This window comes from Giraffa tippelskirchi, chromosome 7 (genome assembly GCF_054371585.1).
Source record: "Giraffa tippelskirchi isolate mGirTip1 chromosome 7, T2T-mGirTip1v1.2.pri, whole genome shotgun sequence".
Taxonomy (NCBI): domain Eukaryota; kingdom Metazoa; phylum Chordata; class Mammalia; order Artiodactyla; family Giraffidae; genus Giraffa; species Giraffa tippelskirchi.
Genome location: NC_137281.1, coordinates 457,343 through 599,849, shown reverse-complemented (window position 1 = coordinate 599,849; position 142,507 = coordinate 457,343). Strand labels below are relative to the sequence as shown.

The following is a 142,507-nucleotide window of genomic DNA, read 5'->3' as shown; positions in this document are numbered from 1 at the left end:
CAACCTACCCAGTAGCACCCCACCATCGGCCACTCATGCATCCGGTGGTGGTTGGTTCAGTCGCTCAGTTGTGTCCAACGCTTTGCAACTTCATGGGCTGCAGCGTGCTAGGCTTCCCTGTCCTTCTGTGTCAGAGAAACCCGTGTCCATAACTTTGGTGCACCCTGGTAACAGCATGCACAAGTTGGGATTCTGCCTCTGAAGTGAAAAAGCAGGACTCAGCCTCTGAGTCAAAAATCTTATATTTGGCCTTTGGAGCCAACTAGGGACTCACTAGGTGATTGGATTATCTAGGATAAATCATATGGTATATTGGTGCTTCCCAGGTGGTGGCGCTAGTGGTAAAGAATCCACCTGCCAATGCAAGAGACAAGGGTTCAATCCCTGGATCAGGACGATCCCCTGGATAAGGGCATGGCTACCCAGTCCGGTATTCTTGCCTGGAGAATCCCATGGACAGAGGAGCCTGGCGGGTTACAGTCCACGGGGTCGCAAAAAGTCGGACACGACTGAAGCGAATGAGCGCACACATAAGAGCTGGCTGAGTTTCATGGGGTCTGAAATAATGTCTTTTCCCCAACAAGCAAAGCCTCTCCCTCCTTTGAGGTGTAAGAACCACCGTCCAGCGTTCCTCCTTAGTCCTCTTAGCTTACGAGCGTGCTCAGTCGCCCCCGACTCTTCGCGACTCCTTGGACAGTAGTCCGCGCCAGGCCCCTCTGCACATGGGATTTCCCAGGCAAGAACAACTAGAGTGGGTTGCCATTTCCGTCTCCAAGGGATCTTCCTGACCCAGGGACCGAGGCCTGCACTGGTTGACCGATTGTTTACCACTGTGCCACCTGGGAGTGGATGCCACGGCCCCTCAGGGGGCTGCAAAGCCAATGCTTCAGGTGAACAATAACTCCGTCCACTGCGCCCCTAGAGCGCAGACACCCAGAAGAGGGCAGGCCGAGACGCTTCAATTAAGAGGCAACGACCAACCAGGGCGAGGGATTCCTGCGCCGGCGTATCGCTTTGGGGAGGGACTTCCGGCGTCCTCGTTGTGGCAGTGATTTTTTTCGCGCCCGTTGGGTCCTTTCCGTCTGCAGACCGTTGTGTGGGGATCTAGGTGACCGCACCAAGAGGGTCCGAGAGGAGAGCCTGTACCCGCTGCAGAGAGGCAGATCTGAGACTCGGCGACGCCGCCCGAGGTGACCCGCACTAGGCCCAGGAGAGGCCCTGCAGTGCCCGAGTTCTCAGGCCGCTTCCGGACCCGCTCCGGCCAGAGTCCGATGGCGGCGGCGGCTGCGCTGAGGGACCCGCCTCAGGTAAACGCTCGGTCTCCGGGCCTGCACCGCCCTCACCCCAGCAGACACTAAAGCTCCGAGCGCGAGGCTCCTGCTCAAGTGCCCGCAGTCGCGGGATCTAGGACGGTGGGGCGGTCGTGGGTGGGGCCTTGTGTCTGACAGTGTGATGGCTCGTGGGAGAGCGTGACAGGCGGAGGGACCCCCAGGTGCAGAGGCGTGGAGGTCGGACTGAGGCAGGAGGATGGGGAGACCTGGGTCCGTCTTGTATGCGCGGTAAGCAAGAGTGTGAGGTGAAATCAGGCCTGGCCTGGCGGAGAGAGAGGTTGTTCCTTTATTCTGAGGGACTTGGGAACCATGGAGAGTTCTGAATGGACAAGGAACACTGTCAGGGCTTTAAAAGTTTTCAAAAACCCGCCCCGAGAAGGAACGTACTGGAGTGGGGTGACAGAGAAAGGCCCAGGAAGTTGAGTCTTCGTCTAAGGGCTCAGGATCTGCTAAGAGGCAGCACTGAGGACTGAAGCGCAGAGGTTAGTCCGGTTGATGGCACTAGTTCCAGTGCCAGGTGGGGATACAGGCGAGGTGATACACACTGAGCCCAGCCATGGTTGCCTTCCTTTCCCCCCGGGTTCTGAAGGTTGAAAAGGCACATTTGGAACCTACCTAAAGCAGGAGAGAATGTCCCAGCCCCTCACTGGTTCTGGGTGGGTAATACTGAAACAAAGTTCAAAGGAAAAGGAGGCAGTGCTTCAAAACAGCATTCAGGACTTCCCTGGGTATGGGATCCCTCAGAGATCTGGGATAATACTAGATCATGGTTGATTTTGTTAAGCACTCTCTGGATGTCATGTTCCAGGTACATAGGTGAGTCCACAGAGATGTCTGTGATGTGGGGCAGGGTGGTGGGAGAGCTGCGGGAGTGCAACTGTGGGGTCTAAAGCTGTGAAGGAGGTATGGTCAGCTGATGTGTACATCAAGAGGAAGTACGAGTTGAAGGCCCACGGGCCCTGGTGCTGGGGACTTAAGGGTAATGATGAGATCGTGTTTGGCTGTGTCTTGGAGGCACAGTGTGGGAGTCCTCAGAGAAATTACCTGGTGGGAGGGATGGGGCCCTGTAAGCCAGGTCCAGAGTTTCAGTTGAGTTCAGTTCAGTCGCTCAGTCGTGTCTGACTCTTTGCGACCCCATGAATTGCAGCACGCCAGGCCTCTCTGTCCATCACCAACTCCCGGAGTCTACCCAAACCCATGTCCATCGAGTCGGTGATGCCATCCAACCATCTCATCCTCTGTCGTCCCCTTCTCCTCCTGCCCCCAATCCTACCCAGCATTAGGGTCTTTTCCAAAGAGTCAACCCTTCGCATGAGGTGGCCAAAGTATTGGAGTTTCAGCTTCAACATCAGCCCTTCCAATGAACACACAGGATTGATCTCTTTTAGGATGGATTGATTGGATCTCCTTGCAGTCCAACGGACTCTCAAGAGTCTTCTCCAACACCACAGTTCAAAAGCATCAATTCTTCGGCGCTCAGCATTCTTCACCGTCCAACTCTCACATCCATACATGACTACTGGAAAAACCATAGCCTTGACTAGACAGACTTTTGTTGGCAAAGTAATGTCTCTGCTTTTAAATATGCTATCTAGGTTGGCCATAACCTTCCTTCCAAGGAGTAAGCGTCTTTTAATTTCATGGCTGCAGTCACCATCAACAGTGATTCTGGAGCCCAAAAAAATAAAGTCTGACACTGTTTCCACTGTTTCCCCATCTATTTCTCATGAAGTGATGGGACCAGATGCCATGATCTTAGTTTTCTGAACATTGAGCTTTAAGCCAACTTTTTCACTCTCCTCTTTCACCTTCATCAAGAGGCTCTTTAGTTCTTCTTCACTTTCTGCCATAAGGGTGGTGTCATCCGCATATCTGAGGTTATTGATATTTCTCCCGGTAATCTTGATTCCAGCTTGTGTTTCTTCCAATCCAGCGTTTCTCATGATGTGCTCTGCATAGAAGTTAAATAAGCAGGGTGACAATATACAGCCTTGACGTCCTCCTTTTCCTATTTGGAACCAGTCTGTTGTTCCATGTCCAGTTCTAACTGTTGGTTCCTGACCTGCATACAGGTTTCTCAAGAGACAGGTCAGATGGTCTGGTATTCCCATCTCTTTCAGAATTTTCCACAGTTTGTTGTGATCCACACAGTCAAAGGCTTTGGCATAGTCAATAAAGCAGAAATAGATGTTTTTCTGGAACTCTCTTGCTTTTTCGATGATCCAGCGGATATTGGCAATTTGATCTCTGGTTCCTCTGCCTTTTCTAAAACCAGCTTGAACATCTGGAAGTTCACGGTTCACATATTGCTGGAGCCTGGCTTGGAGAATTTTGAGCATTACTTTACTAGTATGTGAGATGAGTGCAATTGTGCGGTAGTTTGAGCATTCTTTGGCATTGCCTTTCTTTGGGATTGGAATGAAAACTGACCTTTTCCAGTCCTGTGGCCACTGCTGAGTTTTCCAAATTTACTGGCATATCGAGTGCAGCACTTTCACAGCATCACCTTTGAGGATTTGAAATAGCTCAACTGGAATTCCATCACCTCCACTAGCTTTGTTCGTAGTGATGCTTTCTAAGGCCCACTTGACTTCACATTCCAGGATGTCTGGCTCTAGGTGAGTGATCACACCATCGTGATTATCTGGGTCGTGAAGATCTTTTTTGTACAGTTCTTCTGTGTATTTTTGCCACCTCTTCTTAATATCTTCTGCTTCTGTTAGGTCCATACCATTTCTGAACTGCTTATTGCCAAATTCAGACTTAAATTGAAGAAAGTAGGGAAAACCACTAGTCCATTCAGGTATGACCTAGATCAAATCCCTTATGAGTATACAGTGGAAGTGACAAATAGATTTAAGGGACTAGACCTGATAGACAGAGTGCCTGATGAACTATGGACAGAGGTTCGTGACATTGTACAGGAGACAGGGATCAAGAAAATCCCCATGGAAAAGAAATGCAAAAAAGCAAAATGGCTGTCTGAGGAGGCCTTACAGATAGCTGGGAAAAGAAGAGAAGCGAAAAGCAAAGGAGAAAAGGAAAGATATTCCCATCTGAATGCAGAGTTCCAAAGAATAGCAAGGAGAGATAAGAAAGCCTTCCTCAGGGATCAGTGCAAAGAAATAGAGGAAAACAACAGATTGGGAAAGACTAGAGATCTCGTCAAGAAAATTAGAGATACCAAAGGTCCAGAGTTTAGCTGGAGTTTATCCCTCCTGGGCACCGCCTTTGATGGCTGAGGGCTCAACAGTGAAGAGAGATCAGGCATCATGGGCACCAGAGCCTGAGTTGACAAGCTCTGGGGGAGGATGACTGGAATAGATGTGTGAGATGAATTGTGGGTTTTCAGAGAGAGAATGTTTATGGTTTCATCTATCTCATTCATGACAGGGTGATGTGACCTTTGAGGACGTTGCCCTGTCCTTTAGTTGGAAGGAATGGAAGCTCCTTGATGCGGCTCAGAGACGCCTGTACCATGATGTGATGCTGGAGAATTATGCACTTATATCCTCACTGGGTAAGACTGTCACCCTCCCTAGATTGACCTGGGCTAGGCTCTATTTCCTGCCTCACCCTCTTTTCCTCAAGGGGTACTCTGTTCAAACACATGCATCTTGGGCACTGTTTGTTTCCTCGGCTTTCTGGTTAGTTGTTTTGATAGGTAGGGCTGGGTTGTTTGCAGTGCCCTTGTCTCGCCTTGTAGCCCCAATTATTATTATTATTTCCAAAAAGAAGGAAATAATATTACTGTTTTCCTTTACACAGTCATTGTAAGGATTCAATGAGATACTGATATAGTTTCAATACTAATAATTGAATAAGCATAGGGATTTCTGTACTCAGCCCTCATACGGATGTATTTGAAGTCAGCAATCTTGCAGTGAGGCTAATGGATTGCATCTTCCTTCCTTTTTCCCTAACCAGGTGGTGTATCCAGATCCATGGCACTTCTGTGTCCCTGGTTTTGTTCCCTTTTATTATCTCACATTTCCTCATGTCTCTGTATGCCAAGAGTTGAAGGCACTGTCATGGTCATAACCTGGATCATGGGCTGTTTTTCAAGGATATCCTTATGGTTCTGTCTGTAGTGTTTAGATCTCTTCTTTTCCTTTTCTCTTATTGAGTTATAATTAACAATACTGTATACATTTAAAGTGTACAGGGAGTTCCCTGATGGCCCTGTGATTAGGATTAGTTCTTTCATTTCATTAGTTCTTTTATTTCACTAGTTCTTAGTGGCCTGGGTTCAATTCTTGGTTGGGGAACTGAGATCCCAAAAACCTTGAGTTGGTGAACTCTGGGGGAGGATGACTGGAATAGATGTGAAGATGTGAGATGAATTGTGGGCTCTCAGAGAATGCTTATGATTTCATCTGTCTCATTCATGACAGGTGGTGTGACCTTTGAAGATGACCAAAAAATAAAAAAAAGAATGTATACAATGTTATGATTTTATATATGTACACACATATTATGAAATGAGGACTATAATAAAGTTAATTAACATATCCATTACCTGATATATTTACCTTTTTCATATGTGTGAGAACACTTAAGATCTACTCTCAGCACATTTGAAGTGTACAATACAGCATTATTAACGATAGTCTCCATGCTGTATTAGATCCCCAGAGCTTATTCATCTTATAACCAACCACCATTTTCTGTAGACCTGAGTCTTTGTTTCTGTGGTTTCAACTCTCTTTTTCAAGATTCCATATATAAGTGATACCATACAGCATTTGGGCTGTCCTGGTGGCTCAGATGGTAAAGAGTCCGTCTGCAATTCTGGAGACCTGGGTTTGATCCCTGGGTTGGAGAGATCCCCTGGAGAAGGAAATGGCTACCCACTCCAGTATTCTTGCCTGGAGAATTCCATGGACAGAGGAGTCTGGTGGGCTGTGGTCCATGGGGTCACAAAGAATCAGACATGACTGAGTGGCTTTCATTCATTCAGTCATACAGTATTTGTTTTTCTCTGGCTTATTTTACTTTGTGTTAAGCCCTCCAGGTTCATCAATGCATGCTTTCCTTTTTTATGACTGAGTGATACTCCACTGCATATAAATACCAGACTATCCATTTATTTGTATACAGATACAGGCAAGGCATACCTCACAGATATTGCAGGTTTGGTTCCAGACCACCACAATAAAAAGTGAGCATGACCCTAAAGCAAGTGACAAAGTTTTGTTTCCCAGTGAATGTAAGTGTTATGTTCACGCTGTGCAGTAGCCCAAGAGTGCAATAACATTATATATAAAATGACAACAAATATACTTTAGTTAAAAAGAAGTCTTCGTTGCTAGAAAAATGTTAACTGTCATCTGAGCTGTATCTTTTTGCTCATGGAGAGTCTTCCCTTAATTTTGACTGATCAAGGTGCTGATTAATCAGGTTGCTGAAGTTTGGGGTGGCTATGGCAATTTTTTCAAATAAGACGATGAAATTTCTCACATGGATGGACTCTTCCTTTCATGAAAGATTTCTCTGTAGTGTGGAATGCTGTTTGATAGCATTTTACACACAGTAGAAATTGTTTCAAGGTTGGAATCAATCTTTTCAAACCCTATTGCTGCTTTATCAACTAAGTTTATGTAATATTCTAAATCCTTTGTTATCATTCCAACATTCTTCACAGAATTTTCACCAGTATATTCCATCTCAAGAAGCCACTTTCTTTTCTCATCTGTTAAAGTTTTATTCTGAGATGGCAGCAATTCAGTTCTCTTCTAGCTCCATTCTAATTCTAGTTCTCTTGCATTTTCCACCACATCTACAGTTACTTCCTTCACTGAAGTCTTGAACCCCTCGGAGTCACCCATAAGAGTGGTCTTCAATCAACTTTTCTCCAGATCCTGTTAGTGTTGATATTTTGATCTTTTCCCATGATTCATAAATATTCTTAATGGCATCTAGAATGATGAATCCTTTCCAGAAGGTTTTCAATTTACTTGACCTGGATATATTAGAGGAATCAGGCCTTCCCAAGTGCTCAGTGGTAAAGAGTCCAAGTGCCAATGCAGGAGACATAGGTTTGATCCCTGGGTCGGGAAGATCCCCTGGAAAAGGAAATGGCAACCCACTCTAGTATTCTTGCCTGGAAAATCCCGTGGATAGAGGAGCCTGGTAGGCTACAGTCCACGGGGGTCACAAAAGAGTCAGACGTGACTTAGCGACTAAACAACAACAACAATTAGAGGAATTATTATCTGTGGTGTCTGTAGCCTTATGAAATGTATTTCTTAAGGTTGGCAGTCTAGTCTACTTGATCCATGGGCTACAGAATGGATGTTGTTGTACTAGGCATGAAACAACATTAATGTACATCTCCATCAGAGCTCTTGGGCGACTGGGTACATTTTCAGTGAACGGTAATATTTTGAAAACAATCTTTTTTTCAGAGCAGTAGGTCTCAACAGTAGTCTTAAATTATTCAGTAAACCATGTTATAAATATATGCACTGTCATCCAGGCTTTGTTGTCCTGTTCATAGAGTATATGCAGAGTAAATCTAGCATAATGCTTAAGGGCCCGAGATTTTCAGAATGATAAAGGAGCATTGGCTTCAACATCTAGTCACCAGCTGCATTAGCCCCTAATGAGAGAGTTTAGCTTGTCCTTTGAAGCCAGGCAGACTTCTCTCTCACTGTGAAAGTCCTAGATGACATCTTCTTCCAACATAAGACTATTTCATCTACATTAAAAATCTGTTGTTTAGTGTAGCAATGTTTATTAATTAGCTTAGCTAGATCTTTTGGATTACTTTGGTACAGCTTCTACATCAGCATTTGCTGCTTCACCTTGCGCTTCTGTGTAATGGAGACAGTTTCTTTCCTTGAACCTCATGAACTAACCTGTGCTAGCATCAAACTTTTTTTTTTTTGCAGCTTCTCACTTCTCTCAGTCATCACAGAATTGGAGAGGGTTAGGGCTTGACTCCCTTAGGCTTTGGCTTCGGGAATGCTATGCCTGACTTGATCTTGTATTGTTGTTATTCAGTCACTAAGTTGTGTCTGACTCTTTGCGACCCAGTGGACTGTAGCACACCAGGCTCCTCTGTGTTCCACTGTCTCCGAGAGTTTGCTCAAACTCATGTCCATTGAGTTGGTGATACCACCCAACTATCTCCTCCTCTGTTGCCTCCTTCTCCTCCTGCCTTCAGTCTTTCCCAACATCAGTCTTTTCCAATGAGTCAGCTCTTTGAATCAGGTGACCATAGTATTGGAGCTTCGACATTGGTCCTCCCAGTGAATATTCAGGGTTGATTTCCTTTAGGATTGACCAGTTTCCTCTCCTTGCAGTCCATCTGACTCTCAAGAGTCTTCTGCAGCATCACAGTTCCAAAGCATCAATTCTTTGGCACGCAGCCTTCTTTATGGTCCAACTCTCATATCCATACATGACTACTGGAAAAAATGTAGCTTTGACGATACAGACCTTTGTTGGCAAAGTGATATCTCTGCTTTTTAATTAATATGCTATCTAGGTTTGTTATAACTTTCCATTCAGGGAATAAATGTCTTTTAATTTCATGGCTGCAGTCAGAATCTGCAGTGATTTTGGAGCCCAAGAAAATAAAATCTGTCACCACTTCCACTTTTTCCCCTTTGATTTGCCACAAAGTGATGGGACCAAATGCGATGATCTTAGTTTTTTGAATGTTGAGTTTTAAGCTAACTTTTCACTTTCCTCTTTGGCCCTCATCAAGAGGCTCTTTAGTTCCTCTTCACTTTCTGCCATTAGAGTTAGGGCTCACTGTTCTGTTCCATTGACCTATGTGTCTTTTTTTATGCCAGTACCATAATGTGTCAATTACTGTAGCTTTGTGATACTTTGAAATCAGGAAGTATGATGCCTCTTGCTTTGTCCTTCTTTGTCAAGATTACTTTTGCTATTTGGAATTTTTTGTGGTTCTCTATGAATTTTAGGATTGTTTATTTCTGTGGAAAATGTCTTTGGAATTTTGATATGAATTGTTTTCTATTAATAAATTGCTCTTGGTAAAATTAACTATTTATTCTTGAAATCCTAGAACACTGGATATCTTTTCACTTATTTATGTCTCCTCCACTTTCTTTGATCATTGTCATATACTTTTCAGAATATAAATTTCTCAACTCCTAGGTTAAATTTATTCCTGAATATTTTGTTTTTAATTCTATTTAAAATAAGGTTGTTTTCTTAATTTTCTTTTCAGACAGTTTTTACATTAATGTATATAAATGCAACTGTAACCAATTTGTATATTGGGTTTTTTTTGTCCTGCAACTTTACTGAATTCATTTAGTAGGGTAGAATTTTGGGGTTTCTACATATAAGACTGCACTACCTACAAACAGTTTTGCTTCTTCTATTCTTGCTGTTAAAGTGCTGGACTCAATATGGCAGCAGATTTGGAAAGCTCAGCAATGGCCCCAGGACTGGCAAAGGTCAGTTTTCATTCCTATCCTAAAGAAGGACAATGCCAGAGAATGTTCAAACTACTGTACAACTGTGCTTATTTCACACGCTAGCAAGGTAATGGTCAAAATCCTTCAAGCTAGGCTTCAACAGTATGAGAACTTACAGATGTACAAGTTGGATTTACAAAAGGCAGAGGAACCAGAGGTCAACTTCCCAACATTCATTGGATCATAGAGAAAGCAAGGGAATTCCAGAAACACATCTACTGCTGATTCATTGAGTATGCTAAAGCCTTGGACTATGTGAATCACAGCAAAGTCTGGGAAATTCTTAAAGAGAGGGCAGTAGCAGACCACCTTACCTGTCTCCTGAGAAACCTGTATGCAGGGCAAAAAGCAATAGTTAGAACCATACATGCAACAATACACTGGTTCAAAATTGGGAAAGGAGTATGATGAGGCTGTATACTGTCACTCTATTTATTTAATATATATGCAGAGTACCTAATGCAAAATTCAAGGCTGGATGAATCACTAGCTGGAATCAGGATTGCCAGCAGAAATATCAGCAACATCAGATATGCAGATAATACCACCCTAAGAGCAGAAAGTGAAGAGGAACCTCTTGATGAAGGTGAAAGAGGACAATGAAAAAGCTGGCTTAAAACTCAACAATCAGAAAACTAAGATCACGGCATCTGGTCCTATCACTTCATGGCACATAGATGGGAAAACAATGAAACAGTAACAGACTTTACTTTCTTGGGCTCCAAAATCGCTGCAAATGGTGACTGCAGCCGTGAAATTCAAAGACGTTTGCTTCTTGGAAGAAGAGCTTTATGACAAACCTAGACAGCATATTAAAATGTAGAGACATCACTTTGCCGACAAAGGTCTGTATAGTCTAAGCTATGATTTTTCCAGTAGTCATGAATAGCTTTATTGGACCATAAAGAAGTCTGAGCACTGAAGAATTGATGCTTTCAAATTGTGGTGCTGGAGAGGACTCTTGAGAGTCAGTTTGGACTTCAAGGAAATCAAACTAGTCAGTCCTAAAGGAAATCAACCCTGAATGTTCATTGGAAGGACTGATGCTGAAGCTGAAGCTCCGGTACTTAGGCTACCTGGTGCAAAGAACCAACTCATTGGAAAAGACCCTGATGCTGGGGAAGATTGAGGGCAAGAGGAGAACGGGGCAACAGAGGGTGAGCTGGCTGGATGTCATCACCAACTTTTTGGACATGAGTTTGAGCAAATTTGGGGAGATAGTGAAGGATGGGGAAGCCTGGTGTGTTGAAGTCCCAGGGGTGGCACAGAGTCGGACGTGACTTAGCAACTGAACAATGACAGCAATTCTGGTTTGAATGCCTTTTCTTTCTTTTTCTTCCCTACTTACTCTGGCTAGGGCTTCCTGTACTATGTTGAATAAAAGCAGAAGTGATGGGCATCCTCGTCTTGTTCCTGATGTTAGAGGAAACCCTTTTTAGCTTTTGAGTGTTGAATATAATGTTGTTGTTGTTGTTTAGTCATTGACTTGTGTTCGACTCTTTTGTGACCCCATGGACTGTAGCCCCCCAGGCTCCTCTGTCCATGAGATTTCCCAGGCAAGAGTGCTGGAGCAGGTTGCCATTTCCTTCTCCAGGGAATCTTCCTGACTCAGGGATCAAAACTGTTTCCTGCTTGGCAGGCAGATTCTTTACTACTGGGCCACCTGGGAAGCCCTGAATGTGATGTTAGCTGTAGGTGTATCAGATGTGTTGAGGTACATTCCTTATATATCTAACTTGTTGTGAGTTTTTTACTTGAAAAGGTATTGAATTTTATCAAATGCTTTTTCAGCATGTATACATATGATTATGGTTTTTATCTTCCATTCTGATAATGTGTTTGTCACATTTTTTGATACTGCACATGATGTTTAACCATCTTAGCATCCCCGGGATAAATCCTTCTTGATTGTGATGTATGATCCTTTTAATGTGCTGTTGGATTTGATTTGCAAGTATTTTGTTGAAGAGTTTCGTATCTATGTTTATCAGGGGTTCAGAATGACTCTTTGCGACCCCATGGATCACAGCATGCCAGGCCTCCCTGTCCATCACCAACTCCCAAACTCATGTCCATTGAGTCGGTGATGCCATCCAGCCATCTCATCCTCTGTCGTCCCCTTCTCCTCCTGCCCCCAATCCTTCCCAGCATCAGGGTCTTTTCCAATGAGTCAACTCTTCTCATGGGGTGGCCAAAGTATTGGAGTTTCAGCTTCAACATCAATTCTTCCAATGAACACCCAGGACTGATCTCCTTTAGGATGGACTGGTTGGATCTCCTTGCAGTCCAAGGGACTCCCAAGAGTCTTCTCCAACACCACAGTTCAAAAGCATCAATTCTGCAGTGCTCAGCTTTCTTCACTGTCCAACTCCCACATCCATACATGACTACTGGAAAAACCATAGCCTTGACTAGACAGACCTTTGTTGGCAAAGTAATGTCTGTGCTTTTTAATATGTTATCTAGGTTGGTCATAACTTTCCTTCCAAGGAGTAAGCGTCTTTTAATTTCATGGCTGCAATCACCATCTGCAATGATTTTGGAGCCCAAAAAATAGTCTGACACTGTTTCCACTGTTTCCCCATCTATTTCCCATGAAGTGATGGGACCAGATGCCGTGATCTTAGTTTTCTGAACGTTGAGCTTTAAGCCAACTTTTTCACTCTCCTCTCACTTTCATCAAGAAGCTTTTTAGTTCTTATCAGGGGTATTGTCCTATAATTTTCTTCTCTTGTGTTAGGCTTAAATAGTTTTGATATCAGAGTAATGCTGTTATTAAATGAACTTGGAAGTGTTCCTGCTTCAAGTTTTTAGAATACTTTGAGAAGGATTAATGTTAAGTCTTTAAATATTAAGTAGATTTCCCAGTGATTCTGTCTAGTCCTGGACTTTTCTTTGTTGGGAGATTTTTTATTAGTGATTACGTCTCCTTACCAGTTATAGATCTGTTCAGATTTTCTATTTCTTCATGATTTAGTTTTGGTTGGTTTTATGTTTATAGGAATGTTATTCATTTCTTTAGGTTATCTAATTTGTTGGTGAAAAATTGTTCATTGTAATTTCTTCTGATTGATTGTATTCCTGCAGTATCAGTTGTGATGTCTCCTCTTTTATTTGTGACTTTGAGTCTTCACTCTTCTTTTCATAATCTAACTAAAGGCCTGTCAATCTAACTAAAGGCCTTATGTCTTCTAAGAAACTGACTCTTGGGAATTCCCTGGTGGTCCAGTGGTTAGGACTCTGTACTTTCACTCCAGGAGGCCCAGGTTTGATCGTTGGTCAGGGAACTAAGATACTTCAAGCCGCATGGTGTGGCCAAAAAAAAGCCCTCTTAGTTTCATTGATGTTATCTATCATTTTCCTAGTCTCTATTTCATTTTTGTGCTCTGATCTTTGTTACTTGCTTATTTCTGATTATTTTAATCTTAGTTCTTTTTCTCATATCTTGAGGTATAAGCATACATTGTTTATTTGAGATCATTCTTTTATTCTTAATGTAGGCATGTATTGTTCTAAACTATCCTCTACAGTTGCTTTTTCTGCATCCCACAAATTTTGGTGTGTTATGTTTTCATTTTCATTTGTCTAAATATGTTTTTTTTTTAAACTTCTTCTTTAACCCGTAGGTCATTCAGGAGTGTGTCATTTAAATTCCAATATTTTTGGATTTTCCAGTTTTCTTCCTGTTAATGATTTCCAGTTTCATACCATTGTAGTTTGAAAAGATACTTGATATGATTTTCATCTTTGTAAATTTTTTAGTACTTGTTTTTTATCCAACATGTGATGTCTCCTAGAGAATGATCCATGCACTTGAGAAGAATGTATATTCTGCTATAATTGGATAGCATCTTTTGTACATGTCTATTAGGTCCATTTGGTCTTAGGTGCAGTTCAAGTCCAATGTTTTCTTATCCAGAGTGGGATATTGAACCCCTAATATTATTGCAGCCATCTGTTTCTACCTTCAGATTTGTTAATATTTGCTTTAGATATTCAGGTGCTCCAATATTGGGTACATGTGTATTTGTAATTTTTATCCTCTTGATGAATTGATTGTTTTATCATTATGTAATGACCTCCTTTGTCTCTTGTGACAGTTATTTACTTAAAGAGTATCTCATCTGATGTAGTATAATTACCTTGCTTGTATATTTTTTTTTACCCCTGCTTTGGAAAAATATTCTTCTATTTATTTTTGGTGTGGTGGATCTTTGTTGCTGCGTGGGCTTTTTCTCTAGTTGTGGTGACTGGGGGCTGCTCTCATTGCAGTGCAAAGGCTTTTCATTGTAGAGCATGAGCTCTAGGTGCATGGGCTTCAGTGGTTGTGGCACGTGGGTTCACCAGTTGCAGCTCCTGGACTCTAGAGCACAGGCTTAGCAGCTGTGGCACACATGGCTTAGTTCCTCTGCAGCATGTGGGAGCTTCCCAGACCAAGGATCAAACCTGTGTCTCCTGTATTGGCAGGTGGTTCTTTACCAGTGAACCACCAGGGAAGCCCCACAATGGGTCTTAATTGTGGCTCATGGGATCTCCATTGCCACATGCAAGATCTGTTTTTTTTTTGTCTCATTTGCACGTTTATGCAGAGAGTTGCCCCTTCCAATTAAGTGAATGTGTACCTCATCAACATTTCTTTCCATTCAGGCTTCTGGAGTGGAGAGGAAAAAGTTGAGACTTCCTTTGAACAGAGTGTTTCTGTGGCAGTGTCACAGGCCAGGACTTCCAAGGAACCTTCATCTTCTCAGAAGACTCACCCCTGTGAAGTGTGTGGTCCAGTCTTGAGAGGCATTTTCCATTTGGCTGAGCAGCAAGGAACACAACACAGCAAGAAATTACTGAAGTGTAGGGCATGTGCAAAAGGATTTTCTTTCAGTACAGACCCTCAGCAGCACCAGGAGCAGCACAAGCAAGAAAAACCACCCATAATCAGTGTGGACAGGTCTTCATTTGTGAAGAGCTCCAATTTCCATGTGTCAGGGGAGCCTTTAACCAGCAAGGAAGTTGAGGATGACTTCCGAACCACCTCAGAACATCTGAAGCAACAGGCCAGTCACACTGGGGAGAAGCCAAATACAGTCACCCACTGCATGGAAACTTTACAAAGCAAAAAAAGTCATTGTACCAGGGGAGAATGCAAGAAAGCCTTCAGCTCCAAACACACACTTGTTCAGGACCAGAGTACCTACCCTGAAAGACAACGTTTTGTGTGCAGTAAATGTGGGAAAAAATTCAAGTATAAATCCTCATTTATTGTGCACCAGAAAGCCCACACTGGAGACAGGCTTTATGAGTGTGGTGACTGTGGAAAATCTTTTAGAGGAAGCTCAGCCCTCATTCAACATCGAAGAATTCATACTGGGGCAAGGCAGTACAAGTGCAGCAAATGTGGGAAATCTTTTAGCCAAGAATTTGTCCTCATTTATCCTCAGAGTAGTAATAATGGAGAAAATTGCCATGTGTGCTATCATTGTGCACAGTCTTCTGGCCATAGCTCCATCTTTATTCAACAACGGACAGTTCACACTGGAGAAATCAGTTATGAATGCACTGAGTGTAGGAAGTCCTTTAAACGAAAATCTGATGTAATTGAACACTGGAGGGTTCATACAGGAGAAAGGCCTTATGAGTGCAACGAATGTGGGAAATCTTTTACTTCTAGCTCTGCCCTCCATTATCATCAGAGAGTTCACACTGGAGAAAAGACTCATAAATGTGGGGAATGTGGGAAGTCTTTTACCTCTAGCTCTGGCCTGCGTTATCATCAGAGAATACACACAGGAGAAAGGCCATATGAGTGTACTGATTGTGGGAAGTCTTTTACCCAAATAAATCACCTCATTATACACCGAAGAATTCACACAGGAGAAAGGCCTTATGAGTGCAGTGAATGTGGGAAATCCTTTAGCCATAAATCTTATCTATCTCAACACCAGAGAGTTCACACTGGAGAAAGGCCTTTTGAATGTAATGAATGTGGGAAATCTTTTACCTCTGGTTCTGCCCTCTGTTATCATCAGAGAGTTCACACAGGAGAAAAACCTTATGAGTGCAGTGACTGTGGGAAATCCTTTACCAATGGACCAATACTCATTCGACACCGTAGAGTTCACACAGGAGAAAGGCCTTATGAGTGCAGTGAGTGTGGAAAATCCTTTACCCAAAGAAATCATCTCAACATACACCAGAGAGTTCACACAGGAGAAAGGCCTTATGAGTGCAGCGAATGTGGAAAGTCTTTTACCTCTGGCTCTGCCCTTCGTTACCATCAGAAAATTCATGTCGGAGAAAGGCCTTATGAGTGCAGCGAGTGTGAGAAGTCCTTTACCTCTAACTCTGCCCTCCGTTGCCATCAGAGAGTTCACACAGGAGAAAGGCCTTTTGACTGCAGTGAATGTGGGAAATCTTTTAGGGATAGTTCCCAGTTGAATCAACACCAGAGGGTTCACACTGGAGAAAAGCCTTATGAATGTACGGATTGTGGGAGATCCTTTAGCCAGAATTCATACCTCTCTAAACACCGGAGAGTTCACACTGGAGAAAGGCCTTATGAGTGCAGTGAATGTGAGAAGTCTTTTACTTCTGTCTCTGCCCTTGGCTATCATCAGAGAGTTCACACTGGAGAACGGCCTTATAAGTGCAGTGACTGTGGGAAATCTTTTACCAATAGCTCAATACTCGTTCGACATCGGAGAGTTCACACAGGAGAAAGGCCTCATGAATGTAGTGACTGTGGGAAATCCTTTACCCAAAGAATTCACCTCATTATTCACCGAAGAGTTCACACAGGAGAAAGGCCTTATGAATGCAGTGAATGTGGGAAGTCTTTCACCTCTCGTTCCACCCTTCATTATCATCAGAGAGTTCACACAGGAGAAAAGCCGTATGACTGCCTCAAATGTGGAAAGTCTTTTAGCCGAAAATCTAACCTTTCTCAGCATCAGAGAATTCACACTGGAAAAAGGCCTTAGATGTATAAGAAAAGTATAGTTTTCTTGTTCAGTGTAATGACACGACCAAACTGTGAGACACTAATTGCCTCATAAATCCAAACATCAAGAGTAAAGAGATTCTTCATCATAATTTCAGTTATGTGGGAAGCACATGTAACTGTGTTACACACTAATCTGCTCTTGATAGATGTGCATCACTTCCAGTTTCCATCGCCATATCCATTTCACCTCTAACCTGGCAGGTCTCCACAGTATGCATGCTCAGGGAAGTGTACTCTGTTCTCTCATTTGTTGGAGGAAATTAGGATTAGCCTAAACCCTTGGGATGTCTTCATTCCCTTTCTGAGCAGCTTGTGAATGGGCCTGATGCAGTATCGGCCCAGAGAACATCAAGAGTTCATCTGGCAGCTTGCAGAGAAGGACCACCATTTTCAGGGACATGTTGGTCTGAAGATACTAGTGATGGATTTTTCTAGCTTCCGAGTCACCAATTAAGAATTGCCAGCCATTGCTGGCAGATCTGCCTGACCATTGCTTTGGTTTGTACAATAACAAAGACTTCACTGTTTAAGTCCTCCTTAATCTTGGATGTTCCATTTACCATGTCAGGTGTTTTATAAACAGAATTGGGCTCTACAAGCATGAAGAGGTGTGCAACTTTCATGGGGGTATCAAACTTTCTGTGCTTCAGAGGAGACAATACAGAGGCAGAAATTAGCTTACTAGTTTTTGCCAAATTTGCATTTCTGCCCATGGCCTCCTGTAAAAGACTGCAGGGCTTTATTGTCCTCATTTCAGGCCTGGATGCTATGATGAGTTTCAGGAGACTTATATCACCCTGAGGAGAAGTCAGCTGTGACAACATAACTGCTTCTGGGAGCAGCATAAATATTTTCCCTTGTTCACAGGGGATGTCAGCAGTGCTGAGGGGAATTTCTTCCCCAGGTCCTACTAAGAGCGAGGCAGGTAAAAAAGAATAAAGATAGAAAACCGGAGAATCTCGTCCACAAATGTATCTGTGACCCAGGCCACATTCCTGTTGACTCAGGTGGAAGGTCGTTCATTGCTCATTTATTTGCTGTCTTTGAGGTAAAACTGATCCACAAAGGGCCTGAGAAAGTGGAATGAATATAGGATTGCCAAACCTACTTTGCAGAAAGTTGGACATAGAGGTTTGTTTTTTGTTGTTGTTATTGGTTTTTTTTTTTTTTTTATTGTGAACCATTTCAAAAGCTATTTGATGAGTTCTGACATATGTATGGAAGTAAAACCATCATCATAGTCATGGTAATGACTGTATGTAACTATATATTTATCTCATGACCTTTTATACTCTCTTTCCTTGCCCTTCACAGCCCTCCATGTAACCATTGTTTTATTTTCCATCGTAATAAATCACTTTGCATTTTCTAGAATTCATATGATGGGAATCAAAGTATTTACTCTTTTTTCTGCTTTTATTTAAGTTGCGTAAATACTTGAAGAGTCATCAATAATGTATGAGCAGCTCATACTTTTTTTTTCTAAGAAATATTCTTGTTTTTGAATATACCACTATTATCCATTCATTTGTTTGTGGACATTTGGAGTTTTTCTAATTTTTGACTATTGAAAAAGAAAGCTGTTAAAACATTTGTGTATAATTCTTTATCTGAATATATGTTTCATTTATCTTTACTTCAATAACTCAGAGTGCAAAGTGTGAATCATAAGATAGGTGGGTGTTAAATTATCAAATTATGATCTGAACTAATTATACCTTTTCTTCTTTTTTTGGTCACACTGTATGGTTTGTGGGATCTTAATTTCCCAATCAGGGATTGAACCTGGTCCCTGAGCAGTGAACACCTGAAGTCCTAACCACTGGACTGCCTGGGAATTTTTGTTTTTTTCATTCTTACCAGCAGTGTTTGAGAGATCCATTTCCTCTGGTATCCTAGTGAATACTTCGTTTGGTCAATCTTTTTTTTTTTTTAAGAAAGCTGTCACTTTAATATATTGTACATATATATATCTTTCTACATAAATGGGGTAGAGGATAACCTTCCAGGATATTAGTGTTTTTATTAGGAATATACTTATCTTTATTTTTTTAATTTTTATTTTTCTTCTGATCAGTTACTGTTAATTTTAACCCTTTTGGTAAGTTTGTCATATATCTCACTGTTGTTTTATTTGCATTTCCCTAAGGATTCATGATCATTTTTCAGATATGTATTTGCTATCTCTATATCTTTAGTGAAATGTTCATATTTGCCGCCTAGTCTATGAGTTTTGGCTATTTTCTTTTCACAAAAGAACAGTGAAACAGCCAAGTCTTACTGGAATTTCACTCATTTTGTGACTTTTTAATTTATGGAGTATTTTAATAACGGAGTAATGTGTTCTAATTTTTTCAGTTTTTTTATGTTATATGCACTGTAATGGACATGTATATCATTCACTTTTAATTTGTGCTACTAATGTACTCTCCATCACTTTCTAAAGTCCAAGCATTTAATAAAACCACAAACCCTTGCTTAATAGTGTTTGCCCGGTTTCCTGATTTATCATCATGGGGTTTCGGTTGGAGCAGAAGAGTGGAAGGGTGACAAGATGGCATCAGAATGAAGAATCTCAGAGCCCAACTGGGCTGGAAATAGGGCAGTAATCAGACTCCCCAAGCCCTGGCTCAGGTAGCCTGGGTGTGAATCCTGATCACAAAACATCATTATGACTCACAGGCAAATGATCCCCCACCTCTGGGCCTCAGTTTCCCCTTGTAAAACAGATATAAGATGTGGCTCTACCCATGAACTGTGGGAGGTTGAGCTGGAGCACCCATCTGCTGCCCCATGACTGTACCCACAACCTCACTGGGCCTCCCCACTAGCCTGGCCAGGCACCCCTCATTTCTTCTAAAGTCCCTGAGCCGCACTGGTGCCAAGTACATTTGAGAAAGAAACGGGGCTTCTGATAAGCCACTGACACACTCACCTGAAGGAGGCTGGCATCTCAGTAGGGGCTCCCCTCCTGGGACTCTGGGCAGCTCACTAGAGCTTCCTGAGCCTATTTGCTGACTCACCTGGAGGTGATGAAGCTGCTTACCTTGGTCCCTGTGAGAAAAAAGTAACAAGACATTGAGTACTGAAGTGAGTGTCACACTGAGTGCCAAGACTCCAGGGTTTGCTTTATAAACATATTCTCTTTAATTCTCACAACTGAGAAAGTAGGAACTATGGTTTTACTACAGGCAAAATCCAGGGTCAAAATGATGAAGTGGGTTCCCCAAGATCACACAGTGGAGAAGTGCCTGAGTCAAGATGGATTTATACCCCTCAGTCTAGCTCCAAAACTTGAGACATTTAATCTGTTTACCTCGGTACACGAAGCCCTCAGCCTGAGGCAGACAAACAGAGAATTCCAAGGAGTCCCAGCTGCCTTTAGCTTTGTTGGAATCATCAACACAGCCATTTACCCATGTCCCATCTGCCCTTGTAGTTCTCACTGGAATACCCTAGTCTCTTACTGCCAGTAGCTTCCCCCACTGGAGGCTTTTCTCTCAGCTGCAACTGATTATATCCCAAGGCCACATCTTCCATTTGAGCACAGCAGAGAGCTCAACCTTCCAGAATCAGTGATTCTGAGCTGGGTCTCTCCACCCTCAGAGGCTGAGTGACAGATAGCCTCTGACACCATCTAACAACCAGGTAGGAGGTTTAACTTTCTCAGGTGTTTGTAACCTTCAGCTTGGAAGAGCAGAGACAGCCCAGAGGACCTGGTACCAGAAAGTGATAATGGAGATCTTTGTGCTCCTGGTCTCACTGGGTAGCAGCTTGCCTCTGCTCCATTCACGTACCCACTGCCTGTTGGGGCAGGTTGAGAAGACTGACGGGTTGAGAAGACCATTGGCACACACCAGCCTTCTTCCCTGCACTCTGCACGTGTTCTGAACCCACATCCTCTCTTTCAACCTCTCTGTGTCAGCACCAAGGATCTTTTGGTAAAAAAAACACACCTCTTAACACAAATCCTCACTAGAGTGCCCAGCAAGCTCTGGCCACATCTGAGGTCCTTGTCCAGATTCCACAAAAGAGGAGCTGACAGGCCCAGCCTACTCGTGTTCCAACTTTGCAGGGCCGTGGATGATAGGTGTGTCAGAGAATAGGGTGATTCAGACAGTACTTCTTGGAAGCCATTTGCTATCAGTTCACCAAGGGCATCTTCCTAAACCATACAATCCCAGTTAAAATGGGCTCTGGAATGCTACACCATTGTTGCTTATTTCTTAAGGCCTGGACCACACTCTTGTGCTGCCTGAGGAGATAATTTTAAAGTGTGCACAGATACGACATCAAGTGGCATGGCTGGATGCTGAGAAAGCTGCTGATCCTTTTTCCCTGCTCTTTCCCTTGCTGCTGTCTGAAGAAAGTTTTGATGCAGTATAGTGCTAGCTCTCCATTTCCCCACTGTTACTAATATCCCCCACTTTTTTTCGGGGGGGGGGCATCCAAACACGGACTTGAAACTAATGTTCCTTTTTAACAGAGGGAGCAGCCTTGAGCATACCCCATGAGGTCCCTGGGACTTCATTATTTTGATTTCATTTTTCATGTTAAACTTTCACTTGTTGCAAGTCAAACTGATTTTCCCAATTAGCAAAGAGATACAAATATTCTTTTTAAGATAACAGTCTACATAAGAAAAATAAAAAGTAGATCATTTAAAAGAGAATTACAACAGTGGCCACAGCCAAGTTTCCCTAAACACACACAAGGTGTTGGGTTTGTTGCAGGAACTGTTAAACCTCTGTTCCTTGAATTCAAACATCCTGTCCTTAGCAAAGTAAGGCTGCATGAAAACACATTTCTTTAGTTGCTGATGTATATAACTCATTAGATGAGCCTCTGAGGCAGATGAGATGTTTAATAAGTGATTACCAATGGAATAAAACATGATGTGGCTTTCCTTCTACTCTTCTACCCCTTTCTGGTCTATTTTTCTTCAAGTTAGTTTTCCTCAGAGATGTCATAAATGGAAAGGATTCACACTTTGTGGAAATAAGAACTTCATGGTAGCCATGTGTCCAGCATAATCATGGACTCAATTCTCTCAAGTTTAGGACTCACCGTCCTTCATTTATCACCCATTGAAACTTAACCTTTTCTCAGGATTCACAAGTCCTTTTTCTCTTCTAGTGATTTCAACAGTGCCCAATGGATGACTCAATTAATCAACATTAATAACTCTGTAATTTGCTCACTCTACAGCTATTTTCCTGAGATACTCTCATGTACCCTTGCAGTCACAACCACTCCTTTTATAGGTAAAATGATCATCACTTCCCAGCAAGTAGATGAGATCATGGAATTAACAACTTTTATCTCTTGTTGGGTGTCCACTTTTTACCACTACACAGATGCTGACATTTCAGCTATCCTGACAAGTATAAGTTTGGTAAGTAGCCAATATCCACAGATCCATGTCATATTCTTAAAAGAAATAGAGCATGTTTCAGAAAATTCAAAGTGACAGAGAAGGGATGCATTCTGAGGAACCAAGAGGCATGGTGCCACCTTATCTATTACACTTGCCTTAGGGCTACCTAGTAGTTTCCTCAACAAACTGGATTATATTTGCTCTTATTGCTGACCAAACACATTGAACCTCACAATGTCCGTTCTAAAAGCTTTGTTCCCCACAAAGAGTAAGAAGACTATTTTATTCAGTTTTTGAGTGGATATTTATGTCAATTGTTGGATATGCATTGTTTATCTTTTGGGAGCATGATTTGAAAACAGAATCTGTAGGAGTGTTTTACTAAGATGTCTGATGAGTGCCAGTGTTAAAATTTCTTGTCAGATTTTTTTTAGTGAAAGCAAGTCATGCAACATGAATAAGATTGTAAGATACAGATAACAAGATAATCAGGGATATAAAGAATCTCAAAGCTAAAGGTTATCTAAGTATGATGTCATGTTTTATATATATATATATAATATCTTCATTATTGTTAATATTTTGCTCTCTTCTCTCTGAAAAGATCTCTGATGATTCAATGGTGAATCAGTAGGTTTCTAGTAGTCATGAGATGGCTAACTCTAACAAATCATACCCTATCACTCACTGATAGGTATCTTTCAATCCATTTGTGGAGAGTGAGATTTTTTTCCTTTTTATACTTCTTTTACTCTAATTTCTTGGCATATTTATTATACTGCCAATTTCCTAATTTTATAAAATGCTATATAAATCAAAATAATCACTGAGACAATTTTTACCCAACCCATACAGGTATGATTTTTCATGTATAGATTTGATTAAATTATTTTCCAATTCGAGAAAATTTTTTCCATCTCAGTTTTCAATCCATTTTAATATTTTATTGCATTATATATTTTATCTCTAAATTGATAATCAAGTTTAATACATGTATGCCTCAGTAAATTATTCAGTATGTACATGTCAGTAAGGTGTGTTCCCAGGCACTCTGCTATGTACTATTAACTCACTATGGTTTTCTCTTCCAGAATAAGTTATTGGATACATTTAATTTATTCTAATAAACATTTCTTTAAGTAAACTTTAACTAATAAGATCTGCAACAATAGTATTTTGTTTGAAATATGTAAAGTAAGTGACCTCTCAGTATTTTTATTCATAATAGCCTTCTTATATAGAAACTTGGTTTATATCTATTATCATTTAGAAGTGGTTTTCATAATTTCTGTTTAATTTCAAAGGTTTTTACTTTTTTTCAGTTTTTCCATCATGAGTTCATGTTTCTTAGGGTTCATGTTTTTCAAACTTTTGTTTGTATTTCAGTAACACTGCATTTAAATTTTAAAACAGAAGAAAGCTTCTTTAAAAATTAATATTGATTTTTAATTTTATTGCATATATGCATGCTCATAATTTCTTGTTAATTATAATATTTTAAATGATTTTAAAAGGATTCTTAGTTATATATGGGTCAACTTTGAGTATGAAGATGTACTTCTTCATTTTCTCAAAATATATATATTCCTAATATTATAGCATTGAAAATGCCAGACACATCACCACTCTTATAAATCTTTTGAATACGTCTATAAAGTACAAATTCTCTTTTATTATGACAACTGCATTAACATTTCACACTAACAAATACCAATAACTTAAAATTCAATGCTTCTACTTTTTATAAAATTTATTTTTCATAATCTTTATCTTTAAAAGATAAGCAACATACTCCCTTTTTATATTTACATTATGCATCTTAGTTCTCTTTTATTTCAAAGATTTGTCTTACATCCTTGTGTTGTATTTGTCATATATGTGTATGTGCTAAGTCACTTCAGTCATGTCTGACTCTTTGTGACCCTGTGGACGGACAGTAGCCCGCCAGGCTCTTCTGTCCACGGGATTTCCCAGGCAAGAATACTGGAGTGGGTTGCCATTTCCTTCTCCAGGGGATCTTCCTCACTCAGAGATCAAAGCCACGTCTCTGACATCTCCTGCACTGGCAGGCAGATTCTTTACCACTAGTGCCACCTGGGAAGCCCCATTTGTCATATATATGATGGTGTGACTAAGTCCTTTGGGATAATTTTCCGCGTTTTCTAATATAATTGCATTTCTTCGATAGCTTTAACATGTTCTCCATTGCTTCCAATAAATGTATAATTACAGCCCGGGCCATTGCTCTCTGTTCACAGTGCTCCATAGGCAGGGGTGAGTCTTTTTTTTTTTTTTTTTTTGGTTGCACCAAGCAGCGTGTGGGATCTTAAGTTTCCTGACTAGGGATTGCCTCTGCACCCCCTGAATTGGAAGTGTGGAGTCTTAACCACTGGACTGCCAGGGAAATCCCATGGGCTGAAACTTTTGACTGCAACATCAACAGATGCCCTAAAGTCTGAGTGTCTGTGTTTTTCAAAGTTAATGACTGATGCAGTAAAAATTTGTATTCTAAGGCAAGTCAAAGATAATTTAAATATGAAAAATTTTCTCTGTCCTTTGGCCTCCCCTTCCCCTCTAATGTATATCATATATCTGCATTATGCACCCCCCAAACCTCCCCATTGGCAGAAATACCTGCTTAACCCATAAAGAGCAACATTTTCCTAGCACCAACAAGACAACGCCTTAAAAGATAATGTGCCTGGGCTTCTCTGGTGGCTCACTGGTAAAGAATCCTCCTGCTAATGCTGGAGACAAGGGTTCCACCTGTGATCCAGGAAGATCCCACATGCCTCAGAGCAACTAAGCCCATAAGCACAGCTATTGAGCCTGTGCTTTAGAGCCCAGGAGTCACACTACTGAATAAACGTGCCACACAACTGCTGAAGTCCCTGTGCCCTAGAGCCCGCGCTCCACATCAGGAGAGGCTACCGCAGTGAGAAGCCTGCACACCACAACTAGAGCGTAGCCCTCGCTGGCCGCAACTAGAGAAAAGCCCAAAGAGCAAGGAAGACCCAGCATCGGCAAAAATTAAATATTGTTTTAAAAAAAGATAACACGCCTCCTTGATGGTGTAAGCGATCATGATAACCTACCACTTTGTACTTACAGGTCTGGATTTTGCCAATTATCTACGCCATTTCAAGTAGCCTTCTGTCGCAAAAACCTACATAATGATGCATTGATTTTTAACAAGCGTAACAGTTCTTGGAGCTTTCTGAGAGCATGTTCCTGGGTTATAATCCTATTTGGCCTAAGTAAAATCTTCCATTTCTTTCTTAGATTGATTGTTTCGTTTTATGAAACCTTAGTTCCCCCACCATGGGTCGAACCTGCGCTCCCTCCGTTGCAAGCGCAGATTCTTATCCCCTGGACTGCCAGGGAAGTGCAGACCCATTAATTTTTCTAGGACACAGTGGGTTCAATTGTTATTAGGGTTTTTTCTATCCAATATCTTTTCCCCCCACTGAACTTTTCTCTTTTGTGCCACTGTCCGCTGCAGCTAATTGGGTTGAAGTAATTGATTGGTGGGGCTTCCCTGGTGGGTCAGTGGTAAAGAATCTGCCTGCCAATGGAGGAGAAACGGGTTTGATCTCTGGGTCAGGAAGATTCCCTGGAGTAGGAAATGGCTACCTATTCCAGTATTCTCGCCTAGAAAATCCCATGGACAGAGCAGCCTGGAGGGCTACAGTCCATGGGGCAGCAAAGAGTCAAGTACGACTGAGCACTCTTTCTGCATGAAAGTCAAAGAGTTAGTCGCTCAGCCGTGCCCATCTCTTTGCAACCCCATGAACTGGGGGTTGCCCGCCAGGTTCCTCTGTCCAGGAGATTTCTCAGGCAAGAATGCTAGACTCCGTGCATGGAATTCTCCAGGCAAGAATACTGGAGTGGGTAGCTATTCCTTTCTCCAGGGGATCTTTCCGATCCAGGGTTCGAACCCAGGTCTCCTGCATTGCAGGCAGATTCTTTACCGTCTGAGCCACCAGAGAAGCCCTTCTGCATATTCGTCAAAGGGAAATAAATGCTTGATACCTTCTCTTTCTTTAGCCTTAGATAGTTTGCGCACAATTTCCCCAGCCTCCTCGCGGAGGAGCTCAGCATTTTCGCCTGGAAACGGGAACTACTTCACCCACAATTCCTTGCGTCGAAGGCAGTGTCCCTGAGCCAATAAAGGAAATGGAGTTTTCGTTTGGGCACAAAGGGTCGGGGAGGGAGTCTTCCTCACTCCGCCTCCAGGCGGCCATTTTAACTGCCCCAAGCTTGTGCCCGGTCAGAGCGCTGGGTTGGGACGGAGGTGACGCGGTTGAGGAGGTCTGAGAGGAGCTGCTGTCTCCGCTGCACGGAGGCGGGCCTGGGGTTCGCGCCTCCCAGGGTGCCCGCGCCAGGCCCCGGAGCGGGACCGCGCGCGGGCACCCCCCGCCCCTCCAGCGCTCCGGCCCCCGTGCGCCTGGAAGTCCGATGGCGACGGCGGCGTTGAGGGACCCGCCTCAGGTAAGCGCTCGTCCTCCGGGCCCGCACGCCCTCAGGCCAACGGACTCTAAAGCCCCGAGCGCTAGACGCCTGTTTCCGCTCCCACAGTCCAGGTCCCCGGGTCCAGGACGGTGAGGCAGTCGTGGGTGGGGCCTTGCGTCTGACAGTTCGGTGGCGCTTGGGAGAGGGTGACAGGCAGAGGGACCCGCAAGTGCAGAGGCCTGGACGTGGAACTTAGCTGGGTGGATTCGGGCATCCTGGGGTCTGATGTCTGCAGGGAATAAACAACATGAGGCAGCTGTTAAGCCTGGACTGGTAGAGTGCAAGTTGTTCATTACTGTGAGAGCTCTAGAAGCCATGGGGAGTTTTAAGAAAGAACCCCCTGGGCTCCTCTTAGGGTCCCTCTCAGCCTCCCCTGGGGCCCTGTAGGTTCTCTCCAGATGCCGCTGGTCCCTGTGTTGATGTGCTCAGATTGCCTAAACAAGGCCCCACAGTCTGGGAGTTTTAAGCACCAGAAGATTCCTTCCTCACATTTCTGAAGGGTGAAAGTCTGCGATCAAGGGGTTAACAGGGGTTTTTTGGAGTCATGCAAATGGCTGTCCTCCTCCTCTGTCTTCACACAGTCTTTCCTCCCACATGGTCCCCACCCCACAGCCCAGAGGGTCTTCCCCAGGTGTCACCCCAAACACATGACCGGCCCTGCTGCTGCACGGGAGTCATCCCAAGGCTATTGGTCTTCCTTCTCACGTCGCCCAAGGGCGTCTCCTCCAGTCAGAGCCCTGCGGCTCAGTGGTCACCCAGTGATCGCTGTCACTGTTGTGGACCCTGGAGGGGAGGCTCAGGACTAAGAACCTCCACTGTAACCTTCACCAGTGCCTGTCCCTGTGGCGCTTCTCTCACCCCCTCCAACTGGTGAATTTAGTTCTCACCACCCTCTAGGTAAAAAGCAAACCAGTGACTTACCATAAACATTCCTAAAGAACATTCTTGTTCCCTCCTAGGGAACTAAACTTGACCGCCGTCCCTGAATGGACTCGCTGAGGTCTGGCCCGTCTGGCACACCTTGTGCCTCTCACGTGTGATCAGATGACGGTGCCCCACACTGTCACACTGCGTCCCTAGGCACGTGGAGGCAGCTCGTGTCCAGGACGTGAAACGTTTGTGTCCAAGCTGTGTCATGGTGTGGTGCCAAAACACAATCACACTGTTGGTGTTTCCAGATGTGTCACACGCAAATTATTTTATTCCACAGATACCCGCTTAAAAAGACAAGAGATTGGACTTCGCTGGTGGCTCAGTGGTAAAGAATCTACCTGCCAATGCAGGAGACCCTGGTTTTACCCCTGCTCCAAGAAGATCCCACAAGCTGAGGAGCAGCTAAGCCCATGTGCCGCAACTGCTGAACCCACATGCCCTAGAGCCCGGGCTCCGCAACACGAGAAGTACCCTGCAATGGGGTGTAGCCCCGCTTTGGTGCAACTTGAGAAAAGTCCTCGCAGCAACGAAGACCCAGCCCAGCCAAAAATAAATATATAAAAAACAAGAGATTTACTTCTTGTTGAACATGGGGAATGAGGTTTTTCTTTTTTTTTTTTAGGACTCAGATGTCTTTCTCAAGTACCTGAGACCCGTCTCCTCACACTGCAGACAGGGAGACTGCTCACCAGTCAGTTCTGGTAGGAGGATAGGAATCTCATCTTAGTGGATGACGTGCTCCAACTTGTAAAAACTACCTTCAGTTCCAGAGATGAGAAGTTTGTGTTTCCTCTAGATAAAACCAATAAAATGCACAGTCATCCCAATTACCACGTAAAATTAGGACTCTGTGTGACAAATGGATCATTGTCGATCTTGAACATATGTATGCCGCGGGTTGGATATTTAGGGGAGTTAGATTTGTTTCCTGTCTCTTCAATTGCCTAGTGGATTGCCTGTGATGCGCTGTAATCTTTTAATACTTATTTTAACAATAAAATTGATTTTGTCTCTTTATTACCTTGTGGAAAAGATTTCTCGATTGGGAGAAATTTTTGTTTTCATTTTCCTAACAGTCATCATCACGCACCTCTCCACAGGGATCAAACCTCATCACCCATCTCATCAGCATCTAGTGTACAGGATATATGGGGGAAGGATGGTCAGTTCAACAGTATCAGAGACACATCTAGAATATGCCAAATTCAGACGAGCTAATGACAACAAACTGTAAGAAACAGGAATTTTACAAGGTACGTGCACCCCATGTGTTAAGAGATGTGTGAGAGACAGCTAATGAGTGCTTTCGGAATATATTTTGGATTCTGATTGCAACTAATCTGATTTAAGAAACACATTTTGGAGACAATTTAGCATTGATAAAATACTTACATTTTTATGATTATTGAGTTATGAAAAAGACCTTTTAAAAAAGTCAGTTCTGTAAAGATTATGCATTAAATGATGCTGTATGTGGAATTAGTACTAGGCCCCACTTATCTGCAGCAGATAACATCCCAAGACCTCCAAATGGATGCCTGAAATCAAGCCTTACATGTACCATGTTTTTCCCTATACGTATGTACCTGTGATAAAGATTAACTTTAACAATAGCTGTAATAAAAGTTAGTGAGGGCCTTCCCTGGTGGTCCAGTGGCTGGAACCCCGAAATCCCAATGCAGGGGCGCTGGGTTTGATCCCTGGTCAAGAAACTAGATTCCACGTGCCGCAACTAAGACCCAGCACAGCCAAATAAATATGTTTGGTAAGTAAATGGTCTCTCAAAATATATAATACTGTACTCACCTCTTTTGTGATGATGTGAGATGATAGAATGCCTGTGTGGATTACTAGACAAATGTATATTCATGTGGGAGAGATGAAGAGGGTAGTGAAAGATTGCATTAAGCAGAAAGGCTTGCAATTTAAAACTCATGAATTGTTTCATTTCTGGAATTTTCCATTTTAATATTTTCAGACCTCTGTTGACTTTGGGTCTCTGAAACCCCTAAAAAGCAAGTTTGTGAATACGTAAGAAGCTGGTAAACTAGACCGCTAGTGTAAATGGGGGTAGATGAAATACGAATGGCCATGAAGGGCTTCCCTGGAGGCTCAGCAGGAAAGAATCCACCTGTCAATGCAGGAGAGCACAGGTACAAGTCTTGATCCAGAAGGATCCCACATGCCACAGAGCAAATAAGCCCGTTAAAAAAAGCAAAGAATGGCCATGATGGTTGATTGGTTCATCTGGCTTCATAATAGTCTCTGTTTTTGTATATATTTGAAAATAGCCATAACAAAATATACAATACGTCATTGTATCATTAATTTTATATGCTAAGCAGGATAAATTTTAAAAAGCAGGAGGAAAATTGGTTTTGAGGTTTTGAACCTGCATCAATGCATCAAAAGTTACTTATTAATAAGTGTGTGTAACTTAAGTCAATTATACCTATACATTCAACTTTTAAAATCAAATATTAAAACTTCCAACTCCCTAATCATATTAAATTCTGTTACTGTGTTCTTGAGGTTAATTGCAGCTACTCTATCTCTGAGGTGGAAATAGAATATATTGTTGGGCTCCTGGTAAGTTTCCAACTTCCAGCAGCAGTGAAATCACACTGACAGTATTATTTTTAATTGAAGTTTAGTTGATGTATATTATAGAAACTACAGGTGTATAGTAATTAACACTCTTCATTTAGTTATCACAAAATATATGCTGTATTTACCATGTACAATGTATCCTTTTAGCTTATTTTATGGACTTATTTGATGGACTTTCCAGGCGGTACAGTAGTAAAGAATCCATCTGCCAATGCAGGGTTCGATCCCTGGGTCGACAAGTTCCCCTGGAGTAGGAAATGGCAACCCGCTCCAGTGTTCTTGCCTGGAAAATCCAATGGACAGAGGAGCCTGGCAGGTCACAGAGTTGGACACAATTGAGTGACTAAGCACACAGCTTTATTTTATACCTAATAGTCTCTGCCTCTCCATCCGCTAACGCTCTAGTCTCTGCCTCACTTTTCTCACCCCTCCTCCCTCTCCCCACTGGTAACCATTAGTTCGTTCTCTATATCTGTGAATCTGCTTCTTCTTAAAAATTCACTCACTATTGTTTGTTGTATTTTTTAGATTCCACATCTAAGTGATATCATACAGTATTTGTCTTTCTCTGGTTGACTTGTTTCACTTAACGTAAACCCTCTGAGTTCATCCGTGTTGCTCTAAATGGCAACATTTCATCGGTTTTTTTATGACTGAGTAGAACTCCATTTTCCTTGTGTGTGTGTGAATATATATCAGTTCATCTGTTGATGGACACTTTATCTTAGTAATTGTAAATAATGCTGCTATGAACACTGCGGTGCATGTGTTTTTTCAACATATACATGTTTTTTTTCAAAGTGTCTTTTGGTTTTTTTTGCACATATACCCAAGAGTGGAAGGCTGGGTCATATAGAGGCTCTAGTGTTAGTTTTTTGCGGAAGCTCCGTGCTTTTTCCCACAGGGCATGCGCCAGTTTACATTCCCTACAGCAGCGCACAAGCGTTCCCTCTTGTCTGCATCCTCTCTAACGTTTGTTATTTGTGTTCTTTTGGATGATAATCATTCTGACAGGCATGCGTTTCCCTGATGATTAGTGATGTTAAGCATCTTTTCTTGTGCCTGTTAACCATCTGCATTTCCTTTGGGAAAAAAATGTGTATTCAATTCTCTGCCTATTTTTTACTTGGACTGTTCCATTGGTGTTGAGTTGTATGAGCTGTTTATGTTGGCTATTAACCCCTTATTTTCGTGGCTCAGACAGTAAAGCATCTGCCTGCAGTGTGGGATATCCAGGTTTGATCCCTGGTTTTGGAAGATCCCCTGGAGAAGGAAAGGGCAACCCACTCCAGTACTAGTCGGACATGACTGAACGACTTTACTGTATATAATCCCTTATCAGTCACATCATTTGCATATATTTTTTCCATTCAGTTGCCGGGAGCCAGCTCACAAGATCCCAAAAAGGACTGATTTGAGCACGGCTTCTCAGGCCTCAGGGATTCTCGGAAAGCTGCCTCAGCACTCACCTTAAAGATATCTGTCTTTCTGATGTTTACTATAATAAACCTCTTCTTATTTTCTATGACTTAGGCAAAAGGCCTTTCCTGATTTCCTTCTAAAATAGATCATTCTGAAACCTCAAATCCAAAGGCCCCTGAATGGTAGCACCCTAAATAAAATTATCTGGGATATAGAGCATGCTGATCTAAATTCCTTTTGCTAACATATTAGTTTGTTTAATAAATAAGCCTGTGCCTTTAGAGCTAATATACATGACTGCTCCTTAATAATAAAACAGCATTGAGAGCCTCCACGCAGAAAGCCCCTATGGGCACAAAACCCTTCGCAGGAAAAAAGGTTTGTTAGGAAATATAAGAAATATTGCTTTATGAAACTGTTACTTAGTCTATATTTACTCACTATGTTTTTACTCTTAACATATTTAGCCTATATAATGAAAGCATAATAGTTAGAGATTTATATAAATAGAAGTTTAGCTTTAATGCAAATAAGACAATTGTTGATTTAACTGATGATTCTTACTTAGAGCTGACCTTCAGCTTGCTGTTCTATGACTTTATGGAACCACATTCTTTTCTGTTAAGCTCAAGGCGTAGAGTAAATTACCAAAAACAGGTTTTACCTTGAAACTTTCTATTGATGAATTCTTTCCTGCTGTGCCTGATACAAAAGTGTTCTGACTGATCAACCCTTGTCAATAGGAGAGTCACAAGGTGTTAGCAGGCCCCCAGGCCAGAAGATGGTGTAAACAAAATGAACTAAGATATGCAAACGATGTCGGTAAGGGTCAACACTGCTGACCCATTACGCTGATTTGGTATGACTCTATACTTTACATTTGTTTCTATGTACCACTAAAAATATAAAAGCTGTCTTAAAAACAATAATGTGAGGAGACACTTGGAAACACCGAGACTCTCTGTGTCTTCTCATTCGCATCGCCGACACCGTCCATCCTGAGGGAACCCCTGGACCTGCTGGAGCTGACTCCGACATTCAGTGGTTTTTTTTGTTTGTTTTTGTTTTTTTTGATGGCTTTCTTTGCTGTGCAGAAGTTTTTTAGTTAAGTCCGTTTGTTTGTTTTTACTTTTATTTCATTTGTTTTAGGGACAGATCCAAAAAAATATCGCTATGATTTATGTCAAAGAGTGTTCTGCCTATGTGTTCCTCTGGGAGTTTTATGGTTTCTGGTCTTACACTTAGGTCTTTAATCCATTTGGAGTTTATCTTTGTATATGGTCGTAGAGAATGTCCTAATTTCATTCTTTTACATGTAGCTGTCCAGTTTTTGCAGCACCATTTATTGAAGAATTTCTCAATTGTATATTCTTGTTTCCTTTGTTGTAGATTAATTAGTCATAAGTACATGGATTTATTTCTGGATTCTCTATTCTGTGTCAAAATCGGGGAGTGTGTAACTTCAGATCTTTTTCGAATAAGGTAAAATGTAAGTCATACGGAGGCACACTCATGTATTGTTTCCTTTTAAGGATGATAGACATCATTGTATTTCATCAAATGCAAGATTTTATCTCATTTTCAGGAGAACCATGATTATATATACCACTGAAAAATACACGGCCAACTAAATCATGTCACACATTCAATTAAAAACATCCTGATTTCAGAGAAGGGAAAACAAATGTGTATCTTAAAATTGATGAGATGTGATATATAAAACTGGGTTGGCTGGAATGGTCAGGAGTCAGCATTCAGGCGAGCAAAAGTTTATTCCAACAGGGCTTTCACACCATGTCTGACGCACGTCGTTGAACTGTTTGTTGTCGCTGTGCACCTGTTTTGTAGGCTGACTCCCTCCCAGGTGCTAGTTGGTGCAGTGTTAAGTCCAGTTGTCTCAGCCAGAAATCTGAGTATCGTTCGGGTCGCCTTCCCTCCTATAGCTGACTCCTGCTCCTTGATTCTGCCTCTTCAGTTCCTGTAACTGCCTCTTCCAAACGGCTGAGGGTCACAACAATTGCACTGGACCAGGCCTCCACCATCTGTCACAGGCCTGTGCCAGGAGTCTCCGGACAGGACTCTGCATCCAGACTTCACCCTTCCGCTTGATGCTCTCCACGACAGCCAGCTGAAACCTGTTATGCCTGATGGGAGCCCGTCTGTGCTCTTCACTGTTCGAGAATGACGGCCAGGCACTGGAGCCAGTTCCCGGAACTCATTTCAGCCCGAGGTATGCAGGCCAGAGGCCCTTTCACACCTGCCAGCCTTCTTCCCAGGCGGCGCTAGTGGTAAAGAACCCACCTGCCGATGCAGGAGACTTAAGAGATGCAGGTTCAATCTGTGGGCCGGGCCGATCCCCTGGAGAAGGAAATGGTAACCGACTCTAGTATTCTTGCCTGAAGAATCCCATGGGCAGAGGAGCCTGGCGGGCTACAGTCTGTGGGTTCACAAAGAATTGACACAACTGAAGCAACAAACAGGCTGAAGGCTTCAGCGCTACCAACTGCACAGAACACAAAACCCAAAACCCACAAACAGACAAAATCAGGCCTGGCCGGACACCAGCCAAAAACAGACACCTGGCCAGAATCCTGGTGGTTGAGATGGTTAATCGTTTGAATGTAGCTATTTGTTGTTTACCTCTTTATCTAATGTGAGTAAAAATTTATTATCTGGTGTCTGTTTGGCCAATATTTTTTCCTCCCACTTCGTGGCTTAACTTTTGGCCTTCAGAAGGAGGTTTTTCACCCAAGAGGATTTTGATTTTTTTTTTTAATAAAGTGCATTTAATTGATTTTTCTTCTCATGTGTGAGGCCTTCTTGTGACATATGTTGCAAATCAGAGCTCGTGATCTATCTGAAAAGACCTATGGCCATGTCCTTGTTTCTCTGTGGGACCCTCTCATTTTTTATGTAGTTGTACACATTTTAAAGTTGGCTGCGGCCAAGATGGAGTGCCTTTTGGTGTGAGTCCTGAACTGTGTTTAGATTGGTTTCCGGACACGTGTTTGCTCACTGCCCTATATTTAGGGTTCCAGTCATTGCTGTTGTTTAGTCGCTAAATCGTGTCCTCACTGCGACCCCATGGACTGTAGACCACCAGGCTCCTTAAGTGCATGGGATTTCCCAGGCAAGAATACTGGAGTGGGTTGCATTTCCTTCTCGAGGGGATCTTCCTGACTCAGGGATCGAACCTCTGTCAGCTGCATTGACAGGTGGATTCTCTACCACTGACCACCGGGAAGTCCTGGGATACTGGCCTCGACATGTTGAAATTTCCAGAGGCGAGTGTATTGAGCAGGACGGGCAGGAGAGACCTCCGCGCTCTGCAGCGGGAGCGGGCGCGGCCTGCATTCTCCCAGTTGGCCCGCAGAGGGCGACAAGCCTCCTCTTCCAGGGCAGGACCCGTGTGTTCTGCCCACAGGCTGGGTCCAGGGCACAGCTGACAGGCATTAGGTCACCTCAGGACCAGTCAGTGCTTTGGTTTGGAAAAAATGTAGGGCTTTGTCCACGCAGAAGGTAGCTAGGTTTCCTCAGGACGTGCTGGGAGGGGATCCTGTGGGAGAAAAACTAAGGAAAAAGCGGGGATGCTGCCTGCTGGGGTCAGCAGAGGAAAAGCTGAGCGAGGAAAATTCTGACTGAGTTCGTCTGTGTGGTCTGGGAGGAGCTCCAAGGAATTGAATTGGAAGGTGGGTTTTTTTTTTTTTTTTTTTTTTACCACTGAGCCACAAAGAAAGCCTGGTATTCATTTTGAATGTAGGCATTTGCTTTATGGTTCTCAGTACAATTTTAGTAAAACTTTCTCATCAGGTGTGTCAGTTCAGTTCAGTTCAGTCGCTCAGTCGTGTCCGACTCTTTGCGACCCCATGAACCGCAGCACGCCAGGCCTCCCTGTCCATCAGCAACTGCCGGATTCCACCCAAACCCATGTCCACTGAGTCGATGATGCCATCCAACCATCTCGTCCTCTGTTGTCCCCTTCTCCTCCTGCCCCCAATCCTTCCCAGCATCAGGGTCTTTTCCAATGAGTCAACTCTTCGCATCAGGTGGCCAAAGTATTGGAGTTTCAGCTTCAACATCAGTCCTTCCAATGAACACCCAGGACTGATCTCCCCCAGGATGGACTGCTTGGATCTCCTCGCAGTCCAAGGGACTCTCAAGAGTCTTCTCCAACACCACAGTTCAAAAGTATCAATTCTTTGGTGCTCAGCTTTCTTTATGGTCCAACTCTCACACCCATACATGACTACTGGAAAAACCATGCCTTTGACCAGATGGACCTTTGTTGGCAAAGTAATGTCTCTGCTTTTTAATATGCTATCTAGGTTGTTCATAACTTTTCTTCCAAGGAGCAAGCATCTTTTAATTTCATACCTGCAGTCACCATCTGCAGTGATTTTGGAGCCCCCCAAAATAAAGTCTCTCATTGTTTCCATTGTTTCCCCATCTATTTGCCATGAAGTGATGGGATCAGATGCCATGATCTTAGTTTTCTCAACGTTGAGCTTTAAGCCAACTTTTTCACTCTCCTCTTTCACTTTCATCAAGAGGCTCTTTAGTTCTTTTCTTTCTGACACAAGGGTAGTGTCATCTGCATATCTGAGATTATTGATATTTCTCCCAGCAATCTTGATTCCAGCTTGTGCTTCATCCAGCTTGGTATTTCACATGATGTACTCTGCATATAAGTTGAATAAGCAGGGTGACAATATACAGCCTTGACATACTTCTTTCCCTATTTGGAATCAGTCTGTTGTTCCATGTCCAGTTCTAACTGTTGCTTCTTGACCTGCATACAGATTTCTCAGGAGGCAGGTAAGGTGGTCTGATATTCCCATCTCTTTAAGAATTTTCCACAGTTTGCTGTGATCTACACAGTCAAAGGCTTTGGTGTAGTCAATAAAGCAGAAGTAGATGTTTTTCTGGAACTCTCTTGATTTTTCCGTGATCAAACGGATGTTGGCAGTTTGATCTCAGGTCCCTCTGCCTTTTCAAAATCCAGCTTGAACATCTGGAGTTTCTTGGTTCACGTACTGTTGAAGCCTCACTTAGAGAATTTTTAGCATTATTAGCTAGTGTGTGAGCTGAGTGCAATTGTGCGGTAGTTTGAGCATTCTTTGTCATTGCCTTTCTCTGGGATTGGAATGAAAACTGACCTTTTCCAGTCCTGTGGTCACTGCTGAGTTTTCCAAATTTGCTGGCATATCGAGTGCAGCACTTTCACAGCATCACCTTTGAGGATTTGAAATAGCTCAACTGGAATTCCATCACCTCCACTAGCTTTGTTCATAGTGATGCTTCCTAAGGCCCACTTGACTTCACATTCCAGGATGTCTGGCTCTAGGTGAGTGATCACACCATCGTGGTTATCTGGGTCATGAAGTTCTTTTTTGTACAGTTCTTCTGTGTATTCTTGCCACCTCTTCTAAATGTCTTCTGCTTCTGTTAGGGTCCATATATTTCTGTCCTTTATTTTGCCCATCTTTGCATGAAATGTTCCCTTGGTATCTCTAATTTTCTTGAAGAGATCTCTAGTCTTTCCCCTTCTGTTGTTTTCCTCTGTTTCTTTGCACTGATCGCTGAGGAAGGCTTTCTTATCTCTCCTTGCTATTCTGTGGAACTCTGCATTCAGATGGGAATATCTTTCCTTTTCTCCTTTGCCTTTCACTCTCTTCTTTCCTCAACTATTTGTAAGGCCTCCTCAGACAACCGTTTTGCCTTTCTGCATTTCTTTTTCTTGGGGATGGCCTTGATCACTGCCTCCTGTACAATGTCACAAACCTCTGTCCATAGTTCTTCAGGCACTCTGTCTATCAGATCTAATCTCTTGAATCTATTTCTCACTTCCACTGTATAATCATAAGGGATTTGATTTAGGTCATACCTGAACGGTCTAGTGGTTTTCCCTGCTGCTGCTGCTAAGTCGCTTCAGTCGTGTCCGACTCTGTGCGACCCCATAGATGGTAGCCCACCAGGCTCCCCCATCCCTGAGATTCTCCAGGCAAGAATACTGGAGTGGGTTGCCATTTCCTTCTCCAGTGCATGAAAGGGAAAAGTAAAAGTGAAGTCGCTCAGTCGTGTCCGACTCCTAGCGACCCCATGGACTGCAGCCTACCAGGCTCCTCCGTCCATGGGATTTTCCAGGCAAGAGTACTGGAGTGGGGTGCCATTGCCTTCTCTACTTTGTCTGAATTTGGCAATAAGGAGTTCATGAGTTAGCCCGCAGAGGGCGACAACCCTCCTTTCTTCCCAGGCTGGGACCTGTGTGTTCTGGCCTTAGGTTTGGCCCAGGGCACAGGTGACAGGCATTAGGTCTCCTCATCACCGGCCGGTGCTTTGGCGCAGGGGCCACCCTGGGAGGAAAACTTGAGGAATCTGGGGGGTGGGGGGGATGCTGCCTGCCGAGGGCTGCCGGCGGGAGAAAGGGAGGAGGTTTGAATGCCCATCCCCAGCACAGGAAAGCTGGGGGAGAAAACTCTGACTGAGTCAGTCTTGTGTATGGTGTGGAAGGAGCCTGTTGTGGTTTTTTTTTCGGGTTGTGATGTTCAGCTTTTGGGGTTTCATCTTAGGGTGATGGTGTTTTATCTAAGCAGGTCCCTGGCAGCTTGGTATTAAAGGAATAGACCACATGTGTATCTGATGCTTCCTGGGCTGTCTCCACACCTGTTTTTTAACCCATGGGCATAATTCTGGGATGCCCTTTATATTCCAGTTATCTCCAGAAAGGTACATCCTCATGCCAGGATCACGGTGTTTTATTTACTGTGAATGTGGGACGCACATTTGAAATTGCAAGAGGCTTCAAATGTGACTTTTTTACAATTGCTTTAGATAGGTGGGTGTGGTGGAGTTACATATTGTGGGGTGTCACCGTCTGATCCCTACCCATCAGGACACACCGTTCAGTGCTCCCCTTGTCTGATACACACAAGCAGTGAAGACCTCCTGAACTTTTTAAGGTTTAGAAAGTATGGGTAGAGCCTTCCTACGGAAGAGCACTCTTGTTTTTCTTAGGGTGCAGATTGGGAAGGCAGCGGCGTGGACGCCTGGCGGCCCGATGTCCAGTCTGCAGGTCCCTCATGAGCTGCGTGCTGGGGAGTCCTTCTTCCTCCCTCTTTGTGGCTTTTGTGCTCAGTTGCTCGGTCGTGTCGGACTCCGCAGCCCCATGGACTGTAGCCCCCTAGGCCCCTCTGTCCAGCTTAGCTCCTATGATTGGAAAATAGGTTTGTTTGCCCTGCAGGGTTTGTGTGTGTGTGTCTAATAAAGTGTGTGCTATTAAGTTTTGTTTCCGACGTGTGAAGGCAGTTGGTGACGTGTGTTGCCAGTCAGAGCTCATGATCTGCCTGACCAGGCCCATGGCCGTGTGGAGGTTCCTCTAGGTGATCATGTCTGATTTTCTTCCATACCGCTGTAGATTTCAAAGTTGCCTTGGGAAAATCTGGAGTGCCTGTTGGTGCGGGCCTTGAAGTGTGTGCCTAGGTTGGTTCTGGGGGGACATGTTTGCTCATTGCCCTGTAGTTAGGGTTGCAGAAGTCCTGGGATAGTGGCCTCAACCCGTTTGAATTCCCAGAGTACAGCACCCAGCAGGAATGTCCGCCTGCACGGCTGACCTGCGGCCGCAGCCTGCATTCTCCCAGTTGGCCCGCAGAGGGCGACAAGCCCCCCCCCAATGGCGCTGGACCTGAGCGCTGCGGCCTCAGCCTTTGCCCGGGCACAGCTGACAGGCATTAGTTCTCCTCAGGACTGGCCAGGGCTTTGGCTCCGGGAAAATGCAGGGCTCTGTCCCCTCGGCGGGTGGCTGGGTTTCCTCAGGTCCTGCTGGGAGCCGCGCTCCGGGAGGAAAAAGACGAGGGAACAGTGCAGGGATGCTGCCTCCGGGGCGCCTGCAGGGGGGGAGGTCCGTCCTGGAGGGCCCAGCAGAGGGGGAGCTGGGCGAGGAAGTTCTGGCTGCCAGTTAGTCCTGCGTGTGGCGTGGAAGGAGCCCCGTTTGGGGTTTGGTTTTCACAGCTGTGATATTCTGTTTTCCAGGTGTTTTCTTAGGTGTGTGGTGGGAATACTTTTTCCTCCCACCTCTGGCTTAGCTCCTGGGATTCAAAAAGAGGCTTCTTACCCTCCAGGATTTTCTTTTTTTTCTGTTTACTAAATTGCATGCTGTTTTCCTTCCCCCCTGGGGGGGCTTTTGGTGACGCGTGTTTCCAGTCAGGGCTCGGTGATGTGCCTGCCTGGGCCCAGGGCTGCCTGGGTGTTCCTCTGAGTGACTGTGGCAGTTTCACACGGAATAATTCTCACAAGCACAAAGGATTATGACAGTGCAGGGAGAGCTCCTGGAGGAGCAGCTCCTGGAGACAATGCTGAGCGCACATTTGCTGGTAGCTTCTCCTGTAATCTTTAAGTAGGAGCAGCAAGACCGAGACCAGAACCCTGGGATTAAGAAGCTGCCTCCTGCAGGTCCAGAGGTCATCACATGAGAGTCGTAAAGAAAGGTCTTAGAAGATAAGGGGGTTGTTCTGCGTGCAGAACAGCATCTAACTAATGCTGATGTGTCAGCCTGAACGTCTAACTTAAGGGTAGGGGAGAGCAAGCAAGGAAAAGGGAATGAGCAAGATTAAATTCCAGGAGATATTTCTGAGAAAGCAGTAAAACATGGTTCCCACAGTTCCCCTCTTGTCTTGTTTTAAATGGCATGTCATCCTTCTTTCTGTTGCTGTTCTTGCCGTCGAAGCAGGGTAAGCATGGCCTCTGTGCCTGTAAGGCAAGAAAAGAAAGCAGTCAGTGCTCTGACTAAAAATAGAACACAAGGAATAATTATGAATAACATAAAGGGGAAAGACCATGATGTCAAAATGAGACTGGAAAACCAGTTCTTAGGATTCAGTCAGGCAGTAATGTCAGAGAGAGTCTGAATAGCGGCATCAGAAGTGTGTCGTTGAAGAGATCTGAACTGGTCCTGGAGAACATTTTGTAAATGTGTAAGAGTTGTTAAGAGGAGAATCTGTCTTGCTAGTTTTAAGCAGAGCATCATATACTTTTTTGTTAGCTGTTGAGAATAGAAAAAAATACCTCCAGGCTGTGAAAACTTTTTGTAGACCCTTTTCCATAATATGCATTCTGGGATGACATCAGCATGAGATTAGCCAGAAGGAATGTGTTAACCCAGAGCTTAAGGCTGTGGAAGTTTTACTTAGACCTTTTTCCATAATATACACTTTGAGCTCAAAAAAAACATGTCCTTGAACAAGAAATACTGTTGTCTACAAGGCCTGTGTGTCTAAGGCAAAAGAATGTGGAAAAGAAGGTTTACCTTCTCCTTAAAGAGGCCTTAGGCTTGGAATCCTTAATCAACCTGCCTGAGTTAACTCTTTCACTCCCCTCTTTTCTTTAGGAAAATATTGCTGTTGGTGGGAAAGGGGTGGAGAAATCTGTCTCTAATTGTTTCCTGTGGGTGAGGGGCACCAACCCTAAGTTGTTGAAGCAACATATTCATTTTCCCCTTTTGTTTAGTGTTTCTGATCCAAGGGCCCCAAGTAATAGAGGAGTCAGTGGAAATTGTAGGAGTATGAACAATCATTTGTAACTTAAATGTTTTTAGACAGAAACAAATCCTGTTACATTGTTACAGATGTAAGGGGCAAACAGCAAAAACAGAATGATTACACTTACTACAGTCAAGTTAGTTTTTCACCAAGGAGAGCTTGTAAACCAAGATTGTATCTGTGACCAGAGTGGAACATCAGGGGAATCCATTATGAAGAGTGACCAGAATCTCTGTATCACCATTATTTTGTCTCAGAAGCCATTGTATCCCTTAAAAAGTACAAAGACGGAATTATTGTAATCAGCAGTCCAAGCAAGCATTTCTTTTTAGAAGCACGAATCTGAAACCCAGCGTAGACAGGTGATTTGCGTAGCCAGTTGTCACCATTAACAATTTTAGTGTTTTTCTAGGTATGAGAAGATGTAAGAATTTGGGCTTAAGAAAAAAAATTTCTGAAAATAGCTATCTGAAGGCCTGTTTCGTCCATTTTTCCCAGAGCACAGAGTGAGTGCCTAATTTTCTATTCCCATCCTGAATTCTTTTCAGGGGATGTTGTCATGATTTAATCTTTGTAGAGGCAGATGGCAAGTTCCGGTTTTTAATCACAGGGCCCCTTTATGGCCATGAGTTGGAGCACCGTTTGGGGGCATTTTAGGGCCGTTGTGTCTCATGATACTGGGAAGGCTCATTGCCACATCTGCTGAAGATTTTACTGACAGGCCGCTCAATGTGTTGTTATTGGATCGGGCCTTGTGAGTAGGAAAAGTCTCTGGACCACACCTGTCTTATTAGCCTCTTGGTCCGGGAAAAATATTTCCTCTTTTTTTTTGTTTGCTTGTTTTTCATGTATAGAGTCACACTGTTACAATCACTGATTTTATATGGAACTGTATACCATCATTGTATCAGTAGCTCAGTCACACATCTGGCAATGTAAGGGACAACGCTTTTTGAAACAGGCAATATCGAAAACAATATAGTTAGCAGTAACAGTAAAATTATAAGTAAGAACTTAAGTCAAGGACTTTCATTAGTTATAGTCCAGTGATATCTCCAGGTCTTCTGATTTAGTTTGTTAAATGACTATGGCCTCCTGTTAATCTCTTGGTTGTAGATCTTGGAGCATCTGACCTTTATTTAAAGATTGGGGATTGAGATAAGCCTTAGAAACAAACCTAGAGTGTCCTTTTTAATAACTTAATTAACCCTCTTAGCAATATAACATGACCACTAGTAACCATCCCAGAAGTGAGTCTTAGTAAATACAGAGGCCTTAATTCACAAAACTAGAGCTTTAATATTTAGTGAAACGTAATAGATGTCATAGGCCTGACATCAGTTGGGGGGATTTTTCTTTCAGAGCTCCCCAGGATACTTTGAGATTTTTGTATATGTCAGGAGACAAGGGTGTTTTCACCTTGATAAGGCTGTTCAGAACCCAAGTGTCTCCAATTTCTGGAGGGACAAGGCAGAGAGAAAAGAAAAATATTTTAATTTTACCCACAGGTGTAAATCACTAGATTGTTTTAAACCATCAGTAACTTGAGAAGAGCTTCTCTGTATCTGAAAACAAAGATTTGAAGTCAATAATATGTCAGACAAAAAGACATGAAAATTGTGATCATAGTTGGCAGTCTATTTAATCCCATGTTCTATTTAATCATTTTGTTGTTTTCCCTGCCCTAGTACGGAGGGTGTCGTGGAAGTGATAGTCTCCAAGAAGCTCATGAAGTTTTTTGTCAACATCTGTACAACCTGTCCTGCAAAGTGGGTGCCCCAATCACTGGAGATTGTAGAAAACACATTTTAACCTTTTTCTTTTTTTTCTTCATTGTGAGACACTAACCCTGCAGCCAGGAAAGGCTTTATCTTATCAGATAAAAGTGAGGTTTGTCAGGGACAGGGACCCAGGGAAAGCCAAGTGGCGGTCTTGGACCTCCCACAGCCCTGACTGTTTGATTTACAGTCGTTGTTTATCCATTTAAATTCCCTCATGAGGGGTTAACTTTGTAGAAGTGAAATGAGCTTTGTCTTAGTGTGCTATAGTCTGTTATCAAAAGCCACATTTTAAGAAAACTTTGTTCTTTAACAGGGAGAGAAAACCAAATTCTAGTCTGGTACCAGCTTACTGTTAATAACCAAATTTGTTTTCTGGTTAATCTGAGAAAAGTCTTTTTCACAAATCTTGAAGTAGCAGTATTCTTGTAAAGGCATCAGAGTGAAACCATAAAGATTTTCAACGATGTTTAAAATCTGATTAAATTGCAATTGACAAAGTAACCTGGTCATTGCTGTGACATGTAACACTTTGACATGATAACTAGAATTATACTGACAACATTTTACCAGGACATATCAGACTTTCATGAATTCCACATAATTTTTAGGATATCTTTATTATATATATGCAATATAACCTGAGAAGATTCATCACTCCTTAACAATACTTCTCATGTAATTTAATATGTCAAATGAACTTAGGTAATTTAGTATCTCTCTTTGGGATGTCTCAGGGGCCCTCTGAACCATCCCAAAAGTTAGCTAGAAGTCAAGATATTTAGGAAGTTTTGTTGATAAATACCAAAAGGGTTTATGACAGTCAGATAGGATCATACAGGTCACTGTGAAACATAGTTGTTTACTTAGCCAAAGTTAACAGAAGATTTCAAAGATAAATATAGAACAGATCAATTAAGAGGTAAAGAAACTTTGTTAAAAGCCGTTTAACATTTGAAGAAAATACGTCCTCTTAACAGAGAAAAGCCAAATTCAATTTTTGCACCAGCTTACTTTTAAACTCCTTTAGGTAAACTTAATTAAATTTATTTTAAACTTTCTGTCCTAACCATGCACAAAACTCTTTCCCCAGGGTTCGCTTTCCACAGACTTTCTAATCACTTTCTGTACCCACCACTCTGTTCTCCCATCTTGAAACAGCCACCTGCAAGTCAGACCTGCTTACTTTTCCCTTCACAAAATGTAATTTCATTCCTCATACCTTCTTTATTAAAAACATACATCCTACTTTCCTTAAGCAACCAAGAACTGACCTTCATATTAGCATTCTATAGATTGGTGGAAATAAATACCAATGATAATTTCTAAAAAGACCTTTGCTTTCTTATAGAAATATTTCAGAAAGGCACCAAACAATTTACTAATAGTCCAAAATCTCTAGTTTTTCAATACGAGGAAGTTAGTGTTCAGTAATGAATGTTTTAGAATCTTATTTCATTTGGAAATGACCTAACTATTCAGTAAACTTGTCACTTAGTTTAGCATAACCAGGTTATAATTCAGGTTACCAACACCTGGAGAGACTATTTTAGACAGATATTCCTAAAGCATAATTATTCTTAATAGAGTTTATCTAAAAGCTCATCTCATTGACATTTTTCCCCCCTTGGCTGGAAGTTCTAATTTGCTCACAGCCAGAGTCTTAGAGTGGGCTTAGATGTAAAAGAAAGAGGTGGTGGAGATGCCTCTGGCAGTGGTATAAGATCAGCCCAAGGAGTTTCTCATTTTTCTGTGGCAGAAACCGCAATACAACATAAATTCCAAGTATTTAGATGTTGTACATTAACAACACCTACACCATTTCTCAACCAACGAGCTATACGCTTCCAGTGATACACTTTCATAGACCCCTCTTGTGGATACCAAGGACAACGAGTATAAATCACAGCAAAAAGTTAAGTCTGAATCAGAAACCTTGCAACCAGCGGCGACAAGCAGGAAAGAAAGTTGGCACTTACGAGCAAGCTGTTGAAGAGAAACAGTTACCATAGCAGAAAGTGAAAGGGAAAGTACTGCTCGTCTGGAAGACTTCTTCCACTGCTAGCCTTAAGGTAGTTCCTGCCTGGCTGAGCGGACGTCCTTTTCCCCTGCTCGGGCTTGAGGAAGGGGTGCGAAGCAACCTTCAGGTGGGCCTTGTTCAGGTGCCAACTGTGGCGGTTTCCCACCGAATAATTCTCACAAACACACAGGATATGAGAGAGCGCAGGGAGAGCTCGCGGAGAAGCAACTCGAGAAAACGCTGAGCTCATATTTATTGGTAACTGGCTCAGACGGTAAAGTGTCTGCCTACAATGCGGGAGAGCCGGGTTCGCATCCCTGGGTTAGGAAGATCCCCTGGAGAAGGAAATGGCACCTCACTCCAGTACTCTTGCCTGGAAAATCCCATGGATGGAGGAACCTGGTGGGCTACAGTCCATGGGGTCGCAAAGACTCGGACACGACTGAGCAACTTCACTTTCTATCTTGTAATCTTTAACTAAGACCAGTAAAGCAAGACAGAGACTAGAACTCTGAGATTAGAAGGCTTCCTCCTGGAGGTCCAGATGTAATCACAGGAGAGTTGTAAAGAAAGCTCTTTGAAGATAAGGGGATTTACTCTGCGTACAGAACATCATCCAGCTAATGCTGATGTGTCAGCCAGAACGTCTAATTTAAGGGTAGGAGAGAGCAAGCAAGGAAGAGGGAATGAGTAAGATTAAATTCCAGGAGATATGTCTGAGAAAACAGTAAAACGTGGTTCCCACAAATGATCCAATTTGTTATATACTTCTGTGGTTTGGAAAACTGCCTGGAGTCAGTCGGGAGTGTCTTTGGATATGAGCCCTGAAGTGAATGCCTACATTGGTTTGGGGGCACATTTTCAATCATTTCTCTGTAGTTAGGGTTGCAGAAGTCCTGGGATCGTGGCCTCGACCCTCTTGAATTTGCAGTGTTGCACCTTGAACAGGGCTGGCCAGAGACACCTCCGCGCGCTCTGCAGCGGGAGCGGGCGCGGCCTGCATTCTCCCAGTTGGCCCGCAGAGGGCGACAACCCGCCTCTTCCCAGGGCGGGACCCGTGTGTTCTGGCCACAGGCATGGCCCAGAGCGCAGCTAACAGGCATTATTAGGTCTCCTCAGGACCGGCCAGTGCTTTGGCTTCGGGAAAACGCAGGAGTCTGTCCTCTGGGAAGGCAACTAAGTTTGCTCAGGACCTGCTGGGAGGGGCCTCCCTGGGAGGAAAATGAGGAAATTGTGGGTCGGGGGCTGCCGGCAGGAGCAGGGAGGAGGTCCAAATGCCCACAACCAGCGCAAGAAAGCTGGGGGAGAAAATCTGACTTTGAGTTTGCTTTGTGTGTGGTGCGGAAGGAGGTGTGCTTGGGGTTTTTTGAGGGGGCTGATGGTTCGCTTTCTGGGTTTCATCTTAGAGTGATGGTGTTTTAACCGAGCAGGTCTCTTCATCTTGCTGTTAAAGGAATTGACCAGATGTCTGTTGCTTCCTCGAGTGTCTCAATGCCTCTTTTTCGACCCATGAGTATATTTCTGGAATATCCTTTCAATTCCAATCATCTTCAAAAGGTACACCTTCATGCCAATATCATGGTGTTTTATTCTTGTGGGTGTGGGATGCACATTTGAAATTTCAAGGTGTCGCCCGTCAAATGTGACTTTTTTTTCCAGTTGCTTTAGAGGAGTGGGCTGGGTTGTAGTTAAATATTGTGGGGTGTGCCTTTCTGCTTTCCTTCAGCGGCGTGCACCCTCACCCCATCCCCCTGACTGACGACAGGCACCGAAGGCCGCCTCAATTGTTTACGGTTTAGAGCGGGGGTAGAGCCTCCATGCTAAAGAGCCGCTTGTTTCTCTCTGGACGCCGATTAGAAATACGATTGTGTGAATGCTTGTTGGCCTGATGGCTGGTCTGCAGGGGTGAGACTCTGAAAAGGCTGCCTGTGGTTGACTTTACGGGTGTCCCAGCCTCGGGAAAGTAGAGTTCCTGCTACCTTTCGTGCTCCAGTAATCCGAACCGACCTTTCCCGAGAAGGTAGGCACTTGTAAGTGCTGTGTAATGCTGCCTTCCTTATGTAATTTGCCATTCCCTTGGCTAACACCACGTGGATCATATTCCTGTCCACTTTCTTGTTACTGTTTTCTCTTTTGAGGAGAGGGCTCTCTTCAGATCGGTACTCATTTTGAATGTACACTCATTTTGAATGTTTGCTTTCTGGTTCTTAGCCTATTGTGAGTAAAAATTCCTCATCTAGTGTGATGGGGAATACACTTTTCCCCACTTTGTGACTTAGCTCTTGGTCTTTGGAAGGAGGTTTTTCACCATGCAGGACTTTTTGTATGTTTAATAAATTACGTGTGTGTTCCCAACCAGAACTCATAATCTACCTGACCCGTGGCTCTGTGGATCTTCCTCTACGGCATCCTGTCCAATTTTTTCTTTAGTGATGTAGAGTTTAAAATCGCCTGGGGACAATCTGGATGCCTTTTGGTGTGAGCCCTGAAGTGTGTTCCTGGATAGGTTTTGGGCCACGTGTTTGCTCACTGTCCTGTAGTTAGGGTTGTAGAAGTGCTGGGATGCTGGCTTCGACCCGTTTGAATTTCCATAGTGTGGTGCTTTGAGCAGAACGGGCAGGAGAGACCTCGGCCCGCTCTGCAGTGGGAGTGGGCGCAGCCTGCATTCTCCCAGTTGGCCCGCAGAGGGCGACAAGCCCCTTCTCTTCCCAGGGCGGGACCTGTGCGTTCAGGCCGCAGGCTTGGCCCTGGGCACAGCTGACAGGCATTAGGTCTCCTCAGGGCAGGCCAGTCTTTAGCTTTGGGAAAATGTGGGGCTGTATCCATGTGGACGGTAACTAGTAACTAGATTTCCTTAGGACCTGCTGGGAGGGTTCCCTGGGAGAAAAACTTGAGGCTCCGTCCTCAGTGAGGCTCGGCTCCGCTCCTCACAGAGCCTGGCTCGCTCCTCACTGAGGTTCCCTTCTCCTCCTCCCTGAGGCTTGACTTTACTATTCTGAGTCCCGGCTCCGGTCCACACAGAGGCCTGGCTCCGGACCTCAACACTGGGAGCCGGTTCCGCTCCCAGTGAGGCCCGGTTCTGCTCCTCTGTGAGGTCCAGCTCCCGTCCTGCATGAGCTCCGGCTCGGTTCCTCACTGAGGTCTGGCTCTGCTTAGCACTCCAGGTCCTCGCCTCACTGAGACCCGGCAAGGCTCCGGCCCTCACTGGGCCTGGCTATGGTCCTCAGTGAGGCCTGGCTCCACTACGCGATCAGGGGTGTCTCCCTTCCTCACTGGGGTCCGGCTGCCTCCTCAGTGAGGTCCAGCTCCCTCCTCGGTGAGACTCAGCTCTACTCCACACTGGGACGCGGCTCCAGTCCTCACTGAGGTTGACTCTCCTGAGGCCAGGCTCCGCTCCTCAGTGAGACCCAGTTCCTCCCGCACTGAGGCCTGGCTCTGCTCAGCACTACCGCACAGCTCCGCCCTGCACTGGGGCCTGGCCGTGGTTCTCAATGAGGCCGCAGTATTGTCCTCAGTGAAGCGTGGCTCCAGGCCGCACTCAGGTATGCCTCCGGTCCTTAGTGAGCCCCGGCTCTGGTCCTCACAGAGATTCAGCTCTCTTCTAACTGAGGTTTGGTTCACCTCCGTGAGGCCTGACTTTGCTTCTCTGAGGCCAGGCTCCCCTCCTCACTGGGGCAAGGCTACAACCTCAGTGAGGTCTGGCTTGCTTCTCACTGAGGTTCCATTCTCCTCCTGAGGCCTGACGTTGCTACTCTGAGTCCTGGCTGTAAGGCAAGCATGGAGAAAAACAGAGTGAGCCAGACAGTCAGACAGAAAAATATTTATTATAGGAAGGAAGAAAGTGGCTGGCTTTAGAGAGAAACCAGTGCTCTCTCTTTGCAGCCAACCCTTCTTATACCCTATCGATGGGAAACCGTGCCCCAGAGGGAGGGGGCCTCCGTTTATCTTTAGCCCAGAGCTGGGGTCTCGTGGTGACATACTTGAGGGGGTCTCATGGTCGGGTGGTCAGGTAGTCTTGAGAAACTGGCACCAGCAGGGAAAAGCAGGATATCGCCTTAAGGAAAAACAGGATGCCCACAGGGCAACATGGCCACCATGACTTCATCCCTTGTTTGTCAGGTCACCACAATGGGCCGTATTTTAACTATAGCTGTGAGCCCCTTGGGAACCCTAACACTGGCTCCCGTCCTCACAGAGACCTGGCTCCCGTCCTCACAGAGGCCAGGCTGGCTTCTCACTGCGGCTCAGCTCTGATCCTGAGACCTGACTCTGCTTCTCTGAGGCCCAACTCTGTTCCTCCTTCATGTCAGACTTTGCTTCTTTGAGGCAAGGCTCCATTCTGCACTGAGGCCCGGCTCCACTCCACACAGAGGCTGGGCTCCAGTCCTCAGGGAGACCCGGCTCCTCCCTGCCCTGCACTGGGGCCCGGCTATGGTCCTCAGTGAAGCCCGGCTCCGCTCCCCACTGAGGCCCTTCTCCGCTCCTCACTGGGACCCGCCTCCCTCAGCCCCGAGGCTCCGGGCCTCACGGCCTCACGGGGGCCTTTCACCCTGCTTCTCCTGAGGCCTGACTTTGCTTCATCAAGTCCCGGCTCTGCTACTCAGTGAGGTTCGGCTCCGGTCTTCACTGAGGCCCAAGTCACACATTACGGAGGCTCAGCTTGGTCCTCCCTGAGGTCTGACGTTGCTTCTCTTCAGCCCGGCTCGGCTCCTGGCCGAGGCCCGGTCTGTCCCTGAAGGAGGCCGACTCCGGCCCCACGGCTCCGCTCGGCTTTCAGTGAGTCCTCACTCTGCTCCTCGCTGAGGCCCAGCTTTGCTTCTCTGAGGGCTGGCTTGCTCCTCACTGAGGTTCGGCTCTGCCCCTCTGAGTCCAGACTTCCCTTCTCTGAGGCCCTGCTCTGCCCTGCTTCACACTGAGGCCTGGCTCACTTCTCACTGAAATTCCGTTCTCCTCCTCGAGGCCTGACTTTGCTTCTTTGAGGCGAGTCTCCGCTCCCCAGAGAGGCCCAGCTGTTCCTCCCTGAGGCCCCACTCCGCTCCTCACTGATTCCCAGCTCTGGTCCTCATTCTGACCAGATTCTGACTATAACAGGAGTCTCCATCGATATGGAACTTAAAACCACAACCTTCACATACTTTAAAATTGTTATATTAAAAATAAAGATAATTTTTGGCAACAATGTATAGAAATTGGAACTTTTAAACATTAGTTGTCGAAATGTGATATGGCGCAATCTACTTATGCAAAACTTAGGCACCTTATCAAAAATATAAAAATGCTGTTATCATCAGTTTCAAAAAGTCTGCTCTTGCATACATACCCAAAGAATTTTAAATAAACGTTGAAATAAAAGTTGTATACCAATATTCACAGTAGCGGTGTTCTCAATGGCCCTCTGAAAAAAGAAATAAAATGTCCATCACTGGATTATTGGATAAGGAAAATAGGTTAGATCCATTAGATGTGTTATTTTACCATATAAAGGAAAATGGTAAAATGGAGCAGTATCTGTGGAAATCAGTAGGAGGGGGCCTCAAACACTGAAACATAAAATTAACACAGAGCTCCTGGATTTGCCCGCGGCCATGCACCCTGATCACACCTGATCTTGACTGACCTCTTAAGCTAAGCGGGGTCTGGCCTGGTTAGTACTTGGATGGAAAATCCCTCGATTCCACTCCAGGTTGTACCCGCAAATATTTAAGAGCAAGGACTGGAACAGGTATTTGTACCCCATATTCACAGCAGCCAAAAGGTGGAATCAAAACAAGTGTCCTTTAGCAGATGAATGGATAAACATAATGTACTATATACAAAATGGAATAAAATTGAACCTTTAAAGTAATTCTCACACAGGCTTCAATGTGGATAAACCTGGAAGTCAATATCCTAATTGAAACAAACCAGACACAAAAGAACAAAGGTTATCATTCCACTAGTGTGAGACATCCAGATAAGCCAAATTCAAACACAAAGTAGAATAAGGTTGCCGGGGTTGAGGGTGGTGAGTGTTTGTTTAATGGTTACAGTTTCACTTCAGGAAGATGGAAAGATTCTGGAGATGAATGGCAACAATATTTTTACAACCATGTGAATGTAATTAATAGTATAGAAGTATATACTTAATATGACTCAACTGATAAATATTGATCTTAATCACAATGAAAAGCTACCAGTACACGGTACAAGGGAAAACACTGAAATTATCCTCAGGGAAAAAGCCACCCGGGTCCTATCCATCGTGTATCCTTTAAACCCATGAAGGCTTTCAACATGAGGGGAAATCCCAGGGATGGTTCCAGAAAAAGAAAATTGCATTAGAATGGAGAAAGGCCTTTGCACAAAGTTGGGGCACCTGGCAGAAGTTGAAGTGGTCTTGTGGCTAGGATTGCAATGTGGAAAGCATAATTATCCCTCATTTTGGAGTTATGTGCTGGGAGAGAGGCCCTGTTTTGGGTAAAACACACTGTAGTAGCTGGTCTGAATGGAGCAAACTTTGTCCTACTATTTAAATGTTTGAAATTGACTAGAAAATAAATTACTTTTCAATACAACCATGTCAGTAACATGCCGGAAAATCAGAGATGTCATCAAACACTGCTAATAGAGGCCAAGACTTACTTACCCAATTCAAATTCACCCAAAGTGGTAGTGCTAATTGCCCTTGTAGAAGCCCACATAGTATAAAAAGGCATAGTGTAAAAAGTGGGAAGAGTATATTAGTAGCCATGTCTTGGGTGCTGTGGATGACCCTGAGGTAGCTGAAACAGTGGGATTTCTGATTTCTAGTTTTTCACATAATACCACCAAAAAATGCCAGAACTAAAAAATGAGTTCAGCAAAACTGCAGGATCGTTTTTGATTCTCTACACTAATAATGAAGTATCAGAAAGAGAAATTTAAAAAAAACCACTTCTACTTACAATTGTATCCCCCCAAAAACTAGGAATAAATTTAACCAGGGACTTAAAGGGGCTGCACACTGAAAATCCTGAGACACTGATCAAAGAAAGTGAACAGACAGCGGACAATGGCGTCCCGTGCTCACGGGTGAGAATATTGCTAAATATCTACTCTACCCAGTGGAGAAGGCAATGGCACCTCACTCCAGTACTCTTGCCTGGAAAATCCCATGGACAGAGGAGCCTGGTAGGCTACAGTCCATGGGGTCGCTCAGAGTCAGACACGACTGAGCGACTTCACTTTCACTTTTCCCTTTCATGCACTGGAGAAGGAAATGGCAACCCACTCCAGTACTCTTGCCTGGAGAATCCCAGGGACGGCGGAGCCTGGTGGGCTGCCATCTATGGGGTCGCACAGAGTCGGACACGACTGAAGCGACTTAGCAGCAGCAGCAGCACTCTACCCAGAGCCACACACACATGCAATCACTACCAGCATTTCAGTGACATTTTCCACAGAAACAATCTTAACATTTGCATGGAGCCACAAAGGACCCAGAAGAGCCAAAGAGACCCTGAGAAATGAGAAGAGGCTGGTGGCATCTCCCCCCCGACTTCAGCCTACATTAAGCAGCTAATGGCGCCACAAGACGCGTGAACTGACACAGCAACAGGCCGAGACGAGAGCCCAGAGAGAACCTGCAGGCCCAGGTCAGTCAGTTCACAGGAAGGACCTGAGTAAATGCACTGGGGAAAGGCCAGTCCCCTCAGTAAACCACGCTGGGGAAAACGGACCCCACAGACAACACTGGACACCATCCTACACCGCAGACAAAAACGGTCTAAAAACCCACAGCTTTCCGCATCAAACGTTTCCAGCCCCGAGTCCTCTGAAGACAGACAGGCTCAGCATCAGCCACACACAGAAACTCCCTCCCCAGCTTCCTCACCTTCTCCTTCAGCGGCACCTCCTCTCTGCAGGTCCTGGGGAGACCAGACTCCCGTCAGCCTGAGCTGAACCCCACAATGTCCCAAAGCTGAAGCCCCAGCGGGTCCTGGGGAGACCAGACTCCCGTCAGCCTGAGCTGAACCCCACAATGTCCCAAAGCTGAAGCCCCAGCGGGTCCTGGGGAGACCAGACTCCCGTCAGCCTGAGCTGAACCCCACAATGTCCCAAAGCTGAAGCCCCAGCGGGTCCTGGGGAGACCAGACTCCCGTCAGCCTGAGCTGAACCCCACAATGTCCCAAAGCTGAAGCCCCAGCGGGTTCTGAGGAGATCAGACGCCCATTGGTGCGGACTTGACCCCATGTTGTCCCACAGGTCCCAGGCTTTCAGCATGGACTCAGCCACGAGTGTTCCAGAAGCCAAAGCCCCATCGGGTACGAAGGAGACCAGGCTTCTGTTTACTGCCCGAGGGAGCCAGGCGCGTGGGCAGAAGGTGCAATGCCCCGGTGGGTCAGGGAGGTGAGCTCTGCGTTCCCCGCCAGCCAGTAAGAAAGTGCAGACCGAGCTGCCCTCACAGCTTGGTGGGGACCCCGCACCCCTGAGGGCAGTTCTACTAGGTCCATTAAAGCGTGGAAATTCAAACTGAAATAGAGCCAAGTATCCCAAAACGTCTCCAAGTTAAGGAACAATTAATTTATAGACATAAACACAGAAAATCTACATGATCTTGGGTTTAGCACACAAAAAGTCAGACCACAAAATAAAAAATATTGTGGACTTTAAAAATTAAAGATGTCTATTCTGAAAGACCTTATTCAGGAAATCAAAAGATAAGCCACAAACTGGGAGAAAAATATTTGCAAAACTTGTGTCTGATAAAGGATTTGGACTCAAAACAGACCTCTTGAACAGGGTCTGTAGACTAAAGGCAAAATGGACCTTTCATAGACAGTGGGCTTTATTTTACAGGGTTCTTTCCAGGGTGCAGTAGCTAACAATGCCAAAACCTGTACCCATGTAATCCGGAAAGGAGCAACACGCAGATAGAGGGCAGATAGTGGGAGCCAGGCTCCTCACTGTGGGAATGGGAAGGGGCAGATACACGAGGGGAGAGCCTCTGCCCTCATAATCGTAAGTCAGTGGTTACCTGATGGTTTTGATGATGCCACCCAGGAGAGCCAGCTTTGCAAGGTAAGCCCTGCTGGACTTGACCCCAGGCCCCTTTCCACTGATGGCATGGGGTGGCTGTTCTCCCGGGCCTCACGGTGGGAGAGCTCACTTCTGATGAAGCCAGGCCTTGATCTTTCCCAGGTCCTCATTCTGCCCAGACGCCCACCCACATGACTGCTGTCTTGTGCTGGTCTATATGGGACTGCAGTGATCTCCTAAAATGAGGGTTATTTTATACACGGATAATGGGCTGAATTGTGGCCCCCAAAGCTGAGTGCCCCCAGAACACGTAAATAGGGCCGTATCTGGGGAAAACGTCTCTGTAGATGTAGTTAAGGATCTCAAGGTGAGGTCATCTCTGGTTAAGGTGGCCCTCAATCCAACTGACTGGTTCCTTATGAGACAAATGAGGAAAGACAGAGGAGAAGCCACATGAAGACGGAGGCCGAGATGGGACGGAGGGGGCCACAGCCCGGGACCCCTGGAGCCCCTGGAGCTGGAAAAGGCAGGAAGGGTCCTGTCCTGGAGCCTGTGGAGGGACCTCAGCCCTGCGCCACCTTGATCTCAGGTGTCTGGTCTCCAGGACTGGGGGGATGAACTCCTGTGCTTTTAAACCACCCAGCATGTGGTCATTTGTTCAGAGAAGCCACAGACCACACAGGCCCTGCTCTGTAGGATCCTAGAAGTGTGGGTCTCAGTAACGGCAGATGGAGGCTGGATTACAGAACCTTTGGAGTCAGCACTGGGTTCCCCCCAAATCCTGAAGCAGTGGCTGGACCCCAGAATGTTGAGGGGTCAAGTCTGAAGCCTATTCCTAGGGGTACCGGCTGCACACGCCTCCCCAGGTTCTTACACCTGTACATGTGGTGTAACGTCTCAGCCCTGACTGAGGAGGACATTTAACGTCACCGTTCACATTGCTAATTAACAACCCACCAGTTACACAGGTGAAATCAATCAGGATGCTTGCTACACGGATGGACAATTCTGAAAGTGGTCAAGGGTGAGGACGGACACGCAGCCAGCAGCCCTTCCGCCCTCCCCACCCCACTCCCACCGAAGGTCCTCGGTGGGAAGCTGGGGGACCCCACGGAGGCATCTCTAAGTAAACGCTGGCTGACCCCCGGGCTGGTTGCTCCTGAGCCTCCTCCAGCCTACCCAGGTAAGATGCTTGAATATGTGCAAAGACCTCACAGGCCGGAGGAAGGGGCCTGGAGCCACCCCAGTGACATCTCGCTTGCCGCGTTGGCCAATGCAGGCCAGGTGGGATGACGCTGACCCCGGGGGCTCTTCTGAAAGCTTTCTGTCTTCCTACCTGAGTTACTCCTCAGTCCTGCTCCCACTGCCTGTGTTTTTGCTTCCTCACCTCTGCCTGAGAAGACTTCCAAGGGCAGGTACCAGCGACACAGCCTCTTCCTTAGCAAGTGGCAGCCTAGCACCTCCTGCAGAAGGCCAGCAGAGCCCCACGCAGCCTGGACCCCCTGAAACGCCACGGCCCCTCATTCCCTCTCGCCAGCCCAGCCCCGCGGCCTCTGATGGCAGAGAAGGTGGCGTCTGGTACCTCTTCAGGCGCCCTCCTGCCTGGAAGCAGGGCCTCAAGCAGGCACATCCAGGAAGGGCTGGCCAGCCAGGTCACGCTGCCCGGGTCAGCCAATCCTCGCCCACCAGGGGCTCAATTACAGAAAACGGGCCCTGCTGTCCCAGGTCCAAGGACCAGGTGTGTCCTCAGGGTCAGGATGGACGTGGGGCTGCAGCTCTGGTCTGTCTTCTAAGTATTTTAACTGGCCTACAAGTAGGAGACAATTTCAAGAAGACCTCTCAGACTTCCCTGGTGGTCCAGTGGTTATTAATCTGCCTTGTAAAGCATGAGGCACCGGTTTGATCTCTGGTGAGCGCTGGTCCAGGACGATCCCACATGCCTTGGAGAGAGTAAGGCTGCACCCCAGCTGCCGAGCCTGTGCTCTGGGACCCACACGCTGCAACTGCTGAGGTCGGCCTGTCTAGAGCCTGTGCTCCAGGCAAGAGAAGGCGCCGCGATGAGAAGCCCGCTGACCTCAGTGAGGAGGAGCCCCCACTCCCGACAACCAGAGGGGAGGCTCACGTGCAGTAATAAAGCCCTACTGCAGACAAAAGCAAAATAAATGAATGAGTCTTAGAGAAAAGACCTCTCCCCAGGAGAGGAGCGCAGGAGGGCAGGGGAGCTGTGGAAGCCTGGTAGAGGGGGACCAGGTAAGCTCCGTGGGCTGCCCAGGCGAGTCTCATGTTCTGGAAGGTGCCTGCCCAGGTGGCTTCACATCCTGGAAGCGCCTGTTTAAAAGTGTCCCTTGCCCTGGGAGGGCCGTGGGGAAGGAGCATCTTCTTTGCAACCCGCACAGTTTCTGACGAACAGCCCTGGGCAGCGCTGGGGTGAGGTGAGAGCCAGGAAACACTGGGCTCCCGAAGCCTCCTGGGCACATCCAGAGCAAGGCGGCCCGGAGGTGGCGATGGCGGCTGCACTGGCTGCTGTTCAGTCGCTCAGTCGTGTCCGACTCTGCGACCCCATGGACTGCAGCACTCCAGGCCTCTCTGTCCATCACCATCTCCCAGAGTTTACTCAAACTCATGTCCATTGATCAGTGATGTCATCCAACCATCTCATCCTCTGTCGTCCCCTTCTGCTCCTGCCCCAATCTTTCCCAGCATCAGGGTCTTTTCCAATGAGTCAGCTCTTCGCATCAGGTGGACAAAGTATTGGAGTTTCAGCTTCAGCATCAGTCCTTCCAATGAATATTCAGGACTGATTTCCTTTAGGATGGACTGGTTGGATCTCCTCGCAGTCCAAGGGACTCTCAAGAGTCTTCTTCAGCACCACAGTTTGAAAGCATCAATTCAGCCTTCCTTGTGGTCCAACTCTCACATCCATACATGACTACTAGAAAAACCACAGCTTTGAATATACCGACCTTTGTCAGCAAGGTGATGTCTCTGCTTTTTAATAGGTTGTCTAAGTTGGTCATAGTTTTTCTTCCAAGGAACAAGCATCTTTTAATTTCATGGCTGCAGTCACCATCCAAGGTGATTTTGGAGCCCAAGGAAACAAAGTCTGTCAATGTTTCCGTTGTTTCCCCATCTATTTGCCATAAAGTGATGGGACCGGATGACATGATCTTAGCTTTCTGAATGCTGAGTTTTAAGCCAGCATTTTCACTCTCCTCTTTTACCTTCATCAAGAGGCTCTTTAGTTCCTCTTCACTTTCTGCCATAAGGGTGGTGTCGTGTGCATATGAGATTATTTTTTTCTGGCAATCTTGATTCCAGCTTGAGTTTCATCCAGCCCAGAGTTTTGCATGATGTTCTCTGCATATGGGTTAAATAAGCTGCCCTGGCGCACATTTTTAACGTGGCTGCTTGTTTCATAGTGCTTTATATTATGCAAGTACAAGCTCTTTATCACATATGTATTTTGCAAATATTTTTTCTTCATTTCTGGCCTGGCTTTTGACTTTCCGGATAAGTGATTTCACCAGTACAATTTTCAATTTTATAAAGTTTGTTATTTTTGCCCCTTTTAGATTTTCATGTGATGTGTTAGAGATAAGAGCTTGTGGTCTACATGACAAAAGCCACAGCCATGTCGGTTTTCTTCTATAATTTTTAAAAGTTTTACATTTAAAATTTGCCTTTAGACAACTTGGAGTGTCTTTTGGTTTCAGTTGTAAAGTCTGTTCCTACATTCCTTTTGTGGTTCCTAATTGCTCTGTAGTAGGGTTGCAGAAGTCCTGGGATAGTGGCCTGGACTGGCTTCCGTCTAGAGTGTTGTGCCTTGAGCAGGACGGGCAGGAGAGACCTCGGCCCGCTCTGCAGCGGGAGCGGGCGCGGCCTGCATTCTCCCAGTTGGCCCGCAGAGGGCGGCAACCCGCCTCGCTTCCAGGGCAGGACCCGTGTGTTCTGCCCACAGGCTGGGTCCAGGGCACAGCTGACAGGCATTACGTCTCCTCAGGACCGGCCAGTGCTTTGGCTTCGGGAAAATGCAGGGCTTTGTCCACGCAGAGGGTGGCTAGGTTTCCTCAGGACCTTCTGGGAGAGACCCCCTGGGAGAGAAAGGTGAGGAAAGGAGGGGTGATGCTGCCTCTGGGGGCCGGGGAGGCATCCGCAGACGGGGACCTGCCTGCAGAAGATGCTGTGGACGCCCCTGAATTCTTTGCTGAGTATTAGGGGGGGAGCGCAGGCAACAGGGCAAGCAGGTCGTCCCGGTGGCTCTTGAGCAGAACTAGGGGACAGGGGCTCGGTCCACAAAACCTGAAACGTGCTTCCAGGATGGCAAGAAGTGGTCCTTCCTCCTGCCAGACATGGAGGGAGGGTAGGCCCACTGGGCCACCCTCATTCTAGGCGACCTTCTAGGAGGCTCACCGGCCTCAGCGCATGCTGTGTGCGGGGCGAGGACAGGTCAGGTTGTGCAGTAGGGATGCACGGTGGGGGGGAAGGTTCCTCCAGCTTCCTCGCGACCCCTCCTTTCCTCAAGGGCCTCAGAACATCTCCCCTCCCAGTGACGGAGGGCAGTTCCCCAGGAAAGCTCATTAGAGACTTGACACCCACCTGGGGCTGGTCCCGTGGTGTCCATCCTCCCCCTCCGAAACGCCAGGCCCCAGAAGGGGAGCCTCACTCAGTGAGAACCTCATGGCCCTGCAGTGGTGGCGCAGGGGCCGCCACTCGGGGGAGGGAGCTTTAGGTCAAGAGGAGGGCGGTTTCCCAGCTCTCCTCAACGCTGCCACCACCAGCCGCTGGTCACCCCTTCCTCCCTCCCCTTGGGCAATTCACAAAAGCCGGAGTCTGCATCAGCACCGACCAGCCCAAAGTGAGCAGTGAGGCCCACACGGCACAGACGCTCCCATCAAATGCAAGCTGACCTCCCCGAGCCTGCAGGAGAGGTGCTCTCGGGGCAAGTCATTTACTTCTTGGGTTATATTTATTCCCAGGCCTTAGGTCCTCTTGACCTTACTGTGAGATGGTTTTCTCTCTCTCTCTCTGACGCTAATTAGTGTGTAGGAACACAACTGATATTTGTGTACTAATTTTTGTATCATGCAGCTTCACATACTACTGATGTTTTTTGGTAGTTGCACGTGGAAAACTACAATTAGAATACCACTGTCTATAGAACAGCCAGGTCACCCAGAGCACCAAGACACGCCACGCCCTTTGAACCTACACCACCCTACAGCAGTAAACCGTGTGTCACTTTGGGGGAGCAGCCTGGGTGGGGCTTGGCCTCTGAGGCAAGTTTTGACGTCTTCTCTAATTTCTGGCTCTTCGTTGACATGGTTGTTTTGAAAAGAAATTTACGTAACTTCTGAAGTCTAGAAAATTGTCCACAGCAGTAGAATGAACTCACATCTGCCATTTCACACAGAATTCAGCCCTGTTTCACACAAAGCAGAAGCCCTCTGCCAGGGAAGCGGCACGTGACCTCCAGGGGAGGACTTTGTTTGGTTCCTACATTATAACCCAACCCACAAGCCCACGCCCACTTCCACCAGTTGCCCCAGTTCTAGAGAAATGTCTTTCCCGTTCTGATCTGTGTTTCTTTTTCTGGGACCATAAACAGATACTTTCCCTCCTTGTCACAACCTTGATGGATTGAAAGTGCACCAGATGAGCGGGATTTGGGTGGTCCTTTCTCACGGTAACAGGGATCAGTGCTTCTTTCATTGTTTGAGACTAAATGGGCACCACACTTACCATCTGAACCATTTTATGCACACAGTCCTGTGGCATCAACCACACGCACACTGTTGTATAAACATCCTCACCATCCACGTCCAGACCTTTTCCATTTTCACTGGTGAAACTGTACTCTGAACACGAATCCCCCTCCGTCTACCCTGTGCCTTTGAACTGCACCTCTCTGGATGCCTCCTATACGTGGAAACTTCTGAGGTTTGTCCTCTTGTCACAGGGCTGTTTCACTGATCATGCCTTTGAGGTCTGTATGAGCTACAGCAGGCATCGGGGTTTCCTTACTCATTAAGGCTAAACGACACTCGTTCGTGTGTAGACCACTGTGGTCCATCCTCTCACCCATCGAGGAACACTCGGGTGGCTTCCGCCGCTTGGTAGAATTCCGATTCACGTTGCTCAGAATGTGGACGTGAACCCACAGCTGTTCCAGGCCCTGCTTTCAATCTTTTGCGTATGATCCTGACTGAGTGCTGTTTTTTTTTTTTTCTGACTGAGTGTTTTAAAACTTTAAAAAAAACGTTGGACAGACTTCCCAAATATCAGATTCTATTTAAAGTTCTTCTGAACTCCAGCTGACTTTGGGGTGCCTCAAAGGGCCCTGGAGCATTCCAAAGAGAGACCCTAAACTAATTAGGTTCATCTGGAGGGTCACATTGCATGGGAAACACTGTCCAAACTGGCTGTTGCTTGTGTCGGGTGGAATCATGAGGCTCTCCCCAGTTTTATCACAGCCGTTAAACAGGGGAAAGGATTCAGGGGTTCTCCTGCTGTCTAGTCTCTCACCTCACACAGTGTCCAGGAAACCGAAAGAACTTCTTCACTTCCTGGCCCTCGGTCCTGAGCCCCACGCTGCCTCCCACGGTGCCCAACCCCACTTTCTCCAGGAGTTCCACTCTGCATCAATCGAGTGCCTTTCACTCCAGTTCCTGGGCTGGCCGCTGCCCAGAAGCCCACGTTATAATCTTTATAGATGCTCAATCGCGAGGAATACACCCCAGGGTAGGGAAACTTGCTGTTGGATCTGTGCTTTATACACAACAGAGCCCCCTCAAGGAGAGTCCCGGCAATGCACTGGCAGTGTGCAGACGTCCCTGACCCACCCACGGGGGACCCGTGTGAAAGGCCTGGGTCCACCAGAGACATCTGGTTAGGCAACGGGAGAGCAGAGGATGCTCAAAATCCCACTGTGGGACTTCCCAGGTGGTCCAGTGGTGAAGAATCCACCTGCCAATGCAGGAGACACAGGTTCGATCCCTGGTCCGGGGAGATTCCACATGCTGCGGAGCAGCTAAGCCCATCCGCCACAACTACAGAAGCCCACGCATCCCAGAGCCTGTGCTCCCCCAAAAGGGAAGGCGCCACAATGAGAAGCCCGCACAGCACAGCTAAGGGGAAGCCTTCGCTCTCTGCAGCTACAGAAAACAGCAACAAAGACCGAGTGCAACCAAAACGAATAATTAAATACATAAAATTTAAAAACCCGTCAGGTTCAAAGGGAATTCGGATGATGCTCTGACTCCTTCAGGTTCAAGCCTCCTGGGAAACGTTTCCCGGACGCTGGATTCCATTTCTAGGAAAGTCCAGTTGCAGGTTGTTCAATATGGGAGGATTCCCTTCTAAGCCAGAAGAAACACCTCTGGAGTGTATCCTTAAGGACTGGAAGTTCTTAAAAATAGTTAGGCTAAGAAAGGAAACACTTAAAGTTTACTGTGATACTGCCTGTCCTTTATAGAAGCTGGGAGGATGGAGAGGAAACGGCCTGAAAATGGGTCTCTAAATTACAATATCACCTTGCAATTGGGTCTTTACCGTCACAAGAGGAGAAAATGGACCGAGGTTCCCTATGTTCAAGTCTTCAAGATCCTTTCCCCAAGCCCCACTCTACGTGGCTTTTGTAATTACAGGCCTGGGGAATCAGGAAACACTCCTGACCTCTAAGACGATCCCCTTCTAACCTCCCCCAACCCTCAATGGAGAAATCGGGCCTCCCCTGCTCCTCAGGAGCCTGCAGCCTTTCCAGAGCCACCTTCTCCTCCGGACTCCTCTGACTGACCCCAAACCCCACTTCCCTGGAACCTCTTATACCCTCCATCACCCCCGGAGGGCAAGCCAGCCCCTCCCTAGTAGGGGAGCTCCCTCTCGCCCAGGATCAGGGAAAGTGACAAATGGCGACGGGCAATCAGAGCGTATGTGCCCTTCTCTCTAACCAACCGAGCCCAACACGGAGACTAAGCCGATCTTCCCAGAAACCTAGTGAGTTTGCTGAAAGGCTTTAGGCCTAACTCTGGCCTCTGATTTAACCTCGAAGGATGTCCCAGCAGCCCTACCTGCTGTGCCCAAGGAGAGCAAAGCAGCAGCTGTGCCCAAGGAGAGCAAAGCAGCGGGCCGAAGCACAGGCGCACGCTGACCAGCGAGCCAGGGCCTCCACGCAGCACCCGCTTCTGCCAGCTGTTAGGCCAAACGGGGCCTAGGAGACGCACACAGACCGGGGAGCGGTAAACGAGGCAGAGGGCCTGCGCCTTCCCTCGTGGCCGACGTGAGGACCGTGCCACTGAGGAAGGGAAAGACACGGTGAACCTGAAGTTCTCAGCCAGGGAGGCGGGAGTGCCGAGTTCTCCAGCGTCACGTCGCAGGACCGGCGTCTCTGAGCCTCTCAAGGGGACCCCACTCCTCCCGGGCAAAATGCACGGCCATGTCTTCGACGGTCAGGCCATCCTGCTCTGACGGTGACAGACAAAACCACAAAAGGCACACCCCCACGGAGCCACAGTCCACTCCCCCCCCCAACATCGACCCCGTCCTCTTCCCAGGCCCGGTGCCCCTGTCTCCCCGCTGGGTAAAGCCCTCGGCAGCAGGAGGCATCTAGGCTCTGGGTGCGGAGAGAAGGGAGTGCCACCTCCACAGGCCAGCCCCGCGGTGTGGCCACGGCCGTGTAACTCTCGAGGCAGATCAGCAGACGCGCGCCAGGTCCCGCGGCTCCGCCCAGGGCCACCGCGATCCCTGCCCCTGCCCACTGGCGTCTCTCTGCCCTCCCGGCACCTGCGTTTCAGTCACTTGCTCCTGACCCCACTGGTGACGGTGTAATTCCTCGGCATGTGACCAGACCCGCGACGCCTGACACTGGCCAGAGGCAATCAGCAGCCCTGTTACTGATCACACGCTAACGTGGGCGACAGCACGCAAGGCCCCCAGAGGCCGTGCTGCACAGGGCGACCGCCCGGGGGCTGGGATGCAGTCTCTGCGGGATCCCCACTTCCCGGAGGACGTGACGGGCTTGTTTGAATGACTGCACGTTTGTAGGGAACGGAAACTCAATACAAACAAATACGCAGGAACTGCGCCTGTTCCCTTTGCTGAAAAGGGTTGTAAGGTTAGGAGGTATCACGTGTGAGACGAGTGTGGGGGGAAACGCACTACAGCCACTGGAGGGCACCCTTGTTTCACAGGATCTCAGGGCACCGTGTCTACGGGCCTTAATTTGAAAATTTACAACTTGGCAGCCAGCAGCCAGAATATCACTAACAAATCCCAACAGGATCCAGGAGGACCGCAGACTTCCCACGGTTCCCCTTCGTGATGGCAGCCTCAAACCATTCTATATGCTCAGCCACAGAGAATGAGTGTGATCTCAGATACCCATAATCCTGCTTTTCCTATACTTGCTGTGCCCTCAGAAATTACAACCTTCCTCCGTTCATCCAACCATCATCCAAAGCCCAGCGACACTGACAACCCGCCCCAGGTCTGGTGACTCCCACAAAGGACTGAATTTTCCCTGATTATATGCACGCGACCAAATGAAACACCCGAGACTCCGGCAAAATCCTCACCAAGTCTTGGTGAGTCTACAAAACGGTGAATTCCAAGTTTCAGTCTTGGAATATGCATAATTTATGGTAACACAATTAGTTAGTCGTCTTCTTTTCACAGATTCATTATTTGTCAACTTGCCTATTTGCCAAAACTGTGGAAAACCCTCAAATCAATACTTACATTTTTACATTCGTTCACAGACATCTCTCTGACTCTTTGCGACCCCATCAACTGTAGCCCACCAGGCGCCTCTGTCCATGGGATTTCCCAGGCAACAATACTGGAGTGGGTTGCCATTTCCTTCTCCAGGGGATCTTCCTGATCCAAGATCGAACCTGCATCTCTTGCATCGCTGGCAAATTCTTACAACTCAGCCACAGGGGAGGCCCCTCACAGATGCACCGACACAGAAAATCTGAGTCGCCCAGCGATGCTCCGCCTTCTCATTTCCGGTCTCATACCTTACATAAGCATTCTTCCCTTGATGCCTTTGGTACCCCATTTATGCTTTTTCTTGGTGATTTTGTTGTGCAAACAGGCCTCCAAACCTGGTGCCTACATGCCACCTAGTGTTCCTAAGCACAAAGAATGGGCCTTAAAGAAAATATGAAATAGGTTAGCATTGTTCAGTCATGAACCAGTGTTGTTAGCCATGATTTCAATGTTACCAAATCAACATGCTAAGTCGCTTCAGTCGTGTCCGACTCTGTGCGACCCCATAGACGGCAGCCCACCAGGCTCCGCCGTGCCTGGGATTCTCCAGGCAAGAATACTGGAGTGGGTTGCCATTTCCTTCTCCAGTGCATGAGAGGGAAAAGTGAAAGTGAAGTCGCCCAGTCGTGTCCAACTCTTAGCGACCCCATGGACTGTAGCCTATCAGGCTCCTCCGTTCATGGGATTTTCCAGGCAAGATAGAACCATTTAAATTCAGCATTAGTGGTTAGGGCATAGATTTGGATTACTGTGATATTGAATGGTTTGCCTTGGAAATGAACAGAGATCATTCTATCATTTTTGAGACTGCACCCAAGTAATGCATTTCAGACTCTTTTGTTGACTATGAGGGCTACTCCATTTCTTCTAAGGGATTCTTGCCCAGGTAGTAGATATTATAGTCATTTGAATTAAATTCGCCCATTCTGGTCCATTTTAGTTCACTGATTCCTAAAATGTGGATGTTCACTCTTGCCATCTCCTGTGTGACCACTTTCAATTTACCGTGATTTGTGGACCTAACATTCCAGGTTCCTATGCAATATTGTTCTTTACAGCATTGGACTTGACTTCCATCACCAGTCACATCGACACAGTATATAGTAAATGAGTTGCTTAAAAAAACAAACAAACAAACAGGAAAACAATGTTATTTACTGACTGGTGGACAACAATTTTGTGACCAGAGGCTCTCAGGAAATTAATTCTGTTATTTCGCCTAGAAACAATGGTTGTGCATCCATTAATTCAGTGAATTACAGAAAATGACTATTGTGAATGACAACTGATTGTATTTTAATAAAGCTGTTTTGCTTTTTAAACAAACTCTTAAAATTTGTAACTTCCTAATTCACTATGCTTTGCTGCTATATACATGCTCTTGACGTTACCCATGTCTGCTGTAGCTTTACGGAGGCAACAGAATATAGTGCAGCACCTTCTCTGCATCTTTGTCTCTTCTCAGGTTGCCACAACAAAATCCCTGGTTAGGTGGCTTCAAGGGATGCACATTCTCATATTTCTAGAGGCTGGAAGTCTAAGGCCGAGGTGCCATCAAGATTGCTGTGTCATTAAATGGCCTTTCCTCTGTTCAAAAATGCAGAGAGCAAGTGAGCACCTCCTGGTGTCTGGTCTTCTTATAAGGACACAAGTCACACTAGGAGGCCATTCTCATGACCTCATTTGTCCTTAATCATCCATCTCCTTATAGGCGACACCTAAAAAGTTACATTGGGTGTTAGTGCTTGAATGCACAAATTTTGACGGACACAATTCAGTCTATAACAGACTGACCAATATTATATAATGGTCTTTATTCCTTGTGAACATTCTGGTACTTTGGCAGACTAGGGTTAAAGGCAAAGGACTTCCATTCACTAAACTCGAATGTCTTTCTCTAATGTGAACTTTCCGGTGGTTAATGAGGTTAGAGCTCTGGCTAAAAGACTTCGCACATTCACTGCACCCATAAGGCCTTTCTCCAGTGTGACCTCTCCGATGCTTAATGAGGTTAGAACTGTCACTGAAGGATCTGACACTCAGTTCACTCATAAGGCCTTTCTCCAGTGTGACTTCTTTGGTGTCTAATGAAATTAGAGCTGTGGCTAACAGATTTCCTGCAGTCACTGCACTCATAAGGCCTTTCTCTAGTGTGAATTCCCCAGCGTTGAAAGAGTGTCAAGCTATAGCTAAATGATTTCCCACATTGCCCACAATCATAAGGCTTTGCCCCAGTGTGAATTCTACAGTGTGAAATGAGGTAAGATTTGCAGCTAAAGGATTTTCCATATTGACTACACTCAAATGGCCTTTCTCCAGTGTGAACTCTCTGGTGTTTAATGAGGTTGGACAAGTTGGTAAACATTCATCACATGAGACCTTAAACATGTGTGAACTCTGTGGTGTTGGAACAAGTGGCTGAAGGAAATAAAGAATTTCCCATTCACTGCACTCATAAGGCCTTTCTTCAGTGTGAACTCTTTGCTTTTTAATTAGGTGAGAGCTCTGGCTAAAAGACTTCCCACATTCAGTGCATTCATAAAGCCTTGTTTTAGTAAGAATTCTCTGGTGAGTAATGAGGTCAGACTTATAGCTAAAGAATTTCCCACATTCACTGCAATCATATGGCTTTTAACCAGTAGGAACTTTTTGATGCATAATGATTGCTAAATAATTTTCTACATTCATCATACTCACGAGGTCTTACTCCAGTGTGAACCTCCTGGGGTTGAAAGAGGCCAGAGCTTTGTCTAAAGGGTTTTCCACATTCCCCCCACACATAAGGCTTTTCTCTAGTGTGAACTCTCAAATACTCCCTGAAGATACAGTTTTTGTTTTTACTGCACCGGTAAGATTTTTCCCTCATGAGGACTCTCTGGTGCTGAACAAGTGTGTGTTTGGGGCCCCAAGCTCTCACACACTTGAGGCAGTGACTTTACACTGCAGAAGCCACCACTCCCTCTGCTCTGCTATTTGGCTTCTCCCTGGTGTGAGGGGCCTGTTGCTGAAGATGTCCTGAGCTGCCCAGGAAGTCCTTCCCAACCTCCTTAGAGATAAACGATTTCCCTGAGACTTGGAATTTGCAGCTCTTCAAAAACAAGCATCTGAGCAGAGCGTGTCTGCCGATGTAATGCCACAGGACAGGACCCTCAAAGCAGGTCTGTTTCCCCAGAAGGCACACCTGTGTGAGGTGTGTGGGCCCACGTTGAGACACAGTTTGCACTTGGTTGAACACCAGGAAACAGCATAGGCAGAAACTGCACACGTGTGGGGCATGTGGAAATCGATTTCATCGCACTGCAAACCTTTATCAGCAGTACAAGCGGCATGTTGGCGAGAAATACTGCAAAAGCAGTTTGTTGTGGCATTACATCGGCAGACACGCTCTGCTCAGATGCTTCCTTATCCTCACTACACTCCAACAACCTGAAAGGAAGAAACGCTGGTGAAGTGCATGCTGGCTCCGGTGAGAAGGGGTAACCTGTAGAAAAGTGCGTGTGGGACAAACCCAGGAACAATCAGTGGGATTGTTCTGAGTACTAAAGACTTGGGGACAGGTTGAGAATGGTCTGCTTAGCAGAACTGGGCCTCTAGAGATCACAGCTCAGAGGTGGACTCAGGAGGTTAAATACTCTGCCACTGTGAGACAGAAAGGGTCTACAACTCCTTCCTCTGGAGACAGCTCTCAGGAGACCTGGGCGTTTGCTGACACGGGTGTGTTATATAGATAGAACATCGAGTTTAGGCCCAAGAAAATGCAACCACAACAGAGTCGCTGGTGTTCAATGACTGTTTAAACATTATGTGTGTGAGAGCCTCTGGGGTGAGGCCCCGCCCCGCAGCCCCCGGGCCAGCAGCAGGCGGTGGCGCAGCCGTCAGTCCCCGAGGATGGCCTGCGGCCCCCGCCCAGGGCGCCGAGCTCCGTGCGTGCTGAGGGTGTGGCCAGGCGGCAGCGCGCAGGTGCCCGCAGGCTCCCACCCCGGCCCCGCCCAGACTGGACCCAGACCAGTGAGGGCCCGGCCCCAGCCCCGCTCTCTGGAGCCCGACTGTCCACCTTGCCCTGGCTTTCCCCAGTCCAGCTTTGCTTCGACATCGGATCACCTCTCTTGCCTTTGGTACCTGCCCCTCCTCTGCCGGGCTTTGCTGACTGGCGTCATCATCCAGGTGTGGTTCCCATAGCAACGTGCTGTACAGCGGTGGTCAGGGCCCTCCAGGAGAGCTGGGCGGAGGTGGCCGTGGGGTCCCCCTCCCCCAGGGCCAGCTCCGTCGCGATGGCCTCTCCCAGATCTCCGGGAGGACTTCCTGCCTCACGGCTGCCGGGCTCTGTCCTGTGACTCTCACATACCCAGGCGGCCGCCTGCACCGCAGAGCCCACAGCTCCTCCCAGCCTGAAGCCGACCTGTCTTTTAATAAGTTATTCAGACAGAAGAGCATGACCCTGCATGACTTTAACTCTTGGGACAAAATAGTCGTTTATACCTGCACACACACACCTGTGTGGTCTAGACTATGCACTATGTCCGGCCCAGTTTGGTGGGGGTGGGTGCCGGGGGTGGAGGGTTGGTTTGGAATCGGGAGGGAGACCCTGACTGAACACGTTTCCACCCCAGCCCTCCAGGGTGTGCGCAGGCTCTGGGCTTTGGGAACAGCGGTACCAGAGGGGGAGAGGAAGGTGGTGGTCGGACCTGGCTCGGTGGCAGAAGCGGCACAGATGCCCGCCGAGGACCCTCAGTTTGGGAGGGGGAAGTGGCAGGCGCTGTGGGCCACTGACCTGGGCCCCACGTGCGGGACTGTGGAGGGAGCGTTCTTAGAGGCGCTTTGAACGGAACCGAGCCCAGTTTCCCGAGGGGCCTTTTGTGCCATTTGCAGAACACTGTACCAACCCCGCGCTGACCTGTACTTTCTTCCTGACGGCGCCCGGTCCCTGACCAGCGGTGGGAGTTTTGTAGATTGCACAGAAATCAGCACACTATTTTCTTGCAGCTCTCAGATTTTGTTAATCTGGATTATACAGACAGATGTAAAGTGTTTTAGCAAAATGGAAAATTATGTGTGCAATTATTAAGACGCGGTGTCCAGAGCTGTAGGTCCTGCACCCAACACCGACAGAGCCACGAGTCACACTGCCAGTCTGAGAGAGCGGCAGTCATGAGACTCCAGCCCCGGAGAGCGGGCAGGGGCCGGGCTGCCCCCGGGAGAGCGGCAGGGGCGGGGCTGCCCCCGGGAGAGCGGGCAGGGGCGGGGCTGCCCGAGGAGACCGGCAGGGGCAGGGCTGCCCCCGGGAGAGCGGCAGGGGCGGGGCTGCCCGGAGGCGAGCGGCAGGGGCGGGGCTGCCCGAAGGAGAGCGGCGGGGGCGGGGCTGCCCCCGGGAGAGCAGCAGGGGCGGGGCTGCCCGGAGGCGAGCGGCAGGGGCGGGGCTGCCCCCGAGGAGAGCGGCAGGGGCGGGGCTGCCCGGAGGAGAGCGGCGGGGGCGGGGCTGCCCCCGAGGAGAGCGGCAGGGACGGGGCTGCCCCCGGGAGAGCAGCAGGGGCGGGGCTGCCCCCGAGGAGAGCGGCAGGGGCGGGGCTGCCCCTCGCGGGCCTGGAGGGCAGGAACTGAACCCCCGCCGAGGAGCATTCTTAAGGATTAAGGTTCAGACAAACTTGCCCCAGTAAGTCTTGGACTTATTTGGTACCTGTCACTCCTTTCTTTCCTTTGGAATGGGAATTGCTTCCTTCTGACATGGGAATGTCTATCCCATGCCTGTTCCATTATTATATTCTGGAAGTATATAACTTGTTCGGTTATATAGGTTCTCAGCTGGAGATAAATCTGTTGAAGGATAAACTGTACTTCAAGTCTCACCCATATCTGATTTAAATGATACTTAGATGAGACTTTGGAATTTAGAGTTGATGCTAGAACTAGCTACAATTTGGGGGCAGACACGGACTGTGGGTATGGGGTAGGTTTGAGGGCCTTACCCAGGGGGTTACAAGTGCCAAGTTCTCCAGCATCATATCATGGTATACGCATCATTGACACTCACCAAGCAGATTCCATCCCTCCAAAGAGAAGCACGTTGCCACACCCTCAGAGGTCACATTCCCCTGCCAAGATGGTGACAGAAGAATCACAGAACAGCCCACTTCAGAGCCACAATCTCTTCCCCCACACGTCTATTCCACGCCCAACCTCCTCCCAAACTCCCTAACTCAGGGTTCTGAGAAACGAGGCCTCAACACCACTGACGCCATTGTGTCTTCATGTGCCCACGAATCACTGGATCCAGACATCCACAAGAGGAAGGTGGAAAACATACAGTCGAACCTTGGATAACACAGGTTTGAACTGCAAGCGTCCACTCATGCTTGAATTTTTTTCAATAAATAAACACTACTTCATGAGCTGGGTACAGGTTGGTTGAATCAGCAGACGTAGAGCTACAGACACAGAGGGTCACAATGTAAATTTTATGTGGATTTTCGTGTGTGTAGAGGGTTGGTGCTTCTAACCTCTCGTTAGAAGGTCAACTGTGTCTCTAACCCATGGGCCTGGCATAGGAGGATCCCGCTGCTCATTTTACCCCCGTATTACCAAGGGCTCAATACCAGATCCTGGAACCATGAGGTACTCTCTCTCTCTAAGGACACACCACTCTTTCCAATGCATATCCCTCACATCTCTAGATTCCACAGCCACATGCCATGGCCACCACCGCCTGAGGGCTCACGCCAGAGGCACGGCCCTGGTCTTCCCATGTGCAGTTCAGTTCAGTCGCTCAGTCGTGTCTGACTCTTTGAGACCCCATGAATTGCAGCATGCCAGGCCTCCCTGTCCATCACCAACTCCCGGAGTTTACCCAAACCCATGTCCATCAAGTCGGTGATGCCATCCAACCATCTCATCCTCTGTCGTCCCCTTCTCCTCCTGCCCCTAATCCTACCCAGCATTAGGGTCTTTTCCAAGGAGTCAACTCTTCGCATGAGGTGGCCAAAGTATTGGAGTTTCAGCTTCAACATCAGTCCTTCCAATGAACACCCAGGACTGATCTTTTAGGATGGACTGATTGGATCTCCTTGCAGTCCAAGGGACTCTCAAGAGTCTTCTCCAACACCACGGTTCAAAAGCATCAATTCTTCGGCGCTCAGCTTTCTTCACCGTCCAACTCTCACATCCATACATGACCACTGGAAAAACCATAGCCTTGACTAGATGGACTTTTGTTGGCAAAGTAACGTCTCTGCTTTTAAATATGCCATCTAGGTTGGCCATAACCTTCCTTCCAAGGAGTAAGCATCTTTTCATTTCATGGCTGCAATCACCATCAGCAGTGATTTTGGAGCCCAAAAAATTAAAGTCTGACACTGTTTCCACTGTTTCCCCATCTATTTCTCATGAAGTGATGGGACCAGATGCCATGATCTTAGTTTTCTGAACGTTGAGCTTTAAGCCAATTTTTCCACTCTCCTCTTTCACTTTCATCAAGAGGCTCTTTAGTTCTTCACTTTCTGCCATAAGGGTGGTGTCATCCGCATATCTGAGGTTATTGATATTTCTCCTGGCAATCTTGATTCCAGCTTGTGCTTCCTCCAGCCCAGCGTTTCTCATGATGTACTCTGCATATAAGTTAAATAAGCAGGGTGACAATATACAGCCTTGACGTAATCCTTTTCCTATTTGGAACCAGTCTGTTGTTCCATGTCCAGTTCTAACTGTTGCTTCCTGACCTGCATACAGGTTTCTCAAGAGACAGGTCAGATGGTCTGGTATTCCCATCTCTTTCAGAATTTTCCACAGTTTGTTGTGATCCACACAGTCAAAGGCTTTGGCATAGTCAATAAAGCAGAAATAGATGTTTTTCTGGAACTCTCTTGCTTTTTCGATGATCCAGCGGATATTGGCAATTTGATCTCTGGTTCCTCTGCCTTTTCTAAAACCAGCTTGAACATCTGAAAGTTCATGGTTCACATATTGCTGAAGCCTGGCTTGGAGAATTTTGAGCATTACTTTACTAGCGGGTGAGATGAGTGCAATTGTGCGGTAGTTTGAGCATTCTTTGGCATTGCCTTTCTTTGGGATTGGAACGAAAACTGACCTTTTCCAGTCCTGTGGCCACTGCTGAGTTTTCCAAGTTTGCTGGCATATTGGGTGCAGCACTTTCACAGCATCACCTTTGAGGATTTGAAATAGCTCAACTGGAATTCCATCACCTCCACTAGCTTTGTTCGTAGTGATGCTTTCTAAGGCCCACTTGACTTCACATTCCAGGATGTCTGGCTCTAGGTGAGTGATCACACCATTGTGATTATCTGGGTCGTGAAGATCTTTTTTGTACAGTTCTTCTGTGTATTCTTGCCACCTCTTCTTAATATTTTCTGCTTCTGTTAGGTCCATACCATTTCTGTCCTTTATCGAGCCTATCTTTGCATGAAATGTTCCTTTGGTATCTCTAATTTTCTTGAAGAGATCTCTAGTCTTTCCCAATCTGTTGTTTTCCTCTATTTCTTTGCACTGATCGCTGAGGAAGGCTTTCTTATCTCTCCTTGCTATTCTTTGGAACTCTGCATTCAGATGGGAATATCTTTCCTTTTCTCCTTTGCTTTTCGCTTCTCTTCTCTTCCCAGCTATCTGTAAGGCCTCCTCAGACAGCCATTTTGCTTTTTTGCATTTCTTTTCCATGGGGATTGTCTTGATCCCTGTCTCCTGTACAATGTCATGAATCTCTGTCCATAGTTCATCAGGCACTCTGTCTATCAGGTCTAGTCCCTTAAATCTATTTGTCACTTCTCCTGTATACTCATAAGGGACTTGATCTAGGTCATACCTGAATGGACTAGTGGTTTTCCCTACTTTCTTCCATTTAATTTAATTTAATTTTTAATAAAAATTTTTAATAAATTTTTAATAAAAATTCAATTTAATTTCTTCCCATGTTACTTGTGCCTTAATTGGCATCTCTCCACTCCACTGTTGAGGGTGGAATTCCCAGTGTGTAGTTATGGAGACAGCCAAATATGTGACCCTGAACATATGACATAAATCGACATTTATGAATCCCGTAGATGCAGAGCCTGAGAAAGGAGGGCACAGCACACCACACAAGACCACACAGAGTTTGTATTTCAGAAAGAGCCGGGCTTCCTTGGTGGCTCTGCTGGGGAAGAGTCCGCATGCAAAGCAGGAGATCTGGGTTTAATCCTTCCCAATCCTTCCAGGTTGGGAAGATCCCCTGGAGAAGGGAACGGCTGCCCACTGCAGTATTCTGCCCTGGAGAATTCCATGGACTGTACAGTCCATGAGGGCTCAAAGCGTCAGACATGACTGACTGACTCTCACTTTCACTAACTTAGCTTACAAAAAAACTCACTCCCAGTTTGATAGAACAGCAAAGAGTAAACTGCCACGGACTGTGGGAAGTAAGCTTTGTAGTATCAAGAGAAGTGTTCCTTGGTTTCGATGGGAGGATGTGATAGGCTTTTTGCAAACTTCCACGGATTGGTAGAAATTGAAACCTGCTACAAAGAGATAAACAGGAACTGCTCTGGTCTCCTTGATTAAAAAAGAGAAGAGGAGGAGTATCCGGCTAGGAGAGCTTACCTGTAGGAACAGAGTGGGGAGGGCAACTTGTATCCAGGACATCTGAGCCATCCTATTTTTCACTACCCACTTTAAGATTGCCCATGATGGGCCTGTGTGGCAGCCTGGCAGACGCCACCCACACGACGCTTTGCACAGTTCGCCATGATGTGATATTACACCAGTTGTCTCATGTCTTCCCCGAGCAGTTGCAGCCCCCAAACTGTCTACGAAGCTCTCCCTGCCTGGCTCTGCTCCCTGCCTCAGACTCAGGCACACAGAGCCTCAGGTGGGTCAGACACACACGACTCTCCTCCTCCTCCGTCTCACTGGCGGCCCCTTCCTAAAACCCTCCTCTGTCCACCTGCCCCTCACTCAAGTAACAGCCCACAGGTGGCCCGCCCCAGCGAACCTGTGGTTCAGTGTCAGGCCCCGGAGGGACTGGGACACCTTCTACTGTCACCAGCAGCCACGGAAGAGTGGAGAGAGACGCGCCACGGCTGCGGGTTGGACGGGTTCACGTTTCTGTGCCCCGCACGGCCCTGAGGTGTTCGGCAGCCATTCAGCCTCTGACCCTCAGTGCTCACTGCGCCTGTTATCAGGTGTCTCTCTGCCTGTCACCCTCCCCCAGCTGCCACAACACCGTCAGAAACGGGTGCCCACCTGAAACCCCAACAGGACCCAGTGCGGCTCCTGCGCACGGAAGCCCTTCCCTATGCCCAGCTTCTTGTGTGTAGATCACGTGATACACACAACGATATTCTGATTTCTACTGCAGAACTAAAACAGCCAACAAACAGAAAATGCTAAATACCTGAGGAAGCATTCTTCAGAGACGATCAGGAGGCCAATGAGGCCAGACTGAAGACATGTAGGCCTGGCACACACACCCTGGTCCCAACTCCTCCCTGGAACCCAGTACCTCCTCACTGACAGCCCCGGGGGCTGGGACGCACTGTGTTTCAGGGCACGTGCCCACTGTGTCTCCCTTCGCCGGGCAAAGCAGTACAGACACTCATCTCTGTTCACGGAAAAGCTCCGAGATCCCATTCCGCACCTCTGCACAGATGCTGAGCTTTCGGCATCACCCATATGACACCCGGGGCTGCGGGCACCGAGCAGGCGCCCTGCCGTCAGGGCTTCAGTGTCCGGTGGGGCAAGGGCAGCGAGGGTCCACGGGACGTGCGTTTACCTGAGACGGTCCCGCAGCTGCCATCGGGGTTCGTGAAGGGTGGGAGCAGCAGGGGGACTCGTTGTGGCAAGCCCCATCTCGGGCCTGGAGAGGGGGACCTGGGGCCACGTCGGAGCCTCAGACCCGCCTCGGTGCAGCGGGGACAACGCCTCTTCTCAGACCTTCTAGGTCCCTCATGTCTGTCCAAAGCCTAGGCACCGGTGCCCAAACAGACCTAAGGCAGTTGTAACGTCAGCCACGAGAGTGAAACCAGAAGTCCCACCCCTTCGAATTGGTCCTAAGACGCTTGCTCCTTGGAAGGAAAGCCATGACCAACCTAGACAGCATATTAAAAAGCAGAGACACGACTGTGCCAACAAAAGTCCGTCTAGGCAAGGCTGTGGTTTTTCCAGTGGTCATGTATGGATGTTGAGAGTTGAACGGTGAAGAAAGCTGAGCACAGAAGAATTGATGCTTTTGAATTGTGGTGTTGGAGAAGACTCTTGAGAGTCTCTTGGACCGCAAGGAGATCTAACCAGTCCATCCTAAAGGAGATCAATCCTGAGCATTCATTGAAAGGACTGATGCTGAAGCTGAAACTCCAATACTTTGGCCATGTGATGCAAAGAGCTGACTCGTTGGAAAAGACCCTGATCCTAGGAAAGATTGAAGGCGGGAGGAGAAGGGGACGACAGAGGATGAGGTGGTTGGATGGCATCACCGACTCCATGGACATGAGTCTGAGTAAACTCCGGGAGTTGGTGATGGACAGGGAGGCCTGGCGTGCCGCAGTCCATGGGGTCGCAAAGGGTCGGTCATGACTGAACTGAACTGAACCATCCTCCAGTAAAGGAGGCAAAACTCTGCTGGGAAATGGTGCCTCTGGGTTTCCGGGCAGAGGCGGGACTTCGCTCCTTCTTAAAGAGGCTGTACTCAGATTACTGGAGCATCCTATCTGCAACTGAAAACTCTTAGGTGTTTGGCGACCTATTTATTAGTTTGGACTCCAGGAAGTTCAGCATGCTCTCAGAGGCAAAACAGATTCAGATTCTCACAGAAGCTACAGATATAATGCACCTGTCCTCCATAGAATCACAAAAGGTGTGTCCACGAGAAGAGAAAACTCATAAATATCATGTGCAATTCAAGCGTCAAAATTATAAAAATTCAACCTATTTTGAAATTCAAGAAATTATCATTAACAATCGTATGACAATGATCATAAATTGACAAAAGTAATTTATGTAAATTTGGAGTAATTGCTCTGAAAGAAATTGAGACATAAATCTAGAGTAAAAAATGCCAATTAGAAATTGGCAGTTGCTATCTACCTCCAAGAGGATTAACTCATGTGCTCTGTAGCTGCTGACTTTCAACATCTCCCTGAAAGGAGTTCAAGGTGGAGAGGAGAAATGAGGCACTCTGCTCGGGAAAAACTAGCAGAATAGGTCTTCAGATAGATGTTTTCAGGAGCCAATTTCATGAGCCCCGTTCTTGCATCTCCTCATATCTACAAAAGCACTAAAACCCTTCATTGTGACAACTGCTCCTTGTGACTAGTACTAACCTTGACGAGACTAGCAGAAATCTTTTGCAAAAAACGTGCTTGATTGCATGTACTCCTCCTTCACCAAAATTACATATATACTGACCTTTCCCTCTGCCTCTTTGGAGCAGTTTCTTAGCGCTATCTGAAATGCTGTCTCCCAGGTTATAGTCCTCATTTTGCCCCAAATAAAACCTGATGCACAACTTTCATGTTGTGCATTTTTTTAAGTCAATAAAAACAAACACTGTGACGTTGGTATAGAGACATAAAATTTAAGTCACAAACGTAACAGAACAGGACTTCCTGGTGGCACAGTAGTTAAGAATTCGCTTGCCAATGCGGGGAACACAGGGTTAATACCTGTTCAGGGAAGATCTCACTTGCTAAGGAGCGCCTGGGCCTCTGAGCCACGACCACTGAGAAACGCCTGGAGCCCCTGCTCCACAGAGGCCACAGCGACGAGGAGCCCACACACTGCGACGGAGAGCAGCCCCTGCTCAGCGCAGTCACAGAATGCCTGTGTGCAGTGATGAAGACCCAGCCCAGTAAAAAATAAACTAAATGTAACAGGACAGATTATGGAGAGCATTTAAAGGTATGTGTATATTTTGATCCTGAATTTATGGGTAGAGTGGCACCAGACAGCAGTGAGAAACGTAAGCGTTTAAGTATGGTCTGCATGCCACAACAAAGATCAAAGATCCCATGTGCTGCAACTAAGGCCTAGAGCAGCCAAACAAATAAATAAAACTAAATATTAAGATGGAAAAGAGTTCTAAAAAAAAAAAAAGAGTCAACCTTGAATCAGAGGGGCATCAGTAAATGGCAGAGCAGTCAATTATAGGTCCTTGCTGCCCCTAAAAACTCTAGGTAAACAACATCATGCTGGTCAAAATGGTTTTTCAAGGACTGTAGAAACCAGTGAAGGATCTGCAGAAACTAAGCAAGCACCCTAACCAAAAAAATTCCACAAATCAAAATGATAAATTTGGGGGCTGTCCCAGGAGTCCAGTGCTAAGACTTCGCGCTTCCAGTACAGGGGGCACAGGTTTGATCTCTGGTAAGGGAACTAAGAAGCCACATGCCATGAGGCCAAAAAATTAATGGAAAAAAGATGAATTTGAGGGCCTTTTCAACGGCTCCATGCCCTCCTCCCAGGCACAGCAGAGTGAGGTGGAAGCGGCCGTATTCTCAGTTCTACTATGGGAAAGGAAGGAAAAGTCTGGCACTTAACTGCAATGTTCTGGCTTGTCTGAGGCTGGCCAACAGTCTGGTTTCTGCATCACTTGCCTCAGTGCTGATGACGATGGTGGCGATAGTCTGAAAGCCAGGATGGAGGCCAGCAAGGCCCCTGGTAGACTCCAAACCTTGGCAGAGCAGCAGGGAGACTGCAGTCCTGCCATGTCTGGGGATGAAAAGACCAGGGCAGAGGAACACGATAGAATGTTTACTGCCCTGAGAAAAATCAGGAGTGTGGGGGAGTGAGACTCTAGGGAAATTAGACATTGAACGCAGCATGCTGTACACGGCGGAATCGGGGAAAACACTCACACCTACACAGCAGGGAAGATGCATGCCCAGAAAAACCTGACAAAGCCTGAAGCCTTCGCCCTGGGTTGATTAGCACAGGTCTTTCCCTGCATGGGGGCGGCCTCCCAAATAGCCCTAGTGGCAAAGAACCTGCCTGCCAGTGCAGGAGACAAGAGATGCAGTTCAATCCCTGGATCGCGAAAGATCTCCAGGGAAGATCCCCTGGAGAAATAAATGGCAACCCACTCCAGCCTGGAGAATTCCATAAACAGAGGAGTGGTGGGCTAAAGAATAAAGTCCCTAAAGACTTGGAGAAATGGTTTAATGTAATAATTAAGAGTGACAATCCCATCACCTTTGCCTAATCACAAGACTGACATCCATCATATTCGAAGACCCACACTCAATGGCAGGTGCGCACACACAGCTGTGTACACCAGGGAGCAGGATTTTCAGAGGCTGTCTCAGAATCCTGCCTGGCACCCTGGTTTTTGCTAAGACATGTCTGCCTGAGATGATTTACGCTCTTCTCGTATCCTTGATACCTGATAAAAAGTAGTCCAGGGATTTCCCTGGTAGTCCAGGGGTTAGGACTCGGTGCTTTCACTGCAGTGGCCCGACTTAAATCCATATATCTAGTCACTTTGCTGACAGCAGAAATTAGTATAATATTGTAAATCAAATATAACACTTGAGTATTGGCCTTTGCAGCAGCGAGCAGCTGAGCCTGGGTTTGGCACCCGCCTTGCCCAGTCACACTGAATTTTTTTGGTAAACATTTTCATTGCCCTCGAAAGAATACTCATACCTGCAAACCATTTTTCCATTTGCTCGCACCCCCAGCACCTAGAACCATCTATCTACTTTCACCCTCCATGGACTTGCCTGGTCTGGGTGTTTCATATTAACAGGGTCATATGATGTGTGACCTTTTGTGTCTGATCTCTTTTACTTACACTTAATGTTTTCGAGGATCGTCTGTGCTGGAGCGTGTGTCGGTACTTCTGTCGTCCTGCTTAACCGCATCCACTGCACAGGGAGACCACATTTTGTTCAGCTGTTTATCAGCTGATGGACATAAGTGGTGTTTCCACCTTTCTGCTCTTATGGATAATGCTGCTATGAATGTTTGTGTACAGCTTTCTCTTGTGTGCTGGTACACATATTTTCAATTCTTTCAGGTATACACCTAGGAGTTGCTGGGTCATGGAGTGCCTCTGTATTTAACTGCTGGAGGAACCATCAGATTGTTTCCCAAATCAACAGCCCTGTTCAGATTAAATCTTGCCTCTTTTCACGCTTCCCACAGCTCCCGGTGACTCCTAGCTTACAATACATCTGGCAACGTTTTACAGCTCTTTGCCTGCAGGCTTATTTCCCTCACCAGGTCCCAGATGCTTAAAAACAAAGGTTATGTATCTTAATCTAGTGTCATATTCATTTTGACATTCTCACTCTCCTCATAGTAAAATGGAAGCAAGCTACTGGAATTGACAGATAATGTCACTGGAGAAGCTTTATTTTATGAAAGTGGTTCCCTGGCATGGTCTGGGAGACTTGCCCAAAGAAATTGCTGGTTAGGAGTGAGAAAAGAAAATCCTGACAATTTCTCTTTCACACTTACAAAGTCAGATTTCTCTTCCAATTAAGTTTTATTTATTCATAAAACTATGAGAGCTAGGAAGCAAGAATTGCTACATCATGTGAATTTATTTTCTGCTTTCACGTCTAGTTGTCATCATTTAGGGTGCTCCTGTACAAGGTTCTCCAGAAGGAAGTCAGGCCCACGTACTCAGCCATCTGTCCTCCCGTGGCTGTTCCTCTGCACTGGCTAGCACGTCCTGCATCTCCGTCATTTGCTTTCACAGGCTCCCCGCTTTTGCAATCTGTACAGGATCCTTTATTTTCACTTCCTTTACTAAGTTTTGTGCTACATTCAATCTCTTCTTTTCAAAATGTTTTCTTCTTTTCGATCTAATAACTAAAATGTAGACATCATGTTGCTTAGATACTAATAAGTGAGGAATTAAAATGGAGACAAAAGAAGTGAGGAAAGATATGGAAAAATAAAGGAAGGAACAATGGAATTTTTAGGCTATACTGAACGCTGTTTGCCTGATAAGGAAAATTGCACTTTGAAATTATTTCCCCACTTTCTGTACTCAAGCTTTGTAAATTCCCAGTTTTAAAAATGTATAATGTTGTAAATAAACTTGTTTTTTTTAAAACTTAAGCAACTTAGCATGCCCGCCCGCATGAGCATACATGTTGTTATCTCCTCACAAGAACCGGCAGGGGTGGTGGGTGACTCTCAGCAGGGGTCTCTGACCCAGGGGTGGTAACCTGTTTGGTGGGCTGGGATCCCATTTCCACATCAGGCTGAGGCAGACGGTGTAGGAAGGCAACTGCCTATCTGCGTTCAAAACGCGAGAATAACGCAACATTAATAAGTATGTGTAAGAGAAATGTTTAGTCCAGGAAAGGTTTTGTTCCTGAACTCTCTTTTCAATCCTTGCAAGAGGAACCAAGCAACCACACCGCTGTTTGCTCCTCTGCGTCCCTGAGAATGGTTCCCTCTTGCAGGTGTGGCTGGAAATATTCATCTTTCCTGCCTCCCACTTAGCTTTGCTTTTGAGAAAACCAAACCATCCCTGTCAGCTTAGCTTTCCTGCAGTTTTGGATCTGACAAGATGAACTGGTTGACCCCCTACCTGAATGAATGAAATTTTCCAGTTCCTTCTCATTCTCCGGAAGGAGGTACGTGGACTCGTCCTGGCCCTCATCCTCAAAGACTTCCTCTTCATCCCCTAACGATGGGATCTTGATATTTTTATAAAGTGATAGAAGTTGTTGTTTCTCCTCAGCCTGTACCAGTCGACTGGAGAACAAAATACATAATTTTGGGGGAAGGCTGGCCCTGTGGCTTGCAGGATCTTAGTTCCCCGACCAGGGATCAAACTGTGCCCCCTGCAAAGGGAGTGCAGAGTCTTAACCACTGGACCACCAAAAGAATTCCCCAAATAGATAAATTTGAAAGCATAATTTTCACACTCAATCATCACGTCTTAATCCTTAGTCCTGTCATTTTCTGACTAAAAAGCAGTCACTAGTATGTGGTGGTACTAGTACATGGGGAGGGAGGCAGAAATAGACTTTGAACAAAATGTCAACATTTCAAATGAAGATAGCATAGGTACTGTTGGTTTTTCCTTTTGCTCAGTCTCCAGTATTTAAAATGTTCATCATGGGGCTGTGAATGCATTAATTTAGATTAAAAAATACTATATTATTATTGATCTTGACTACAGAGTTTTTGGCACTGCCTTAAATTTTGCACCTGAAGTGAGTGCCTTGTTCACCTCACCTAGATCCAAACTTGGAAGTGGATCATTGAACAGGTATTTCTGTGTGAAGTGGAAATGGATAATACAGTGTTTAATTTTTTCTAACATACGTACCTTCTTAATTATGTTTGACTCATGTAATAATGGGCTTCCGGGGTGGCTCAGATGGCAAAGGATCAGCCTGTAATGTAGGAGACCTGGGTTAGATCCCTGGGTCAGGAAGATCCCCTTAAGAAGGGAATGGCTACACACTCCAGTATTCTTGCCTGGAGAATTCCATGGACAGAGAAGCCCCACAGGCTACAGTCCACGGGGTTGTAAAGAGTTGGACACAACTGAGCAACTAACACTACATGTAATAATAAATCATTTTAGGGTTAGCTTAATTGTGTTCTAAGGAGCTGAGATGGAGGAAGGGGTGTAGGGCTAACATTCCAGAATCATGCTGTGCAGCAGAAGAACTGATCTGACTGTAAACACTGCTGCAGATAATCAGGAAACTGGGACAGGAACAGGATTTGGGTGAGGAGAATGAGGTGCTCATTTTATGTGCAAAATTTAAGGGGGTGCCAAAAATGTCAGTAGTGATGATAAATATTTTGACTTAATATTTTTAAAAACTGAAATGAGTGAATCCCCTGGCCGTCCAGTGGTTGGGACTCGGTGTTTCCATTGCCAAGGGCCCAGGTTCAATCCCCGGGTGAGGAACTAAGATCCCACAAGCAATGCAGTGTGGGTAAAAAAAGGAAAAAAAAAAACTGGAAAAATCCATGATAAACCAAATATCAAAATTGAAAAAACAGGATCCATCAGCACTGTGATGAAATGCAAGAGTGCCTGAGTCAAAAGGGAAAACGTTGAGTCGCTATATACATGCTTTTATGTATTATTTTATGGCTCTTCTTTTCAAAACATTAAAGTAGTTGAGAATATATTTTAAAAACTGAAAAGTCCTATATCAAAACTCACAGCATTATTTTAAGTTTAAATACTTTATACCAGAAACAAAATTTATTATAATTTTACTTTCCTGGTTTAAATGAAATAAAACTCACCAATGTATTTTCATTTTTTATATTTATCTATTTATTTATTTTATTTGGCTGCACTGGGTCTTCGCTGTGGCATGTAGGATGTTTACTAGTGGCATGGGAACTTTTAGTTGTGGCTTGTGGGATCTAATTCCCTGACCAGGGATCAAACTTGGGTCCCCTGCATTGGGAGCACAGAGTCTTAACCACTGGACCACCAGGGAAGTCCCTCATCCATATATATCCAAAATATACTTCTGGAAAAAACTAATGGCTAAAAACCACATAAAAACATGTACTCTGGGGCACAAATTTTTCCTTTTACCTCAGGTTTTAAAATGTCACTAAGGGTAACACAAACTTAAAAGCTATAAATGTTGACATTAGGTCAGTAACTTAATTGGTCACAAAGAGTTCAGGATGAAATGTTTTAGTGAGTTATTTTAGGAATCTGCATATCTGTTAAGATCTTTGTCTATACTAATGAAATAAATTGAAATTGAAGTTCCATAAATTGAGTCAAAGGAGATCGTCAGATTAGAAAATCTAGAACCAAACATGCTGGTGACACTCACTCATTAGCAAAAATCTCTTCAATTGCACCTTTGATTTTACCTTCATTTGACATACTTCAAGGTAGTCCTAAAATGGTTATCTTAAAAGATTTTCCATACATGGCCATGTATTTCCCATGTGCACACTTAATCCTAACAAAGGATTTAGTACCTCCTCAAGATGTTTCTGGTGGGATATAGTGGAATCCTGGAACTAAATCCTAGAATAGGAATCACCGTGCTGCTCCTGGTCACAGTCGCACAATGTCACAGTGCGGCTCGCTTTTGTCTGATACTAATTTCAAAATGATCACATAAACTGAGCTTGGCCACAAGCTTTATTTGTGTGAACAAGATGAAGTGTCTTCCGTAAACGCTACTATCACCCCAACCACACTGATGATAAGTTTCTAGTGAAAGAGACAGTGGTCACTTTTCTGCTTTGCGCTATTAAGATTTTTCTCCAAAGCATCAGGTTCACTCTAGAAAATCACATTATGAGAGGATGCCAGCATCTCAGAATATTTTTGATCATGAGCCACAGTAAGAGATAAGTTTTACGTCACAATCTTGAGTCTGAAAAGTTGAAAACCAGCATTTCTATTCTACGGAGTCATATCATTCTGTCCTGTTTCTTTTTTGTTATTTATTCATACTTTTTATTTTTTTTAATTATTTTGTCATGTTTCTTTTTATATTTTTCATTTATGTCACGACCCACCATGAATATAGGCCGTATTCCGAAAAACACTGAAAGCTTATAATGACTGTACTTATTCAGTGATTGTAAGAATTACCAACATCATCACCGTTATTAACATTACTATCATGAAATAATCTAGTTACTTGTATGTCTTACTAAAGGATGGTAAAGATTATTTAGCATAGACTTACTATATGACGTAGGAAATAGTGGTCCCAAATATCAGGGCAATAGTGAGGGCTATACACGCAATTGTAATTACTTTAACAAGAGCAGGTCTATGAGGAATCCATGCTAAAATAGAAAGAAAAGAAGTTTTCATAAAATCTCATTTTAGCTGTGACTATCAGTTATTAGGGCTTCCCTGATAGCTCAGTTGGTAAAAAATCTGCCTGCAGTGCAGGAGACCCTGGTTCAATTCCTGGGTTGGGAAGATCCCCTGGAGAAGGAGAAGGCTACCCACTCCAGTATTCTGGCCTGGAGAATCCCATGGACAGAGAAGCCTGGCAGGCTACAGTCCACAGGGCAGCACAGAATTAGACACGACCGAAGCGACTTAGCACACATACATGGATCAGTTGATGTATTTGTTAATCATATTGTTTTAGGGGAATGGGAGAGAAAATCAGAAATAACGTTAAAAACAAAATTCTTAATTTACAAGAAAACCATGCAAGCTAGATTGCACAGCCTGTGTGAACGAGTATAATTTGAATTCTCACCTAAATCCTGACTCCTTTTTTTCATGTCTCCTGTCTTTGGCCAAAGCCCTTTCTTATGAGACTGGTCCCTGTTGTATAGGAGAGACTGCCACTGATATAGCTAAAAGGAGAGTGGCCTTAGTTTTACAACTCAAGGGTTGCCGGATGGTCTTAGGTCGTACAGTGCTGTTTTTAAATAAAACAGGATATTACAGGGCAATTGGAGATCTAATCCCACGAACCTGCATTCCAGGGGTTGGTGTTCAGGCCCATTGAATATCCTATAAAACCAAGGGTGGTCCTTGCAGCCTCACTCTTCCCATCATCTGAAATGAAGATAAACAGACAGAGCTACTATGGGTACAAACTGAACAAAGGAGCAATTGACTGAGTACATTACTCAACCATTTATAAAATCTGACAAACTGAGGTGCCTCCTCCTTGTCACACGGAGCGCTCCCTCACTTTCTTTCCCTTCTCTGGCTCAACAACTGAGCTGAGAAACTCTTTGAGACTGGTACTTCAGTGTGAAGTCAGCATGACATGAACAAAAGAACCTGGACTATGAAAATGCTCGCAGATTAAATGCTTAACCTTTCAGTTCAGTTCAGTTCACTCGCTCAGCCGTGTCCGACTCTTTGCAACCCCATGGACTGCAGCACGCCAGGATTCCCTGTCCATCACCAACCCCCAGAGCTTACTCAAACTTATGCCCATTGAGTCGGTGATGCCATCCAACCATCTCATCCTGTCGTCCCCTTCTCCTCCCACCTTCAATCTTTCCCAGCAACAGGGTCTTTTCAAATGAGTCAGTTCTTCGCATCAGGTGGCCAAAGTATTGAAGTTTCAGCTTTAGCATCAGTCCTTCCAATGAATACGTAGATGTTCATTTAATGATTCTATCGATTTTTCTGTACATCTTCAGGTTTTCATAATGAAATACTGATGTGGGGGATATGGGTTACAGATGGTTTCAAAACCTTGACTACTGAAAACTGGTCACTGGACTTGGCAATGGGAAGATCATTGGAGACCTAGTCAAAAGTGATATTACCCATGTGTATGACTGACAGAGGTTCATGAGAGAACAGGAGGAAAGGGTTACAGAGAGCAAAAGTTTCCAAAATTTTCTGAAGAGTTTTGCTGTCATGGCGGGAAGAGAAATGAAGGCATCTCCCAGAGGGGGCTGAGGGATCAGGAGACAGGTATTGCTTTTTAATACAGGAAAATTGACATCATGATCTCATCAGCACAGGGATGACACTTCTTTTTTTTATTAAATTAGTTTATTTTTTAACCTACACTATTGTATTGGTTTTGCCATACACTGACATGAATCCATCATGGGTGCACATGTGTTCCCCTTCCAGGACCCCCGTCCCACCTCCCTCCCCATCCCATCCCTCCGGGTCATCCTGGTGCACCAGCCCCAAGCGCCCTGTATCATGCATCGAACCTGGAAGGGATGACACTTTAAACTGTGATGCTACTGGAAAGGGAGAAAGAATCGACCAGTGTCCCGGGCTGGCCTGAGGGGATGGAAGCTGGTGCACAGGTGAGGGTCAGCCTTGACCCGGCTCAGAGGAGGATGAGAAAGTGTTGCTCAATTGCATGTTAGGCGGATGCAGACGGGTGAGGGTCAGCCTTGACCCGGCCTGGAGGAGAGATGAGAAAGCATTACTCCATTGCATGTTAGGCGGATGCAGACGCGTGAGGGTCAGCCTTGACCCGGCCCGGAGGAGACATGAGAAAGTGTTGCTCAATTGCATGTTAGGCAGATGCAGACGCGTGAGGGTCAGCCTTGACCCGGCCCGGAGGAGGAGGAGAAAGCATTACTCCATTGCATGTTAGGCGGATGCAGACGCGTGAGGGTCAGCCTTGACCCGGCCCGGAGGAGGATGAGAAAGCATTACTCCATTGCATGTTAGGCAGATGCAGACGTGTGAGGGTCAGCCTTGACCCGGCCCGGAGGAGAGATGAGAAAGCATTACTCCATTGCATGTTAGGCGGATGCAGACGCGTGAGGGTCAGCCTTGACCCGGCCCGGAGGAGGAGGAGAAAGCATTACTCCATTGCATGTTAGGCGGATGCAGACGCGCGCTCGAGTGCTTGTGTTCTGTCAGTGACGGTGGGAACAAGGTCATCCTCTAAGAGCGAGGCTGGGGTAGATACGGTGGGGGTGTTTGTGGAACGAGAAAAACAGAGGAGAAAGTCATCAAGCAAAGGGATAAGGTAAGTGGACTAGGAAAATGGACTACATACTTCAACCCTGAACATTCATTGGAAGGACTGATGCTGAAGCTCCAAAACTTTGGCCACCTGATGGGAAGAGCTGACTCACTGGAAAAGACCCTGATGCTGGGAAAGATTGAAGGCGGGAGGAGAAGGGGACGACAGAGGATGACATCGTTGGATGGCATCACCGACTCGATGGACATGAGTTTGAGCAAACTCTGGGAGATGGTGAAGGACAGGGAGGCCTGGCGTGCTGCAGTCCATGGGGTCCCAGAGAGTCAGACATGACTTAGCGACTGAACGGAAACAATAACAACAAACGCAACACTAAGCTCACTCCATGCGCCTGCCCCGCCTCACCCGTTCCTTCCCCAGACGGCCAACAGAAGCTCTGGGTCATGCTCCCCTCTCCTCCCACTGCCTCCTAACAAGGCTCGTCCTTCCCCACATGGCTTGGCATGGTGTGCCCTGCCTGCTGTTTCTAGGATTATGTGTATATAACCTTCCTCCTTCACGATGATCATTTCTGAGTCTGCGGGTCTTATCATACCTCATTAAGACAAATCCTGGGTATTAAAACAAATCCACAGTATTTCAAAACTGTGGGTCAAAAAGTGAATGCATTCTTCTTATAAGAACTCCCGAATTGCCCTCTGTAGAAAGTGCACTCATTCCTGGCTTACACACAAGACGGGAGATTAAATTTCCCTACTCCTTTGCCGGCACAGTTTATTATGAGATATTTTGCCCACTTTCAACATGATAGCTGCAAACTGGAATTAGAGTGTATTTTCAAGCTGTATTTTCCTTTTTATGAGGTAGGCATCTTTCCATGTAACCAAGAGCTGAGAGTTACAAGAGAAGATTGGAGTCTTCCAGTGATCCGACTAGACAAACAATTTAGTCTTCTTTGTCCGTATCAGAAATTACACTTGGGACTGAATGCTCAGGGATGGCAGAGGTCTCAGCAAACCTCTAGGGCCACCACACAAGAGGTTAGCGTTGATAGTTAGTGTCAAGGTAAGACTAGAATGTGGGCCTTCTAACCCTTTCACCCAGCTTCCTTTTCTGGACTTTGGTGGTGGTGAAGTGAAAGGGGAAATGAAATACTATAGCTGAGCTTTGCTCAGTCGTGTCCAACTCTTGGTGACCCCATGGACTGCAGCCAGCCAGGCTCCTCTGTCCATGGGATTCTCTAGCCAAGAATACTGGAGTGGGTTGCCATGCTCTCCTCCGGGGGATCTCCCCAACCCAGGGATCAAACATGCGTCTCTTACGTCTCCTGCATTGGCAGGTTCTTTACACTGAGCCACCTGGGAAGCCCATAGCTGAGCTTTAGGAAGAGTAATAAAGAATGTCTTTGGGATGGACAGATGTTATTAATTGTGATTTTTTTTTTTTCTATATTTCCTGACACTTTGACATCTATGCTATTTTCTAACCTGTCCCTAGCAGCATGGTTACTAACCCAGCCATGGGGAACAAGGCGTGCCTCTTGCTAATTTGCACGGGGCGGCGGCGGGGAGCTGTACAGGTTAGTTATGAGCATCATGCGATGCCCTCCTAGAGGAGCCATACGACACAAGAGCTTTGCAGATATTCATGGATCCCACGCGCACTCCCAGATCCCCTGACTTACCAGTGCTTGCTGGGGGCTGCATGGGCGTGGTACGCGGAGCTAGATGGCCATCGAAGGGGATCAGAGAGAAGAGAGAGGTTTAGGATACATTTAGGAAAATTACAGTACAACTTGGTATTAGACGACAGGGCGTGACATGTAGTTTCCTACATTAATTGCTGAGATTGTACATGTTCTTAGCAAGTTTACTCCAATGCCGATTCGATGCATGGGGCTTAGTCTGCAAAAGCATGGCGCTCTGCTTGGAGCCAGTGTTTCCTCTGACGAATAGGGACTGTGAGCAACACAGTGCATTTGGGTCCTGGTCCGCTTCTGCAGTCGTGCCAGCTGGGAACCCTCCTCCCAAGCTGAGGACCTAGAGAAGCTTGGTGCGGAGCTGAAGGGCGCGGTGCTGTCATCGGCTCAGAGAGGTGGTGCCGGGAGGGCCCAACAGTGACAGCCCCGCCATCACCCAGCTCACAGAGAGAGAAGAACACAGGATCTAATTTCCAAGCAATGTCTATCTAATCTTATTATTTTATGGATCACGCTACTAACAAATACCGAAGAAAAGACACACTGAATAGCAGCTAGGAGGCCCACAGAGTACAGTTCCCATTTCACTGACCGAGTAGTAACAATGACTCACCTCTGGGTCTTGGAATAGCTCCATGGACCAAATGAAATTGCTTACCGAACTGTATGCGTTGTTTGGTGACATTTGGGCGTCTTTCTAACTGAAAATAATCTGGAAAAGAAAACCTACAGCAGTGAGGTGTAATCACCCCTTTTTACTTCCTCTGAAATGAGTGAAAGCAGTGGCTGAGGCGACCATTCAGCCCGTCGTTTGTCCCAGTGGTTTGAACTCACCTGCATAAGGCACGCACAGATGAACTGGGCACTCCATTAAAAACAAAAATAAAACAGCAAAAGAACTTTGAACCTTGTCCATCATTCCAAAACTGCTAGTTTGTTATCGTGTGGGTGAAAGAAGTATTTAGCTATCATCCACCATCTGCCCTGTATTTCTCTGAGAAACTAAGGCGCTCTTCTCCTGACAGAATGTCTCAGCTCTGACTGGGAGCCACCAGTGTGAGGTCGGCTCACGTCACCACATGGAATTCTTTGATGGAACCAAGTCAGCCAATGGGGAGACTAACAGAATGAGAGGGTGTGCCGGGAGTAAGACCCTCAGAGTGTCCAGACTCTGAGGAGACAGAAGGGAATCAGTTATAACTCAATGCGACACATCACAAGAAGCAAATGGAGGAAGCAGCAGGGCTCTGTAGGCCGTTCTAACGTTCACCTCTGGCTTCCAGATGCTTGAGCTTCATCGAGTTACCTAACCCCTCTGAGCTTCAGTTTCCTCATCAGTAAAATAGGAGGAGGAAAGAACACCCACTTCACAGGGTTACAGCGATGGCTCAATAATGCAATGCACACAAAGCTCAAAAATAGGGTGGGCACTGAGCATTAGCTCTGGATGTAAAATGTGAGAGTGTCATCTTTGAAAAAAAGCAATTTGGTATGCCTCCAACCTCTGGGGTACCATCCAGAAGCCTAGACCCAAGTGGCTATCTCCACAAGTTTAAGGGAGAGAGTAATTGAACCATCTCAGCATGTAGCAAGGGGACTGAACGATGAGATGGTGTAGAAGGCTGTCCCCTGGACCTGCCCTCTGCCCATCCGGCAGTTCACATGATACGCGGATAGGCTTTCATCCCTCCCGCCAATGGCAGTAACAGACCAGACACATCTGAGGCTCACACGGCCCCGAGGACCAGGAGCCTCTCCACCCGTGCCGCGGCCCCGAGGGCAGCTGCCCCCCTAGGTGTCTGGGGGATGACAAGGCTAGGGCCCGCCCCCGCCCCCCACGACCTCCTCCCGCTCTGGACCGTCAAGAGGGCCTTGCTCTGTTCTTTCAACACCCAACCCATCTCCCCGATCCTGCTGTGCCCCCGGCTCCCACGCTCTCTAAATCCCAGTCTCACAACTGCCTCCGATCAAACCCATTTCTTTTGAGCTTCATGTTGGCCTCCCTGTGGGCACTGTTTAGACTGGACTTAGGACTGTCAAGGTCCCTGGGGACATTGCTGTCTTTGGAGCTGGCCTGGGGTATCGATCTCCCAGTGGTCACTGCTGCCTTGCCCAATCCTTCCCCCTAGGTCTGTAAACATCTGGCTCCTCCTCGTCCAGGTTTCCCGGAACACAAAAGGTTGGAAGGAGTTAACTGTGTCTGTTTTCCAGGGGCCTGGAGGTAAAGTTCCACACCGTCACCCTGTATCTCCAGGTTTCACCCCACCTGTATCCTGGAGCCCTTTGGGTGGCCCCTCTAGGCCCATGAAGCCTAGGCCACCACCCACCTCCACGCTGTCATCGCTGGATGGGGCCAACTTACGAGTCCCCAGCACTTTGCTTGGGTCCTGCCCAAAGTGGACCCACAGTGACCTCAAGCCAAGCTGGCTTCCTCCCTTGTGAGGTATAAACCGTGTCATGTCCCATTGGACATCTGCTCCCAGGATGACAAGAATCTCCAGAGTCCTGGTTGAAAATACATTATTTCTGGGGCCGGGGGGAGGGGCCTGTATTTTTAAGATGCCCCCAAGTAACTTTCAGGATAAGAAGTTTGGGGAACAAGACCAAACTTAGTGGTTTCTGGCTGGAAAATCTCATCAGGGTCCCTGTGATTTGGGCCCCCGTTTCTCCAGCAGGAACCCTCCCTGTTTGGGGCACAAGTACTTCTCCAGACCCTTGACCGATTGGTTCCTCCCACCGTGAGGACCCAGCTTGAGCAGGGCGCTGCCCGTAACCGCTGTGCTTGCTCCCCCTGCAGAGGGGTTTCATCTTTGTGATGTCGCAAGGGAGGGCACTGTCCGGGAAGAACAGCCTCTGTGGGGGAGGCTGGCATGAGCCCTGGCTCTCTTGACTGAAGACTGTGTTGCTGGGAGCGCCCACATTCCCGGGCCCTTCTCTCCTCCGTCCACAAGGCAAGGCTGCCTTGTTGCTTCTGAGTTAATTGCCTTTTTTTTTTTTTTTTTAGCATTTAAACACTTATTCTTCAAATTAAGAAATTACACATTTTGATAATGGTCATTGTCTTAAAAATGTCATTCAGTTCTCACACATTTAAAAGGATAACGGTGACTCTGACCAGTTCCTCTAACTGTCTCCTTGATATCCAGACCCCATCATATGGCTGAGCCCTCTGACCAGGTCGCTGAGGGGTGGAGGCAAGGCCGGGTGGTAACCCGTGCTTGGGAGTAGCTGACAAACCGGCAGAGACTCCACGACACCAGGCACGTGTTTTCCACCCTGACTCTACGAAGCCCTGGGCTGGCGGATCACACTTCAGAGTTACCTTGGGAGGTAAGAAGTCACTGACTAGCTTTCTGGTGCGTTCACCTCCCCATCCCAGGACCCATCCTCCCAACCCTGAACTCACTGGGGTTCACAGGTACAAGGATCTGATTCTGTCCCATGTATGCATAAAAACAAGTAGCTGATGAAAACAAGAGAAATAAATGTGCTCACTGGCCAAGGAATTAAGCAATTTCCTGAGCATACTTATTTCCAAAAGAAAAACAACACACAGGATTACACATAGATTCAGCAGATTCTATCAGAGGCACATATATTAGAACAGATGGACCAAAATTTTAAAGTTGTCACATACATTTAGAGAGATAAGGCATGATATTAACAATAGGGAATGAGACTAATAACATAAAAGAGAACCAAGAAGAAATATTAGATATGTCAAACAGTTGTTGAAATGAAGACACACTAGAGGAAATAAGTAGCAAATAGACAGCTGAGAAACAAATTTGCAAACTAGCACAGGAAACAGGAAATGTCCAGACGAAAGAAAGAAAAAGCAATTAGAGAACATGAAAGCAAAGGTAAGACATATAGACAACAGACACAGACATGCTAACATCTAAGTATTAATAATAGGAGTCTTAAAAAGAGAAAAATTTTAAATACAAAGATGAATCTTAAAAAAAGAAGAGATAAATTTCCCAGAATGTAAAACAGAATAAAGACATCAGATGAAAAGGCCCATAGAAGTATCTTATGAAGTTAAACACACTTACCATACAACTCAGCTATTCCACTGCTAGGGTTTCACCCAAGATAAACGAAACCCTGTGCACACAAAAACACTGAAAAAGAACATCCACAGCAGCTGTGTTTACACTGGCCCAGAGCCAGGCTTGAGGTAATGTCCATCTACAGGTGAACAGGATGACCACCGGCGGCTCATCCACGTAACAGAAAGCTGCTGATACACAGAACAACATGGAGGAGCCTTCAAAACACACTGAGCAGAAGTAACTGGATACAAAAGGTAGGATACGAATAGAACGCTGTACAATTCTATCTTTACAAAACTCTAGAAGACAATTCTAACGTGTACTCACAAAACAATACACGTAGCTGCCCAGGCCTTAGGGTTGTGGTAGGGATGAACTGTGAAGAGACACGCGGGACTTCCTGGAGAAGAGAAAAAATTCTCTAGTTTTACTGTAGCGGTGGTTACAAGGATATGGACTTTTTCAAAACTCACCAAACTGTAGACGCAAAGGGAGATTCAACAGCATACCCGTGGTGTTTATAGAGCCTCAAGACTGGATGAGGTCAAGGTAGTGTGAGCAGACAGGAAGTGTGGAGGAAACCGCAAAGGGGACCTGAAATGCAGGCCAGAGGGGCAGGGGTCGAGCCCCGAAAGCCAGGTGAACGTGTTTCGGGGAGGAAATGACCCATCACCTGAGAATTTGAGATATTGCTGCTAATGTCAAGGAAGAAAACAGAACTGACCACTGGATTTAGCAACGTGGAGGACATCTGGCAGCAAGGTAGGTTTTGGAGTGGGTTCAAGAAAGAATGGCTTCTCCAGTGCCTTAGCGGTGAAGAATCTGCCTGCCAATGCAGGAGACCCAGGAGATGTCGGTTCAATCCCTGGGTCGGGAAGATCCCCTGGAGGAGGAAATGGCAACCTACTCCAGTATTCTTGCCTGGGAAATTCCATGGGCAGAGGAGCCTGGTGGGCAACAGTCCATGAGTTCACAAAGAGACAGACGCAACTGAATGGCTGAGCAGAAGAAAGAACGGAAGGGAAATGAAGACAGCAAGAAGAGACCACCTTTGAGAAATTCTGCTTTCTGTAACAAAGCAGAGAATGATACAGGAGCTAGAGGGTTTTCTTTTCTGTTTTTAAAGTATGTTTGCACATCGATGGGGATAACCCAGTACATATAGAAAACCTGATGGTACAAGAGATAAGGGAAACTTGCAGGAACAATGTCCTGAGGCAGTGGGCATGGAACAGGCTCTGGCGCCAACCGAGTCAGTTTGTATAAAGGCACCAGTGGGAAGCCACGGATGTTACCGAAAGTGGGTAGAGGAGGTGGAGACCTACGATGGAAGGCCTCTGCTGGTGGCTCCTATTCACTCAGGAAACAGGAAGCAAAGCCAGATATCTGCTGGGAGCAACCCGGAGGGAAGCTTCAGTCAAGGGACTGTTGGAATCTTGGTACCAAACAGCCAACTAGCTTAGGAAAAGATACCTGAAACAGATGGTGGGCAGGTCCTAGTCGCTGGTAATGGGATGGTCCTAGGGATGACAATGGCAGTCTCTGTTGCAGGCTGGGTGGGAGGCAGAACCAATAGCAGAGAGGTCGAAGAGCTGTGAGGTCAGGACGCAGGAAGGTCGTCCACACGGATAACGGGACTGGGAGTATGATGGGGGTGGTTTTAGATGCAATACTGCAAGAGTGTAAATCTTTGCAGACGAGTGAACCATTCATAAGATGACTGTAACAAAGAAGCAGGAGTGATATGACAGTCTGATGTTTCAAGAGTCAGAACTGTTTTAGAGAAAAGGGAGGGAGAACAATCTAGAAGCAACGAGTGAAGAAGAGTAGGAGAGAAAGCAGCCACTCCCTGCAAGGATCTTAAGAGGTGCTGTGCAAAGAGGAGACCCATGTTCCAGTCACAGCAGACGAGAGCTGAATGGAGACTTCCAACCGGGCCCAGAAGGTTTCAGAGCTGGGGAAGGGTGAAGCGGGGTGTCAAAAGGGCAATGAACTGAGCTACACACGCAGGTGAGAATAAGGGAGGTAACAGGGGACCTGGGAGTCCTGGACACATGAGGCTGTATAATAGGTGGTAGGGAGATGGGGGACCCTCCTAGGAGGAAACACAAGACTAGGATCCTTTTAGAAGGACCCTTTAGAAGTCCAGGAGGCCCTTTTAGAAATATTTTTTAGTGGTCAAGACTCCATGCTCCCAATGCAAGAGGCCTGGGTTCGATTCCTGGTCAGGGAACTAGATCTCACATGTCACAACTAAACAAGATTCTGCATGCTGTAACTAAGACCTGCTGCAGCCAAATGAATAAATAAAATTTTTTAAGGAGAAATACTTTTTAAAAAATACTAGGCTTGGTAATATAGTTACAGAACTTACCAGCATGGTTGTGGAATATGTGGAATATTGTATACAACTTACAAAACCCTCTGGAGTCACTAAATCAAGAGAATCTGGGTTCACTCAAAGTGTATTTCTTTAGGTATTAGAATACAATTCACATATATTGGCAGTACAACTCTTGATACATTAGATTTCTTTCTCTTACAGAGATAACGTTGATAACTCTAGACTCTTCAAGGATCTTTGCACAAATCACATGAGAAATCCAATTAATTTACCCCTGCAACATTTATTGGGTTAACCATACATTAAGGTAGGGATCAGATGTTACACACCTATGTAAGCACCAGCTATAGGCATCAGATAGTGAACACAGCATCCCACAATACCAGCAGACACTGCTTCTCACCCACTGGAGCGTCATGGACCCCCAGAGAACTAAATGAATCTTCTGTACCCTGGATTTCTAACCAATAACCTTGAAACCTATCCAGGAAGGATTGTTGGTCCCAAATTATAGCCCAACTTTAGGGAAACACAGGAAATATTTGTGAACCAAAGAAACGCCACCCAAGTCCTCCTATTCATCTTAGCCCCTCTTTCCACTCTGAGCACTCAGAGAAACTTCCTCACTTTATGAGATGATTGATGATCTCTCTTCCCTTCTGAGTCCTCCCTACTATCAAGCAATCTTCTCCTCTAGAGAAGATAAGGGAACAATGCATTCCAGGGAGACCTTGAGAAACAGGGATCTCCTGTGCAGAGGTGTTTCTTGCCCTCTGCCTCATGAAGGTAATTCTAAACCTATCAAGGGGCATTCCTCTGACTTGCCCAAACCTCCAGTGAGTCCTCTAGCCCCTGGTCGACTATAATCTTCAGGGATGGAGGTGGTGAAATTCTTGGGAAACCAGAGCCCAGAAAATGAAGTGATTCTCAATGTCCAATCCAGACTTCATATTTCAAAGGGAGCTTTGCTCTCATATTACCAGAAATTCCACAGGCAAAGAGCCAGGTAACTTTATTTCTCATTGTTTAGGAATCTGATTTTTATTATCAAATATCTACTATAAAAACAGTGAAGAAAAATTTTAAAAACACATTAAAGGAGAAAAAAATCACTGCAGAGGCAGCGTAACACAGTGGTTATAAACATGAACTCTGGAGTCAATCTCTCTACTCCTAACTAAGTTGTGTGTCCTTAGGTAGGTTTCTTATGATCTCTGCCTCAGTTTCCTCACTTGTAAAATTGGGATAATAATAGTTCCTATCTTATAGAATTAAGGGGACTGAATAAGTTAATATCTGAAAAGCATTTTTAAAAAAGTCTAGTACATGGTAAGTGCTGGATGTGTTTGTAAAACTTAAAGTCTTAATTAGGTTAATTTACCCATGAGTATTTCCAGTCCTTACACAAATACACTTTTCAGATGTTCTAGTGGATATGTATGTACAGTTTTGTGTCCTTTTTATTCCTTTATGTTATGCGTTCTGACCCAGTGTCCATAATTATAACTTATGTGATTGCCTAAAACAGATTACAAACTAATTGTCCAACTGCAGTAATGCGTAAACCATGGACATTGACACACTGGGTTATGAAGTATCACCTTTTGTTCCAAGAACATCAGTCTCATACTTCTGCACAATAACCTTTCGATCATTAGTAATCTCATTTACTACTCTTTTCTAAGGCTAATCTTGATCAACAGTAAATATCCCATTCAATACTATTTTTTTCTTAAATTCAGGTTTAGTATTCCATTTTCTATTCCTTAAAGGGCACCCAGACCCTCCTCTTACAATAGCACAATCTGTGTTTCCATAATGATGCACAAATGTTATTGTAAAGCTTCCATTCAATACTCCAGCTTGATGCAAAAGAGTGTATTTCCAGTTGAAAATACTTTTCTAGGATAAAGTTTTTCCCGTAACAATGCACTATGAGCCACAAACAGTAGAGATCTCTTACTGACAGACGTTCCATTCCCTATGTTCACGTTGCTCAAGTAGGACTCCTGGTGAACCATGAGGGGAGTCTGGAGTTCTCTTCACTGTACTTATTTGATTTTAAACAAGGGCTAATTAACTGTGGAAGGCTTTTACTTATTCTTTTCATTCACAGGTTTCTTCTACAAAGATAATTTCTATTGATTAATAGGGGGAGAAGTCTTACTAAACTCTTATTAAAATTTCCCCACATGATTATACTTACAGGGTTTTTTCAGTGTGTTATCAAGTGTACAATAAAATAAAAACCTCATCAATTCAATTCACAGAGTTTCTCTTCACTATGAATTCTCTGGTGTTGGAGGAGGGCTGAGTGACCACTAAAGGCTTTTCCGCAGTTGTTGCATATAAAGCGTTTCTCTCCACTATGCATTCTCTGATGAATAATAAGAGAAGAATTCTTACAGAAAGCTTTCTCACAATGATTACATTTGTAGGGTTTTTCTCCAGTATGGTTTCTCAGATGTACAATAAGGGAAGAACTCTCATTAAATGCCTTTCCACACTCATTACATCTATATGGTTTCTCTCCAGTATGAGTTCTCCGGTGAGCAATAAGATGAGAGCTACAGTTAAAGGATCTTTCACATTGATTACATTTGTAGGGTTTCTCACCAGTGTGGATTCTCCGATGAGCAACAAGGTGACAGCTCTGGCTGAAGGATTTTCCACATTTATTGCATTCATAGGGCTTTTCTCCAGTATGAGTTCTTTGATGTCTAACAAGGTGAGCCATTTGGCTACAGGATTTTCCACATTTATTACATTCATAGGGCTTAATCCCAGAATGAATTATTTCATGTTTAGTGAGGGCTGAACGTTCTCTGAATGCTTTGCCACATTCTTGACAGTTATAGGGTTTCTCTCCCGTGTGAGTTCTCTGATGGGCAATAAGGTGGGAGCTCCAGCTGAAGGATTTTCCACATTCAGTACATTTGTATGGTTTTGCTCCAGAGTGAGTTCTTTCATGTTTACTAAGGGCTGAGTAATCCCTAAAAGCTTTTTCACATTCGTCACATTTAAAGGGCTTCTCTCCAGTATGCATTCTCATATGGGCAATAAGATGGGAGCTCCAGCTGAAAGATTTCCCACATTCAGTACATTCAAAAGGTTTCTCTCCAGTATGAGTTCTCTGATGCCCAATAAGATGGGAGTTCCAGTTGAAAGACTTCCCACATTCATTACATACATAAGGTTTCTCTCCTGTATGAATTCTCTTATGTACAATAAGATGAGAATTCCAGCTGAAGGCTTTTCCACATTTATTACATTCATAAGGTTTTATTCCAGTGTGAGTCCGTTCATGTTTAGTAAGGGCTGAACGATTCCTAAAAACCTTTCCACATTTATCACATTCATAGGGTTTCTCTCCAGTATGAGTTTTCTTATGTTGGATAAGGTAAGAACTCCAGATGAAAGATGTTCCACATTCATTATATTCATAAGGTTTCTCTGTAGCATAAGTGCTTGTATGTTGTGTAAGGAAGGAGTCATACCCAAAGACTTTCTCCCATTCATTGTATTTATATGCTTTCTCTACAGTACCAATTTTTTGATGTTCCATAAATGATGAAAAGTAAAAGATGTTTTCATATTCTTTGTAATCATACTGGTTGCCTCCAATATGAATTCCTGGATGTTCACTAAATGATGGACTCTGGTTAAAGATTTGATGGCATTCCTTATATTCATAGAGCTTTTCTCCTGTATGCATTCCCATATGATCACCAAAATGCAGGATATGATTGAAAGATTTAACAGTATCAGTACATTTTAAAAGATTATCTCCAGTTTGTACCCTTGCAGGGTGAACAGGCTGAACAGACTGGTAGAAGGCTTTGTCATACTCATTATTTTCACAGGTAATCTTATCAGTATACATTATGGCTGAGTTACATCTCCAATTTTCTGCATTTACATCAGGCTTATAGAAATGTTCTATTTGAGAAACTTTCTGAGATGGAACAATGCTTAAGCTCTGGCTACACCCTGCTCCAAGTTCACAGAACTCAGAGCCTCTTTGAGATAGTATCTGCTTTTGCATGAAGACCATCTGCCTCATAGCTGTACTCTGGTTCACGTGATACATTTCTAATTGGTCTTTACATCCCAAAACTTCTAACCTGGAGAACCAAGGATCATCCCATATGTATCTCTCCAACTTCATGCTATGGGACTGTTCCTCCTCAAGTATGCTCTGTGTTGGGATCAATGCTTTGCTTTCAAGATTTTTCATCCATTCTGAAATAAATAGAAAAAGTCCATGAGAGTATAGAGAAACAAATTCCAAGAGTAGATGGACAAGGTAAGATTTATTGTCCATGTTATTGAAAAGGCAAGTGTGAACTTGTTTCCAAATAGACTGGTAACCCAGAGAAAGATCATAACAGGAAAGAGGAAAATAGTAAAGAGTGAACATCAGTAGTTAACCAGAATACAAAATGTGTACTGCATATGAATACAACCCATTTAGGAACATCTCCCCGTGAAAAGGAGGACCAGAATAAGGGACTACTGAAAGCCTGCACTTGCTTTCCTCTGGACTTAGCTCCACACACCTTACCCTCTGCTGACGCTGCTCTGCATCCCTTCACTGTAACAATCCATCACCCTGAGTTTATGCCTGCTGAGTCCAGTGTACACTTCCAGTGAACCACTTAACTTGGGGGGGTTGTCTGGAGGATCCTGACTCATCTAATACTGTTAAGGTGAAGAAATAATAGCTGGTCTAGCAAACGACAGACAAACAACCAGCCCGTGAGTCACTAGCGTTTGCGTTATTAAAGCGTGCCAGTCCATGTCCGTGCTGTGACGTCCCGTCGCTCCGCTCTGACACCTGCCACACAAGCAGGGCCGCTGAGTCAAGTATCCCAGCAAGGCTTGAAGCCTCACTTCCTGTTCCACCGAGTCCACCCAGAACACCCAGTAAAAGCATCTGCCCAAAGGGCAAAAATGACAGAGTTTAAGGATACTCCTAAAGTTCTTGTAACACTGCAGAATAATCTGTAGAGTGGTGGCAGAAGAGACAGACTTGAAAGACAGCATACTGCAATGAAAAAGACACAGGAGTTACAGTCTGATGATCTGTATTTAATTACTGGCTCTGCCACTCTCCTTAGGTGTTTTCTGAAGATTAAATGAGATTGTAAAACCAACAAAACTTCTAGCAAATTCAGTATGTGGAAGGCACCTATCATCACTGCTGAGATATCAGTCCTCCAACAATGGAAGAGTCTTTACTAGTTTTCTGTTGCTGCTGTAACAAATCGCCCATCTCACAGTCTGAAAGTCAGAGGTTATAAATGGCTTTCACTGAGCTAAAATCAAAATAGCTTTCCTTCAGAAGCTCCAGGGGAGAATCCATATCCTTGCTTTTTCCAGGTTTAAAACCTGTCTGCATTCTTTTGACTTGTAGCTCCTCCTTCTATAGTCAAAGTATATTATTCCTGTCTCTGCTTCTGTCAATCGTATCGGTGTCTCTGACACTCCTGCCTCACTCTTATAAGGATCTCATAATTACAATGGGTCCATCCAGACAATCCAAGATAATCTCTGCATCACAAAGATTCCTGGTTTAATTCACATCTGAAAAGCCACTTTTGCCACATAAAGCACCATATTCAGCTTCGGATGTGGGCATTTTGTGGGGGGAGGATGGTATCATTATTCACCACACCACAGTGTCTAAAAGCTACAGGGACCCAATAAGGACCTAGACCCTGGTTTTCTTCAGGTTTTTCTGCTTTCTTCACTATATACTATCTTCCCCTTTTACTACCCAAGTCCATTACAACAGAGAGAGATCTACTCTGCTGAAGAACTGGCATTTATTATCAATTTTAAGCTTAGCCCCTAGAAGTTAGGGAGTCCTGCTTTGTGCTCAGTTGTGTCCAACTCTTTGTGACCCCATGGACTGTAGTCCACCAGGTTCCTCTGTCCATGGGATTTCCCAAGCAAGTATACTGGAGCCGGTTGTATTTCCACCTCCAGGGGATCTTCCCGACCCAGGGATCATACTCGCATCTCCTGCACTGGCAGGCAGATTCTTTACCTGCTGAGCCACCAGGGAAGCCCTAGAATTCTGGGAATGATCTTCAAATAGCTTTTGAATTTTCCCAGTAAAACAACTTTTTAAAATCATAGCTGACCAAGTCACTGACCAAACAAACAATTTCTGACCAGCTGTACAATCAGTACTTGTGGCCTGAGCGTATCTTCCACTTGTAAATTATATCTCTGTGATGAGAGGACAATCTAAACACTATACATCACTGTGATTGTGGGGCTGTAGATGCTAAGCAGGTGGGAGGCCAGAAAAGGAGATCAGCACAACAGAAGCCATCCAGAAGGTTTCACCCACGAGAGACGACCTGAGCTCAGTCTTCACACACGGCTCAAGTACAGACCGCCAGCATGGCACGAGCAGAGGCAAGCTGTGATGAGCAAAGGCGTCACACACCCTTAAGGATGCCAGCCGAGTAAACTCCAGGAATTGGGTAGGAAGTAATGAGAGAAAAAGATGAGCAAAGGCATCACACACCCTTGAGGATGCCAACTGAGTAAACTCCAGGAATTAGGCAGGAAGTAATGAGAGAAAAAGATGAGCAAAGGCATCACACACCCTTGAGGATGCCAGCCGAGTAAACTCCAGGAATGAGGTAGGAAGTAATGAGAGAAAAAGAAAATAGAGAAAACTGGAAGGTCTTGAAATCGAGTCAGTTATTTAAAAGGTAATGCAAGTCACTGTAGGTTTACTGGCAGAGACCACATAGTGGAAGACTTCAGGGATGTAAATCTAGAAATACCACCTGAGAGGCTCATAACAAATAACAATTTACTCAGCAACTTGAGCTGGATGAGAGGAGAGAGTACTTCTTAGAGAGGAAAGAGCAGGGAGTCAGGATGACTTCCCCATTTCCAGCTCCGGGCACTCACAGAAGGCTGGCACGAGGAATACACATCAGGAAGATGGGGACACCAGCCAGAAGGGAAAGCTGAGATTTCTGGTTCCATCAGTATCACTGAGACAGCTGAGATGATCTGCAAGAAGGCAGAAGTGTAAGGCTGGAGCTGGTGAAACCACAGGGCTCAGGATGATTACTCAGAAAGGTCAGCACTTAAAAGCTACTGGAAATCAGGACTCCTTGGTACAGGGTTTCAGATCCAGATGGGGGCAACAGGTAAGGCTGCACCAAAGCCCACTTTGTTAGAGTGGACAGGAAGATGTCCACCTTTAGGACTCAAGAGAGCACAGTATATTGTTAAATTAAAAATAACAAAATACAGAACAACGTGTACTGTATTTTACCTTTGGGAAGGTGAAAAGTAACTACGTGTGTCTATATGCTTAACCAAAGCTGTGCAGTGACCGAGAGAGAGTTTGTTCAAGGAGAACAGTTAATTTCGATAGTAACAGATTTGTAGCATTTTAACTTACCCTAATCCCATCTCTGACTCCTCAACTCAGCAGTAGCCTTGGAAAATAACATCCCATATTTCTGGTGCTGGAGGAAACAGAACAAAGCTAGAGCTTTTTCAAAGCCTCTGTCCCAAAGAACAGTCATTATCCAAGCTGTTTGGTGGCTCCCAGGAAGATCCCACCTGAAAGGCCTGTGGGAACTTGCACGGTGCTAAAAGCTTCCAGGAAGTAGGGTCTGTCAAACATTTCCAGGCAAAGTTTTAAGAAGTCTTTTTTTTTTTAAATTACTGTCCGAGATGATGGAAAATGGTTGGGGCAAACAATATACAAACCAAAAAATGAAAGGAAAAGCTGAGGAGTGAGATGTGCATAGGAGCTTTGAAAAGTTCTAACATATTCCTGGGAATCTAGAACGCCACATGCATACACACTGTAATTAGATTTTCAAAAGTCAAAGAAAGAACCCAGAAAGCAACCAGAGAGAAGCAAGTCATCACACACAAGAGATCCTCAACAAGATCGACAGCTTGTTTCTCATCAGAAACCAGGGAGGACAGAAAGAAGAAACGTGTCAACCACGAATTCTGTGCCTGGGAAACTATCCCTCAAAAGTAGAGAAGTCAAGGCCCTCCCTGACAAAACAAAAGGTGCGAGTTTGCCAGTAGAGCTGCCCTGTGCGAAACGCTAAAAGGAGTTCTTCACACTGAAGTGAAAAGACAGTAACTCAAAATACAGACCACCAGCAAAGGTAACTACACAGGTAAATACAAGACTGTATAAATGCATTTTTATTTGTTTCCTATCTGATTGAAAAGACAATTACATAAAATCCAAACTAAACTGCTGCAAATTAAGATGTTAATTATAATTCCCAGGACAACCACTAATAAAATAACCCCAAAATTTATAGTAAAAGGAAAGGGGTTACCTGTGTGTGTTTCTGTGTGTCTCTCTGGAGGATAACAACAGTGTGAATAAGTATAAATGAAACTTTCTTTCACTTACCCATTTTATATAGCTTTGAGTTTTTAAATCATGTAAATACATTATCTGTATTAAACAATCACTTTTTGCTGGTTTTTTTTTTTTTTTGGAAAGAAGAGTCTGTGACTACAGGATACAAGTTTTGCAATAAAAATTAAAAAGCAGGTAAATGAATGAGAAGTCTTTCTAGACAAAAGGGACAGCAGATAACATGAAAGGTAAGGAGGGAAACTGCAGCATACAAAAATTGCTACCTTGTTAAGAAGGTGGGCATCTTTGCTCTGAAACTAGTACAAGGGATGAAGCTCCTTGGAAGGAACTGTGATGCTATCTGAGGAAGTGAACTCCTCATGGCCTCGGCCCTTTTCTCAAACAGTAGGGCTTGGAGGAAGGTTCCTCACTCCCACCTGGGGCCTGCGCTCACCTGGACAAGTGCCTTGAAGAGGATATGCCGGTTCCATTGACCATGGCTCTTCTCCTTGCTCCAACAGGGAGATGACCTCAGGCTTGGTGATCTGATTCCCTACATGAAGAGGAAAAACACGGACTTGTGTAGCCACGTAACCCTCCTTCCCCTATTCTTCATGAGTGACTTCACTTCATACTTTATGGTCATTAGGGATTCCATGCTTGACCCTCAGGGCTCATGATCACCTCGGCCCTCCTGAGGCCCATATAGGATGGTAAACAGGGAGTGGCAGAGGGTACTGCAAGGACAGCTTCATTTATTCGGTCAGCCACCCGCTTACCTACAGACAGCAGGTGCCCATAGGTCTCCAGCATCACATCACGGTACAGGGTCCTCTGAACAAGGTCCAGCTGCCCCCACTCCTCTTGCGTGAAGTCCACAGCCACATCATTGAAGGTCACTGGTTCCTAAAAGACCAGACATGTTCCTCTTCAACCTGGAGACACCTCTCCCCACCCCCCACTCCATCTAGTGTTTTCTGGGGAGGGAGTAGGGCTGACAGCGCTGGGGAGGAAACAGGACAGAGAGGAATTGCCCTGAATGTGTTCAACATTCTGACTGATGTGGGTAAGGTCTCACTGGGAGCCAGCCAGGGCCCTGCATTTGGGATGTACTCTTAGGAAAGTAGATACCTGGGCTCACAGTAACCACAATAAGAATGAGCAGCTCTCTCCCAAGTCTTGCTCAGTTCTAGTAACACTGGGTAGTATCTGGGCAGTTCTTCCTGCTTTTCCAGAGCTGCAGACACTTAGTGAGACCAAGACCAGGACCAGGATGGATGCAGAATATGAACCCTGATCACAGAGCAGAGAACCTGGGGCTGACATCTGTGCCACAAGTGGATCCAGGACCTGGAAGGGTTCTCTAAACATTCAGAGGCTGCCTTCCTGGGCACAGAGAGAAGTTTCCACTCCCAGACTGTTTCTGAGGACAGTCTCCTAAGGACTGGAAGTGGGGTGGGCCAGGACTGAGCAGAGCTGTCCAAGCCAAGGAGAACCACTTACAGTTGCTATCAAAGCACTCTGAGTTTTAAAAAGTTCAAACTGACATTTTTAAGAAAAAGAACCAGGCACACCCACTAGAAAAATTAACGGATGTCTGATTTTTGCAATGAATGCATCCTGTACAGTCCTTGAAGCCATCAAGGTGAGTCTCAAGTATCTGGGCACTTCCAGGGTGGGGCGGGGCATGTCTTCCCTCAGGAGGGCAGTGGGGAGTGCGCTGTGTGTTGTGGGAGGTGTGCTACAAACCCCACAGGCCCTGCTCCTTTTGAGGCCGCTCTCTTGGCCTGTCTATCCACTACGGTCCTCTCCTCCATGTCAGCACAGAATTCCCTCAAGCCAAACACCCCCTGAATGGACACGTGTGCAGTGCGCTCCGCCTCCTAGCATCCGGTGAACCTCTACAAGGCCTGTTAAGCGCTTCTCTTCCAACCACATACAGCGGCCTCCCTTCTGCCCGGGGGTCACGGCTCACAAACCAGGCCTGTCATCTCCATGAGGGCCAGCTCTCACGCTGGGTCTTCAGTGCAGATCTCTCTGCTGGTCTGAACTGCTCCCCTCACCCCTTCACACAACTGGCTTGAAACACAGAACTGCTTCTGCTCCAGTGATTCTCTCACTCCAAAAAGCATTAACAACGGCTGATCACAACCTCTTATGGTGAAACCCTCCCCAACCTCGGACTCCTCAATGACAACTGGTTTTCCTCTTAGAGACCTACCCAGGCCTCAGTTTTCTCAATGGCAGCTGCCTCTACATTTTTGGGTAACGTAAACATTTTTACTTAAATGTGACATTCAGGTAGAGAAGTGCACAAAACCTAAGTGTGCACAAAGCATAAACTCACTGCACTTCCAGAGTGACACACTCAGGGGTGTTAGGGAAATTAAAAAAAAACCGTCTTGTTTAGGCTTCAGAGACGAAGCAGAGCAGGCCTCTGACCTTGCTCCTACCCTGTGTGGACAGTGCCCTGACTGGGAGTGACCGCGCGCTGACTGCAGGACCTGCAGCACCTGAGGGAAGGTGAGGGACGAAGCTTGAGGTCCTTGAGCCCCTGAAGGGGGCCTGGCCAACCAAGCCCCAACCAAACTCCAAGCCCCAGCAACATTTCAAGTTTTACAAGACAAAACAAACAGCATTAACGTGAAACTGGGTTTGCAGTTTGGTCAGATTGATGATGATATCAGTGTGCCTCTGTCTTGGGATTATAAGCAGGAACCTGAACTGCAACCTTTGAAGTCTTACCCACAGAGTGGATGCACTGACTGGGACCCTTTCCCAGCTGGGACTCCAGATGTGCTCTGACTCGGGACTTCCCAGCACTGTTTAAGTCTGGATGTTGGTCAAAACCCAATTTGGTGATGTATCCTCCACTCTACTTCTCTTTTAATGTTAGTACACTGAAAGTAAGGTAGATAATTCTCTGACAAATATTTGTATTATTTATTTGTATAAAGTGAGTGGCTTATTTTGTTAACAAATCCTTTGAACCTGACACGAAAATGAAAGCTTTCAGCAAAACAGGGGGCCCAGGCAGGAGGCAATGCTTCCTGCCCAGGGCGCTCTTAGGATGCCATCTCCCTGGAAGGTGGCACCTACTTACATGGCTTCAAAGTTCAACAGCTAACAGTATCCAAGCCCACACCCTGGCAGCAGTCAAGCAGGTGGCATGAGCTACAACTTCACCTCCCCCTCCTCCAAAGACCCCAACGGATCCTCACACAAATACTTAAAAAGGAACAACCACCTTTAACAGAGACAGAAGGAACAAAATCACTAGAAAGAATCCGCAACCCCGACTAGAACAGGGGACCCCGGCACCCTGGCAACGATCAGCAATGGCTGTTGAACTACAGGTGAAAAGCAGACAGGGAAATTTATGAGGCGGGATCAGGCTGACTATACAGATCCATCACATCATCTGGAAACGGGACAACAGACAACTTGTGCCCACTGATGCAGCACAGGAGGGACTCAGAACCACCTACCAAGGACTCTTGCCCAAAATACAAAGCCTGTAACTGCTCTAGCCTCCGGCTCAATTACCCATCTACAGGAGACAGCAGGATGAAGGAACTCATCCAAGGACATCACAAGGGCAAAATCAGGCAAACCAACAAGACAGGCGACCTGGTTTCAGCAGCATATGAACCACATGCAACATGCGGTCCTCGCTTGGATCCTGATCTGAGTAAACCAACTGTAAAAGGTATCTTGGGGGCAAGTGGGGAAAACTGAACGCAAGCCTGCTACTAGGTAATACTAAAGAATTACTGTTAATTTTTTTGGGTGTGATAAAGGTATTGTGTTCATTTCCTAAAAGGTGTGTATGTCTCAGATACATACATGGGTGAAACGATGTAATATCTAAGCTTTGCTATAAAATACTTTTTTCCCTAATACTCGACTTTTTAAAAAACTTATTTTTATTGACATATAGTTGATTTCCAATGTGGTTTATAACTGTTGTACAGAAAAGTGATTCGGTTATACATATATAGACATTTTAAAAAAATACTCTTTTCCATTATGGCCTATCATAGGATCTAGCTTTTTTTTTAAGGTATCCAATAGATGCAAAGGCAGAAAGCTGAAAGGTGACATTTGCTAAGGCTGATGAACGTGGATGTCTGTGGTTAGCTGAATAATGGTCCTGCCAAAGACGTCCACATCCTAATGACCGCTACCTCAACATGACAAAATATGTCACAGTTACAGTGATGTGATTACACTAAGGATGCTTAGGGGAGATTATCTTGGATTATCCAGGTGGGCTCAATGTAATCACAATGGTGCTTACAAGTGAAGAAGGCAAGAGGGTCTGCATCAGAGAAAATGAGACAATGGAAGCAGAGTTGCGAGTGATGCGCGCTGGAGGAGAGGCCCACGAGCCAAGAAACGCAGATGCCTCCAGAACTGAGCAAAAGCAAGGGAGCCAATCCTCCCCTGAGCTTCCAGGAGGAGAAGAGCCCTGTAGTCCCACTCTAGACTTAGAGCTCCAGAACAAGAGAATAAATTCATGTTGCTCTAAGTCATTTTTTGTGGTAATCTGTTATAGCACTATAGGAAACTAATAGGTTTAAAAATCACTTGGCTTTTTTTAAATATTTATTTTTATTTATTTGATTGTGCCAGGTCTTAGATGCAGCATCTAGTTCCAGATCTAGTTCCCTGACCAGGGACTGAACCCGGGACCCCGGCATGGGAGCACAGTCTTAGCCACTGGACCCCCTAGCCAGAGTCCCCAAAACCACCTAGTGTTAAAGAAAAGCCAGTGAAAACAAGAAGCCATCAGCACGTGGTGGTCCACACATTGCTCTAAGATGGGGAGCAGAGGAAAGTGTGGCTGACCAGTGAAACACCAGAGACCCCCATCCTGCACGTGAGAAGGGGCTGCAGTGGAAGCAGCACCCCAGGAGAGGCTCTGGGCTCTGGGTTTAAATGCCACTGAAGTCAGGAGTGAGAATCAGGCTTAAAGGTCTGTACTCAGGACACCTTTGCCAGTTGCCCCATCTCCCTGCCAGCCACTCTACCTGATGGGAGAGTGTGTAAGACGTTCTCAGGCTGCCCGGATGAGTAGACCTCCTTCAGCCCAAAACAGGGAGAGGGGAGGGGGTCTGTGGACGGCCGGACAGTCAGCTATATACCCAGGAAACTGCAAGCAGAACTGACCTGGTAATCGCGGGCCACCCACGTGGAGTTTAGAGTGAGAATTGTCAGGAGAGAGAGAAAAAGAGACAAGGAGGGAGTGAGGTCAGGAACCAGAGCTGCTCAGCTGCACAGAGCCACACAGTTCTCTGGTAAATACAGACAGACCGGAGGGCCCCCGAACACAGGAGAAACATCTGCACAGGTGCAGAGACTGAACTTAGCAGCCAGGAGGACAGAGAATCCAGGCTGCAGTCACACAGAACTTTCAATGATCCGACATTCTAATCCCCAGATTGGAAAGTTTCAATATAAAACAGGACAGGATGATACAAGAGGCTTGGAGTACAAGAATCCACAGAATACAAAGAGACAGAAAACACAGCAATCAGGTCAGGAGGTCATGTAAGTAACCTCAGAAAAACAATATAAAGGAAAAGGACAGGAAGGGATTTTAAAATAAAGGACTTTACATAAAATGCTAGCCGTAAGCAAAAACAGATACATTTAACAAAAATATACCAAAAACCATTTCCCTGATAAAAAACACCACAAAGTTAAAGAGGAGAGTGAAAAAGTTGGCTTAAAGCTCAACATTCAGAAAACTAAGATCATGGCATCCAGTCCCATCACTTCATGGCACATAGATGGGGAAACAGTGGCTGACTTTATTTTTGGGGGGCTCCAAAATTACTGCAGATGGTGACTGCAGCCATGAAATTAAAAGACGCTTACTCCTTGGAAGAAAAGTTATGACCAACCTAGACAGCATATTAAAAAGCAGAGACATTACTTTGTCAACAAAGATCCGTCTAGTCAAGGCTATGGTTTTTCCAGTGGTCATGTGTGGACGTGAGAGTTGGACTATAAAGAAAGCTGAGCACCGAAGAATTGATGCTTTTGAACTGTGGTGTTGGAGAAGACTCTTGAGAGTCCCTTGGACTGCAAGGCGATCCAACCAGTCCATCCTAAAGGAGATCAGTCCTAGGTGTTCATTGGAAGGACTGATGTTGAAGCTAAAACTCCAATACTTTGGCCACCTGATGTGAAGAGCTGACTCACTGGAAAAGACCCTGATGCTGGGAAAGATTGAGGGAGGGAGGAGAAGGGGACAACAGAGGATGAGATGGCTGGATGGCATCACCAACTCAATGGACATGGGTTTAGGTGGACTCCGGGAGTTGGTGATGGTCAGGGAGGCCTGGCGTGCTGCGGTTCATGGGGTCGCAGAGTCGGACACGACTAAGCGACTGAACTGAACTCAAAGTTAAGACAAGCTACAGACTGGGAGAAGATAATCCGTATACACAAAGATTCAGGATCCAGAAAGCATGAAATGCTTATATATCAACAGAGTCTACAGAAATCTAGAGATGGGAGTGAGACAGAGAGAGAAGGCAATACAGATGACCAATAACTACGTGCAAAGATGTTCAACCCCACGAGCATTCAAAGACATGCAAATTAAAGTAATACACTTTCTTGGTCTCGAGGTAAGCAAAAATTAAAAGGCCCAATATTAATACTATCAAGTGGCAGCAAAGATGGAAACAGACACCTTCCCTCAGAGTGGGGAGACTGAGAAGGAGCTTTGCTCTTTCAGAGCCACATGGCAGCACTGGTCATACTGACAACACATAAACTCTAAAAGTTAGCAAAATTCTGCTTCCAGGAGTATGCCTAGATGAACTTACATGTGCACACAAGTAAAACTGTAATGTCCACGAAGCTTTGTTTGAAATAGGAAAAATGGAGTCCGGCGAAGGTGGCGGCGGGTGGTGGAGGATGTAGGCCACGCATGGGCTGGCCGTGGCACTGGCTTCCTGAGCGTGCTGCTGGCCACCTGGGCGCTGCGGCCGGGTGACTGCAAAGTTTGTATTTCTTATCTGGGAAGATTTTACCAGGACCTCAAAGACAGAGATGTCACATTCTCTCCAGCCTCTATTGGAAAAGAACTTATAAAGTTCTGCCATGAAGCAAGAGGCAAAGAGAGTCGGTTGTGCTACTACATTGAGGCCACAGAAGATGCAGCCACCAAGATCATCAGTGAGGTGCCCAAGCCCCCGTCCCACCACATCCCTGTGGAGAAGATCTGTGAGAAGCTCAAGAAGACAGCCAGATCTGTGAACTAAAGTATGACAGACAGATCGACCTGAGCACAGTGGACCTGAGGAAGCTCCGAGTTAAAGAGCTCAAGAGGATCCTGGACGACTGGGGGGAGACGTGCGAAGGCTGTGCGGAAAAGTCTGACGACATCCGGAAGATCAATGAACTGATGCCTAAATACGCTCCCGAGGCAGCTAGTTCACGGACTGATTTGTAGTCGGCTCAATCCCGGCTGCTCCTGAGGGGGAAACATTCATTTGTGTTTACCCCAAGCAGCCTTTTTGTAATTTATGTTTTAGGCAGGCTCCTCACAAAGTCAGGTGTGAGGCCTGGAGCCTACCTGATGATGCTGGGTCTACAGCGTCCCCTTGGGGGAGATTCACTTTGTTCTGTTGCCGATTTACTCTAGGACTTCAAAGTATGTCTGGGAGTTTTATATTAAAGGAAGAAAATTTCTAAAAAAAAAGGAAAAATGGTAGAGGGAGGGAGGACTTACAAGCCTACCCACAGAAGAGATGAATATAGAGTGTGCGTCTTTGATGGGGCAAAAATAAAGGTACCTGATCTTTACTATCACAAGGAGGGACCTCAAAACTGACCTTGAAAGGTGTAAAGAAGACGTGTATAAAGCACTGCTAAAAACTATGAGATTACCTTATATCTACAGTTTATTCTTTATATGTATCGTACTATCTACATAGTATGAAAATGGACTTGCTGGATACATGTTTTAAGTGGCTGTTCTCAGGAAGGGTGGGAGAAGAATGTAACTGGGGACTAAACCAAGCAAGCGAAGCAAATACCGGAAAACATTAACAACTGTTCATTTGGAGTGATGGGAGGAACCCTGTCTGGCTTATCACTTTTTGTATTTTTCTAGTTATAAAATTTTTTTAAAAAATCTAAATGAAACATATTTCCAGAGTTAAAAGATGTCATCAAAACTGAAGGATCCATGGTCTGCCAAATAGAAAGAAAAAAAGACCCCCAGCAGAACATGCCCCAACATCAGGGCCCACAATTCATGGAGGCCTTAGGGACGCAAAGGAAAACGCAAAACTGAAGCTGGCAATGAAACAGAAGGGGGAGATGGCAGGAGACAGGCCCCTGGCCTCACCAGCTGTGGACAGAGGGGGGCGGGGAGGAGTGTCACTGTTACCTAACGCTCAGGGGCAAGGGGGCGGGGCGAAGAAGGGCCCACCTCTAGGCAGGAGTGAGCCCTTCCACTTCTCAGGTAACCGGTTACCTGAATTCCCATCTTCCAAATATTATCTGCCATGATGAATCGCAAAGATATTTCACCCAAATTCTTGTAAACATTGTTGGAACAGATGGCTTTGCACACATGTATAAGTGTTTATCTAGACATTCTAAGGCACTTTATGAAATCTGACACACCAGCCACATATGTAAACCATGGGAGGATGCCGCGAGTGCTGAGCTGGGTCTTAGCTGTTTGCCTGACAGTATCTCATCTGATTGCTCCTGCATTACCTCAATTCTCTGACCAGTGGCCTCTTCATGGGACCTAGTGAAATTCAGATGGACTCTTTAAGCATCTTCAGAACTTCATGATTTATTACTATTTTAGGGCAAGCTCTTTGCAGTGAAGGAAAATGTAACTAGAGTGTGTTCATCCTTGAGACAATCAAGAATGAGGGCAGAGTATTCCATTAACTGATGTCTTATATGAACGTTTATTGTGCAGAGAACTTTGGTGGATTGTTGAGGGATTTAAGAGTTTACACATTTGGAGTAGCTGGCTGGGGTTTTTTTAATGGGCTGGAATATTATTATTTTCCCTATTCATCAAAATAATGGAATTTGGACTCCCACTAGCTGAAACTTCACTAACCAACGTGTTTCTAAAATCAGACTATTCTGATAACCAGGGATGACAGGCATTTGATGTTTTCACCAGGTGAATGCTTTATTTCAATAAATATTTAATTTGGAGGAACAACAGAGGCGTAAGCGGCTCTTGGCTGTGTTTCTGAAAACCTTACTTAATACAAAACTCACATATACAAGGCTTGAGTTTCCCAGAGGGAAAGATCCAAAGTGAGTGTGGAGAGAGGGCCAGGAGTACGTGCTCATAAATCACAACTCTTCAGACACTGGAGGGTGTTGTTATTTGAATTCTCCATTTTATTTTCTTGGCATTAACTCTAGTAATTCTCAGAAACCCTCACAAATATTGCCAGCTAAGTGCAGCACAGTGGCTATTAGAACTTCATAGCATTTCACTGCAGCTAACTTCTATTCCCAAGCAATTGATCAGGGCCCATTTTTCAACCTAGTCTAGCTTCACTACTGATTATGTTACAGAATCTAAAAATGACTGCACACCGTAGCAGCAGCAAACATCATTCAACTTTTGATGCCAGACAAGCACCACCCTGTGTCACGTGATTCAGGCCTTGCCCCCCAGAGACAGCAGCGCTGCCATGCGGGTACGGCACATTTACGACAAACTTCACTAGTCAACTTAAAACTGTGGGAGGTTTTGTTAATTTCTTTTTTTTCTAACTCCGTGGGAGGCACAAAGTTAGGCAGAGATGTTATTAACACTTTTATATCACAGTATCTCCCATTTGCTTGATTCATTATTGTAACTTAGAAACGAAAAACCTAAATATAGTAATGGAACTATTTTTGCCTTTCATAGCAGAAAATCATTAAGATACATCTCAATTCATAGAACTAGGATAAAAATTTCTCATTTAGAAGTAACCCTTCTCTGGTGGCTGAGACAGTAAAGAATTTGTCTCTGCAATGCCAGAGAAAGGAACGGCTAACCATTCCAGTATTATTTCCTGGAGAATTCCAGGGACAGAGGAGCCTGGCAGGTTACAGTCCCCGGGGTTGCAAAGAGTTGGACACGACTGAGAGACTAACACAATTCTAAAAAACTGAAACAGTAAGTTAAAAATGGCTATTTCTGTGACTTGAGAAAAAAAAAACTGATAAATGATATCACATCGATAACCTATCAAAACATGCTAAGTGACAGAAGCTGACACAAAAGGCCATATATTATATGATTCCCTTTATATGATATGTCCATGATGGGCAAACACAGAGAGAAGTAAATTAGTGGTTACCAGAAGCTGGTAGTTGGGGAAACAGGGAGTAACTACTGTGTATAAGGTTTCTTTCTGGACTGATGAAAATTCTAGATACTGGTGATGGCTGCAGTTCTGTGAATATACTAAAAAACCCACTGAACTACATACTTTAAAAGGTTGACCTTTATGGTATGTGAATAATATTTTCATAAAAGTTATAAAAAATTCTTAACTGGCTGCCTCCAGTAAGGGGGCTTGGCAAGAGGGGAGGAGGGGGATGACACCTCTCCAACATCATTAATGCTACTGCGGTTTCTCTAGGGAGCCAATCTTGTGCCCTAACAATCACAAAGTCCTCCTGCTTCAACTCCCTTATACATATCAGATCTTGCTTCCAGGTGCTGATCAGACTGAAGCCTGATTCGCCAACCTGCTTTCCAGTCCCGTTCTTTTCACTCCCCTGCCAGGAGCATCCTTCCAGCTACATTTTAGACCCTGGTGCTTCTTGTTCCCAACACTCTTGCAGCTCCTTACTACAACCAGGATGGAGCCCCAACTCTGTGGCAGGCATTCAGGATGCAGCAGGGTTTCCTGGCCTTCTTGGCCTAAAATCAAATTACGGTCAGCCTTCACCCAGATGCTGGTCATGCAGTGTGTCCCCATGGTGCTAGAGAAGGCAGATTCCTCCCGCCAGGCTACGCCCGTCCGGCTGATGTGTCCCCTTCACCTCTTGGCTCAGATGCATCCTATCTCCCAGACAGCCCCCCTCTCCACAGCAAAGGACCCCAGCTGCGGCACATGGCCTCTACGCAGACTCTGTCCCACCTCCAAGGCATCAGTTGTGCTCAGCTCCTCCAGGACTCAGGGCCTTTCTAAGCACCTCAGGCTTGTGTCCTGAATCACATGTACAGCACCAGGCAGATGGTGAGGCCTCAGGAGCTGACCAAACCATCCTGGAAAGGGGCCAGGGAGGTCCTAAGGATAGGGGCTCACAATTGACCTTGTTCCCCTCCCAGTAAGCACAGAGCTCCGCAAATAGGACCAATGTGAGTCAGGCACTGAACATATGGGGAAGGTGGGAGGGAAAAGAGGGAGGCGGCTGCTTGCCAAAAGGGACTGACCCTTACCTACCGAACAGCCCACAGCACAGCTGGGGCTCAAGGACTCTGAACAGACTGGCTGACAGAGAGGCTCCAAGTCATGGAAAACTGAATTCTCCCTACCTGTGCTCAGAAATCAATAAACTTCTGATGATTCCTTCTCTATCCAAACCCTAGCTGTGGTAAACTGAGGAGCCATATCAACTGGGATGGTCAGGGACACCCTGAACACCTTAGGAAGAGGGCAACCTGTCAGATAAAAGCAGAAGCCCCATCTCACCTGGGCCTGGGCTGTTGGGAGCCCTGAGGCCCTCCTCCTCTCCTCGGCGGTCTCCTCCATGTGCCAGGTAGAGTCCTGAGGGCACAGAGCTGGGGGAGGAAAGTGAAGTCACAGAGGCAGCTCTCCATGCCACAAGTGGCCCACCTGAGTACTATTTCCAGACCCTGTCCCTCCCTTTTGGGCAAGGGAAAAGATCCACTTCCTCACATTACAGATGAAGGCAGTGGGGTCCAGAGAAGTTAAACAATAAATCTAAACACATGACCCATCCATCCCCTGTTGTCCTGAGGCAGTGTCGTAGAGAAAGTGCCTGTTCACAGCCTTTCTGGGGCTGAGCCCTAAATGGCCACACATGCATTCATACATCCCGTTCTAGAGATTTCATCGCTAGATTCCCCCAGTGATGTGTTCAGATCCTTCCCTGTTCCAGCTCTGCCAAGAGACAGATCTGGACCAGACCCCCTTCTCTCTCCCCCCCAGCTCTGATTTCTAGCAATGGCAGGTTACCAATGGGAGAGGCCACAACATGGTCACCAAGGTGTCTGATGAGGACAGAGGGTCTTGACTCACCCCAGGAGGCCCACGGGTCAACAGTCGTCATCCCCCAGGACTGGTCCATAAGTATCCCTGCACCAGAGTGTCAGGTTAGGACCAGAAAAGGAAAGGACTGTGACACTGATCCTAGTGCCCAAAGGCAACAAAGCGGAAAAGGAGACCTGTCTCACTAAGTGCACAACAGAATTCCATAAACAGAGCCCGAGGACGTGTGGGAAAAAACAACACAGGATAGATTTACAGGAAGATGCACAAGTGGGTCACTCTCAGGAAATTTCTTGGTGTGATGCAGCTACTGAACAATTAAGAACAAAACTCCTTAAGTGGCTGGAGAAGTATCTGATAAAATTGAACATCATTTAATTTTTAAGAAACATTACTAGATGGTCTTTTGATGTCTTTATGACAGATACATGAAACTTCACTTAAAAATAAAACACCCTACTGACACCATTTAATGCTGTTCTTAAATTATAAACCAACACTTTACACTGAAAAACAATAATACAAGTAAAAAACATGGGGATGCTAGAGAAATTTTGGTTGTAGATGACTGTCTTCCAAGAAATTCCACAAATCACCAGAAAAATCTCTTAGAACTAATAAGACTTCTCGGGAAAGAACTATGAAATACACGAAAATTACATTATCTTTTATACGAACAACCAATTAAAAAAACAAAACAAAACAACCTCACTCAGTTCTAATTCTGTACCAAAATAAAGAGACTCCCTCCAATCCCAAAAACCCTTAGCCCCTCTCCAGCTCTGACCCCTGGCTACAGCAGGTCACCACTAGGAAGGCCCAGAAGAAACAGGATTTGTACTCACCCCATGAACCCCATGGGTTGATGGCAGCCATCTTGCAGGATTAATCCACCAGAAGCTTGCCCAGGAGTAGTGGATTTGGGTGATTATTGAAAACTGCAAAACCCACCTAATGACAAAAGTAGGAAAAGACAAAAAATGATTTTTCTCAAAGATCCAGTGGGAATAAGGAGAACTCATCCACAGAAACAATAAAAGACTCCTACAGAACACTGTTAGAAAACAATTTACAAGTCAAAAACAAATTTTTGAAGAGAAATGAAGAATGACTTGGGTTGGCTGAAAAAAGAGCATGGTCCAGGATGAGGGGGAAGAAATTTGTCAACAGTTCTCATGAGACAGGTACTGACAACGACAAGGTAGCTTTTCCATTGATTTAACAAAAATTGTTGTAAAATCTACCTACAACCTTCATATGTAAGTAATTGCCTAGAGCTGAGAGGAGGGAAGAACGGGCGAGTGGCAGCTTAATGGTTCAGGGTGGGGTTTTTTGGGGGGGAGGGTAGTAGGGGTGATGAAAATGTTCTGGAATTATATAGTGGTGATAACTGCAAAAGGCTCTGAACGCACAAGAAAACCACGGACTTGTACGCTAAAAGTTAATCTTAAGTTATGTAAATCTAACGTAGAAAACAAAAAAAAAAGCTGTCTCTTGGTGCAGGGGCCAACAGAAAACCACATTTGGAGGCCAGACCACTCCAACCCCCTAAATTCTAGACTTTTATGCAAGTTCCGCGACCTCTCGGAGGGCACCAACGCCAATTGGCAGAGCTCTGCGGATTCCTGGGAGCGTGTAGAAAGCACTGCAACGCCCACTGGGCACCGGGAGCACCGGGATCTGCGCCCAAATTCCAAGTTGGCACACTAAATATTCTGCATGCTTGTTTGCAACTTGACAAAGGCATCCGGTCACTGCACCTTTAAAGGAGCCCCGGGCTGTTCCCAGGTCACTTTTGACTTCCCTCCGTGACAGACGAGAACGGGTTCTCACGAGAAACACCCGTCGGGAAAGACAAGGTGGACTCCTAGGGACGCCCTCGGAGGCGTCCTCGCCACCTGCCTCTGGCCCTCGCCCCAGATTTCCTCCGCACTCCCGCCGCGGGTGCGATGCTCACCGCCAGTCCCGGGAACGGCGGACCTCACCTGGTTCGCAGCCGCTGGCCTCCCACCCCTGCTGGCCGGTGACCCCTGCTCTCCGCGGGCAGCTAGACAAGCTCGCGCTCGCTTCGCCGAGGGCGTTCGGCTTTTGTTGCGCTCACATTGACGCGGTTCGGCCGTGAGCTTGGGGTTCCCGCCCCGGGGACAAAGGCCCGACGCGCGGGGCTCACCCGGGCCCGCCCAGCCGATCCAGCGCCTCCGCGAAGCCAGAGGCGGGCCAAGGGACCTGCCCTGGCGCCGAGCCAGCCGCAAGTGTAGGCGCCGCCTCTCCCCGACCGCCCTCCCTACCCTCTGGGCCAGCGGCAGAGGCCAAAAGTAATAACCCCACTGCCCGAGCGACCACTTCACCTCAGCCGCGGACAATGGCGGCCTCTCCCCCGGCGTCAGCGGGGACGCGTCGCGCGGGCTACTGGGAGTGGTAGTTCCAGGGGCGCGCTTCCGTTTGGACCGGAAGCGCCCCCTTGGCAAATTCCCCAGGTAGCACTTGTGCCGAGTTCCGCCTCCTAGAAACTTCCCGGGACCCCAGTGTCCGAGGCCTTGGCGAGGTGGGCGACACTGTCCTAGACGCGGACCGCGCCGGCTAGGGGGTGGGGGAGCGCGGTAAATCGCCGCCCGGCGAACCTCAGTTTGCCTGTCCCTAAAATGGCACGGAATCCGCAATTTGTAGGAACTTTGTTGAAGTCTGTTGAAGCGCTTTCTTTTTTATTCAGTAGTTAAAGCGTTGTAAGGAAGGGGCTGTTATGTACCCTTTTCCGATGAGGAACCTAATTTTGAGCTTCGCCTCACATATGAAGCCCTACCCCTGTTACGAATCGAATTTGAGTCTGCTGACCCGAGGCCTCCTTCCCAGGAAGGGAGTTGGGAGGGACCCTTGCCCAGAGGATTCTGGCCCTCCCGGCCCCTACTCTTTACTGCGATGAAAAGTGGATTTTATACGATAACCAGCAATGACCACCTCAATGGTTGGACTGAAAAGAAGCCCCAAAGCACTTACTGAAGGCAAACTTGCACCAAAAAAGGGTCATGGTCACTATTTGGTGGCCTACTGTTGGCCTGATCCACTACAGCTTTCTGAATCCTGGTGAAATCATTACATTTGAGAAGCATGCTCAGCAAATGTATGAAACACACCAAAAACTGCAACACCTGTACCCGGCATTAGTCAACAAAAAAGGCCCAATTGTCTGTGACAATGCCTGACCAAACATCAGAGAACCAATGCTTCAAAAATTGAATGAATTGGGCTACAGAGTTTTGCCACATAAGCCATATTCACCTGACCTCTGGCCAATCAGCTACCACTTCTTCAAGCATCTCGAGAACTTTTTGCAGGAAAACCACTTCCACGACCAGCAGGATGCAGAAAATGCTTTCCAAGAGTGCATTGAATCCTAAAGCACGGATTTTTATACTATATGAATAAGCAAACTTATTTCTCATTGGCAAAATCTTGATTGTAATGGTTCCTATTTGGATTAATAAAGATAGTTTTGAGCCTAGTATGATTTAAAATTCATGATCCGAAACTGCAATTACATTTGCACCAATCTAATAACTCATGCTCTCAGTTCAGTTCAGTCGCTTAGTCGTGTCCGACTCTGCAACCCCATGAACCGCAGCATGCCAGGCCTCCCTGTCCATCACCAACTCCCTGAGTCCACCCAAACCCATGTCCATCGAGTCGGTGATGCCATCCAACCATCTCATCCTCTGTTGTCCCCTTCTCCTCCTGCCCTCAGTCTTTCCCAGCATCAGGGTCTTTTCAAATGAGTCAGCTCTTCGCATCAGGTGGCCAAAGTTTTGGAGTTTCAGCTTCAACATCAGTCCTTCCAATGAACACCCAGGACTGATCTCCTTTAGGATGGACTGGTTGGATCTCCTTGCAGTCCAAGGGACTCTCAAGAGTCTTCTCCAACACCACAGTTCAAAAGCATCAATTCTTCAGCACTCAGCTTTCTTTATAGTCCAACTCTCACATCCATTGGAGAAGGAAATGGCAACCGACTCCAGTATTCTTGCCTGGAGAATTCCAGGGACGGCGGAGCCTGGTGGGCTGCCGTTTATGTGGTCGCACAGAGTCGGACACGACTGAAGCGACTTAGCAGCTCACATCCATACATGACCACTGGAGAAACCATAGCCTTGACTAGACGGACCTTTGTTGGCAAAGTAATGTCTCTGCTTTTTAATATGCTGTCTAGGTTGGTCATAACTTTCCTTCCAAGGAGTAAGCATCTTTTAATTTCATGGCTGCAATCACCATCTGCAGTGATTTTGGAGCCCAGAAAAATAAAGTCAGCCACTGTTTCCACTGTTTCCCCATCTATCTGCCATGCTCTCAAACCCTAGGATTAACTCATTTTCTCCAGCTAACATTCTAAGAGTCACAAAGGTCAACACTTGGGATTCTGAGTCCTCCCCCCGCCACCAGCTGTAGATGTTTCTCTACAGCTGGTGACCATGCAGAGGCTCCCCTTTCACAAGTCTGCTTTGCCACCAGTTCAACATTCAGCATCCAATTTCTCATGTCCCTGGAATTTAATGTTAGATGTCTGCTCCTTTTTCAAGAAAAATATGTAAAACATAAAAATTTGTAAGAGATTCAATGAAACCTGTGAAAAGACTCCTAAGCTGAATTAAAAAATGAAAAAGAACATCAACCTACAGGCCTAAACCCCTTTGTTCCCCTCTCCTCATTGGAAAATACTCTGATGCTGGGAAAGACTGAGGGTAGAAAGGGAAGGGGGAGATAGAGGATGAGATGGGTGGATACAATCACCAACTTGAGCAAACTCCAGGAGACAGTGAAGGACAAGGAAGCCTAGCACGCTGCAGTCCATGAGGTCACAAAGAGTCGGACACAACGTAGCTACTGAACAACATTCCCCTCTGGAATAGAAACCCCCCTTCTTCCCGGGGCAGCCACTATCCTGAATGAGATGTGAATCACGCCATGTGTTTCCTGAAACTTTACAATGTGTCTGTTTCAGAACAATACAAAGCACGTTTTGCATTCATATAAAAACATAGAATTTCATCTGCAACTTGCATTTTTTGCCCCATAAATTTATCATTTCAAGATTTACCCTTTTGGCTTTGAGAAGGGCTTTTTGTTATTGTTGTTTGTTTGCTCTGCCAGGTTATCTGTCGGAACCTTAGTTCCCCAGCCAGGGACTGAACCCAGCCCCCTGCAGTGGAAGCGTGGATTCCTAACCACTAGACCTCCAGGAGCGTCCCCAAACTTATCCTTTTTGATATGTGAGACTCAATTTCATTTATTTTCGCTGCTGTGTAGTTTCCCATTGAATGACTATACCACAATTTGTTTATCCTGTGTACTTTTGATGGCCACTTAAGTTCATAGAAAAATACTCATTAAAGCAACACCCTAGAGCCCCTGCTCCACAAGAGAAGCCACCACGATAGGAAGCCCATGCACTGCAACTAGAGGAAAGCTTGCACAGCGATGGAGACCCAGCACAACCAAAACCAATTTTTTTAAGCAAAGATGTCATCATGAGAGAGTTTATGCTAAGTTGCTTCAGTCGTGACTGACTCTGTGGCCCTGTAGACTGTAGCTCACCAGGCTCCTTTGTCCATGGGATTTTCCAGGCAAAAATACTGGAGTGGGTTGCTATTTTCTCCTCCAGGGGATCTTGCCAGCCCAGGGATTGAACCCCCGTCTCTTGTGTCTCCGGCATTGGCAGATGCGCTCTTCACCACCAGTGCCGCCTGGGGGTCTTCATGCCTTTTGATCTAGTGAAAGGGATCTGGGGAGAAAAGGCTGCACTTTTTGTGAAAGAAAAAGGAGAAAGAGCCTTACTTTTCCTGCGCATTTGCAGGTCAGGGAAGTGGTAACTGACATTCTATATGAACACTTTAAAGCTTTCTTACTTCAGCCGACAGAGTAGCTTTCAGTCTGATAATCACAAATGTGATCCTTTATAGTCTCTAAATGACACCTTAAAAGAAAAACTAGAGCTTGCATCATGAGAGCATTCCGATTTTGAGCCATCAGACACATCTCATAACAACCCCTGTTACAAGGCTTACTAGATTTGAAGTCTTTCACTCATGTGTGAACCAGCCAAATGTTTTCACCTGTTAAGTGTAAAAAAAGATGTCACCAGCTATTTTTTTTCCCTAACATAAGAATTCTTATTGTCTGCTGTTTTCAGCATCAGAGTTTTTCCAAATAAATAGCTGTTTCAGTCAAAGAAAAGATGCCCTTAGCTTGAAACTTTTTCTCAGCTTCAGATGCATCATGCAAGCCCCAACTTATTGGAATCAATCAATCCCCTCTTAAAAGGGCAAAGGCAGGTGGCTCAGCCTTGGTTAGATTCTTGCTCCACTGGATGTTCACATGCATTACTGAAAATAAGTCCAGCTCAAGCGGGGGAATGGTGAACGGTCTCACCTTGTACACTTGGCCGCTGTACCCTGGGCATGCCACCTGTTGGCCCTGGTCAGTGTTCACCAAATGGCGAATTCAGTCATGTGAGGGGACGTCAACTTTTAATGTACTCATGCTCAGGGGCATCTGACTCTGCAGCTTCACGGACTGTATAGCCTGCCAGGCTCCTCCATTAGTGGAATTTTCCAGGCAAGAATACTGGAGTGGGCTGCAGTTTCCTACTCCAGGGGGTCTTCCCCACCCAGGGATCAAACCCTCGTCTCGTGCATTGCAGGTGGATTTTTTACCACTGAGCCCCCTGGGAAGCTTTGCCTGCTATGTGCAGGTGCTAAATCGCTGCAGTCCTGTCCCGTTCTTTGCGGCTCCCCAGGTTTCTCTGTCCAAGGGATTCTCCTGACAAGAATACTGGCGTGGGTTGCCGTTTCCTGCTACAGGGGATCTTCCCGACGCAGGGATGGAACCCGCGTCTCTTACACCTTCTGCATTGTCAGGCACGTTCTTTACCACTAGCGCCACCTGGGTGAATACGATGCTGCTATTGAAACGCACAGTTCTGACAATTAAGAAGCAGTGTGTAAAGCAGTTTTAAAATATCCGTGTTTCTTATAACCGTGTACTAAATACTGGCACCTACTAAGCGCCGGGCTACAAGCACCGCAGCGGCGACACGGAATTTTTATGATGGGGACACAGAGGTGTCAGGACTCGAATTCAGGTACCAGAAGAACCCGACGGGCGGGAACAGACGCCCAGGGAAGCCGCGAGTGGCCCTCTGGGCGATGCAGTTCGGCGCCCTCCGCGCAGGCGCACTCCCAGACCAACGCGGTCGCAGCCTCCCGCTGCAGTCCCAGGAGTGCGGCGTCAGAGGGGCTCGAACCCCTCAGCCTCCGCCGCAGGCGGGGTGGGACGAGCTGAGAAACAACCAGGTGGGCGCACCGCCCTCTGGGAGTTGTAGTTCGGCGCCCGCCTAGCTAGGCGCGACCTCTGCCAGCAGCGGGCGTGGCCTTCGTCCTGCCGTTCCTCGAAGGACTGCGGAACGAGAGGGTCCCTGGGTGGAAAACAAGGCGGAGCCAAGATTCAGAGCCCCTCAACCTCAGCCACCAGGAGGGGGCGTGGCGAACGGGAAGCCGGTCGGGGGCGCGCGCCGCCCTCTGGGAGGTGTAGTTCTGCGTCGGTGCGCAGGCGCAGTGCGCTCCGTGCGGCCTCGGCCTTTGTCCTCCATTCCGGCGGTAAGTGAGGTTTGGGTTGGCCGGGGTAGGGGAGGCCGGGCGGAGCGCGGGTCCAGGGTCTTCCCTGGGACTCCGGCCGGGGTGTGTACATAGCCTCGCGCGCCTGCGTCGCCTCCTTTTCGCTGCTTCGGCCTAGTTTGGGTCGCTGCGGGCCGCGTGGGCGGGGCCGCGTGGGCGGGGCCCGATCGGGAGGGGTGTCTCGGTGTCCGAGAGGAGGAGTTGGGGCGGGGGTTGGGTCACGGCTTCGGTGGAAGGGGTTGAGGTCTTGGCTTCGCGAGCAAACTCATCGGGATTAGCTAGCTGGCCTGACTCCTTAAAGCCTGGAGCCAGCCTGACCTGCATTCCTCCCCGGACCGGGTGAGACCTCCGAGGTTTGGAGGTGGGGAAGGGCGAGGCCCCACCACCATGGCAGCTCTGGAACCTCACTTTCTTGAGGGGCTTCTATCCGCAAAGAATAAAGGTAAAGGAGACCGAAAGCAACGGATTTTGATCTCAACCACCTAGGACCCAGGAAACAGACAAATTAAAATCTTATTGAGCATCAGCTGCATGCCAGGCACCATCCAGGTTCCTTCATTACTTCAACAAGCAAGTGTTCACATGTCCTGGGTGCCAGGCCCCGTCCTATATCCCCAACATTGTCTCCGCCCTGGATGCCACAGGAGAGTCAGGGAGAGGATGATAAGCCCATAAAACATCACTGAATATGAAAACTCCCATCCAGGAAACTACAATGAAGACAACTGGGCAGTGACTGTGGCAGAATCGGGTGCATAGGCAGGGTCATTAAGGGACAGTCCAGAAAGAAGGGAAACACATCCTGCCTTTGGCCTGAGTTTCATTTGGAAATCAGCCAGGGATGAGCTTGTAAATCTCTGCGAATAAGGCTGAGCATGTAGCAGATGCTAAATAGATGCTCACTGAAGCGATAAGCTTTTCCCCCAGCAGCAGTCGCCTTCCTCTGTGTTCTGCTGTTTGCTGGGCTCCATCTTCAGCCCTTTTCACATTTTGTTTATTTTTTATTTAGCCGCACTGCATGGCTCATGGAATCTCAGTTCCCCAACCAGGGATTAAACTGCAGGCCACGGCAGTAAAAGCCCAGAATCCTAACCACTAGCCCACCAGGGAACCCCTCCTTTTCACATTTTAATTCTCGTAAGCTCCGTCCTGGGTCACCATCCTCATTTTATAAGAGAAAAACCTTTTGTAGATACAGGCATGCCAAAGAGTGCCAGAGACCCCAGTACTGCCTGGCTTTCTGCCTTCTGCACAGTAACAGTCATCACTCCCAGCATCATCTGTTCGACCTTGGCTGCGCCCGTTGCCCCTCTGGCCATCAGTTGCCCCGTTTGGAATGAGGTTGTCCTTTAGCAGCGCCTGGAATAGCATCGGGCGCACAGCAGGAGCTCAAGAAATGCCACGCTGAGGTGACAATCCTATTGCATCCCACCTGGGCACGGAGTTCCTTCTACATGCACACAGGCCTTCCAGGGCCTGGGGTCACTCATCACTTGTCACTTGCCCAGTCTCTCGTATCCCCTTCCCCCTCAGAACTGCCTACAGAGGAGCTGACTGTTCCTGCGAGAGGCCGAGGAGGAGGGAATGACCGCCGGGCTCCTCACTGCCGGGGACCCGGTGAGTACAGTGCCACCTCCCACCCGGCCTTCAGGCGCCACCCGTGCTCCCCACCAGGCTCGTTCTGCCCTCAGGGCCTCTGCCCTCACTCTGTCCCCGGCCCAGCCTGTTCTTTCGTCAGCTCCATGTCCCTCCACGTCTCACTTTGCCGCTCCGAGACCAGCTGGTCAAACTACCCCCCCCGCCCTGTGCCACCCTGGCAGACATCGCTCATCCATCCCACTGACGGGCCTGGCACTTTCTCAACACAGGGCTCACTGAGCACTGCCCTCAAGCAGGCACTGTTCCAGGTACCGCGGGTGCGGAAACAGACAAATCTCCGCTCCGCGGCTCACAGAGCACGTGAGGAATGTAAATGTGCCAAGTGTTGGGCAGGGAAATAAGGCCCCAAAGAGGGTGGGCTTGGGGCCCAGGAGGCCTCCCTGAGGCCGTGGCCCCCAGGCAGAGACCTGCAGGAAGGGAGAGGGTGGGGTCCAGCCCGCAGGCAGAATGCTGCAGGGGCGGGGGGCCGCGTGAGCAGAGGCCTGGAGGTGGGACCACACCAGGCACTTAACGTGAAAACCAGGCACACGTGTGGCAGGAGGACGGCACGCCAGGTCTCCTAGGCCAGCCGCAGGGGCCTGCGGCCTTGGGAGGCAGTTCTGGTCATTTTTACCACATGCAAAGGACTGGCACACAGTAGGCACACAGGGAATGGGTGAAGACTGAGTGTTCTGAACCCTGGTCGGTGCTGGACACTTTCCACCCGGCTCGGCCTCCACATCAGTTCCACGAGGCGGGATGAGGAGGGGCCAAGGCGCAGGGGCAAGTGACGCAGCTGGGAGTGGTCGAGCTAGGCCTGAGCTCCGACCCCTGAGGCCCCAGAGCCCAGCGCATGTCCTGCCCCTTCGTGGCTCTTCCTCCAGGTCCCTCTGCCGCTGCTGCAGCAGCATCGCTCCCACTTTCCCCAGAGCACCGACCCCTTCTGAGATTGGCATTTTTGCTCCCTCCCCGACCCAGCAGCCAGCACACAGCGGCAGGAGGCAGAGTGTGTGTGTGTGTGTGTGTGTGTGTCTTGTCTCCACGGCCTCTGCAGCGTGTTTGTGTGTGTGTGTGTCTTGTCTCCACGGCCTCTGCGGTGTGTGTGTCTTGTCTCCACGGCCTCTGCGCTGTGTGTGTGTGTGTGTGTGTGTGTGTGTGTGTCTTGTCTCCACGGCCTCTGCGGTGTGTGTGTCTTGTCTCCACGGCCTCTGCGGTGTGTGTGTCTTGTCTCCACGGCCTCTGCGCTGTGTGTGTGTGTGTGTGTGTGTGTGTGTCTTGTCTCCACGGCCTCTGCGGTGTGTGTGTCTTGTCTCCACGGCCTCTGCGGTGTGTGTGTCTTGTCTCCACGGCCTCTGCGGTGTGTGTGTCTTGTCTCCACGGCCTCTGCGGGTGTGTGTGTGTGTGTGTGTGTGTGTGTGTGTGTGTGTGTGTGTGTGTGTGTGTGTGTGTGTGTGTGTGTGTGTGTGTGTGTCTTGTCTCCACGGCCTCTGCGGGTGTGTGTGTGTGTGTGTGTGTGTGTGTGTGTGTGTGTGTGTGTGTGTGTGTGTCTTGTCTCCACGGCCTCTGCGGGTGTGTGTGTGTGTGTGTGTGTGTGTGTGTGTGTGTGTGTGTGTGTGTGTGTGTGTGTGTGTGTGTGTGTCTTGTCTCCACGGCCTCTGCGGGTGTGTGTGTGTGTGTGTGTGTGTGTGTGTGTGTGTGTGTGTGTGTGTGTGTGTGTGTGTGTGTGTGTCTTGTCTCCACGGCCTCTGCGGTGTCCAGACCTGTGCTCAGTAGGACTCTGCGGATAACTGAGCAAGATTTAATGAGTCTGCAAAGTGTGGAGCAAGCAGGGAGGATTGGTGAGAAAAGAAAACCACCCCACCCTGCCCTCAGCATTGTTTGAAGCTGGGTCTGCAGGTAAAGCAACCACTATGTGCCGAGTCCTGGGCACACTTCCTCTGACTGCCCTCACTCCTCCCAATAGCCTTCTCAGGGAGCTTCCAGCAGCTTGCCGATGAGGCCAGAGGGGCAGAGAGCAGTGAACAGACACCTGGGACCGGGGTCGGAATCTCCACCACGTGGATCCACTGCCAGTCTTCCCATCACCGCCTGGCCCTCGCCCCCCATGCCGTCCTGGTGGGAGAATCTCTAGCAGAGGCGGATTCTGCCCGGGAGACCAGGGTCCGGGAAGTGGGTGACCTTGTGTCCCTGACCACCCCCTCCACATGGCCAAGTCCTTAACTCTGCCCTCCACTCTGGCCATCCATAATACTTGCTTCTGTGATATGAAAAGCTCTGTGGAGGATGTCAGTGCCCAAACCTCATGTTCCTTGAAAAACATAAATTCCCCACCTGATCACAGAAGAAACTGGCCTTATTCTCTATTTGTGAGTCTGTTTTTTGTTTTGTTTATTCACTTGTTTATTTTTAGATTCCATATATAAGAGAGACTGTACAGTATTTATCTTTCTCTGCCTTATTTCACTAAACATAATACCCTTCAGGTGCATCCAAGTTGTGGCAAATGGCATGATTTCACTTTTTATGCTTGCATGGCACCCCAGTGCACATCTGTAGGTGTGCATGTGTGTGCCGAGTCTTCTCTACTGGCTCATCTGTCGACGGACACTTAGGTTACTCCCACATCTTGGTGACTGTAAGTAGTGCTGCTGTGAGCACTGGGGCACATGTGTCTTAGAATTACTGTTGTTGTTTTTTTCAAATTTATACCCAGGAGCAGGATTCCTGGATATGGTGCTTCTATTATCCCAATATTTAAATGTCTAAAATTGAAGACTAGAAACAGTCCTTGGGGGTCCTGCCCCTGGAGACCCCCACCATTTCATTTTTCTGGCCACTTTCCATTGCTCTTTCTCTCCACAGTTCTTCTGTGTATTCAGGCATTGTTTACACATTGTGTAGATTTTATGGGTGTGCAGCCTGGTGCCTGCACATATGGACACCAGTGGATGGTTCAGCTGAGGCGTGGGGCTCCCAGCCCCCCTGGGGCTCCCTCAGTCGATTCTGCTGTGACATCTCAGGGGTCCTTATTTGTCCAAGGAGGAACCAGATAGGAGGGTGCGAGCTCCCTGCCCACCCCCAAGGCCCAGAACTCCCATTCCAACCCCCGGAGCCTGTTTTTCTCTCACTTGTCTTTCAGGGAATTGGCTTAGCCCCATGGCCAACAGGCAATTGATGGACCCAGACTTCCTAACTTCAAATCCTGGCTCAGCCCTTTCTCCGGGTGGTCTTGGGCGACTCCGTTGTCGTCCTCCCTGGGCGGACAGTGGCTGAACATGATCACCTGTGCCTGGGGCTCTTAAGTGAGCAATCTGTGTGCATCTCTCAGCACCATCTATGTGTTTGCTCTGATTTTTTTTTTAAGGTTCAGAAATTTAAGGTTCTTAATGTGTCAGAACTCTGATATCTTCCCTAGTTAGCTGACTTTTTTTAAGACCACACAATCTCATAATGATATTCTCATTATAAAAGTGTCAAGCAGACTTAGAAAGTCCCCCTTGCTCCTCAGTCCCTCCTGGGCTTCCTTCTAAAGCTGGTGTCCCTCTACGCACCTCATTTTCCGGTTCTGATGTACACATTTCAGACAAATAGGAACTAGAACTCTGTTTTGTTTCCCATAAAGAGCGCTGTGCTGGTGATGTCCCACCCCCTGGGATTTTTCTGTCTGGAAGGATATTTCCCAGCTGTGCGTATCAGTGCTTCCCATCTTGTGCTTGGCTGCAGGTTTTCCAGAAGCTAACTTTGGCTGCTCCCGTACAAAGGCGTCTAGGCAATTGCCAGTTGTCTGTTACGTATAGACAGTGCAGCAGGGCAGCAAGGTTCTTGGGGGAATGGGGAAGTGCAGTTGCCAGCGTAACGACTATATGTATTTTTAAAAACCTGCCAGTTGTGCAAGTGATCCGTGCCTGGGTACTCAGCCACCCTCTTCTCAGAAGGGCCGGACTCTCTGTCCTGTTGTTTGCCTTTTACTTACTGGTTTGTCAGTTCTTCCCATGTGCTGGCCAGTAATCCTGTTCCTTCCATTTATGTTGCAAATATTCATTCTGCTGTCATGGTCCCTGTGGCTTGTAAAGACTCGGTCATCTAGAAATCATGAAGTTTGATTGCTGAATGTATCATTTTCCTGTTGATTCTGTAACAAATCCCAACAAACTTAGTGGCTTAAAACCACACAAATTTATTGTTTTATACTTCTGGAGACCAGAAGTCTGAAATACGTCACTGTAGGCTGAAATCAAAGCGTCTGCAGGGCTGTGTTGCTTCTGGCAGCTCTAGGAGAAAACCCACTGCCTCCCTTTCCAGCGTCCAGACGCCTCCTACGTCCCTGGGCTCCTGGCCCCCTTCCATCTTCTAAGACAGCTTCAGCCGTGTGAATCTTCCTCACGTACCATTACCGTGAAGCTGACTCTTCTGCCTCTTCCTCACTGAAAGACCCTTGTGATTATACTAGGCTCACCAGGATATTCCGGGATAACCTCCTTATTTTAAGGTCAGCAGACTAGCGACCTTAGTTCCATCTGCCATCCTAATTCCTCCTTGCTATGTAATCCTGGGATGACAGAGACACAGTTTCCTACCAAACTCAATTTTTCTTCTTTCTGACTTTTAATGCTTTATTTGTGAAGACTTTCTCTGCCACCCATTTATTAAATTAATGGTCTATACTTTTCTGACTTTTTCCTTTTTTATATTCATCTATTTAAGATTTCTTGAATTTATTACAGTGTGAGGTACAGATCTACCGTTTTTTCCCCAGAGGGCCCGTGGCTCCAGTGTGCCCCATTGCTTTGAAATGCTCCCACTACCACACTGACGTTCCACTAATGCATGGATCTTCATGTAGTTGAATTTAATTTACACGATAAACAGATTCTTCATAAAGTCTCCCAGATTCAACCCTTGGACTTGCTGCTTACTAGCTTTATACCTTTGGGCAAGATACTTATGGTCTCCCAGTTTCTGGAAAATGGGCTTGTGGCAGCGTGAGGCTTTGTTTCATTATGTGTACATCATGGACCCCTCAGATGTGATTTTGTCCAAAGGGTGAGGCAGAGAAACAGCCTGACAGTTTTCTAGGTGCTCCTTCCCCCTCTTCTCTCTGCGGGACACCCACGCAAGCACACTTCCTGTGACCCCAGCATGTCAGGACCATCATCCTCTTCACTGTTACTCCTCCAGCAGGGCTCCTGGCCCCCAAGGGAAACCTGACCCAAACCCCCTGACCCTCTCACCTACGTGGCCGAGGCCCCCGTTCCCCAGCTGCTCCCTCCTGGCAGCCACGCTGCGGACTCTGAGGATGCATGTGTGTGATGTTTCAGGAGCAAGTGACTTTTGAGGACGTGGTTGTGGACTTCACCCAAGAGGAGTGGGGGCATCTGGAGCCGGCCCAGAGGACCCTGTACCGAGATGTGATGCTGGAGACCTTTGGGCTCCTGGTCTCTGTGGGTGAGGCCACCCCTGTGCCCTGATGATCTGCCCCCAGCACAGGTTCTCATTTTCCTGGGATAAAAGTGGGAGTACATCTAGGCCTTAAATGGGGATACCTGGGCTGTTTCTTGGGCTTCAGGGACCCGATTGTTTTAGTGTAGGTAACATCAGTTATAGTGTTTTAATTGTAAATTACAGATCCAAGAGAACAATGCCAGAAGCAGAAAGTCCTGGGGTAAAAGGGACATATCGGTCCTGTGACCACAGAACCCCAGGGCAGACCTGGATCTGCCTGTGGTGCTGTTGGGAACCCCCTCCTCCCCCCATACCCCTTTCCTCCTCCATTCACAGATGGGCCCCTCTGAAGGTGACGAGACAGCTGCCAATGTGCCTCTCCCGGGCTTGAGGCCAGCAGGAGAGGCAGGGTCTGTGTCCCGGGCACCATAGAAGGCCCCTAGGTTGTCTCGGTTTGGCAGCCAGGTCCCCTCCACACTGGTCATTGCTGCCACGAGGCAAGAGAAGAAGCAGAGCTCTGATTGGCCACCCTGGGGCCAGGGATGGGGTCAGGGACTGAGTGGGGGGAAGGGCCTCTAAGGAAAGGCACAGGCTGCTACAACCATGTCCTCCCAGAACCCCAGACATGCGGTCCTGGAAGACTGAAGGTGTGGGCAGAGGGCTAGGGAGACTCCTAGGACACAGATGTTCACTCCACGGGTCTCCCCCTGAGCAGGACACTGGCTCCCGAAGCCAGATGTCATCTCCCTGTTGGAGCAGGAGGCAGAGCTGTGGGCAGCGGACGAGGGAGGCCCCCGAGGTGTGTGCCCAGGTGAGAGGAAAGCCCTGCAGTCTGGGGGGAGCCTCTTCACCCCCCAGCTTCTCTCTCCATACCCACCCTTGGTTCTTCAGAGCAAATTGACTACTCAGTCTCAGGGAACATTCAGCAAGCACCTGTTCTGCTGTGAGAAGGGTAACCTCAAATTCAGAGCCTCCAGAGATGAGGATGTGGATATGTTTGGGAGTCTCTGTTCTGCCAACCACATCTTGCTTGACCTTTTCTATGTAACTTTTCACTGGAATGTAACAAATGGGAAAGGTGCCCATGTCACACTTTTAAGCAAGTCTGATGTCAGGGTGGGGATGTCAGGCACCAAGGCCATGGCTGTACAGAGAGAGTCAGATCCCAGGGCCAGAAGAGAGGAGGAGGAGGAGGAAATGCATTTGTTTCTTCCTTCAGCACATCCGTTGAGCTCTGCTCTGGGCCGGGGGTACTCCAGGCCCAGGACACCTGTTGACAGTTTCCCTGGATGTGTGCTTTCTCCTCAGCATCCTCTCCTGCCCTCATTCTCTGTGCTCCCCTGAACACCCCATCCACACCCCCATACCAACCCCCCACCCATGATTATTCTCTGTGCTTCCTTCCCTGATTTGTAAAAATGTGTTTTTTAATGGACAAAGCCACCTGTGCCTTGGACTTTTCAAAACTATGAGTTTTATTCTTCTGTCCACTCACCACCCCCCCACACACAGATTTTCCTCAGAACCAGGATTAGGGGACATTTCCATTTCTCTGCTTCTTTCAGATTTGGAAACCAGACCCCAAAGCAAGCTATCAACTGAAAAGCAAGGTGTAACTGAAGAAATACCCAACAGTGCCCTGGTAGAAAGGTTCCTATGGGAAAGTCGGTGGCACTCTAAGGATGAGGATGCTGCAGGCCACAGGGAACCGGGCCCTGAGAAGTCAGGTAGCCGTGCGGTGCAGGCGGCCTGCACGCCTGTGAAGACACCGACACAGGAGCAGCAGCAGGGGCGTGGGTGTGGGGAGAGCCTGAGTCTGAAGCCTGACCTCTCAACTCAACCAATGACTCCTGAAAGGCAAGGTGCCCCAGTGTGGGGAACACATGGACAGAGGGAGAATCCAGATTCAAATGCTCAACAGAAAACCTGTGTGAAAGAGAAGCCCTATGGATGTCAGGAGTGTGGAAAGGCCTTTAGTCACAGCTCAGCACTCACTGAACACCACCGAACACACACAGGAGAGAGGCCATATGGATGTCGTGAATGTGGAAAAGGCTTCCGAAACAGCTCGGCACTTACCAAACACCAGCGAATCCACACCGGTGAGAAGCCTTACGAGTGTGCTCAGTGCGGGAGGAACTTCAACCAAATTGCCCCACTGATCCAGCACCAGAGAACTCACACAGGTGAGAAGCCCTATGAGTGCAGCGAATGTGGGAAATCCTTCAGCTTTAGATCCTCCTTCAGCCAACATGAGCGGACGCACACAGGTGAGAAGCCCTACACGTGCAGTCGGTGTGGGAAGGCCTTCCGACAGAGCATCCACCTCACCCAGCACCTGCGAATCCACACTGGGGAGAAACCATACCAGTGTGGAGAGTGCGGCAAGGCCTTTAGTCACAGTTCATCCCTGACCAAACACCAGCGGATCCACACGGGGGAGAAGCCCTACGAGTGCCAGGCATGTGGAAAAGCCTTCACCCAGATCACGCCACTGATTCAGCATCAGAGGATACACACAGGCGAGCGGCCTTATGAGTGCAATGAGTGCGGGAAGGCTTTCAGCCAGAGCACACTCCTGACGGAGCATCGGAGGATCCACACAGGAGAGAAGCCCTACGGGTGCAACGAGTGTGGGAAAACCTTCAGTCACAGTTCGTCGCTTAGCCAGCACGAGCGGACGCACACGGGCGAGAAACCCTATGTGTGCAGTCAGTGTGGGAAGGCCTTCCGGCAGAGCACGCACCTCACTCAGCATCAGAGAATCCACACTGGGGAGAAGCCTTACGAGTGTAGTGACTGCGGCAAGGCCTTCAGCCACAGCTCATCCCTGACCAAACACCAGCGGATCCACACTGGGGAGAAGCCCTATGAGTGTAACGAGTGTGGCAGAGCCTTCAGCCAGCTTGCTCCACTCATTCAACACCAGCGGATCCACACAGGAGAGAAGCCCTATGAGTGTAACCAGTGTGGCAGAGCCTTCAGCCAGAGCTCCCTCCTCATCGAACACCAGAGGATTCACACCAAGGAAAAACCCTATGGGTGCAACGAATGTGGAAAATCCTTCAGCCACAGCTCATCGCTCAGCCAGCACGAGAGGACACACACTGGGGAAAAGCCCTACGAGTGCCAGGACTGCGGAAAGTCCTTTAGGCAAAGCACCCACCTCACTCAGCACCGGAGGATCCACACAGGAGAGAAGCCATATGAGTGCAGGGACTGTGGGAAGGCCTTCACACACAGCTCCTCCCTTACCAAGCACCAGAGAACTCATACTGGGTACACCCACTCCATCTGTGCTGGGGCCCAGCAAAGCCTTAAGCCATAGCACATCGCTTACTACATTTGACCCAGTCGTACTCCTGATAAACAATACACTGTAAACAAGCCTTTTTGCGCAACACACCCCTAAGACTCCCACACAGAGTTGACATTTACAGAAATGACTGTGGGAAGAGCAAGCTCTGGGTCATCCATCCCAGATAGCCAGCCATCCAGACAGTAGGGAAGTGTGAAGTTAATCACTGCTGAGGACCTTCAGCCACGAGTGCCCACCAGTGCTTCACTATAGAACCTATAAAAGGGAGAAATGGGGAAAATGTAGTGGACATGGTGTGGCTTCTAAGAAGTCACCATATTCTAAACCAGAGATTTTCAAAGTGGTGAGAAACTCAGCAAATGCCTTTCACATAAAAGACTCAGATGCAGTCAGAATTTGTCATTATTGCACATGACATTCTTGTGGGTAGGTGCCTATGAAAAGTGCAAGTTGACTTTCATATTTGCTAAAACCAATATGGCAGAATGTTCCAGACATGAGAGTGGCATTTTTATGGAATCATGAAATTCAAATATCTCAGCACAAGATTTTCTGATTTGTGTGTGACTGTTTGAACAAGGTACATGGCCACCAGCCTCACAAATGTGAATGCCATATGATAATTGTCCACATACTATAAACAGGTTTTAAAATAGTTGTACGCATTATGTGGCAATAAGTTAATTTTTATATGCAATGGAATTGAAAAGATTTGTATAGGAAGACTTGAAAGGTAGAGGCCCTTCCACAGAGTCTTGCCGATTCTGAGATGGCTTTTACTGCTTTGTTCTTGCGATAAAATTTTCTACCAGACTCGAAGGCATTAGAAATGCAGATGTTGGTGTTTCACAAAGATTTACCTTTGTTAAGTCACCATCTTGGGGCTTCCCAGATGACTCAGTGTTAAAGAATCTGCCTACCAAGCAGGAGATGCTGTTTTGATCCCTTGGTCAGGAAGCTCTCCTGGAGAAGGAAATGGCAACCCACTCCAGTATTCTTGCCTGAGAAATCCCATGGAGACAGGAGCCTGGCAGGCTACAGTGCATGGGGTTGCAAAAGGGTCAAACATAACTTAGCAACTAAACAACAACACAGCCACCATCTTATGAGCAAGTACACATCCACGTTGGGGCCTTATGTTTTGCAAGATTTATCTCTTGAGAAATGTACAAGTTAATCTTTTTTGAGCCGTTTTTTTTTAATTGACTCTTTATCCTAGTGTTTAATAAGATTTTGTTGGGGAACTAAGATCCTACATGCCTTGGAACAACTAATCCTGCATGCTGCAACTGAGACCCAACATAACCAAATAAATATTTTTTAAAACTGATAAAAACCACTTATGAATCAATAAATAGTGCATAGCAACACTCCCCAATTGAAACAACGTAAGCCAGAGAGGTAAGTTAAATGTAATAGTCCTATTTAAAAAGCAGGAGGACACAGGTGAAACTAACTTACTATTTTCCCCTATATATCCCAACTGTCTCCACTTTGACATGTTACTATAAAAGGTCCCTAATGAGAAATGGTGCTTTTCTGGTATACTGTGTCTTTGAGATCCAGTGTATTTGACATCTACAGTACATGGTAATTTGCTGTGACCACGTTCCCAGTGCTCATTTGCCACACGGAGCCAGCCGGTAGCTGCACTGAGCAGGGCAGCTCAGCAGCCTTGGCCCTTTGGCCGGGCGTTTTCGCTCCGTGTATCCTCTTCTCTTTCCCTGTGCTTCTACGTTTGTGTAGTTTCTTGTCCTCAAGGAAATCAGATGTGCTGGGAAGATCAGACACAAAGTAGTCAGAGCAGAAAGGAGACAAGGTGAAAATTGGCCAGAGATATTAACATCTATTATTGTGTATGGTGGATTGGGAATTGGGAGGGGGCTTACATTAGGAGCCTCTGCACTTATGGTTTGTGTTTTTTCAGAGATTTGCCCTGATGCCTTGGTGAACACCTGTTTTATGGCATTGCTGTTCTTCGTTTTTTGGTGCTTACGTTGTCCCAGAAGTGGCCAATGAGGGTCCCTTCAGGAAAGTTCCTGACATCCCTGTGACATGCCTCCAGCATTTTCTGAAGACTTCCTTTCTTTTCAGAATGTTACAAGCTCATCTTGTTACTAGCCCTGTAATCAACCATAATTCTCCAGTTCCAAAGAACTGGTTCCTTTAAGAGGGGGACGCTATTCAGGACCAAATCTGAGTGCCAGGTACGCTTTTTGCTAGGAAATAAAGGCACACGTATAAACACACAGATTCATACCAAAAGGTACATGGGTGTGTATACATATACAGAAACACCTCCAAATCCAATCTATGATTCCCTCACATTTTTATGTCCCTTTTCAATAGAATGCTGATTAGCCCCCATAAAAGCACTAATTTGCTGAATTCTAAAATATTTCTAAAATAGTTTCAGAGTTGCTGTTCTCAAACCATTATAAAAACAAACCTACAAAAAGAAATTTAGGATGTGTTTGCTGTTCCCCTACTATCACCATCCTGCCCAAGACATGGTGAAACCAACCAATGGATGATTTGATTCTATGAAGAGAAAAATATCGCCAGATGTCCCCATTTTTTAATATCAGGGGAAAGTGAGTTGGCTCAGGCATTAGGAGTCTGTGCCGAGGGACTTCCGTCACATCCAAACGTGAAGGGAAATGAACCACTGAGAACAAATTTGGTTTAAAAAAAAAAAAACGGGGAAGATTCATCTGCCCCAGTCTCCCTTTCATAAGTGTCCACTACCGGAAACCAGAACCTCCACCGCAGAGGCCATGCCGCTTTACCCACACTCCCCGGCAGCCTGCTTCCGGCAGGGGCAAGGGTGGGGTGGTGGTGGTCTTAGAGAGTTTTGTGTGGCCTCTCAGCAGCACAGTTCTCAAGAGAGTTTTTTGTCAGCCAGAGGCTGGAGCTGGAGAGCTAGTAGATATCACTGAGACTTATGCAAACTGTCCTGTCTATACACTCAGCTGCTCGTGGGCTGCGATAGGCCTGGGTTAAGTTATATTTTGAGGCTCGGGTTTCATGGATTTGTCACAAAGTGAAAGAAGCTATACTCCAAGGTCATTCACTAACTCCTGCCCCCCTTGCAAGGTCTAACACCTAATTTTATCTTGGCAATTTTTATTTTTTCCTCCCAAAGAGGCACTCCTTAGTCGTGTGAGATTCAAATCCAATGACTCTGGACTGATCCCTGACTCAAGATACTTAAGAGAGACATTTATAGTGATGATGCTCATATATTTTATATATGCACTGAAGACATACATACCAAATCTTGTACACAGAAAAATGAGTCATCTACACACTGAAAAGTCAAAAGTAATGGTTCTTATGTGCTGGGAACATGAGAAAATATTTTTTCTCTTTTTTTTTTTAAGTCTTCCATGATTGGGAGAAGTTTTTTCAAAGTGGTGGAAAGTGAATTTTATAGAAGCCCAGTAAATTTCAAGAAAATTTTAAAGGCAAAAACAAATATAACCAAAATTTCATGACTCCAACAAAACTATTTTAAGTTTTACACTTTCTCTGCTATGATTTGACCACGTTCACTGTTTTATAGTTACAACAAAATAAATATTTATAATTTACTTACTAAGCAATGCTTAGAAATAAATTTTTCCGTGTTGCCACACAGTCTTCTTAATTATCATTATGCTTATTATTCCTTTGAATGACTCTACCAAATTGCTTTCTCCTTCCCCTGCCCCACCTGCCACCAACTAATTCTTTTTAAAAAAATTGTTTATTTTTGGCCGTGCCACACAGCATGTGGGATTTTCATTCCCCAACTGGGGATCAGACCCATGCCCTTTGTGTTGGAATCTCAGAGTCTTAATCACTGGACCACCAGGGAAGTCACTCCTCACTAACTCTTTAGGAAAAATAATCATGTCTTTACATTTCAAGAAACACAAATGTCAAAGTAAGTCTTAAGCAATTGGGCTGTTTGTGTTCCAAATATTTGCACTCGTTGACACTGATTTACAAAGCTCATCAGCCCAGGCAATGATGGGGGGTGTGTATTAGTCTGCTTGGGCTGCCATAACAAACAGGTTAGCTGGCTTAAACAACAGAAATTTATTGCTGGAGGCTGGAAGTCCAAGTAACAGAGTTACAGAGTTACAGAGGCTGAAAGTCCAAGATCAAGGTGCTGTCAGGGTTGGTTTCTGGTGAGACCTTTTTCTGTAACTTCCTCTGTGCACACTTGGCAAGAGAGAGTAATCTCTGCTCTTTCTTCCACTTCTTATGAGGCCACCAGTCCTATAGGCATAGGACCCCACCTGTGTGACCTCATTTAACCTTAATTCTCTCCCTAAGGCCCTGTCTCTAAATGATGGGTTAGGGCTTCAACAGATGAACTCAGGGCAGGGGGGTGGGGGGGGACATGGCAGCACCAGACTCAGTCCATAGTAGAGGGTAGTTAAGCATTTCCTTCACATTGGAATTCATTCCCACCTTGCCAGGTTGCCTTTTATGTGATTTTACCTTCCCCTGTCCCTTTGAACATAGGCACCCTCTGACACAACAGGCTTCCCTCGTGGCTCAGTGGTAAAGAATCTGCCTGCCAATGCAGGAAACACAGGTTCAATCCCTGAGTTGGGAAGAACCCCTGGAGAAGGAAATGGCAACCCACTCCAGTATTCTTGCCTGGGAAATCCCGTGGACAGAGGAGCCTGGTGGGCTATAGTCCATGGGTTTGCAGAGTCAGACATGACTTAGGGACTAAACAAACCCTCTGACACTCCGTGTGAACCCACTAACACTCAAGCAGCAGCAACAACTACAAGACAGGGATGTGAATGAGGAAATAAATCCTTGATTATGTTAAGCCCCTGTGATTTGGGCATGATTACAACAGAACTGTATTGCTGGAGAAGACTCCTGAGAGTCCCTTGGACAGAAAGAAGATCAAACCAGTCAATCCTAAAGGAAATCGACCCTGAATATTCATTGGAAGGTTGATGTTGAAGCTGAATCTCTAATACTTTGGCCACCTGATGTGAAGAGCTGACTCATTGAAAAAGACCCTGATGTTGGGAAAGATTGAAGGCAGGAGGAGAAGGGGGTGACAGAGGATGAGATGGTTGGATGGCATCATTGACTCAAGGGACGTGAGTTTGAACAAACTCTGGGAGGTAGTGAAGGACAGGGAGGCCTGGCATGCTGCTGTCCATGGGGTTGCAAAGAGTCAGACACGACTTAGCAACTGAACAACAAACTTCCTGCCCCAAAACTGACAGAAATAGACAACAGTATCTATAGAAAGCAGTTAAGTTTATGCTCAGGCAAAAAAAAAAAATTGAACAATGCTACCATCTGAGACTAAATGCAGAAATCAAAACATCACCTCATGCAGCCCAAGGAGTTAAGTTCCCCCTGCCCACGCCGACAGAGCTCATCAACCTTTACTTGTGTTTTCAGTGTTTTTTATCACAATCCTCCCCACTCCCTGCCAAGTAAAATACACATTTCACATTGCATCCAGTTTTCACCTTTAGATATATGGCTGAAAAGTTTCATAAAACAGTATTTGCCTTTACTATATTATGAATTTTGACTTATTTTACTCTATGTCATTACTTTGTAAGGCTGGTGGTCACCTGCTGATTTGATTTCACAACTCACTAATGGGCTGAAACACATGGTTTGAAAACACTCCATTACTAGGCTTCGAGTATTTTTGTGGTCTTTACAAGCCACTCCATATCTATAAAGACATGTGAGTTAAACTGGAAAATAGTATGCTACTAAGGATTCAGACGTGAAAGTGACATCACCTGTTTACGAAAAGGACAAAACAGCTGGCAAGACTTCTGCTTGAACAACAGCCTTCAGAAGTTCTACCAAGAGGAACAGAGACAAGGCTGACTTGGAGAAAGAGCTGGCAGATGACTTTAAGGCAACTATACACTTGCACAGAGACCAGTGTTCCAGTGGGTGGTGCTGAAGTGGGCATGGAAGAAAGCAGAGTCTTCTTTCATTCTTGACGGCTTATGCTCAAGGGTAAGCCCTCCTTAGTTATGTTTGCAAGATGAGGGATTCCTCGCAGCCCTTCCAAGATTCTACGTGCTTTAGCCACATTAGCTCATTTAGAAAACGGGCAGACTTACACCCACACAGACACCACAGGAAACCACGCAAGGGTTTGGAAGGAACTCGATGTGTGATTCAGAACATTCAGGCAGGCAGCTGTCCTGTGCCGGCACGTTACAGCAAAGGGGCTCATCTCTGCCTCAGAGTGAACGGGGCAAACATCACCTTCCACGTATTCCAGGACCCACCGGGCCTCTGCCGGTCCGGGCTCCACGTGCAGCCCGCTGAGGGCCCAGGGCCCTCTCAGACGCAGAGACTCTCTCCTTCTCCTGGTCTCCTGGTGCCCGGCCAGGGCCAAGCTGAAGTGGAAGTGTCCAGCAGCCCTGCCCACCTGGATCTTCCTGCTGTGGCTCCTGAGATGATCCGTGAAAGGGCGGGTCCCCCCACAGGTCTCCCCACAGGGCCTGCAGGCCTGTGGCTTCCCTCGGGACCCCCGACCCCCAGCCAGGTTCACGTACTGCAGGGCAGCAGGCAGCTAGAAGTGCCCGGTCCTGCCGGGCCACGGATCCTGCACTGTGCCCGGCCGCAGCGGGCGCCTTCTTCGTGTGGCATTGCCGGCGGCTGCTCCTGCTGGAGACACCCTGGGGCCCTGCCCACCCACACCCTCTGCGTGAGGCCTCTTTCTTCCTCGGCCTTGCCACAGGGAGCCTGGGGTAATGGGTGGTTGGGCTCACCCCAGCTGTGCCACTCTCCTGGGTGGCTCCTGGATGACCGACAGCCTGTGGGCTACAGTGAGAAGGCCTGGTCCCCCTCCCGAGGATCCAGAACCTTCTGCAGCTGGCTTTCCTCCCACATGGCAGTGCCCCCAAGGAGCAAATCAGAATTTCCCTCATGAGCGTCTTATGTGCTCTCTTTGCTTTCCCGTCGCTTCCTGCTGCCTGAAACAAGGTCACAACGTGAGTGGTCCTGACTCACGGGGCTCAGAGGAGATGGCTACGGGAGCAGGTGAACTCACAGGACGTGGGGGTGAGGATGGAGGGTCTGGGCAAGCGGGCAGGAGTGGGCAAGGGCATGCCATCGTCGACCAACTGAGGGAGCCGAGGACTCGGGCAGGATCACAGTTGCTGAGGGCCACGGCATGGGCCAGGCTGGTCCCAGTCTGCTTTCCCGTCTCTGAGTCCCTGAGCTCGCGGCTGCCTGAAAGAAAGACCCTCACTCCCCGCCCACCTTATCGCTCAAGTGGCCACAAGACTTAGTGCTGGCCCAAAAGCGCAAGTGGAAGGGCTCCTACTGCCGTGCGAGCCGGGCCAGTCAGCCCAGACTGCGAGCTGAAGCTGGCAATGGACTGTCTGACCCGGGACTGTCACCAGGAAGGGTCAAACGCACTTGTGTTGTAACTAATGTTACGCTGGAGGCCCCAACGATGCACGTCTCCTGGGATTTATGCCCTTGGGTACACCCCCTGCCACTCCCGAGCCCACCACGCCCCCCCAACACACACACACACTGGCTTGGCCACATGACCTATCTAGTCTGCAGGACATTAGCACACATGACACAAAGGCTTGAAAGCATCCGCGCAACAGTACTTGGTGTGTTAGTCGCTCAGTCGTGTCCGACTCTTTGTGATCCCGTGGACTGTAGCCCAACAGGCTCCTCTGCCCATGCAGTTATCCAGGCAACAATACTGGACGGGGTTGCCATTTCACAGGGCCCACCCTCCAGGAGTGCTCCCTCCCGAACCCAGCTGCCTGCCACACTGTGAGGCAGTGAAGCAACACGGACAAGGACCCAGGCTGAATGCTTCAGCTGAGCTCCGGGCCAAGGGCCGACACCCACTGCCAGGGGGAGAGTGAGGCCACCCAGGACACCCCAGCCTGACTCAAGCCTCCAGGGGACGCTGCCCAGCAGAAGGGCTGCCCGGCTGCCCAGTCAGTCCTCAGAATGGTAGCACCTAACATTGCTGTCCTTACGTGCCCATGTTTCGGGGCGGTTTTAGTACACGGCAGGAGGTCACTGCGGCAGCCAACAGCTGGGAAGGGCAGGTGGTGGGAGGACGAGAGAAGTCAAAGTTGAGATCTCTACCGAGGATCTTGGGAAACGTGTTCAAGGTCAGATACACTTAGCATGTCTTTAAAACAGGGTGGGGTCAGGATTCCTGAGACCAGCAGTGCTGGGAGAGGGTGAGCGGGGAGGCCGCGGAGGCAGGTCTCACCCGGAGCGGTGGTGTCTGAGATCTCTGTGCTGTCTCCAGCAGGGCCTCATTGGTCCCCCTCCCCGCCCCTCCCCTGTACACAGGCACCACTGGAAACTTCAGCTTCTGAAATGGCAGTGCAGCCACAACTGAGGCTCCTGATCCAGAGGCCGGCCCCTCCGCGTCAGGACCACAGCAAGATGCTTGGGGAGCACGATCCTGGTTCTGCCAAGGGGCCTCATTTCCCGGCCCCAGCCCAGGGCTCCGCGGCAGCAGCACTGCCGACCTTCTCAGGGCCAGGCCCGCCCTGGGCACGCAGGGTGCTGCACGTCACCCTAGCCTCTTCCTTGTAGATACCAGGACGGACGCCTGAAGCGGCCTCCACGCTGCCCACCACCCTGTGCTGAGGACCAGTCCTTTAGTCCCCGGAGTCTCCTCTGTCCCTCCACCACACATGGGCTCCGGGCCTGCACTTGGCGGTGGCAGGGCCACGACAGGGCAGACAGACATCCTCCACAAAAGCCACAAAGGAGATGAGGTCGGGAGTCCTGGCTGGTGGGAGTGGGAACCCAAGGAGCACAGACGCAGCAAGAAGGGTGAGGAGGGGACCGAGAGTGCACTGCGCATGGCCAGAGGGACAGAGAGGAGGCTGCAGTCGCCACAGTGGGTCAGGGGGCAGCGTGCAGTCAGGGGCCACTTGGCCAGGACCCCCCAGGAGGTGACGGGAGGGCTTGCGTCAGAGCCCCTCCCTGATCTCGGGGAGCTCCAAGTCCCCCACCTCCAGCCTCAGCTCAGGACCAGGCCCATCCCCGTTTCCCAGGGAGGCGGCGGCCTGGGTGCCCACCCTGCTCCTCCCCTGGCCTCCCTGGGGCGGCTGGGGGTTCACTGGTGATGAAGGGGGGAAGGCACTGACAAGCCCAGGTGGACGGGCCTGGGAGCGGCCAGGAGAGGGGGCCCTTCAGCTTCCACTCGGCCTCTGTGAGCTCGGCCTCTCTGATCTCCTCCACGACGTCCCCCTGTTCCAGGAAGAACTGGGTCTGGGGCCGGAGAGGCTGCGAGAAGGGAAGGCAAGGCTGAAGAGACTGGATCGCACGGCTTTGTTGTTGTTCAGTCGCCAAGTCATGTCCGACTCTTTACGACCCCACGGACTGCAGCACGCCAGGCCTCCCTGTCCATCACCATCTCCCAGAGCTTGCCCAAACTCATGTCCATTGAGTCGGTGATGCCATCCAACCACCTTGTCCTCTCTCGTCCCCTTCTCCTCCTGCCTTCAATCTTTTCCAGCATCAGGGTCTTTTCTAATGAATCAGCTCTTCTACCACAAACCTAGCAGCTTAATATAATGCAGATTTATTGTCTCACGACCTCAATAACCTCAGTGGCTTTCCCCGACTCTGTCCCTAGGAGCTGGTCACAGTTCTGAGGGAAGCCACCCGGG

At 46.8% G+C, this 142,507-nt stretch overlaps 2 protein-coding genes, 4 long non-coding RNA genes and 2 pseudogenes across 59 annotated transcripts; 4 read left to right on the top strand and 4 right to left on the bottom strand.

Moving 5' to 3' along the window:
• Positions 1-7,116: 7,116 nt before the first annotated feature.
• Positions 7,117-11,186, top strand: LOC145514404 (uncharacterized). Its single transcript, XR_014060130.1, has 2 exons — positions 7,117-7,446; positions 8,388-11,186. It is a non-coding gene; the product is annotated as an uncharacterized LOC145514404 (long non-coding RNA).
• Positions 11,187-26,430: 15,244 nt separating this feature from the next.
• LOC145514387 (uncharacterized) lies at positions 26,431-28,620 on the top strand. Its single transcript, XR_014060112.1, has 2 exons — positions 26,431-26,649; positions 27,881-28,620. It is a non-coding gene; the product is annotated as an uncharacterized LOC145514387 (long non-coding RNA).
• Positions 28,621-30,414: 1,794 nt separating this feature from the next.
• On the top strand, positions 30,415-34,429 carry LOC145514390 (uncharacterized). The gene is made up of 3 exons (XR_014060115.1): positions 30,415-32,676; positions 33,025-33,124; positions 33,484-34,429. It is a non-coding gene; the product is annotated as an uncharacterized LOC145514390 (long non-coding RNA).
• Positions 34,430-38,372: 3,943 nt separating this feature from the next.
• LOC145514394 (uncharacterized) lies at positions 38,373-44,966 on the bottom strand. Its single transcript, XR_014060121.1, has 3 exons — positions 44,926-44,966; positions 41,296-41,439; positions 38,373-40,380 (listed from the first exon to the last, which is right to left on the bottom strand). It is a non-coding gene; the product is annotated as an uncharacterized LOC145514394 (long non-coding RNA).
• A 20,575-nt stretch (positions 44,967-65,541) lies between these two features.
• Positions 65,542-67,057, bottom strand: LOC145512350 (uncharacterized; annotated as a pseudogene).
• A 12,112-nt stretch (positions 67,058-79,169) lies between these two features.
• C7H19orf18 (chromosome 7 C19orf18 homolog) lies at positions 79,170-90,743 on the bottom strand. 14 transcript variants are annotated; one of them, XM_081512116.1, is made up of 9 exons: positions 90,086-90,715; positions 88,593-88,623; positions 88,372-88,470; positions 87,744-87,782; positions 84,112-84,195; positions 83,360-83,462; positions 80,248-80,414; positions 79,802-79,949; positions 79,170-79,547 (listed from the first exon to the last, which is right to left on the bottom strand). In XM_081512116.1, the coding sequence occupies exons 1-8, from the start codon at positions 90,215-90,217 to the stop codon at positions 79,816-79,818; spliced, it is 789 nt and encodes a 262-aa protein (XP_081368242.1). In that variant the 5' UTR covers positions 90,218-90,715; the 3' UTR covers positions 79,170-79,547; positions 79,802-79,815. The 14 variants fall into 14 exon arrangements, with proteins under 14 accessions (XP_081368242.1, XP_081368241.1, XP_081368248.1 ...); XM_081512115.1 differs by having other exon boundaries at positions 79,170-79,517; XM_081512122.1 differs by having other exon boundaries at positions 79,170-79,517; positions 88,417-88,470.
• A 57-nt stretch (positions 90,744-90,800) lies between these two features.
• On the bottom strand, positions 90,801-117,164 carry LOC145514367 (zinc finger protein 606-like). Of its 41 annotated transcripts, XR_014060091.1 has the most exons (11): positions 116,762-117,164; positions 115,622-115,727; positions 114,807-114,863; positions 114,237-114,325; positions 103,314-103,440; positions 102,989-103,087; positions 101,599-101,665; positions 101,097-101,201; positions 98,285-98,402; positions 92,144-92,216; positions 90,801-92,004 (listed from the first exon to the last, which is right to left on the bottom strand). XR_014060091.1 is itself a non-coding variant. In XM_081512037.1 (9 exons), the coding sequence occupies exons 2-8, from the start codon at positions 115,650-115,652 to the stop codon at positions 92,171-92,173; spliced, it is 630 nt and encodes a 209-aa protein (XP_081368163.1). In that variant the 5' UTR covers positions 115,653-115,727; positions 116,762-117,164; the 3' UTR covers positions 90,801-92,004; positions 92,144-92,170. The 41 variants fall into 41 exon arrangements, 33 of the variants coding, with proteins under 33 accessions (XP_081368163.1, XP_081368161.1, XP_081368157.1 ...); XR_014060092.1 differs by lacking the exon at positions 101,097-101,201 and having other exon boundaries at positions 90,801-92,001; XR_014060090.1 differs by lacking the exon at positions 101,097-101,201 and having other exon boundaries at positions 90,801-92,001; positions 117,125-117,164.
• On the top strand, positions 109,468-110,005 carry LOC145514386 (mesencephalic astrocyte-derived neurotrophic factor pseudogene; annotated as a pseudogene).
• Positions 117,165-142,507: the final 25,343 nt, after the last annotated feature.

Coding starts and splice junctions, on each gene's coding strand:
- C7H19orf18 (XM_081512110.1), bottom strand. CDS start 90,217: ATGACACGGTTTATACCTCACAAGGGAGGAAGCCAGCTTGGCTTGAGG. Junction 83,463..84,111: donor CACCAACCCCTGGAATGCAG/GTTCGTGGGATT, acceptor TTTCTATTTTAG/CATGGATTCCTCATAGACCT. Junction 80,415..83,359: donor ACTATTTCCTACGTCATATA/GTAAGTCTATGC, acceptor TTTGTTCTCCAG/TCGACTGGTACAGGCTGAGG.
- LOC145514367 (XM_081512022.1), bottom strand. CDS start 115,652: ATGGCTGCCATCAACCCATGGGGTTCATGGG. Junction 103,441..114,236: donor TCCCAACAGCCCAGGCCCAG/GTGAGATGGGGC, acceptor CTGGTCTTTTAG/GAACCAGTGACCTTCAATGA. Junction 103,088..103,313: donor TGGGCACCTGCTGTCTGTAG/GTAAGCGGGTGG, acceptor CTCTTCATGTAG/GGAATCAGATCACCAAGCCT.